This window comes from Equus caballus, chromosome 11 (assembly GCF_041296265.1).
Source record: "Equus caballus isolate H_3958 breed thoroughbred chromosome 11, TB-T2T, whole genome shotgun sequence".
Taxonomy (NCBI): Eukaryota; Metazoa; Chordata; class Mammalia; order Perissodactyla; family Equidae; genus Equus; species Equus caballus.
This window is the reverse complement of record NC_091694.1, coordinates 19596705-19711067: the sequence shown is the minus strand read 5'-3', so window position 1 is coordinate 19711067 and position 114363 is coordinate 19596705. Positions and strand designations below refer to the sequence as shown.

Here is a 114363-nt window from a genome sequence, read left to right as displayed (position 1 = left end):
GCAAATTCGGGTGCTGGGGAGTGGATACTGGGCACGATTATTACTATCCCCATTTTCTAGACCAGGAAACCAATGGTCAGAGCCATTCACTCACTTACCTAAGTTCACCCAACTAGTGAGTAGCAGACTTGGGACTTGAATCCACACCTCTCCTAAGAAATAGCTTCCTTTCTTCAGCCCCCTATCTGGACTTTTCCAGGGCAGGACAAGACATTGGCATTCAGGGCTGTGCTGTGGGCTCTCATGCCAATGTCTGGTGGTGGGGGGAACAAGGGGGTGGGAAAACCTCAGAATGGAGGGAAAGCCACCCTTGCCCAACTCACAGGACCAGCGGACCAGTGTGGGGATCTTCTTTCTGATCCTTCTGTGTGGGAAACAGACGGCTGTCAGGATGCGCCGGGAGGGAGGGCTTGTAGTCACAACATTGAAGAGTTTGAGAGGTTGTCAGATGTCCAGAGGTTGTTCTGATGTGTGAAACAGCTCCCCCACTCTTACCTCCATACTTTGGCTTCTGCTTTTTCTTCCACCTGGAATGATGTCTCTCCATCAAGCTTTTACAATCCTACACATTCTCGAAAGCTGGACCAAATTCCACATTATCAAAGAATAACGTGGATTCCTCAACCAGGGCAGACCTCTCCTTCCTCTGGTCCTTACAAGCTTTGCTCTCATGGCTCTGGCCATGCTCTGTGTGGCCAGGAGCTTGTTGTCCCACCTGCCACCCTGGCTGCAACTCTGAGAGGTCTCACCTACCCCAGCCTACAGCACAGTGTGGGATCCAGGGGACAATCACAGGGTGTGTGTTAAATGGAACAAAACTGCTTTTTTCCCCTATCAAATTGCATTTTTTTTTTTAGTACTCACTACATGCTGGATACTTTTATAAACCATCTTCTCCAATCCTCCCAACCCCTATGAGGGGTTATTCTCTGTTTTACAAATGAGGAAACTGGGCACAGAGAGGTTCAATAACTTGCCCACGGTCACATGACCATTAAATGGGGTGGCTGGGGTTCAAACCCAACAACCTAGCACCAGAGCTGGAGCGTGAAACCACCACAACAGATGCCCTCGCACCCGTCCCTCTGTCTGAACGTGCCTTGAAAGGATCCAGCCAAAGTGGGAGGCTGTATTTTCTCCTTTCAAGAATTCCCCCTACCCACGAAGAGTCTGTGGGCAGTTCCTTTCCCCTGAATGCAGAACCGAGACATAGGAAGAGGAAACTAGATTTTTAATACGCAGGTGCAAAGGAGCTGGTTCTGCTGTGGGCTCCCTGAAGCAACCTGCTAGAGCAAGGCTAAGACGAGCCACACCCCACGAACAATGGAGGTTACCATCCATGGCTGGGAGAGGGAGGTGATAGGGAATCCTGCAAAAAGGTACAGTCTTGGGGGAGATCAGGATCCGGCAGGGCATGGAGTGCTCCTCTTCCTTCTGGCGCCATCAGTGATTGACTCATGGGCTTTGGTTCAAGTCCGGGGTCTACCAATTTCCTAGCTGTGTGATCTTGAGCAAGTCACTAAACTTCTCTGATCCTCAGTTTCTTCCTCCTCAAAATAAAAACAGTGCTTGCCTTATACAGCTATTGTGAAGAATCAAGGAGATAATGAATGTAATGGGCCTCGTATAAAGCTTGGCATTTACTATGTTTTAGACATATTAGCTGTTTTCACTGTGTTATTCAAGGCCTCCTCATCTCTGCTGTGGACCACTGCAATAGCCGTCTTTGTTCCCTACATTCCAGTCACCCCAAGAAGCCTTGATGGCCTGAGCACCTCTGCCTTTCTCATGTCTCCATGCCTTTATACACGCTGTCCCTTCTGCCTGGAGCACCTTGCTCTTTTTTCTACCCCCTTGAGTCAGTCCATCTACTCAGCTCTCACACCCAGCTAGATGGCAGCTTCTCTGTGATACAGGCAGGCCTGCCTCTCCCTGGCCCTTAGCCCCTTAGTTTAGCCCCGCCCCCTGGTGAGGATTAGATGGGATGATGTCTGAGAAAGCCCTGGACAGTGCTTGACAGAGTGAGTGTGCCACAAATGACAAATGGAGCTGGGATTGCTTTCCCACCAGCTTCTCTGCCTGGCTGGGGCCTTGCTTCCTCATCTGCACATTCCAGCCCCAGGGGAGCCCCTGGCACACACTCAGTAACTGTTAGACGTTTGTCATTTGAGGGGCTGCTCAGCATCCACATTGGGGTGTGGAATCTCCCATGGAGTAGGCCTGATGGGGGAAGTCAGGGATCCCACCCCAGAAGTTGGGGGTGCCACATCCTCCCACCTCTGTCAGAGTTGGACACGTGACCCAGGCTTGGCCCATCAGATAGTCCCCCATCTGGCCCCCAGAATTCACGTGTGGCAATCATCTCTATGGTGGTGGCAGTGGTGGCCAGCAGGGGTGGTGCCTGGGCAGCCTCCTCACCCAGTTCCTGAGATGTGCTGCCGGCTGGTTACTGGTCCCCTGGCCTCCCTTGCCCATTGCATCCTGGTGCCAGCCTTCCTGTGGACTCCTTGTGCTCACTAACATCCTTCCAATCAACTTCTTTGCCGCTTCTTAGCCAGTGACAGTTTCTGTCACTTGCAACCAGGAGCCTGGTCAGGTGCAGAAGGAGTTGGATAAGCAACTGAAATTGATTGACATGCATTTCTGAGCATGCTCTGAGAGGCAGATCCTGGACTCGGCACCACGGTGTCCAAATGATGTGTAAGACATGGGCAGTCCCCCTGGGGTCCTGCTGTACTGCGGAGACAGACTATACATGAGACCACGAGCAGGACAATGAAGTGAAACCAGGCTTAATTCGGTCTTGCAGACACTTGGAGAAGATGACGTTGAGTGCTCACTGGGTGGTGCCATCACCAAGTACAAAATGAATTAGAATGTGAGAACTGGAGGCACTCGGACAATTAGGGACTTGAGCTGAAGGAGCTGAAAATGGCTGAGTGGGGCAGAGGGGGAGGAATGGCTGCCAGGTAGTGCTTGTGCGAAACCATGGCCCAAGGCAGGAGAGGATCAGTCAGCTCCCCCAGGTTATACCATTTTCACCCCGTGGGGACCTAAGGGTGTACCATTAGCAGTCTAGGCAGCTCCCTGTAGGTGGGCTTCTGTTTGCACATGGGGCTGAGGAGCCTCCGAGAAGGAGCCTTGGTTGGAGCTCATGAGGCACCAGGCACCCCCTCCCCCCCCCACCGCCCATCTCCAGGCTGCTGGAGCAATAATGGCTTCCATCTGTCCTCTCAGGCAGAGTAGCCAATGGGCACGAAATTTACCCAAGGGGAGGGAGAGTCAGAGGCACAAGCTGGAGCTTGGGACTGCAGCTGGGGGTTTGGGCAGAGAGGTGATTCTAAGTGTGAAAGCCTCCAGTGACAGCTTGATGGTTTCCCAGCAGCCCCTTGGGAAGCAGACTCTGGAGACGGAGCTGTGGATGTGAGGGTCAGAAGAAAGCACTGTGACCTCTGTTCGGGCTCCTTGGCAGGTAACAGTTCACCCCAGGAGGATTCAGACTCCCCGTCCTGCCCTCTCCTTCCCCTGTCAGAGGTTCAGACCTGTCCCTCCCAAGCCCCCGCCTCACTGTCCATGCCCTGGGTCCCTCCTGCCAGGACCACCTTCTGTCCACTTCTCCATGGTGCGGCCAAGGGAGGAAGACCTGGGAGCGTAAATAAGACTCTGTCCTGGGCTTTCGGGTCCTAGGGACAGCACTGATGTGGCAGATCCATCCAGAACTTCATCTTATCAGCAAAGTTGGGACCCACGTTCCCTGAGTAGTTTGTCTCCATAACACATGGTTACTGCAGAGGAGGAGAAGTCAAGTCTGTTATCCCTTTGCCCAAGTGTCTCTACAAGGGCTTTCTTCCTACAGTGTCACCTGGAAAGTAACAAAACTGTCCATGATGTCGGCTGGGGTGATACCAAACCAATTGTGGGAGAAATGACATCAGCGAATCAGATAGTTGGGGTGTGGACAGCAGAGTTTCGTTGTCAGTTTCATCTCCCAGTCTTGGTCTTTGCAAATATAGAAGATTCCACCATACCCCATCCTGGCAAGGACTGGATGACATGGTCCACCCCAGCTGGTGAGATGGATGGCTGCTCCCAGAGCAAACCCCGATGCCCCTCCTTAGCCTGTCATTGAGGGGTTAGTTCTGCATCAGAAAAACCAAAGATGACAAGAAGCCAAAGGTGCGAATAGCTCCCGCGGGTTTCATGATAAGCTGGCTCAGCAAATCATGCTATTTCGGGGTCCAGGCCAGGCCAGTTTCCAGGCATCCCTGGAAGGAGGAACTCTGAGGAGAGGACAATGAGATGGGGGCTTGGGAGCGACAGATCTGAACATCTGACAGAGGGGACAGAGAGGGCAGGAGAGGGAGCTCAAAACTCAGGAAGCCTGCCCTTCCAGAAGGTACTGACACTAGGGTGAGGGCTCTCCCAGCACCCACCCTTCCCAGTCTCTTCACTTGTACCTCTGCCCCACCCCCAACTGAAGCTGCCCCCAGGGACCTGCTCTTCTGATCCCCAAAGTCACGCCCTTGGTGTGCAGATAGGGAAGTGGAGTGTACACATTTGGTTAGCTCCTCTGTTAAAACTGTAAATTATCAGACACCATCCTTTTGGAAAGCAATTTGGCAATAATACCAAGCGACATAAAAATGTTCATAGACTTTGGCCCAATAATCTTCCTCCTGGGAATTAATCCTAAGGAAATAATTCATCAGGAAGAGAGAACAATTCTGTATCTACGAAGACATTGACTGCAATGTTATTTATAATAGGCTTCAACTGGAGGCACCTCTCCAGCCAACAGAGAGGGATGGTCCTATACACGCGGGCACATGCAGCCAATGAAATACTAGCCGCTGGTAAAAAGGGTAAATTGGGCAGCCGGCCAGTGGCATAGTGGTTAAGTTCGTGCTATGAGTTGGCAGCCCAGGATTTGCGGGTTTGGATCCCAGGTGCAGACTTGGACACCACTCATCAAGCCATGCTGTGGCAGCATCCCACATACAAAACAGAGGAAGATTGGTGCAGATGTTAGCTCAGGGCCAATCTTCCTCACCAATAAATAAATAAATAAATAAATAAAATGGTAAATTGGAAACTTACGTAACAAGAAGAAACAGTATTTAGAAATTAAAAGCATGTGAAAAAAGGAGCACAGCATTGTGTATATACCATGCTAATTAAAATGCTGACAAGTCTGCCTATGCGTCAGGGGTGAAGATGGGTGAGAAGCTAGAGAAATTAAAATAGCTGTTGTGTTGCGTGTAGGGGATGGGAAGTGGGTGTAACCGTGCTCACATGTCCTCTTCCATGGCTGTAGAGTCCTATTGAGAAATCATTTGTGTAAAATTGTAATTTGTCACCGCAGGTTTGGGCTGGCTTTATTGCCTCGTGGGAGGTGGCCGAAGTAGCCCACGTCAGCCCAGCCTCGGTCCACCTCCCCGCACAGGAAGATGCTGCAGCCTCCCAAACCCCCATTGCAGCGTCTCCCGCTTTACTCTGAGCTTTCCGTGGCAGACAGAGCCTTGGGCACTTTTTCGTGATCATAATTCAAATTACCTGTTTAAGTCGGTCAAATGAAAAAATAGCAGCTCCGCCCGCGCGCGGGCGCTCAGAGCGTCGGGGCGGCTGCAGCGCGCTCTCGGCGGCCGCCGGGCGTGAGCTCATTTCCTGGGGCGCGCGCGCCGGGCTATTTCAGCCTGGCGCTGTGCAAACAGGACAATTTACTGCGGCCAAAAGGGGCCCAAATTACAATCGTATCACACACAAATATCCGCCACGCCAGGCCTCCGGAGGCCGGGGAGGGGCCTCTCTCCCGGCGCTGGGGGCAGCGCGGGGTCGGGGCTGGGAGGAGGGGGCGAGCGCGGGGCCAGGACTGCGGTCCCTGCTGTACCCGCTCCCTGAGGCAGGAAGGGGACCCCCGGGAGGTCATTCTGATCTGGGTTCTGGTGCAGAAAACGCTGCTTCTCCCCAGGTTTCTCCCTGACTTAGGGCCCCCTTTTATTCGGCTGCTTCTCTGCCCTAATGATGAAAACATCTCTCCATCCAGCGACCCCCAGAGTTCAAAATCCTATCTCCTTGCTCAAAACACTCAGTGCCTCTCCATCATTCTTAGAGAAAAGTCCTGAATCCCTACCCTGATGGTCAAAACACCCGTGTCCCAGCCCAGTCCACTTGCCCAGAGTCAGCCCCCCAAACCCCACCCCCCCGCCCCACCTTCCTCGAGCCACTAGGAGCACACTAGACTTTTTCACAGTTTCATGCCTTTCTATTTGCCTTTTTACTCCACCTAAATGTTTCCTGTTGTCTCTGCCTGGTGAACTCATACATGTTCTTGAAGACCCAACTCATAGGTCACCTCCTCCGTGAAGCTTTCCCTGCCCTCCAGGCAGAGTCAGCTCTTTCCCCGCCTAGCACTGTGCAGAAGCATATGGTGCTTCTCCCAACCTGTCATTATTTGCTTGCATGCCTGAGGTACGCTGTCCCGTTGTTCACAGTATTCCCTCCTCCTCTCTGGAGAAGGATACCACTGCCCTGACCCATTGGCCTCGCTCAGGCTTGGCCACGTGACTTGCGCTGGCCAGTGATGTGGGACATATGAGTCAGTGGGGAGCAGAAGCTCACAAAGCCAAGTATGTTTCCCCACGCTCTCTTTTCCCTCCGCTGCAAGGATGGCAGTGTCCCAGCCAGACACCACACTGCCAGCCAGGCACTGGAGTGAAGCAAGTGTGGAGTGGGGCAGGAGCCGACTCACGACACACAGGAGGTGTGAGAGAGAAAGGAGCTTGACCTGGGTGCTTGAGGCCTCCGAGACCCTGGGATCATTTGTTACTGTGGCACAAACCAGCCAATCTTGACTTCTGCAACCTCTGCCTCTTCCCGGGCTTTACTGTCACAACAGCAATCTCATCTGACCCACGTTTCAGGGCGGGCCTCCAGCCCACGTGCTCTGAGTGGCTGAGAATGTTAAAGCTTCGGTTTGTTGAGCACCAGTGTGCACTCGGCACCGTGCTCCGCCCTTGCCAGGCGTTACCCCATTTTACCCTTTCAGCAGCACCGGCCGACGCATACTGCCCTTATGGAGAACTTGCCAAAGAGAAAACGGGCTCAGAAGAGTTTAGGGGTTTGCCTGAGATCTTAAAGTTGAGAGAGGTGGGGCTGGTTCTTGAGTTCAAATCCGTCTTACACCAGAGACCTGGAACTTTCTGCCATTCAGCGGTATGTGTTGTCACTCCACCTACACTTCCTGCGGAGGACCTGTGGAGGCTGGAGGACGATGCGCGCTTGTACCCAACGTTCACACCTGTCTCTTCCGGGCTATGAGCTGCTTGACAAGAGGGGAGATGGCCACGATCCCCGATGTCCCGTTCATTCAGTTGGTCAATAGGGATTTATGAAGTGCTTATTGAGGGTCAGGCGCCATCTTATGTGCTGGGGACACAGAAATAAACAAAACAGATAAAATCTCTGCTATTAAACTAACCTGTAGTGATAAAAGGCAGATGATCAGAGTTTGTCTGGGGTGGGAGTGGGGATGACTGCAACTTTTGGGGGTGATGGAAAATGCTCGGTACCTTAGTCGTGGTGGTGGTTTCTCGGGTGATTCTCTAGTCGTCCAACAAGACTCAGGATGGTACACTTGAAACGGATGCAGTTTATTATATATGTAATGAGACCTCAATTAAGGTGATTTTTAAAAATCCTTACTCTTAGGGAGAAACACTCTACTGGAGGAAATAGGCAATAAGCACACAGATAAATAAAACATCTGTCAGAAGGAGGTAAGCAGTGCTGAGAAAAATAAGGCAGGGCAGGCGTCAGGAGTGCTGGGGTGCACTTTCAAGTATAGGGGCCCAGGGGAGGCCACGTTGAGACGGGCAGGTGGCGCTCCACCCAGCACACGGTATTCTCCCTCACCCAGGGGACTGTCCCCCCAGCCTGCAAGCCTTTTTGAGGCCACCTTTAGGGAAAAGGCAGGGAGAGATTGATTCCTAGATCCTGGAAATCTCTAGGAAAAGATAGTGTCCTTTAATTACCCCACAGCAAGCAGCTCTGAGTCCAAGATTCTGCGTGTGAAATGGCGTTGACAGACTTCTGGAGCTCTGGCCCTCCCATGGGGCTCTGATGAAGCTCTGTCACAAGTCTCCGTGCTGGGCCTCAGCGCAGCCCCCTGCACAGAGCGAGTCCACAGCACATGCGTGTGGGATGAACACACTCCTCTTCATCCGCCCTCTTTCTCACCCAGTCCACACGCCCTGTATCTACACACCCAATTTGGCTGCTTCTGATGCCACTAGTCGGTGTCGCCTGCTCCTCCTACTTGAAAGTGCACCTCAGAGGTCTCATTGTCAGCTCCAGGCGGATGGGGTCTGATGCTTCTTTATCTCCATACAACCCACCCATTCCCACCTCCAGGTGAAACCCTGAGCTAATTTTGGTCTTTCCTAAACTCCAGACTTTCCTTTCTGTGCCTCTTCCTTCCTTGTAAGACCCCCTTCCAGCATTTGGTTCTCTCTTTTTAGCTCTTTTTATCCTCTTACCAAGCCGGAGTTTAGGAAAGAATCCTTTATCAGTCATTTACACCCTAGTGGGAAATAATTTAGCCCAATGTGTCTCCTCTTCCAGGCAGTTACCTGTTCGGCCCTCTCTCTGATTATCAGAAGGAATGTTCACCTTTTGTTCTTAAAGAAATTTCAGGCGCAGCTTGGCTGGGGAGGGACGTATTTCAGTGACAGGACCCTGAAATTGCTCTGCAGAAACAGGCACTCTCCCTCTCCCCTGCAGGCTCTGATGGCCACACCCTCTCTGCTGCTCCTTGAGACCTGGGCTCAGCAGAGCAGGCTGGGCTCTTACCAGCTCCTTCCTACAGAACATGCAAAATGTGGAAAATCCCCAACACTCAGCTTTCTGGTCAGAGAAAACCCAAACATCGGCATGGCTCAAAATTCAAAGTGCTCTTTGAAAAGACAAGAGATAATAAGTGCTGGTGAACATGTGGAGAAAAGAGTAGCCTTGAGCGCTGTGGATGGGAGTGGCAGTGTATATTGGCGCAGCCACTGTGGGAAACAGTAGGGAGGTTCCTCAAAAAATTAAAAATAGAGCTTCCATATACTCCAGCAATCTCACTTCTGGGTATATACACAAAGGAAATGAAATCACTATCTCGAAGAGATATCTGCACCTGAATGTTCATTGCAGGATTATTCACAACAGCCAAGACATGGAAACAACCTAAGTGTCCGTCACTGAAAATGAAGAAAATGTGGTATATAGTCCACATACAATGGAATATTATTCTGTAATAAAAAAGAAATCCTGCCATTTGCAACCATATGGATGGAACTTGAGAGTGTTATGCTAAGTGAAATAAGTCAGACAAGAACAAATACCATATGATCTCTTATATGTGGAATCTAAAAAAGCCGAATTCATAGAAACAGAGGGTAGGATGGCGGTTGCTAGGGCCTGGGGTGGGGGAAACAGGAGATGTTGGCCAAAGGGTACAAACTCCCAATTATAAGATGAATAAGTCTTTGGGGTCTAACGTGCAGCATGGTGACTATAGTTAACAATACTGTGTTACATACTTGAAAGTTGCTAAGAGAGCAATTGTAAGTGTTCTTACCACAAAAAGGAAAAGGTAATTGTGTGAGGTGACACAGGTGTTAACTAACCTTATTGTGGGAATCATTTCACAATATATCCGGGTATCAAATCATCACATTGTACACCTTAAACTTACACAGTTATATGTCAATTATATCTCAATAATCCGGGGGGGAAAGAAGATTGGATATATATTTTTGAAAAAAAAGATTTTTAAAAAATGCCCTATAAAGCATCCAAGAGAGAGAAGTAGGAGTCTGAGGTCATTTCAAAACTCCAAAGCTAAAATCTGTTACCTCTTCCAGACCTTCACGATTTGGGAATTTTGGCAGGTTCGTGGGCCCCCCTTGCCTGATGTAAACGACGGCGAAGTCATCCGTTCAGCCGTTGCTGATTAAGTGCTATGTGCCAGGCAGAGGGAAAGCAGCAATGAGCAGGGTCTCTCTTCAAGGGGCTCAGAGTCTCTGGGGAACAAGGACCTGTTGGCAAATTAGAGCACAGTGGTGTGCTGACTGCGTTAATAGCCACATGCAGGGGCTGTTGAGAAACTGCAGAGGAGGGAGCCACCAGCTCTTACGGGAAGCCCAGGAGGTTGCTGGGAGGAAGTCCGAGTTGAGCTGAGTCTTAAGGGATGAGGAGGAGTTCCTCACGTAGAGAGGATGGAACGGTGTCCTGAACATGCTAGGAGTCAAAACATTGAGTGCTTCCCAAACTCAGGTAGGTTGTATAAATGAACGGGGCAGGAGGGAGTGAGGCAGCAGGGATCGCTGGAGGTGGTAAACTGGAAGGCCCACATTCTGCCTACAGGGCCTCTGCTGGACAGACAGACTGGTCTGGATTCAGCTTCCATTAGCCCTATCTGCCAGGTGCCTTCATGCAGTGCACAACCCTCGCAACCTCACATGCGTGCCTACACTGGCCATCAGCTGCATATTGCCCTGATGAAAAAGAGGGCTTGGTTTTGCCACATTTTGCTTTTCCAAGAAAAGCCAGAAACTCAGGTTTTTATGTAAAGTTTTCTAATTTGTCAAACACTGTTGAGGCCAAACAGTATCCAGCCTCAGACTGGATCTGCCCTAGAGTTCTAGTTTGCAGCCCCAATGGGAACCAAGCCCCAGGATCCATCCCACTCTCTCTCTTTCCCGCTTATACCGCACAACACAGTCCTTCACTGACACTTGACAGGGAAAGACAGAATTGTTGCTGAATTGCCCACAAGCTGCTGCTAAGCCCTGGCGGAAAGACGGCATTGGCCTCTGAACAAGAGGAAAACAACGGGGCGCTTCCCGACAGCGGCCACCCCATAAGATCGGTGGGTAAAACTTTAATTTATCTGTGCACCTTGTTTGGAGAAAGCCTCCCCTGCCCTCTTGGCTGCCCCCACCCCCAACCCCTCCTGCTTTGCTAATGATAAATGACAAGCAGTGGACGTTATTAATTAAACTGGCCCCAGCAGCCAGTGTTAGAATCCAAGGCCACATGCGGAGGAGGCATTCGAAGCATTCCTGCCGCCCAGCCCAGGCCAGGCCCCAGGCTCGCTCCGCCCCTGGCTTGAGCAGGCCCCAGCGGCCACGGCCTCGAGCAATGGGCCTGCCTAGGAACTGTCGGGGCTCTGCTCTGTCAAATGGAAATCACCAACACGGGCCACACAGTAATTAAACTCTAGCATTCTTTTGACAAAAAATCTTCCTCTTAGGACATTCCCACAGGCCACTGAAGGACTGTCTGGGGCCTGCAAGCTCCCAGCTGATTACCAAGGGATTTTTGAAGTTGGCCTTGACTGAGGATCAAAAGGGGGTGAGCGTCCAGGGGATGGGAAGTGCCTTATAATTAAATTTATCATTTGGTCATTCAGCTTGAAGCGCCAACATCTGCTTCCCCAGGACCAAGATGGGCAGAGAGATAAAAACATATCTTCAAGGCCCATTTACTTATATTTATATTGCTTTTCACGGACGCATCCAAAGCACCTGAACAGAGCTGACATATGGTGGGTGCTCAGTAGATATTTCTTGGCTGATTGGCAGGAGATGGATGTGCTGATGCCAATTCTTAACAGAAGCGGCTATCAGGAGCAATTCCTAATTAAGGTCCTAGAACCAGTGGCTTCTAATTGTTTGTTGCCACAAGATTGTAAACACGTTGAGGACGAGGCCAGTGTCTTGGTCAACTGGCTGTCCCCAGCACCAGGCACAAGTCCAGAGCCTCACATAGTGGTTTCTTAACAGTGTCTGCTGACTGAAGGGCTCAGGGGCAAACCACATTCCAGGGCTGGGCCAGGCAGAGCCCCACTGGGACACGACCTGTGTATACTTAGCCAGGCCCTTGGGCTACAGCAGCAGCGGAGGCAGCGACTGGGTCACAAAGCCCAGGGATCAGACGCACAGTGGATGTCACAGCTAGCAAGGCCTGAGATCTCAGCCAGCCCTTGAGTGGACAGAAAGAAGAAATAACTACAATTTAGGGGTTTCTAAAAAATGCAAGTTAATTTCCATATATCTCTCTTTGAGACCTCCCATTGTGCCCAATAGCGGCAAACTTAATTTAATCAGTTTCAGCCGAACTCAAAAATTTCAGATTTAAATTCAGTTTATTCAGGATTTTCTCATCTCTCTCCCCAGGGCAGCTCCTTAGTTCCAGGGGCTTCTGTGGCACAGGAGGGGGAGCTGGAGGACGAGGGGCACTGAGCCATGGTCATTGGTATCTGTCCTCACCAGCCTCTGGAGCATGGTCATCTCACCTCATTGGTGTCTGCTAAATCCATGTCCTTTATTTAGTGACCATCAGTCCACACACTCTGCATCCTCCTCACCCTCCAGGGCCACCTGCCCTTACCCAGCACCTTCCATGGCCTCCTGGGGAGCATGGGAAATCCAGCCGACCCCTCATCACCCCAGGGCTCAGGGAGGCCCTCACTGCCCCTGGACGCCACAGTAGAGCAGGGTTACCAGCCACTCAGGGTCCCCGATGGACAGTGGGGACATAGTCCCCTCTGCTCTGATGTTTCCCAAGCTGGTTGGGAGGGTTCTGTTGGTGCCCCGCCCCATTTTGACCATTGTCTCTGTTGTGAACTGTGGAGGCGCAGGTAGGGGAGGGTCACCAGCAACAAGGAAATGCAGGGAGGGACTGCGGGGGGTCTTGCAGCGTTGTACCCCCTGAATGTCACATGGGGAAATGGAGGTCAGGCAAGCGGAGAGGACCCACCCAATTCCATACAGCACGATGAGCGTCAGTGTCCGGCCAAGAGCCCGGGACCTCGTGAACCGGCCCTGCGCCCCCTTGCTGAACCAGGCCCTGCCCCAGGTTCTAGCACATGCAGTTGCAGCCAGCAGGGCTTGTGGGACAGTTTTAAAACACGGTCATAAGTTCTCTGACTCCTTCTCTTGAGATGTGGGATCTATGCCTCCTTTCTTTGAATATCAGCAGGCCCATGACTGTTTCAGTCAACAGAGTATAGAGAAGGGATGCCACGTGACTTCCAAGTCTAGGCCATCACAGGCCATCAGCCCCTGCCTTGTTAGCTGGCACACTTGTCTTTGGAGCCCTGAGCCTTTGCATAAGGAGTCCAATTATCCTGAGGCCGCCACACTGTGAGGAAGCCCAAACCCCAGAGAGGCCGTGTGTAGGCACTCAGGTTGACGTCCCTGCGGAGCCATCCCAGCCCGGGCACAGGACATGTGAGACAAGAAGCTTCCACTTGATTTCAGCCCTCAGCCTTTAGAGGCACCTCCAGCCATTCAAGTCTTCCCAACTAAGGCCATAGACGTTGTAGAGCCAGGACAGTCACCCCTTTTGGCCCCTGTCGAGTTCCTCACACTCTGAATCTGTAAGCCTAATAAATGGCTGTTTTGGGTGGTGGTTTTTACACAGCCGCAGATGACTAGGGCAGGGTGCCATCTCGGCCTGCTAGGATCCTCCAGTCTCGGATATCTATGCTTCTGCCGCAAATTAACCCGTATCTGCTCCCACCAGAAGGCCACCAAGAAGGCCAGGGAATGTGTGGTGGTGGCCCTTGTTTCAGGGAACTTGGGTGGATGCGGTTGTTGCTGTGCATGGCTGCGAACAAAAGATTCCGTATTCCATATACGCGGCCCTGTCTTGGGGAAGTAGAGGGAGAGAATGTACTTCACAACCAACCCCATTCCCAGCCCTGCCCATCCTCATCCCATTTACTCCACAAGGGGTCTTGGAGCTTCTCCTAAGTGCCAGGCCCTGTTAGGCTCTGGGACGTGGACACAGGCCTGGAGCCTTGTGGTTCTCCTAGTCCAGCCAGAGACAAACGTTAAACAGTTATTTAATGCACAGCTTTGAACAAAAAGCACAGGGTGTCCTGAGAGCGGGTGGGGACTTATTTCATCCTCATAACATCTTTCTGAGGTGGGTGTTATCAATCCTATTTTGCAAGGGGATGCTGAGCTCAGAGACATTAAGTGACCTTCCCAGGGTCACCCAGCAGAGGACACATCAGACTGAAGAGAAGCCTGAGCAGGGCCCTCAAGTACAATGAGAAAAGCACAGGCACAAATGGCTGACTCAGCTGGCTAAGTGGGACACAGCCGGGCCAGTGCCCTTGGCCGGGCGACTCTCAACAAGAGCTGGAACACAGCTTGGAAGCCAGGGCCACGCCCATCTTCCCAAGAGGAGATGGCCCTCTACAGGGAAGGGCTGAGGGGGCTCCTAAGTCACCTACAAATCCCTGGGCAGCTCTCATCACCTGTTAATGAAGGCAGGGACAGCTGGCTGAGGTATAACCGCCCCGAGGCTACAGCTGGGACCCCTAACCCATGTCTTGATTCTGAGTCCCAAGAGCTGGGGGAGGGACATCAGGAGGTGAGATGGGAGGCCCAGACTCCCCCGAGATACCATGGAGGAGTGGGTTCCAGACCTTGGGAGGTGCAAAAACCTCCCCGAGAACAGGTCAAAATGCTTGGCTTCCACCCGGTGGAGCTGGATTCAGTCAGTCCAGAGTGAAGGCCGGTGTCTGTATTTAAGTTCTTCCTCGTAGTCTGATGCCCAGCGCCCATGCCCCAGCATTTGGGGACCACTGCCTTAGAGCGTCCTCTCTGGTGCCCTTGGCAGACAGAAAACTGAAGGTAGAGAAGGGATGTGAGCAACATCCTCACCTCCATCAGCACAGGCACGGGGCTTCCCTCCCCTTGAAAGGGCAGACGGGAGGGACCAGTGTGGACATTCAGCCTCTGCCTCTGACCTCTAACTCCAGCCTTTTCCGATTCCAGGAGAAAGCCTCTCTTTTTTCATCTCACTGAAGGGAGGAGCTCAAAGTCATGGGCAGGGGAATCAGATCGGCTGGGTGTGAACCCTAGCTCTCTGCTCACTAGTAGCAGGATCCAGCAGCTTTGAGAAACAATCAGCAGGCCATTTAAAAGATATATCCTCAGATGAACTTTCTATAAAGTCCTCAGAATACTCAAAAGAAGAGGGAAAACAAGGATGCTGAATGATGCAAGCAGGTGATTAGGCAAATCAATCATTAGATAAATTGGCTTCAGGCTAATGGTTCCCCTCCATCCATGGTGCTGGGGAAGTTACTTATCCAATCCAAACCTTGGTTTCCCCACCTGTAAAATGAAGCTAATTAAACCTTTTTCATGGTGCTGTTGTATGGACAGTGTAAGATGGCATGAGCTATGTGCCAGGTAGATGGTAAACGTTCAATGAATTCGACTTCCCTCCCTTCCCAAGCGTTTGGACCACACAGAGGCCTCCCCTGCTCTTGGCTTTGGCTTTAAGGCTCTTGTGGTCACTGAGAGGATTTCGCGCTGGAAGTACATGCGTTCCAGATGGATACCTAACTGTATATTTTCCGGTGTAAACTATACGTCGACTCTAACTTTAGCCTGGGGGAGCGTTATTATTTGTTTCTCTTTCACGAAAGCTATAATAGAGGAAGAGAAAACCCTGCCTCCTACATTCCAATTCCTAAATACACAATTTACAATTTTCTGGGATATTATTTAAGTTTATTTTAGTTCTGGAGGCTCACCGTCCCTGTGGGGTGCTTATTTAAGTCCTGGGTGGGCTCTGGAAAGGCCTGGAATGTCTCAAAGGCAGGGAAGCAGAGCCTTCCCATGCATTAAATATCAGGGCCTGGGGTCTTTGCAGGCTCTGGGGCCTTTGCAGGCTCTGGGGCCTGGAAGCTTCCCTGATGCCAGCGGCGGGATCCCAGCTGGGGGCCGAGCTCAGGGCCTGGAGCTTTGACAGCTGGGCTTCTTTCTGGCTTTTCCATCCTCTGCTCATAGTGAGGCCAATGAGAGGGACATGCCGGACTGTGATCGGGCCAGTGGCTCCAGCTTCCTCCTTTCTTTCCGGAATGGTCATAGGGCCTAGCTGCCCGACCTGTGCCCCTACTTGTGAGAAAAGACTGCGGCTCTCATCATGTTCTCAGAGGGGCCAGGGGCCTCCAGAAGCATAAACGCCATCAGCCAAATGGTCAATGTCTACCTCTCTCCCGCCTGTTTCCTGCACTCAAGTCCCGTTCTTGGGTCAAGGCCTTCCTGGCACTCAACGGCAGGTCCCTGAGGATGCCCCGGCCTTGCTGAGCCTTGCCCCAGGAGGACTTTCACTCCTGGCCCCACAGCGAGTGCGTCCACAGCGGCGGAGGGTGGAGTGGGGCAGCACACTAGGCTTCTCCCGCCTTGTTCTTGTTGCAAATTATAAGCTCCTATTCTGGAATTCCCCACTAGGGCTCCCAAACCCCAGTGTGCAGAAGACTCAAGTGTGCTTTCAAAAGCACCCCAGGGTGTTCTGGTGCGGTGGACACTTGGAGAAACACCAGTTGATAAAGTTGCTGGAAAGCTGTTCTGAGTTGCTTGGTGTCTTTGAACTGTTCAAAGTCAAAAAAGAGTAGGTGTCCTTTAAGATGGCTGATCATGAGGTAGAAGACCCATTCTCAAAGAGGGCAGAGGGCAAGCCTCTGAGCACGTCAGCAGCAGTAGCAGCTGACGCTGATGTGGCACCACCACGTGCTGGGCGCTGTTCTGAGCACTTATGAACCGCAGCCCCAGGAGAGAGATGCTTTTCACGTGCTCATTTTACAGAAGAGGAAACAGGCACAGAGAGGTTGAGTGGTATATACAAGGACCCACAGCTGCCCTGGGGGCTGGATCCCAGTAGTCTAGCCCCAGAATCCCTGCTCTTCCCCACACTCCTGATGGGCTCAGGAGTCAGGGCCTCTATTTCAGGAAAGGCCACTTGGACCCTGCAGGAGAATGAGAGGACCAGGGCCAACAGAGCCTGGGTAGGTGAAGAGGAGCACCGTGAGGCTGAGAGAAGTCAGGAGCATTGAGCATTTAGAGAGCACGAGACGTGGTGACAGAATAACGTCCCCCTCCCCCAAAGCTCCATGTCCTAATCTCTGGAACCAATGAATGTGTTCCCTTACGTGGCAAAAGGGACTTTGCAGATTGATAAAGGATCTTGAGATGTGGAGATTATCCTGGATTATCTGGATGGGTCCTTAAGTGTGGAAGAGGGACGCTGAGGGGTAAGATGTGAGATGCCATGTGAGAAAGACTCGGCTGGCCATTGCTGGCTTTGAAGATGGAAGGAATCACGAGCCAAGGAATGCAGGCCACCTCTAGAAGCTGGAAGAGGCAAGAAAATATATTCCCCTCTAGATAGGAACACAGCCCTGCTGGCACCTTGATTTTAGCCCAGGGGATCCAGTTTGGATTTCTGGCCTCCAGAACTACAAGGTAACAGATTTGTTTTGTTTTAACCCACTAAGTTTGTGATAACTTGTTACAGCAGCCACAGCAAACTAATAACAGGAAGAAAAGGAGCTGTTAAGAGAGATTTTGCACATTGCTTCAGTGACTGGAAATAGATGAGAAAACAGGGAGAAGGTGGCCCAGAGCGGAAAGAGGGAGAAACAGTCTCCCTCCAGGACTGAAAAGCAGTGGGGCTTCCAAACAGCTCTCAGGAGTTCGTGTCATGATGCTTTTCAAGACAGAGTGGAAATAAATCCATCTCTGGGCTGCATCTTCATACAGAATATTTATTCGGGAAGAATTATGGTGAGTCATTTGTATTTTTTTAATACTTCTCCTAGCCTGCCAAAAATCTGATGAGAGCCTGGGGTTCAAATCTCATTAAGAAGCTGACATCATTCACCTGGTACATTCTCTAAACTGTACACAAAACATCTGGGGAGAGTTTATCATAACACTTAATAGCAATCAATTGCTAACACGCATCCAGTGCTTGCCCTTTGCCAGGGACATTACACGCAATGACCCTTGAAGCAGGTCCTACCTTGATTTCCGTTTTGTAAATGAAAGGCATCGCGTCGAGATGCAGCCAACAGCGTTGTTGCCCATCAGCCTTCACTCTTCACTGTACTTGCTGAGACACCATTTGACGGTGGTCAAGAATTGGCCTTCACGTGCAGTGAAGTTTGACTAGTCTAAGTTAGTGCCTCTTATGCCCAACTAGGAGTGGTTAAAAAAAATCCCAATGCCAAGGGCCCACCTCAGAGCCATCAAGCAGAGATCTCTGGAGTGGGCTCAGGAAGTTGTTAAAAGCTTCCAGGTCATTCTAATGTGCAGCCAGGATTGAGACCCACTTATCTAAGGCAATGAGGGTAATACCTTTCCCCTCGGGCAGGGGTTGGCGCATGCACTATTCTGGCCATGGAAGCATGAAGTTTGTCTCTGAATGTTGTCTTCTGCAAATGACACGTAGTGTGGTGGCTATCTTGGCACCACGAACAGGAAGGAACCTGGGATCTGAAGGTCCTGCTGAGCAGCCATATTGGCCTTCCTGGAACCACACTATTTCCAGACTCATTGTTCTGCGAGGAATGAGTGTCGTCCTGGTTTAGGACAGGAGTTGGCAAATCTCAGCCCAGGGACAAAATCTGGCCTACTGCTTGATTTTGTAAATAAAGTTTTATTGGCCTATAGCCATGCCCATTCATTCACATACTGTCTACATACTGCTTAGCACTACCACAGCAGGGACGAATTGTGACAGAGACCTCGTGGCCTGCAAAGCCTAAAGTGCTTATTGTCTGAGCCTTAATAGAAAAAGTCTGCCTACTCCTGGTTTAAGGGTCCTTTGGTGGGTTTTTCTAGACCTGCAGCTGAGGGTATCTGTCAGTTTGGGGGTTTGAGAGTTTAGCTTCCCCAAGATGGCATTGTTAGTGACAGCAACCTTTGACCTCTTTAAGCCATTTTTCATGAGGGTTATCACAGAATGACCTTTCAGGGATTTCAATAATAGCATCCAATCCAACTCCCCATGGGGACACCGGGTGGCAGAATGGAGTCGCTGCCTGGACTGCAGACACACCTGGATTTATGGCCTGGTTCTACCATATAGAGCCAGTTGCCTTTGAAAAGTTCCTTAATCCTCTGATCTTCAACTTTTTTATCTAAAACGAGGACAACTATACTTATGTGAAGCTGGGTAGATGGAGGAGGAAATTCCAGACAAAAGAATCAGTGCTAGGAGGAAGCGTCCAAACCCTTGAAATTTCCCCCATGACGGGAGTGTCATTGTTATTCATGGTGGTCCCTTGGGTCGCCCTGTTTGTATGCTGACAAGGTGACACCAGGTGGGCCCTGGATAGTTTCAGGTTAGGGGCTGGGCATCAGAAGGCCCATGTGATTAGAGGGTTGGGACTTTGAGCCATGTGATATCAGCCTCTGGGGACAGAAAGGGACTAGTGACTGAGTTCAGTCATGTGGCCAATGATTCAAACACTAATGCAATGTAATGAAACCCCAATAAAACTCTGGGGCTTAAAAACAGCTCGGTTGAGCTTCTTAGGCGGTGAACACATCGATTTGCAGGGCGAGTCACACATCCTGATTCCACAGGGAGAGGACGTGGAAGCTCTGCGTTTGGGACCCTCCCAGACCTCACCCTATGGGTCTCTTCCCTTGTCTTGTCTTGATTTGTGTTCTTGGTAATATAACTGTAATTGTAAGAATAGCGCTTTCCTGAGTTCTGTGAGTCATTCTAGCAAATCATCAAACCTGAGGGGGTCGTGGGAAGCTGCACATTAATGGCCAGTTGGTCGGAAGTTTGGGTGGACTCTCAAACTTGTGGTTGGTGTCTGAAGTGAGGGCAGTCTTGTTGGGGACAGTGCCCTTAACCTGTAGAGTCGCACTAACTCCAGTGGTGTCATTGTGTAGTAATATTGTAGCCTTAGATGCGTGAATGCCTGATTCAAGAGATGGACTTCATTTGGTGGGTGGCTGGGAGTCACAGAAGGTTTATGAGAAGATGAGTGACAGAATTAGTAACTGGGATCCTGGACAAACGATCCAGCAGAGACTGAGGCTGGCCAGAGTTCTCCCTGAGTCCCAGACCCCCTTGGTCGTGCAGTCTCAACGTGGACGTTTAATGTTGGTCACCAAAGATGCTTCCTTTCAAAGAATAAAGAGCAGCTACAAAGCAACCCACACATGTTGGTAGGGTTGGTGCCATCCCAACGTAGCCAGCCAAGGAGCAGCAGAAAATGCTCACTCCCAGGGTGGGAGTTCTTCCCGGTTTACCCTCTGCAGACACTGAAGCTCACGTAAGAGGCCGGGATGCACACCCAGCCCGAGCCTTCTTTGTAAAGCGTAAGGGGTGTGCAGCAGAATTGGGGTACAGCTTCCCCTTGGGTGTTTGGGGAACCTGGAGCTCCTTTTCTTAAACTTGCTGTGCTCTCCAGCCTGCTTCTCTCCAGCAACAGCTAAATACTGGGAAATTATATTTCAACATTTCTTGAACACGCCCTGCAAGCTAGGCCCTGAGCTGCGTGCTCCCTCTCACGCGATCTGATTTTGCCTTCACTGAAACCCTGCCTGGGGTGATGACTTAATCTTTGGGCCGAGTGAGTGGAGCCACGAAGTTCAGATGGGTTTTGCAAGACAAAAACCTAAATCCATTTTGTGGCCGCCGCTACACATTCTGACTTCACCACATCCGTGGTCATTTTAACCGCAAACACAGAAGGCGCTATAAATGCTTTTCCATGCGGTATTTGATTGTGTCTGGCGTCATTCATTTCTTGATAAGGCGGCCAGTCAAAATAGCCAGACCAGGCCCGTTGATCCCGAGAGCACCATCCCCATCGTAGTATCCTTGATTTACTGACAGTGTTAGGTCTCAATTGTTTGCAGCTGTTTCTTTTCACAAACTCTATTTTCTCATTGACTTTGATGAGAAAAAAGTTTGAGAGAGTTACTAGTGACAAAGTTTGTGCTCACAGAAGCAGCAGTCTTTTTTAAAAAGTATTTTTATTAAATAATGGTCATCAGAGAAAACTTGAAAAATATGGAAGTATCAAGAAGAAAACAAAGTACCCATAATTTCATGACCTAGAGATAACCAGTGTTAGCTAGTTAATATCCTGGCGTGTTTTCTCTGTCTTCTTTCTAGGCACACACACACAGGCTTGAATGTAACTGGGAGTATCTATATATGGTTTCACCCTTGGTCCCAGCAAGCAGCTGAAGCATCACCTGGGAGCCTGTTAGAAATGCAGAATCTCAGGCCCCACCCCAAACCTACTGAATCAAAACCTGCATTTTAACAAAGTCCAGGGAATTCGTATGTGTATAAAGGTTGATGAGCACTGGTTTACCCCATACTGCTTGCACTCTGTATTATATTGCAAGTATTTCCACATGTCATTAAAAATTCCCCTAAAATGTGATTTCTAATTGCATAATATTCTGTCATGTCTATGAACTGCAACTTACTTATCTATTCCCCTCTTGTTTTCCATATTGTAAGTAACACTTCAGTGAACATCCTTGAATCCACTTTGCTCCCTGATTATTTCACTGGAGCAATTCCTAGAAGTGAAATTATAAGAGTAAAGGCTATGATGTTGTAGAGAGTGTCTCTCATGCTTTTGGACTGCTCAGCACCCTTAAATACCTTTCCCATATTTCATAAATTTCCCACCACGTGAGTGCCATCTCCCCCTGGTAAAGACCCAAACTCACTTTCTTGCGTTACTAGAAACTAAGGGTCAAGCCGGCCATCTGAGCTCCACTGGTGAGATGCACCGGGCAAGAGCCACTCAAAGGAGAGCAACGAGAAGAGGGAGGCACCCAGCGAAGTCCATTCTCAGGAGAGCATGATGGAGCCTTGCCAATGACTTTTTTGCAGAAATAGAAAAATCCATCCTAAAATTCATATGAAATCACAGTGGACCCTGAAGAGCCAAAACAATTTTGAAAAAGAACAACGTCAGAGGTCTCACACTTCCTGATTTCAAAACTTACTGCAAAGCTACAGTAATCAGTGTGGTGCTGGCCTAAAGACAGATATTTAGAACAATGGAATAGAATAGAGAGCTCAGAAATAAACTCTCATATATATGATCAAGTGATTTTTGACAAGGGAGTCAAGACTATTCAATGGGGAAAGGATAGTCTTTTGCGCAAATGTTGTCAGGAAAATTGGATACCCACAAGCAAAAGAATGAAGTTGGACCCTTATATTACACCATATACAAAATTAACTCAAAATGGATCAAAGACCTAAATATAAGAACCATAACTCTTAGAAGAAAATATAGGTGCTAAGGGTTCCTGGACCCAGTTCCAACGTGTGTGTGTAGGCTTCCCCACACCAACAAGCAGTTCTTGGAGGCCAGCAGAGTGTCTAAGAATTCAGCTCAATTCTGACGCTGTCTACCCGGAGATAGCGTCAGATTCCACAGGGAAAGGCCTCAGTCCCACAGGACGACCCTCCGCTTCAGAGGCAAGCCCAGGTTGTTACCTGTGCTTCAGACTGACTGACTACAAATGGGAGGTTCTAACAAGCCCCTCCAATCAGGATGCCAATCCCCAGCCCAAATTGTTACCTGACTCTGATCAACTGACTATAAATCAGGTTCCCACGACCCCTTCCTCTGGCTCAATTAATTTGCTAGAATGGGTCACTGAACTCAAGAAAACCTGTTTACTTGCTAGATTACTGATTTGTTACAAAGGGTATTAAAGGGCATGAGTCAACGGCCAGATGAAGAGATACATAGCATGAGGTCCTGAACAGCGGATATTCTGTCCTCATGGAGCTTGGGGCCTGGCATGGTGGCACACGGTAGCATTGTGATTCCCTAACATGGAAGCTCTCCCAAAAAGGCCCGACATGCTGTCCTTTGGGGTTTTTATGGAGGCTTCATTAGGTAGCCGTGATTGACTAAGTCATTGGCCACTGGCAATTGTTTCCACCTCAAGCCCCCATCCCTCCCTGGAAACCAGGGGGTGGGACTGAAGCTGGTTCTCCTGACAATCAGCCCCGACCCCTGACTGCAGTCCAAAAATCACCTTCATAAACAAGACGCCCGTTTCACCTTCAAGACCCTGGAGAGTTTTCAAGAACTGAAAACAAGAGACCAAACGTTATAACAAAAGATGCTCCATCGCTCTTACTGCCTAGGCAATTCCAAGGGTTTGGGGAGCTGTGAGGCAGGAACTGTGGCTGAAGACCAAATACGTCTGAGAAATATATACATCTGACTAACCAAATATATACGGTTCCTATAAATCACAATGTCGCAATAGGGGAATCATTCGGCAATGATTTTTTTGGATACGACACCAGGAGCACAGGCAACAAAAAATAAATAAATATATCGGACTACACCAAAATTAAAAACTTACGTGCATCAAAGGACAAAATCCACAGAGTGAAAGACAGCCCACAGAATGGGTGGACAAAAGTGAATGCATAAACAAAATGAACAACGAATGAATGGCGTACAGTGGAATATTATTCATATTATTCAGACTTAAAAAGGAAGGAAATTCTGACACATGCTACAACATGAATGAACCTTGAGGACACTGTGGTAAGTGAGATAAGCAAGTCATGAAAGGACAAATACTGTATGATTCCACTCATATGAGGTACCTAGAGTAGTCAAATTCATAGAGACGGAAAGTAGAAGGATGGTTGCCAGGGGCTGGGGGAGGGAGAAATGGGGAGTTGCTGTTTAATGGTATAGAGTTTCAAGATGAAAAGAGTTCTGGAGAAGGATGGTGGTGATGGTTGCACAAGAATGTGAACGTGCTTAACGCCATTAAACTGCACATTTAAAGATGATTAAGATGGTAAATTTTCTATGTATTTTACTACAATTTAAAAAATCAATTAGGCATACAGGTATAGGTTTGTAGAAGCTTTTAAAAAATAATTTTAAGTACATCTTTCAAATACAGAAAGAATACGCTATCTTTGGTTCAAAGTAAGTCACAAGAACACGTCTGAAAGTGAAGTTCCAGAACTACGGTGGTATTTTCTAGAACTTCCCTTTCAGGATTGCATTCTTGTCTGCTTCCCAAGGTGTATCTGCTAGAGCCTTATTGCTTAAAGTGTGGTTTCCGGACCAGCAGCATTAGCCTCACCTGGGACCTTGTTAGAAACTCTTTACCCCACCTCTGACCAGGGAATCAGAATCTGAGTCTGGGGTCCAGGAATCTGTTTCAACAACCCTCCGGGTGATTCTGTGATCACGAAGATCTGAGAAGCGCCGCCCTGGAGCAGGGGGCGGCAAACGTTTCCTGCACAGACTCCGATGGACAATTGATTGAGTCAGATAGTACGGAGTGTGGGCTTTGTGGACAGAGGCAAAATCAAGAATGTTACATAGATACCTTTTTTAGCAAGAGAGTAAACAAATTTCCACAAGTTTTTTATTGACACAATTTTAAATGTAATCAATAATAATCGGGAAAAATTTTTTGTAATGCAGGTTTACTAATGAGAAGAATGGAATTTTTTAAATAACTTTTCATTAATTGGGACTCATCAAATTGCAAACGTTCCTCTGAGGAACCATCCTTCGCTCAGAGGCAGGGGGTGGATTTGGCTCGTGCCTGTTCTTCAGTCGTAGTGCATGGCAACTGCCAACGTCTTAGCAGCTTGGCTGGTGGCGAGCTGATGCTTTTGCCTGCATCCTAGTTTTTCTTTGAGCAGTTACCTCTCTCCTGTTCCTTGCAGTCCCAATGTGACTGTCAGCTGTGGGGGGCTGGCATCTCCCGCCCCTGCCATCAGTGGGGGAGAGCAGTGGCTGCAGAAGCCTTCTGTGGTGGGCCCTGAGTTAATTCCTGCTGTGAGCATCACACTGCGAAGTCTAGGCCTTGTGGGATTTCTGAGAATCTCAACACGTCTGCCCCCGCTCTAAGATCTGCAGACAGCTTCGCCATATCCATTTATCGATTCCGTTTGGCGACATCTAGTATTGACCCTTAAATCCTGTGCAAAGGTATCTGAAGTGGCCCCCAGGGGCTAACAATCTGAATGTTCTCTCTCCAGCAACAGCACCGCTGCCCCACAGCCTGGGAGATTTTCTGTTCTGCTTGCTATTAAACCTTTATTTGTTGCATGTTAATATGTGCCAGAAATGGGATCCTCTCTTGGCCTGTTGGGTCATGAGATTGTAAAGTGATACTTATTTTCTAGAAAGTCATCAGGCAATATATGTCAGGAGCCACAGAAATGTCCCCCTTCTTGGAAAATAAGTAATCCTAAATACAGAAAATCTATCTGGGCAAAGATGTTCGATGCCCAAAAGTGGGTACAGGCTCAGCCCACCACCAGCAAGTACCCGACTGCACTCACTCAGGATGCAGAAGATTCCCGCCCTTTCCACTCGGTTGCCTTCCAGAGAGCAGTTCCGTGATACCCAGCGGTCTCCATGTGCCTTGGTCTCCTTCTCCTCCTCCTTCCTTTTCTAACCTTCTTCTTAGGAAACCAGCCTCATCCCCTTCGGTCAGGAGCCAGTAAATCTGGATTGTTCCTTGTGACCCTTGTGCCCAAGATGGGCACAACCACCTGCCCTGCACGCCCCATCCTCCAAGTAGAGGACTCTTGACATAACCAGGCTCTCTGGTTGGGGTGGAATCTCAGTGTGCCCCTCTATTAACGTATGGTGTTCCGAGAGTCCCTCCCCAGGAGGGATGAGGTTGGAGAGGGGAAAGGAGCTGACAGGGCCAGAGAGCCCCATCCACCATATTTATGACAGTGAAAATATTAGAGACCATCGGATTCCCACATGCCTGCTTGCACAGCCGAGGAGGTGACCCCGGGCAGGATCCCAGGGGCTGGGGCTGGGAGAGGGAGGTACTCCAAGCAACAAGGCACACATGCCCTCTTCCCCGGCTAACCGGGTCCGAGATGCCGTGGGGACAACGTCTTCCTCCCTGATGTGTTGGAGAAAGAATCTGCTTCCTGTTCCAGCTCCCTGGGAGACCTGCATGGGCGGCCCCGCGAGCACAGGCTGCTGCGGCACATGCGCTGAGCCCCCCACCCCCCGATAGGCCTGAGCCCACCCATCACCCACTCAGCTCTTCCCAGCCAGTGCCTCCTCAGGGCATCTTGGAATTCCCAGGAAGGCAAGGAGACCTTCTTGGGGCTGAGGTATTCTTGGGCCACTGTGTCCAGGTCAGGCCCCTGGCAGGGCTCCACACCTAAACTCTACACTTGTCCCCACTGGCTTCTCCTGGCATCCCCCCTTTAATGCATCAGGAAATGTGGAAATTCTTACATCCCATGGTCTGGGCTTCAGGGATTTCAGTGAAAGCAGAATGTGACCTATAGGGACTTATAAACATTTTGACAGTAAGTGCTGTTAATAAACTTTGTAAAAGTCATTTATTTTGTTGTTAGAAAAGGCAGAACTTTCTCTGATGAAAGAATCAGACTTAAACTGTAAAAAGAAAAGATTCAGGCCGGTCAGAGTCAACCTGGTGTGATGAAGAATCATTTGTGACATTTGCTTTAAAATGCAGATTCCTGGGCCCAGCTCCAGAGACACTGAATCAGAATCTTAGGGAGGGGAGGACTGGGAGCCTGAATTTTTAGCAAGCTCCCCAGGGCATTCTGAAGCACAGCACACCAGTGATTAAGTGGCTTCCATGCCAGGGGAGCCTGGCTCCCTCCCAGGGAACCCCACACCCCCAGCACTAGCTCCTTGGGCGCCGGCACGCTGCTTGTTCCTAAGATACTCCATGACCCGGGGGACCAGGAAGACACAGCAGGCCACTGGAGGTACATTATGAGTTTGTACCAAGTTCTCGGGGAGCACATGGGAGAGCGGGTGTCTCAGAGAGGAAAGACTTCCCAGGGAATGGGTCTCTGGGGCCAGATCCTGAGGTTGAAGTAGCGTTGATCAGCTAAAGCAGGGAGGCAGGGTGTCCAAATCGAAGGCACAGCATAGCGGGGGCACGAATAGTCTGGGACCAGGGCATGGGTTTGGGGTGGAGGAGAGCAGGCTGCAGGGATGCGTGGGGCAGGAGCTCACCTGATTTGTGTCACAGCAGTTTGGTTAATCTGGGAGTTACATATCTCAGAATCCCCTTCTTTGTATGGGGTCTGGGAGTTGGTTGAAAGAGGAACTTGCCTAAGATTTGGAAAATCAAAGTGAAGCAGCACCGTGACTCTCAGAGAGCTGCCATTGTCAGATACTGTACAGACAGAGGTAGCGGTGCCTGGCCTGTCCCAGCTCGTCCTCTCCTCCTCTGCTCCCTGTCCTGCCTGCTGGCCTTGCTGAGCAACGGCTCCCCACACATTTCTCCACGAGCTCCCTTCACTGCCCCTCTTGGGCAGCTGGATATGCTTGGCTTCTCTGATTTCTCTGATTGGTGACACTTTCTCTGATCATCCGAATCCTCTTTCAGAACATCACTGCCCCAGCTCCTCCCACATTTGGGTGACGTCTAATGCCTACAGTAAATCCCTTATTCCCACATATGCTCCTTCCCTGGCTGGACCCTGATCAATACAGACCTTCTCATGAGTTTCTTTTCAAGAGCAGGAAAAATCCTCCTCATCAGCATCTCTCCCAATACACACAGACACACACACACACACACAGACACACATGGCTCACCTGGGGTAGACCTCTTCACACCCAGGGCTGGAGAAGGAGAGGTCCTTTGCACACTCATATGTTAGAGAGCTGTGCCCTCTTTCAGGCCGTCTGCCAGGAGGAGGAAGAAGTGGGTTGAGCCCTTCAGTGGAGGGCTTTCCTCAGCTTCAGGTCCTCTCTAGAAGTCTTGGAGGGCTGTCCTATGGCGTGTACTTCTGGAACCCGGTCATGCCTGCTTGAAGACAAGAAGATCAGACAACAGGATGCTTGGGGCTCCTCCTGCACATCCAAGTCACAGGATTTTCCTATCAGGGTCTTCTCTACAGCCCTGAGCACGACAGCCAGTCTCTGTCCTCACGAAACTCCCAGTCTAAGAGAGGAAATAGACAGCAAGTTGGCAATTAAAGGGTACTGTGCCCAGGGCAACATGAGGGACACTACAGTCTGCCGTGAGAACACAGGGGAGGTTCTTAGCCTAGGCTGGAGGCTCAGAGGGGGCTTCAAGGAGGAAGTGATGTTAGCCGAGGCAAGAGGAGCAGGATTGCAGGTGAGAGACCAGCTGCACAGGGGCCAAGGTGTGAAATGGTGTAGGACTTAGGGGAACCGAGAGGTGTCCAGACGTGAGGCACCTGGGAGGTTGCTGGGCAGGAAGAGAAGGAGCTGGAGAGCTGGGAGGTCTGATCAGGTCTGACCCGGAGTCTGGCTGAGGTGAGGGCTCACCAGCTGAGGCCACGGGATGCAGAGGAGGGGCAGGATCCTGCAGGAAGACTGGCGTGGAGGAGGTGCGTCCAGAGGCCAGAAGAACATGGGAGGCCGGGACAGGGGAGAGGGCAGCTGGACCAGGGGCTAGTATTGGAGAGAACGAACGGACTCAAGAGACATCAAGCAGATGGAAGAAGTAGAAACCATACTGGTGGTGGTTGGATGCAGAGGATGAGGGGGCAGGAGAAGTCATGGGGGGGTCCCCGGTGTCCAGCTGCAGCCCCTAAGGGGTTGGAGGCCCCCAGATGGTCAGCCGAGGAGAAGCTGCAGTGTGTATGAGCCCCACACCGACCTCAAAGCGTGCGCCAGCATCTCCCTGGACAGCACGAAAGGACCAGGAAATCATGAAATGGATTCTATGAGCAGTATTGTTAGTGAAATGAAGTCTGTAATGAAGGTGTGACAACTGGAAGAAAAGGAAATAAAGTGACTGAGGGGAAGGAAAGCTGCTTGTCCACAAAGAAACAAAGAAGGACAAATAGAAAAGCTCCAAACATTTTTCCTGGTCTGGGGTCTCTTACCCGCTCTCCAGGAGGAGGGCTGACCGAAGCTCGTAAGTGTTGAGGTCTGGTATTTAAATGACCCCTACAATGGTTGTGTTCTAGAGGGAGTGTGCTGGTGGCCCACTTGCCCCTTGCTGGGCCACATTCAGCAAACAGTCACTGAGCATCTGCTGTGTGCCTGGCTCCGTGGTCTCGGCACACAGCACGTGGCAGGGAGTAAGCCTGCTCAGTCCCTGCCTAATAGGGCTTACCAGCGGAAGCAGACATGACCTGCCACTTACATAATGACAAATCGTGACAAAGTTTGGGGAAGAGAATAGCAGGGTCCTGTTTCAGAGGGGTAGTCAGGGAAGGCCTTAGAGGAGGTGGCATTTGAGCTGAGATCGGAAGGCAGAGAACTCAGGAGGAGCGTCCCAGGAGGAGGGAACAGCATCGCCATCAGCGATGAGCCCGGTGCTTTCGAGGAACTGAAAGCGCGGCAGCGTGGGTGGAGAGGGGAGCCAGGGCCGGGACGGGGGTGGGGGACACGACAGGAGACCAGGCTGGACCGAGGTGGAGGCTGACTGTGCAGGAATTGGAATATTTCGGTGAAGTCCAGACCAAATAATTCCTCAGGGCCCTTGTTACTCCAGGTTTCCACGACATTTTAAAGAGCCATAGTGACTCGATCCGTCATCAAAGGCTCGGGAGTCTGTTTCCAGCTCCAGCTTTTCTTTAAGAAGAAGGGGCACCCAGGCTCTCATGCAACAGGTGACCCAGAAGATGCCCCTTAGTGCCCTGAAAACTGTCCGGCGACATTTTTAGAAACCGTTCCCTTTTAGATTCAACTTCTCTTAGCCAAATTGACCAGGGAAAAATAAGTCCCTACAAATAGCGATCACCGGAGAATGAGGGGAGTCATTATCTTAAATTAAGGCTGGTTTCTAAGAAAAAGGAAAAGGAAAAAAAAAAAGCCAAATGTCACTGGGCCAAAACCTCACCCCCACCACCCCCAGCGCATACGTGAGGACCGCGGCTCACCACCCTCCTTGCAAGTATGGGGCTCAACACCGGCCTCTGAGCGAAGAAAAGGAAACAGGCAGAGGAAGGCAGGCCAGAGATTAGAGAAGCTGACAGATGTAAATAGCCTCAGAGGAGCCACGCTGTCCCGGCCGTCCTCCCCAGGGAGCCCTTTGTACCAAGGAATCTGGTTGCCTGAATGAAAAATGATATCATTTATTTCTTTAGTCAGAGAGTAGCTGTTTTCTTCAGACGTGGAAATAACCTAACACCACAACACCAAATTGTTGGCCAAGTGATAGAGACGTCTGTAATTTGGCTGCTTGATAATGTCCTGGGTAAATAACCATGGACTTGGTTTCTTGGGAGGGGCCCTTCTCCCCTACACAATATTGCAAAGCTACAGAGGAACTTGAATGAAAGAAATGCTTTTGAAAAGCTTGTCCCAGAGCTCTGGCCTGCTGCTGAGCTGGAAAGAAGCTGGACTTTTCATTCCTACTGCTCAAATCACGCCCCACTAGCCAAACATCCATTAATTCAACAAATATTTATTGAGCACTGATTCTGGCTGAGCCTGTGCAAAGGCACTGGGGCTACAAATGTGCAAAGGCTGGGGCCCTGCCCTCAATAGGCTCACAGTCTGGAGGGGAGGAAGTTAAGTTCAGCCCATGTGGCTGTCCCTGTAATGCAGTATGTGTGTGGCACTATAGTTCACCCCCATGGAAGAGGCAGTGTTGGAGGTGAGACTTGAAGATGAAGAGGACTTTCCAGACCAGAGAAGTGGGAGGACGGTGTCCTGGACAGACTGGACAGCATGTGCAAGAGCACAGAGGTTTGAAATGACCTGGAGTTTTGGGAACTTAAAAGAAATGCAATATTGCAGAGAATAGATTGCTAAGGAGGCCACTGGTTGAATGTATGGCTGGACAGGTAGGCAGAAACCAGATCATATCCTTGTAAGCTAAGGAATTTAGAATTTATCCTTTAGGTAATAGGGAGCCATGGAGGAATTTTGAGCAAGGCAGTGACATGATCAGATTTTCATCTTAGACTACTCATTCCTTTCTGTCTTGAAGAAATTCTATCACATGTCATATCATGAGACCAGTGCAGGCAGCTTCCTTATAGCATTGCTTGTGATGTGAAAACATTGGAAATAACTTAATGTCCACCAGTAGAAAAACAGATAAACAGATAAGGTATAGCCATAAAATGTAATAGGCTTCAATAGCTAAAAATGATCCAACATGACTAGATCTTAAAAGCATAATTTTGAGTAAAAAAAGGTGAGTTTCAGGATAAGTATAGTATGATAAAATGCATGTAAGATTTAAAGTCACACGTTTTATATTGGTTATAAATAATATATATGTAGAAAAGCATAGAAACATAGAATCTTGCTTCTGGAGAGGGAGGGAAAGCATGAGGAAGGGGAGAAATACAAAGAGGATTTTACCTATAATGTTCTATTTTATATAGAAAAGAAATCATTGTGCAAAAACTCAAAAACATTGTTTCCTGCATTTAAAAAAAATTTGAACTTTGTTTTTAAAAAATAAAGGCCCACCTGGTAGTGGTATAGAGGATGGAAGGGAGGACACTGGGAGAAGGGACCCCGAGCCGGCCTCTGCCTCCACACAGCTCCTCCTGGACGGAGCAGAGCTGGAGGCGGGTCTTGGGGGCCCCCGAGGGCAATGTGTACAGAAAACACCCCACCTTCTTGGTTTGCTTTTGGCTTCTGGACAAAGGCACAGTCTTGGCCTCTTGTCTGGTGTCCCTGGAAGACAGGGGGCTCTATCTTGTCCAAAACTGGCCACCGTTCCCATCTGACGTGACTTCTGGATCACAGCATCGTTCTCAGTTCCCGGATGCCAGTGCTGTTCTGGGACACCTGCTAACCGAGGGGCAGAAACAGAGGGCTTTTAGAATACCTGGGAGTGTCTGGCATCATGCACTCAGAGCAAAGATGGCATGTGTGGGCACAAGCAGGCGTGCACACAGCTGTGACCACATGTGCAAAACCAGAGAGCAGAGTGAAAGCGAGCCTTTCAGAAAGAGGTTTGCAGTGGACGCTGCGACTGGAGCGTGCGCACTGATGGCGACGTTCTCACACAGTTCAGAGAGTAAGAATGAGCCTTTCCAGAAGGAGTTCATTTCTAGGCTCCTTCTCACCCTTCAGATCTCAATCCCCCGAACTAGTCTCAGCTGAATCGAATAAACATGTCTACACCGACATACACTTATGTGTCTGGGCTTTGAGCCACGGTAGGAAGAACAGCTAACACACTCATGTTCGCACTTTCCCAAGCCAAGCTAATCCTTGCTTTTATCCCAGCTTGGATTTTGTGGGCATCCAGCAAAGGAAAACTGCAAACTTTTCTGCAATTGTATATGAATTTCATAACTTATATGTGTCCTAGACAGAATGTATTGGCCTGATGCCCACAGCCTCCCTTCAGGAAACCAATCATGCACTTTAAGAATAAAGGCATGCAAAACTACATAATTAATAACATGCAATTTATTCTCTTCTGGGGGCCTCTTGGTCTTTAACATACAGGGCCAGGAAGACGTACAAAAAGACTCTCTCTCTCTTTTACACACACACACAAACACACACACATCTCTCCCCTATAATTATAATGACCACGCTGGCTTCCAGATCAGGGGTTAGCAGCCCTGGCATGGAGACGCCTGAAAGGCACCCAAAGCAATTAGTGGTGTCCCTTCACCACCCCCTACATACCTTCAAGGTCTCCGCACTTGCTGTTCCCCCTCCTGGCACATGCAGCCCCAGGTCCTTGTGTGGCTCACTCCTTCACTGCATTTAGGCCTCAGTTTAAATTCCACCTCCTCGGAGAGGGCTGACCTGGCCACCTCCGTCTCTCTATCTGCTCTATCTGGCTCTCTATCTGCTCACCAGCTTTATTTTTCTCTACAGAACTTTTCATTCCTGGGCATTGTGCTGTGCACTTCTTTGTCATCTGTCTAACATTCATCTCCCTGCCAGCACTAGAGCGTGAGCTCCATGAGGTGCCATGATCACAGCCACATGCCCAGAGCCTAGGGCAGAGCCTGGCACACGGCTGGCACACAGTCACTGTTAGTGGAAGGAATGAAGATGACCCCTCTTTTCCTCTCCATGTCTACCTTCTCCTTTCTCCTACTTCCTCTCCTACCCCCATCTCTCCTGCCTCCACCTTAAACCTGTTGGCAGGATCCGCCCTCAGGAAATTGTCAGGCAGGTGAGGTTCGTGGTCTGGGCACCTCTCCTTCCCTCTCCCTTTCCTGCCCTCCCCCACGGGTACCTATCTCCCACCTGCAGCTGTCCATGGCCGGCTCTGGCCTTCTCAGCGGGAGGACCCTAGCTCAGGCACCCCAGATGACGGTAGAGAAATTGGGAAACGGGGATGGAGGGAGATGGGAAGAAAGGCAGCCAAAGCAGCCTGCCGGGCTCACGGAGAACAGACTGCCATTCAGGGCCCCTCAGCATCCGCAACCCAGCTTCTTGCCTTTCCCATGGGAGTCGACGCCACCATGGTGGGGCTCAGCCCCGGCCTTTCCACTCTGTGCCTTCTCTCTCCTGGCATGATTGACAGTATCCGACTCTGCCCCCACCCCATGTGCTCTCTTTCCTGGCTTCTGCTGCTTCCTCGTGTAATAAACTTCGATAGAGAGAGCCCACTGTGTGCCAGGACACACGCCGCCACCCCCTCACTCCATTCAGTGTTGCCCCTCTTTCTCCCTTTCCTTCCACTGCCTCTCCTCTCTGTCCCTCTGAGTCCAGGCAGCCTTCGACGTCAGCTGGACCCCATCCCTGCTTCGCTCCCCTGAAGCCCCCACCCCCTCAGGTCTCTACCACTCAGGCGGCAGATGATCACCTACCCACAGCAGGGCCTCGTGCCCTCATTTGCCACTCAACTCCCCAGCAAGACGGTGAACTGCTTGAGGGTAGGAGCTGTGTCTTATCCTCGGAGACCTAATATAAAATGATCCAAGCAAACAGCCTCTTTGCACAGATGTCAGATAGTCCGCTCCCTCCTCCCACCATCATCCACGCATCCCACTCCATTCCATCCACTTAATCTCACAAGAGAAGAAATCCTAAACAAACTGAACAGCCACCACGCAACCACAATGCATATGAGGCGCCTCCTGTGTGCTGGGTACTGGGGTGCAGCGACAGTTAGGCGTCACTGTTTCCTGGGTCTTACAGTCTGGGCGAGGAGAGATTAATCAAATACATGAATAAATCCATAATTACATAACGACAGTCATGCGTCGCTTAACGACAGGGATACGTCCTGAGAAATGTGTCATTAGGTCATTTCATCATTGAGCAAACATCACAGAGTGCACTTACACAAACCTAGATGGTGGAGCCTACTCCACACCTAGGCTACTTGGTACTGATCTTCTGGGAGCCCCATCGTATATGCGGTCTGTCGTTGACCGAGACGTCGTTACGCAGCACATGACTGTGCTGAGATAAGCTTTCTGAACGAAGGGAGCCTTGCTTAAGAAGGACAAAGCAAAGGGGTTTGGACTGGTCTGGTTGTCATGGGGAGTGACACTTGTGTGAGACCTGAAGGGTGAACAGGCCTTGAGTGGGCACACAGAGAGCACCCCAGACAGAGGGAGCAGCATTTGGAAGTGAGCAACTGGGCCCAGCTATTCCATGGAAAGTTGAATCTGTTAATAGCAGGGGAAACATATAGTTTATTGCGCAAACTGGGACATTTCTGAGAATAAAAGAGGGAGATGTTACTAATTACGCTGAGCCAATAGGTGTCAATGCCTGGGCAAACCAGGTACACGGTCACATCAATTAAGAGCAACAGATCCCTTGCCTCCTGCCCCTGTAGCCACGAAAGGAACTTCAAGCTGCCAGAGACCTGAGCCCTTGGACAAGGGAGAGGACAGAGGGTGTACTCCAGGAAGTTGAGGAGGGGGACAGGAAGGACTACGCCGTTCCCAGAGCTAGAATCAGTGATCAGGACGTAGGAGCCAGGGCAGGCCTGTGGTGGGGAACAGGTGGGAGGCGGACGGGCATGGGACACGGCATCAGCTTTCAGCTGCTATGTCTCTGAGCTTAGCTGACACAGGTAGCTTTTGCAGGTTCTCCACCCTCCCTGGCTGCCCAAGTCCTGTCTGCTTCAAGGACAGCGGGGAAGGGTGGATTCCTGTGCCTTGAGTTTCTTTTGCTCTACCCCCTTGTGCCAAAGTGGCCTGATGTGTACTTGCAGTGTAAGGAGAGCCCCCATGGAGTGTGTGTGCGTGTGCGTGTGTGTGTGAGAGAGAGAGAGATCTATTTCCCTCTGTCCCTCTGTCTGTCTGACTCTCAGACTATTAATACAAGCCCCGCGTCTGGCTGCACCCCCAGAAGGTGTGCTCCCCGCAGCCGAACGCTGCCCCTCCCAGCCGAGCCTCTCGTCTGGTCTGTTTCTGATCGGCGCCAGACTCATAGACCCCATGTAGGTAGAATATAACTTTCCATAAATAACCCTTAGCCTGACCTACAATTTAGCCTTTGGGTTTTTTTTCCCCCTGGTGGTAATGGGATTGTAGCCTGGGCTGAGCCCTCCTGGATCTCTGGGTCCCAGAGAGCATAGCCTAGGCGTATCTGGGGTTGGGGCATTGCTTGGAACTCCTGGTTCCCCCACGCTGCCTGGCAAGGTGAGGACTCAGTACGTGTTGAGAAATGGTGCTGGACCGAGTCTCATCCTCCTGCAACAGCCGTGCCCCTTCAGCCTCAGTGCCTTTGCTAGAATGCCTGTGCCCTCTTCTCCACCTGGACAACCTCTAAGCAGCACCCGCCTCTGTGAAACCTTCCCTAAACTTTATCCCTCACCCCTGCCACAGAGTGAATTGGTCCCAGAACACTTCGTACAGAATGATGCGACCTGACTATCTGTCCACGTGCCCACCAGGTTCTAAGCAGCTTGAGTGAGTGTCAGGATGGGGAACTGAGCCCACATCTGGCTGTGGACAAAACATTTCACCCCTTGGTGCCTCAGTGGCCTCAGATTCAAACACAAACCTGGCTCCAGAGCCTGTGTCCCAGGCACTGTAGCACACTGCCTCTGGGGGCTGGACAACGTATCCCTTTCCTACCTGCTCTCCTGTTCCAGGCTCTGGGACACTCTGCACGAGACACGGATTCCCTGCAGGGTCTCACTGAGGCCTCCTTGGGGCTGGAGGCAGCAACACCCACTGACACCTCTCAAAGACTTGATGATGATAATGAATTTATAGGGGTTCCTTGGGAATTACAGTGAAAAGTCATCTGGGGGGACTTTAGCTTACTTTAGGGGGTGGGGAGGGCTCTTGGGGTGGGGTTACCCCAGGATGGGCTGGACTTGATTTAAAGCTTTGCAATTGATCATCCCTCCTTATGGCTACAGAAGAGTATTTCTTGAGTCTCTGCCAGCGTCCGGGACTATGTGGCACCTTGTGAGGCAAGACTTTGAGAAAAGTGCAAGACATTGTCCCTGTGTGACAAGCTTACATCTTCACAGGGAGGCATTCCTGGATCACTTCACGTTGGGAAAAAACGTTGAGTGAGCTGCTCGTGAGCTGGTCCTGAACTGTACTTGGCTTTGCATCTATCCCAGGACTGAGCAGGGCTTCGCCAGGCAAGACGGAGAGATCCAGGAGTGAATGTTGAATGGAAGACGTAGAATCAGGGACCAAAGCAGTGGCATGGACAAGAGGGGCTGGACATCTGAGGAGAGAGGGAGCAGCGGGATTGGAACATTTCTAGAAGGTTCAGGGAGAAGGAGACAAGGAACATGAACCCCCAAAAAAGAGCAGGAGTTGTTGGAGGTGGTCAGTGGGGGCCGCAAACCACGGAGGCATGGATCAGGATAGCGTTTGGCCGCTTGGAGTCAGCAAGGAACTTGGTGGGGTGGGGGATGGGCGTCAAGCAGGGGAAGGTCTTACATGTTTGACTGAGAAGCCCGAACTTGACCCTGGACAAGAAGGAGCTATTGAAGGATCTTGAGCAGAGGTGTGACACAATGAGAACAGTGATTTTGGGAGACAGTGTGAAGGGAGGCTGCTTAAGAGAGACCAGACTGAGGCGATTACAATGGCCCGGGAATGAGGAAGGAGGTCTCGGTTTGGAAAGGAAGGGATGAGTGTGACTTTTCAAAGGAAGGAGTGCCACAAGGGCCACCATAGGGCAAAGTGCATCCGAGGGTGAAGCCCTAGTGACCAAGAGAAGGATGTTAACTTTGACAGAAATCACTGTGTGCGGTTGACAAAACCAGACCACATCCTCTCCATGACGATCCATTGTCTTTATTAACAATGCCTCAGGATTCTGAAGGAACAGACTGGTATTTCATAAAGCAACATTAACATTGTCGTTCTCTACAAGAAAAACTTTTGCATAAATAACTTAAGTGAGAAAATAAATATGTAACTTAACTCTTTTTAAAAACCACTACTTTCATTCTCGTGGACAAATCCCACATGAAAGGACCGCAAAAAACCACCAGCCCAGCAGGCTTTCACACGGCAGGTGCTGCTGTTTAGAAAAAGAATTTTGTAACAATTAAAAACTACATAGAAAGTACGAGGTACCTGGAAATGGTTTTCAAAAAGATGTTTAGATGAGCTGTCAGGCTTTGTGGTTTCTCAGCATATGTACAGCATTTGTCTTTTTTCCCCAGTAATATTATTTTAATGTAAGATATGCCATCACGCGTAACAGCAGTTAGAAGCTATTTTCTAGACCGAAGTGTGTCTGGAGCCGTGGGCAGGAGGAGGTGCCTCCGGAGGGATCTGCTGGCTGCTCCCTTGGGCTGCAAGCCCAGTGTCCTGGGACCCTGAGCTTCTCTGCAGAAGGTCACTTTAAAATATGGGCATGGCCGGGGGAGGGGCTGGTGCGACTTGGGAATAGAGGAATGATTTCTGTCCCTCCTGCCACCCTTGGGACCTTCTCCTTCTCTACCCCAATTGATGGTGTTGTTTCTGCATCCTTTGAGAGGGAGGAATGGAGGTACCCAAACATCTGGGAGGCCAAGCTGAGAAACAACATGGGCATCCTTCAGGAGTTTGTCATCTAGAAATAGATTCGTTTCTTTTTTCCTGCTTGTTTTCATCTCTGTCTGTCAGATCAGAGGATTACAACTCGGAATTCTGGAAATGACCATGGCAAGGATTCAATCCAACATCTCTCACCCTGCCCATTTAAAGGGCACCTGAGTCCTTGCAATCAGATGCTAGTAGCTTCCTCGAGATCCTAATCCCGTTCCCCTACCTCCATTTTACAGAAGAAATCATCCAGGAAGAGAATGGCATAGTCACCCAGCAAGCTAGGGGCAGAGGCAGGACTAGAAACTCTATTCGGATCTCAGTCCTGTGTTCTTGGCACAACGTGGCACTGAAGGCTTTGTAACGGGCAAAGAAGTGGAGGGGGAATCTCCTGGAACTTTCTTAACCAGTCCTCGGCCTTTCCTGACTCCCCACCGCTCCCTTAAACCGCGGGGGTGGGGGGGGGGGGGCAGTGAAATGTTTCCCTTTCAGCCTCCTGGGAAGTGGGACCAGCCAAGGTAGGCGGCCCGGTGGGCGGGGCTCGTGGCTCAGTGTCTGTGACTCTCAGCTCCCTCCCCTGCCCTGCAGGGACCCCTTCGGCGGGCGGGCGGGGAGAGGGGGGCTTTGCGGGCACCCAGGATCCGCAGGGCCTGGCTACCTCCTGAGGAAGCCAGGAAGGTCTCGGCCCCCTGCCCTGGCTTGCAGGCATTTAAAATGAAATACAAACAATCGGACCGCGCGCGGAGGGCAGAAACCTGGGGCGCCTGGGTCGGGGGCGCCGGCTGGGGAGGCGCGGCGGGCTCTAATAGGCGTTCTCCAGCTCCGCGTGGTTGGCTTTGGCGCCCCGGGCGCTCGGCCGCGGCTTCCGGGCCTTCTGCGGCCGCGCGGCCTCGGGCCCGAAGTCCTTGAGCTCGGACTGGTTGTGGAAGCGGGTGAGGCGCTTGCACTTGCACGAGGCCACCAGGCGCACCTTGCGCGCGCGCGGCGCCGCGCCGCCAGGGCACTGCAGCTGCACCCGCTGCGCGCGGTAGCGGTCGGGGATGCAGCGGAAGTCGGGCCCGCTCGGGCGCCACCACTTGCCGCGGCCGATGGCGTTGGGCAGCAGGCGCGCCGGGCCGCACTGGCCCGAGCACACCAGCTCGGTGACCGGCTTGGCGCTGCGGCACGGCCCGTCGGTCACGTAGCGGGTGAAGTGCAGCTCGCGGCAGCTGTACTCGGACGCATCTGCGGAGAGAGGCGCGCGTGAGGGCGGCGGCCCGCCCGGCCCCCCATCCCCGCCCCGCCCCGCCCCGCCAGCCTCCCTCCAGCTGCCCGCGCCCTCTCCAAACCCGCCTCGCTGCAGACGCTTTCGCCCCTGGGCGTCTGTTATGCAAAGGTCCCGGGGCCTCTGGGGCTGGTGGAAAGATCCCTGACCCACCCTCTCACCCTGATTCTTTGGAGCCAAGTGACTGCTCCGGTTCAAACACCGGCTCCATCACTGTGTGGTCTTGGGCAAGTTACTTAACCTCTCTGTACTTCCCATCTGTACAATGGGTTGTCCTGAGTATTCAGTGAATTAATCCACAGATAATCAGGGGACACCACCCGGCACACAGGAAGAAATGCAGGGGTTGGCTGTTGTTACGTGTTTTTATTATTCCTAGGGGTGTCCTCTTCACCAGACTTAAGTCACACCTGTGCCACGGGGTCCCTGGCCATGGAGCTTAGGTACTAGCCACACCCTCTGTATGGCTCTGGCTTCTCCCAAATTTCTCTTCCAGCCGCTTGGGAGGAGTGGGGAAGGGACGGAGAAAGGAGTGGGGGTTAACAGGAGGTAACAAGCCAGGGCAGCTGCTGTGAGGAGAGGGCTGGAAGCGGAGGGGGAGAGAAGTCATTAGACTTAAAAGGAACCAAAGGCAGCCTGTCCAACCCCCGCATTATCACCGAGGACTCTGAGGCCCAGAGAGGGAAAAGGGCTGGCCCAAAAGGCAGAGCTGGGTCTCCTGACTCCACTTCCCTGGGGCCCCAGCACCTCTCGGCTGCCACAAGGGTGGAAGCTGTAAGTCCGAGCACCCATGGGACGCTGGGCTGAGGGGAGGGGGAACAGGGCTGCTTCTTACTACAGTTACTTCCCTGTCAGAAGGGGACTGAGCTTGGACTGAAAGCCTACAGATTTGGCTCTCACAAAGATTAAGCACCTGCTGTGTACCAGGCGCTCTGCTGGGCCATTTGATGGACACCTGATGGTGGCACAGCCTTGCTCCCTGGGTCGGGGGAGATTGGGCTTTGAAGCCTGGCTTGGTCACCTGAAGACATCTTGATCATGTCTCCTACTGTGGGCTTAGACGACTGAGAGCCTTTTAAACAGCTGGTCCTCATGTGAGCATCTGTCTTCCCCTAAGCATCTCAAGGGGACAGTTCCCATGTGACACGAAGAAATGAAAAATAGTCGTAAGACCAAAACCAGAGAGGGGTCAGAGAAGGCCAGGCCCCCACCCCCAGGCCCTGGAGACCAAGTCCAGCAGGGCAGTTGTGGGGTTTGCCTTCCTCCCGTGGCTGGCGTTCTGGTTTCGGGGCTGGTGTGGCCTCCTCACCCCGCTCCCAGGCTGCAGGTGTGGTGTCTCGGGGCGGCCTGTTTGCCCAGGGAAGGAGGCGTTTGGGCTTTCCAAGAACAGTGACCCTAGGTCAGGCGGCACTTCCTCTGGCAGAGGGTGACTTTGTTTTGAGCATGTGGCTTCCTCGGGGCTTGTGCCTCTCAGGGGAGCTGAGGGAGGTGGATGTCTTGTACTTGGGTCCCCTACAGCCATTGCTTGAGCTTGGTTGAACTTGCCTGGGGGAGCGCGGGGGAGGGGTTTCGAAGACCCGAGGTCCCTCTGGCCTCCTCTAGGGTTGCCCTTTGCAGAGCCCCCCATTCCCAAGGGGTCGTGAGGCAGGGAGGGATGCGATGCAGGAACCTGGGCTGCAGACTCCTCTCCCGCCAGGACAGTGGCCAAAGGGCAGTGAGGCCCTCACTCTGAAGTGTCATTCCAGCCCCTGCTTCCAACCATTCCTGCCAGCTGCAGAGCCAGCTGTGCACAATGCCCCCCGGGCTCCTGTGTGCAGACCTGGGCAGGAACCCCGGTGTGCCCTCCACTGGGGCCATTGCCTTTTCACTAGGGCCGGGCTCCCTCCCCAGGGATGAGGCAAGGCTGAGTCTGGGGTGGGGACTCAGGATACAGTGCCACCTATTTCCACTCCCTGCACAGAGGATGCTGCCTCCCTTTCAGGGCTTGGACCCAGCTGCCACCCAGGTCGGAGGCTAAAACTGTGCCTAGGACTCCCATTCTTTCAAGTGCCAGCTCAGTGGGCAGACCGTGGGCAGGGGGAGGTGAAGGGGAGCCTTTCTGGCATCCCTTTCCCACTGCTCTGTGAGGACTTGCTCCAGCTCTTGGTCCCTGACACCCCCTACACAATCCCCCACCAGAGTGGTCTTGGAATTGGCTCAAACTGGATTCAAATCTCAGCTCTTCTACTCACTACCAAGGTACTTAGTCTCTGGAGCCTCAGTTTCCGGGTCACCTTCTGGGGCTCCCACGCCATGGGTGCCTGGGCACAGGACAGGCCCAGTGGCGGAGTGTCTGGCTTCTAGCAGGCGCTCAGCTGGAGGCTCCCTTGCCTTGTCCCCTCCCCAGTGCTGCCTGCAGCTGGACTTGCGCTCCTCTGTTCTCAGGAGGGGATTCTGTGAAACCTCCTTTCAGAGCCCTGAGCCTGCCCCGGGCTCTCACTGCCAGCCCCCACCAGCGCGCGCCCCTGGGCTCCAGGTCCAAGGCCGCACTGGCATGCCATCCTTCCCCTGCCTCTAGGCAAGACTGTCCCTCCACCAGCGCTGGCAACGGCTGACAGTCTACCCCAGTCTTCACAGCCTCCCAAAGAGAACCCGTCCAGGAGCCTGTGCTAAGAAGGCTCGCCTCGGCCCCATACCTTTAGTCTCAAAGGGGTGGTGGGGAGGCCTCCCTCCGTTCTCCGCCCGGTTCATGGTCTTGTTGCTCTCCGGCTCTTGTGGGGGCTCAGGGTACTCGCCCAGCTCGGGGATGATTTCTGTGGCATCGTTCTTGAAGGCCTGCCACCCCTGGCCCTCCACCACACGGAAGGCTGCGTGGACCAGCAGGGAGACAAGACACAGGGCAAGAGAGAGCTGCATGGTGCCAGCCGCAGGAGGACACCCGGCCTTCCAGTAGCACAGGCTCTGGTCCCCAGCCCGGACACGGTTCCTTTTTAAAGCCCCCTCTGCCTCATGCCAGCCAATGAGGACAGGCTGGGGCAGGGCTGGTCCCATGCTTCCCTCAGCCCAGGGGGAGGGAACGGGCTGTGCTCCGAGCAAGCCCTCTCCAAAGACTTCTCCTCAAGCCCTGCAAACTCCCAAATTGCTGCTGGTGCTCCCAGGTGACCCCAGGAGAGGGGGGCGTGTGGGCAAGGCTGCTCTCCACCACCTCCCACGTGCAGGCGGCTGTGGTTTTCAGATATCAAATGAGTTCCGGCTCTTCATCTCTACCTCCCTGGATCCCTTGGGCTTTCTCAAAACAAACTGTGGACCAGCTTAACAAAGAAGACTGCAGCTCTGAGTCCTCCACAGGGCTCAGCCCAACGATCCATTTCTCAGGCCAAATTCATTTGTCATCTCACCAACAAATGGCCCTAGGGTGTATAGTTGGCCCCCACAGACTCAGGCAGAGGCAGAAGGATGCTTTTTAAGAAATCTCATCGGTCCCAACTCCATGAGGCTCAGCATTGATTATCCTGGCCAAGAAAGTGCCTCTTGACATTCTCTGAAAGGCAAGAGAGAGGACTAGGGGTTATACTGAGAGTGCCCACTTGGGCAAGGGACAGGGATTCTGGTGACAAGGTCAGGATGAGGAAGTCAACAGGCACTGGTGATGGAGCTCGAGGAAACCTCAGCTCATGCTCCTCGGGGATCCTGCACAAGGTGACAGGCAGTTCTTGGCCAGGACGCTCAGTCTGGCTTGCAGGCTGATGTGCCAAAGGCAGTTATTTCCCTGGCCAGGCTGTGGGTAGGAGCGGAGAGCACAAAATCCCTTTTCTTAGCAAAAGCCGGGGCCAACATTTTTAGTGCCGACATTTTTTTTCTTGTCTCCCAGCCCATTACAGTTTTCAAAAACTGCTTTGAGTCCTATGTGGAAAACCTTATTGGTGTGCATGTCATGGGCTGCATTCCATGAAGCCATCGCAGGTCCAGCCAGCCACAAAGAAACCAAAAGGAATTGCTACCCACAGCCCTGGAGCAGAATGAGGGGCCTGGGAGGGGTAGAGGCGTGGGGAGGAAGGTTCACACCTGAGGTGCAGGAAAAGAAAGGAGGGCCAGCGGAAGCTTTCATTGCAGATGGACTGTTTGAGGAGGCGCAGCCGCTCCTGGCCCTGAAGGGAGGCTGGGAAGAGGGCCGTGGCCCAGGTCCCCTTGGTATTTCCACTAGGCAATGAATCAGCACGCCCCACCTGCAGAGCTGTCGCAAGGCTTTTGCCACCTGCCTCGACTTGTAAGTCACTGTGTCCATCTGCGGCCGTCTGTCCCTCCTTTCCATCATCCATCACTCGACACATGAATGCAGCTGCTCTGACAGTTTTACAAGCCAGACAGAAGCCCCTGCAGGAAGGGCCCTCTCTGATACCTGCTTCCTATGTCAGTTTCCTTCGGGGCAGACGAAAACAGCTGTGGCCATTGTTGGGGGTGATCTATCTCTCCCAACAGAGCTGGCGGTATTGTGAGAAGCTGGCCCTCTGCACCCCTCCCCTTGTCTGTGACCTTCCAGCCTCCTTTCTCCTTGCTCTGGAATGTGGACCGTTAACCCTACCGTGGCTGGACGACTGCCTTCTTGGCCTGGACTTCAGAGAGGGCAGTTCTGCTGCCTGGATTCCTTGAGCTGGAACAACTGATCCTGGAGCCCCACCTGCTGCTGGGAGCTGCCGGCCGGTCCACATGAACCCAAGCCTGTGAGGGCCATCTTTGGAACACTTCTGCCACCTGCTGGAGATGGAAGGAGGAGCCAGCAACCGAAGGACGGCGAGGCTCAGGATTTTATTTATTTCATTATTTTATTTGAAACTGAAGTAATGTTAAGAGAAAAAAGAGAAGAATCCAGTGGACTTGAACCTCTAAATTATCTCCATCCTTTTGAATGATTCTCTGCCAGTGTGTAGCCACGCATTTTACAGAATGGCTCAGAGAGAACCTGCTATGATACCATCTGCTTTTTCACTTAACGCTAACTCAGCTTTACATTTACTCAGTCCACAAGCTTATCGTTGTTCAGAACTAAACACTATTCCCCAAGGTTAAACCCCCAGGGTTTTAGCTGACTTCTGTTGTGGGTAGTTTAGCTTATTTCCAATGCTCCCCTATCCTCAGTAGGGATGCTATGAACATCATTGTACAAAGTAATTTTTTTTAGAGGATTTTACTTTTTTCCTTTTTCTCCCAAAGCCCCCCGGTACATAGTTGTATATTCTTCATTGTAGGTCCTTCTAGTTGTGGCATGTGGGACGCTGCCTCAGCGTGGTCTGATGAGCAGTGCCATGTCCGCGCCCAGGATTCGAACCAACGAAACACTGGGCCGCCTGCAGCGGAGCGCGCGAACTTAACCACTCGGCCACAGGGGCAGCCCCCTTGTACAAAGTAATTTTTGAATTAAAAAATTTTATTTTAAGATCTTTGTAAATTCACATGCATTTGTAAGAAATAATACAGAGAAAATTCCATGTACCCTTTACCCAGTTTGTCTTAATGGTAACATCTCGCAAAACTATAGGACACTATCACAGCCAGGATATTGACATGGATACAATCTCCTAATCAAATTCAGATGTCCCCAGTTTTACCTGTACTTGCGTGTGTGTGTGTGTTTAGTTCTATGCAACTTTATCACATGTGTAGGGTCAAGTGTCCACCATCACGGCCAAGATGAAGAGCAACTTGTGACCACAAAGATCCCTCTCATGGCCCTTTTATACCCACACCCACCCTCCCCCCAAGCCCTCCTTCTCCACCCCTAACCCACAGTACCACTAATCTGTTTGCCATTTCTATAATTTTGTCACTTTGGAAATGTTATATAAACGGAATCAACCCGTATGTAAGCTTTTAGGATTGGCTTTCCTCACTCATAATTTTCTGGAGATTCATCCAAGTTTTGCATGTATCGACAATCTGTTGCTTTTCATTGCTGAGTAGTATTTCACAAAGGAATTTTTTTTTTTTTTTTTTAACTTTAGGGTTATCTCCAGAAGTGAATGCTGGGCCTGAGAGGGTCAACAATTTTGTGACGTATTGCAGGGTTGTTCTTCAGAAAACCCAGCCAGGTCCCCAGTCCCACCAGCAACGTACAAGTGGGCATGTGCATTAGCTTGCGAGGGCTGCTAGAAGAGAGCAGTACCACAAACAGGGTGTCAACAACAGAAATGTATTGGCTCACAGTTCTGGAAGCTGGAATTCTGAGCTCAGAGTGTCGGCAGGGTTGGTTCATGCTGAGGGCTGCGCTGAAGTCTGTTCTGTGCCTCTCCCTGGGCCTCTGGTGGCTTGCTGGCATCTCCGGTGCTCCTTAGCTTGTGGAAGCTTCACCCCAATCTCTGCCTTCATATTCACCTTGTGCGCTCCCTGCGTGTGTGTCTGTGTCCTGATTCCCCCTTTCTATAAGGACATCAGTCATACTGGATTAGGGCCCACTCTAATGACTTCATCTTAACTAATTACATCTACAATGACCCCACTTCCAAATAAGGTCACTATTGGAGGTGCTAGGGGTTAGGAATCAACATATGCACTGTGGAAGGACACAACTCCATCCACAACAGCGTGTTTCTCCACAAGGCTGCCAACACACTGGCTTTGAGCTGTTAACATTTCTTAAACAGAATTTAATAATTTAATAGTTGTGCCTTAACTCCTAGCAAAGCTGTTTTCCTATGTGATGATTTACTGGTTTTCGTTTCTACCAAGCTGCCTGTTCGTATGTCCACTTGCCAAACACTGAATGAAGCAAGGCCTTCGCCAGGCCCTCCAGGAGCTCCTATTGCAGGGAAGAAGTAAATTCTCCATCCAAATAACTCCAGTACCAGGTAGTAAGGGATTGGTGCCACTAAGAAATGGTTTAGATGCATTTTTTTAAAAGGACAAAGTGTTCGGGGCCTTCGGAGGAAAGAGCTATTTCTTCCCCGCTGCGGTGGACCTTGGATCATCACGGAAGACGTGGCATTTGGCCCAGACTTTGAAGGACAGGCCAAATATGGAAAGTAAGCTATGCTCCTTGGACCCCTTGAGATCATTAAATCTTTGATCCAAAAGGAACCTCAGATGTCACCGAGTTTCACTCTCTCCTTGGTTCTCAAGCCCTTCTACTCATGGAAACTGAGGATTCTCCTCACTGGCTCCATTTTAAACAGATTTTGCTCCCACAGGTCAGGGGTAACAGTGGAGTCTCTGGACTTGGGGAGCAGGCTCTGTAGGTTGTTGCCTGCGTTGAGGGAGGTCCAGATCACCCTGCCTTTAATCGCCACTGAGAACTTGTTCTCTGAGGAGCTCAGGGTCTCAGCACTGGTGGAAATCCCCTCCTTGTTCATTCAGCAGCTTCTGAGGGACTCACCCTCCTGCTTAGAACAGGCAAATGGCTCCCAGCACTAACGGGATAAAACTTCCACTCCCTTCTGCCCGGCAGACCAGGCCCTTCAAGGTGGGGCCCCAACTCATCACCCGCACCTCCCCAACCGCCATCCAAACTACCACCCTCTGCCTGCAGGGCGCCTGTCTGCAAACCTTTGTTAAAGAAAAATTAGGGGCTGGCCGTGGACGAGTGGTTAAGTTCACACGCTCCGCTTCAGCAGCCCAGGCTTTCGCTGGTTCGGATCCTGGGCGTGGACATGGCATGGCTCGTCAGGCCGTGCTGAGGTGGCGTCCCACATAGCACATCCAGAGGCACTCACAACAAGAATATAAAACTACGTACTGGAGGGGCTTTGGGGAGAAGAAAAAGAAGGAAAAAAAAAGAAGATTGGCAACAGATGTTAGCTCAGGTGCCAATCTTTAAAAAAAAAAAAGAAATTATTTATGACACTTGTTAAAAATGTAAAGAAGACTTTATTCAAGGGAGTACTGTGGTGGTAGGTGTAGGACCATTGCAATGGGGTCTTGCAGAGGGGGAGAGATTGGGCTCCACTCCGAATACCAAGTGAAGTAGGGGTCTATAGCCAAGGAGCAGGGTGGGGGTCAGTGAATGAAAACTTACTAAGAGAAAGCATTAGGGGTAAAGGGCATTCTGGCTACACCAACCTAATAGGATTCTTGGTGAAGGCAGGCCAGGGTGATCAGACTTCACTGGGGGATGGTGGGGGATGAGGAGCCCGATTAGACATTGAGGGTGATCAGATATGGAGGACAGGGGATTCTTGCTAAAACTGAGCAATATGGAGACAAACATGAAAACCTAAAAGTCAAGGCCTAGCCGAAAAAAGCTCAGAGGAGCCTGACAAAGGTTTGGCCAAAGAGAGACTCTGTCACCCTGTATCTTTGGAGACTGTCTTCCCCTTCAGAGCCTGGCTGCACCTGCCCTCCACTCTTCCTTCTCCTTTCAACACCTCCCCCCACTCTCCTTTCTGCCCTCCTTCCCCTCAGGGTGGCCGCACAAGTGCTCCATACTCTCGGGATGTTAAAGCGGAAGGTTGTCTAGTTCACGGGCTTTCAAACTAGGTTCTTCCAAACCCCAGGTTTCCACAGAGGTGGCTCACGGTTTTAAAAATACATACACATTAATCAAATGTGTTATGCATTCACTTTCAGTGAACTGGAGACCATCCACTCATTCAGTGTTGCCTCCAGGTTAGTTCATGTTAATGTAGACTTCAGAAGTTGAATGTCTGTGCATTTGAACTTCTTAAAATGGGTCATCAATTCAGAAGGCCATAGCTTGGAGACTGTCTTTTTAAAAAATTGGGCTTGAGCATGTCCACTCCCAGAAAATTACACAAGCGAGCACAGGACACGCCTCCTTCGCTCTCAGTATCGGGACAGGATTGACACTGTGCCACCACAACAGACAGAAGGTGACAGGATTCAAGGCAGATAAAAAACTGCAGTTGTCATCCGTAAGTCGCATTTCAACATTCTGTGCTCATTAAGGCAGCCTGGGCCTTTAAAATAAGAGTACACAGAAATCACAGCCCATCCACACACAATGGAATGCTACGTAGCTGTTCAAATCAATGGGGGAGAACTGTAAGAAATGGCAGGTGAAAGATACTGTCAAGCAAAAAAAGCAAAGTGCAGAACATTTTCCACTTAGGGAGAAAAGGATCTCTCTCTATACACACACATATACATATGTGTGTGCTTACATTTGAGATTTTTCTAGAATGATAGACTTTATAGTGGCTTCTGGGGAGAGGGATTAAAGGTTTAGGGTAGAAGATTCACTCTCTAAGTCTTTTGTTTTGTTTTGAGGAAGATTAGCCCTGAGCTAACATCTGTTGCCAATCCTCCTCTTTTTGCTGAGGAAGACTGGCCCTGAGCTAACATCTGTGCCCATCTTCCTCTACTTTATATGTGGGACGCCTGCCACAGCATGGCTTGCCAAGCAGTGTCATGTCCACACCCAGGATCAAACCCTGGGCCTCCGAAGCAGAACGTGTGCACTTAACCGCTGCACCACCAGGCCGGCCCCACTCTCTAAGTCTTTGGTATTGTTTGAATTCATTACTATGTATATACAGTATTACCTTTTTAGTTAAAATGTTTTCAAAATTATACTTAAAAAACATCTTTACCAGTTTTATATATCAGTGCTCTGCCTTAAAATTTTGCGTAAAAACATACAGATTATACTGTCAAAGAGGTTTGACAAATAGTGAGCTAGTCTAACCACCTCATGTTACACATGGGGAACTGGAGATGAGAGATGCTATTTTTCTGCCCAGGTTTTTCCTATCTGGGAGAAAAGGCACCCAACTTTCTCTGCGTTTTTTTATTCATAGGAAAAAAGCACTGCTTAGCCTAAGGGAGATAGTGCTAGCCCTGGAATTTAAGGTATCTGGGGGCAGGGGTATGACCTGGAACTGCCTGTTTGCAGAACGACTCAAATCCTAATGCCACCCAATCATCTTCATGTGAGGGCACCTTGAGACCGTCGGCCCAATCCCCTGCTTTCTTAGGAACTTAAATCTTACCTCCTTTATTTGGAGTGGGCCACTATCCTCAAGAATATTCTAGTCAATTATACCTCCATAAAGCTGAAATTCATATAAATAAAAATAAAAGAATAGAATAGGATATTCCTAACATATAAATTTCTGGCCCTGGAAAGAAGTGCAACAAACACCCAATGCATAAATATAATCATCGTGGAACCTATAACTAGCTCACGACGGGTAATTTTTAAATGATGATTATCTTGCAAAAGTTAGACAATGCCGACATAAAAGCTAAGCATAAAAGAGTAAAAGAAAATCAACTGTGATAAGAATAAAAGAAGACCACTGCTTTGTAATGTAAGACATTTATTTTGGTTACAGTTTTAGTGTTTTAACACTGACTTGTGATACAGCAGACGTCAAACTTACAATTTTTTAAACCAGTTTGATATCTTCCCTTTTTCTGTCCAGAAAATTCACACTTTCAAATTACCCTAAAGCTGACAGGAGGTAAGTTAAGCTTCCCAGCAATCTGTTTTCCCACCCAGAGATGGCCTCTATTTTCAATCAGGATAAAGTCTTGACTTGGAAGGACCAGTGATTCATAACACTGGTTTTGTGACAAAGAAAATTTCCTGTGAGGAAAGCTCATATCTTCCTTATAAGATCAGTGCTTACTTTGATTAAGACATTAGCATTAACTTGTGACACAGAAGGCACAAACCGTCCATCACCACGGGTGGAACACAACGCCACCTGCTGGTCACCATGCTTTTACATCCCCTATAATTTCCAGGTGGTGTTAAATTCCAGGGAGGGATTCTTAGAAAACCCTACACTGTCAGAGCCAAAAAAGGACTTTAGAAGTCTCCTGGATGAGTCCCCTCCTTCGCTAGATGATTTCTGCTCTCAAGATAACTCAGAGCGGCAGGGAAACAGACCAGCCTGTGGAAGGTGTGCTGCTTTAGAACTGAGAAGAAAACCATTTGGTGCTTTAATTTTGCCCAGATGGGGGTCTGCTAGTCACAGAAAGGGATCAGGTCAGGGGAGGGGGCAAGGGGCACCCTGAGTTCCTAACCCATCACTTCCCAGGGGGTGGAAAGCTGTGCAGAAACAGCTTCCAGTCCCAGCTGGGCATGTGTTGGCTCTTACACAATAGAATTTGATTTTATTTTACATAAAGAACTAGGAGCTAAAACTTGTGAAGTAAATATGGGGTTTCTGGGACTAAAGACGATGAAGAAATTTCAAGTTATCAGCATAAAAGTAGCCCCAAAGTAAAGGCAGTAATTGTCCCAATGGCCTTTTCTCCTCACGTCCTCACAGAGAGGCCCTCGAGAGGTCCTGGGTAACTAGCCACATCACTCTGCTGGGTTTGCCTAAGTGGCTGTGGCTGCCGTGGGGTGACCACTGCCTGGGCGTGGGAGGGGAGCCCCAGCTCCAGCTCATGAGCCCCTTCCAGAAGCAGGGCAGAAAGCTCCGACCCAGGCATGCCACACGTTCCTGGAAGGAGAGCCACATACTCTAATCAAATCAGGAACCCACGCTCTCTACTTCCTTTTCCAGGAGCAGGGACAGGTGTGTGCCAACTCCGTCCCACCCTCGTCCAGGCCCTCTTGGCACCACAGCTTGAATCTTTGTACTCTGTCCAAAGCTGACTGGCCTTTGTGTGCACGGGCTGGTCAAAGACACGTGCAGCGGACCTGGATGCTCCCGGGGGCTCATTTCTTGAGGAGTATAAGAGAAAGAATTCAGCTTCTGGGAGCCGCAAACCTGAAATCTTGCCTCAGCTCTGCCTTCGAGCCAGGCAACAACCCTGAGGGTCACACCCTTAATGATTCTGAAGCCCAGTTCCTTTTTTGTAAATCCATGAATAAGCTCTACCAACTTGACAGGGTTATTGTGAGTATCAAGTTAGATTGAGGGGCAAAGTTATCTGAAAACTGTGAAGTGAGGTACACAGTTTAGAGGGCGGCCATTTCATTTCGGTGGGTCTATCTGGGCAAGAAGGCAGATGCTGTGGTCACAGAGAAAAGGGGACGTCCAGGCTGCGCAGCGCTGCCCCCGCTGTGACGAAGACCATTAACACCTGTGAGGGAGGCCCTGGGACACGCCTGCTTCTCCTTGTCCTGGCTGGAAGCTCCCGGTCCACACTGAAAAAGGCACATTCCCCACCCCAATGAATTATAAATATTCAACAAAAGTCCCTGAGAGTTCACTCAGGTAAGACTTCTTCACAAATCCTTGATCTTACCATGAATTCAGGCTTCTGGGAGTTTGAAACACCCACCAGAACAACACCCCACATATATTTGGTGCTCAAAAAAAAAAAAAAGTTTTAATTCCACAAACTTTTACCAGACACCTATGTGCTAGGCACAGGGGGCACGGCTGAGGACCACCTCTCTGCCTTAGTGCACCTGAAGACGACAGCACTGTCACTTCCCAGGATGACAATCATGCAACGTCCTAACAAGGTTCAAAGGGTTCAAAACAAAACTCCCATATTCTGACAAACATGCGTACACAAACGTGAGTGTGAGTGCTCGTGCATTCTGACAACATCCTAAAAAAAGTCCTAGAAAAGGTGGTTTCTTTTTGTTTGTTTGCTCTACCACCAATAAAGGCTCCATTTGGATGCTCCGCCATGTTTCATTTCTGCCTGGCTGAGTCATTTTTGCTCCCAAGCCTCCAGGATCTTCTCTGGCACCAGAGAGCCATCAGAACAACCTGTGAGTGGGCAGGCTATGAGCCTGGGGCCGTTCATCTCCCTGCTCGGCTGTCCTCTGGCTGTGTTTCTGAGAGACACACACCCCACACACACCCACACACACGCGCTGTAATTGGCCAACTTCCTCCTTCTGTTCTTGGAATAGCAACCGAGACAAAAAGCAGTTAGCACGAGTGGCTCGGGCTCGCCAACACTATAATTCAGGACAAAACCCTTGTAATTCTCCAAATGGTGGGGTTTTTAAATAGGCTGGACTTCAACACCCTGTTTTCTAAAAAAGAAAAATAAAACCATGCCCAAGGCATCGCTCTTCGAACAAACCAAGTGACTGAGGGCAGTCCAAGGGAAACAGTCTAAAGTAGTGGATTCTGAACTCAAGCCCTCCAAGACTCGCATTTTAAAAACTATTGATTTAGGAGTCCTCCAGGGGAATCTGTTTGCCCACCTGAGGGCCTCTTTCTTTAGATATCTTTAATCCTAAAGAAATAGTTAAAATGCTGGCTCTTTGTGGGAATTTCCATCCACTAACAACTGATGGCTACCCCCAGCTTCAGACCTCCTGACGTGACTCTGCCTGTGAGCAGAGTGTGGACGGCTGTGAGGAGACGGGGGGACAGACGTGGTGGGGAGAGAGGGGCCTGTGTTTGCATAGTTCCTTTGCATGGCTCGAGGCGCTGTGGTCCCCACTCAGGAGAGGACCCAGGGGTGGAAGGTGGGAGGCGGGGGAGGTCAGGAGGGGCCCCTGTGGGCGTCTCGAGCCTTACACTTCCACAGACCTCCTGCCCTGGGTCCTCCAGGAGAAGCATGCATGTCACAGGCCTTCCCCCTCTGCACCCCCACCTCAGGGAGAGGACATCATACATTACAGGCACAGGACACACCAGAAAGCAAGAATGCTCTCCTTAGTAAGCTCCTTTATGTGGCCCCTCCGAGGGGAAAGTGGCCCAGGGCTGTGTTGGGACAGACTTGTGGGCAAGTGCCTGGTGATGCTGGGAGCAGGGTACACTGTGTTTCCTAAACATGGCGGCTTGGGACACCTCAACCAAGGCCTCCCCCATTCGACCTCTAGAGAGGCAGTGTGGGTGCCCTAGAGTTTCAATTTCCCCTCCTTGACTAGTCTGTCATTGAGCTGGCAGAGCTGGGCCAGGAAACCATCGTTGGGGCCAATCTCACGGTTCTGCCTCACGATGCTCAGGGCAGACTTGACATCCATCTTCTGACGCAGCATGAGGTACGCGATAACTAGAGTTGGGGAGCGGCTGTAACCTTCACGGCAGTGGACAAGCACTCGGCCTGTGAGAAACAGGGGGACACGGTGAGCTGGGGCCATCCAATCACATCACAACTCTAGTCAACGCTCTTTCAGGAAATGCAAATGAAGACTACAAGGCAAGGCCATCGCGAACCCATCAGAATGGCTAAAATGAAAAAGATGGAAAACACGAGGCATCCGTGAGAAGGAGCAGCGAGGACTTTCACATGGAGGTGGGGAGGGTGTGGAAACTGGCACACCACTTTGGAAAACCGTGCAGCAGTATCTACTCAAGCTGAACACACGCAGCCCTACGGTCCCGCAGGAATGCGTGCACATTCGCCAAAGACACATTATTCATAACAGCCTCAAGCTGGAAGCTCTCAAAGGCCCGTCAATGGCAGAATGGATAAATAATAAGAATGAACAATCTACAACTTACCAGGAACAACACAGGTGAAACACACAAATAGGATATATTATGATTCCACGGAGTAGGAGAGCAGGCGAAACTGCTCCCGAAGTCTGGACAGGGGTCAAGGTGGGCGGGGGAGATTTGCGACTGGGAGGGAACACGCGGTGGGCTTTCTGGGGTGCTGGTGGTGTTTTGTTTCGTGATCTGGGGGCTGATACATGGGTGTGTGCAGTGCACTGATCCACACACTTGGTGATACGGGTACTTCTCTAAGAATTTTATATTTCAATCCAAAGCAAAACAATGAAAACAACCCAAATGTCCATCAACATGTGATGGATAAACCATCTGTGGTACAGCCATCCGATGGAATACAATGCAGCATTAAAAAGGAGTGAATTATTGATAAACAACACGGATGAAATCAAAATAATTATGCTGAGAGAAAGAGGCCAGACCAAAGAAGCGCACATTCTGTCATTCCGTTTATGGAAAATTCTACAAAATATACACTGATGTCTAATGATAGGAAGCAGACCAGGGGCCGCTTAGGAATGGAAGGCAGAGAGGGGTGGACAGAAGCGGTCCCAAAGGGACATGAGGAAAATGTGGGGGCTGATGGATATGCTCATTGTGTTGGTTGTGGTGATGGTTTCACAAGTGTATACATATGTCAAAACTTATCAAACCGTGTGCCTTAAATATGTGTAGTTTACTGAAGGCCAACTATAGCTCAACCAAGCAGTTTAAAAAGGAATAGGCATGTCAAATACAGACACAAACAATCAAAACAAACAAACACACACAAACACCCTCTCAGGGCTCCCCAAATGGCCACGAGGCCCTGCAGAATGTGGTCCCCACCTCCGACGGCACCTCCTCCTCAGCCTTCTCCCTGGATCCCAGGGCCCCGCTGCCTGCAACACCTCTTTTCCCAGGTGTTGGCTCAGATGTCACCTGCCCACCCTCCATAAAGCCACAAGCACCCCCCCATCACTTCTGCTCCGTAATCCCCTTCTCCCTCTTTATCGCTCCCACCCCCTGACAGGCCATATCTCTTTTTCACTTGTTTACTGTCATCTTTCCCTGAAATGTGAACTCCACAAGGCAAGGATGTCCATCCGTCTTGCCTCCTGCTGCATCCCCAGCATTCGGTGAAGGAAGGAAGCCATAGTGAGGAGATGCCGGAAGACATGATCAACAAAGTCCTGCGTGTTGCGGACTTTGCTGTGAGCCACAAGCCACAAGCCTTGGCTTCTCTCTATCACCTCCTCCTCCCCTTAGTTCTGGTCTCCATCACCTCTCACCTCTAGCCCCTCCACACTTCCAAACTGAGCTCTCGCTCCACCCTCACCACCTCCAATCCACTCTCCACCCAGCAGCTGGAAGGAGCTTTCTAAAACACAAGTATGACCTGTCACCATTTGCAGAGTAGGCTAGTCTCCAAGGTGTGGCTCACAAGGCCAAGTGCCTACAGCCTCAACACCTTTCCAGGGTTTTTCTCACCTCTGAGCCTTTGCACACATTGTTCCCTCTACCTGGAGCCTCCTTTCTCTCTTGGCTCCCTGGCAAACTCCTACTCATCCCTTAAGACCCCAATTCAAGTATTTCCTTTGTCAGCATAGGGATGTAGAACTCAAATTTTTGAAGTCATATGAATCTGGGTTTAAATTTTAACTTGCTTGTTGTGATGATTCAATGTGTCAACTTGGCTAGTCCATGATACCCAGTTGCTTGGTCCCACAGTAGAAGGTATTTTGTAGATGTAATTAACACCTATCATCAGTTGACTTTAAGTAAAGGAGATGACCCTTGATAATGTGCGTGGGCCTCGTCCAATCAGTAAAAGACCTTAAGAGCAAACACTGAGGCTCCCTGGAGAAGAAGGGTTCTGCCTCCTGACTAATACAGAAGTCCTGCCTGAGTTTCCGGCCTGTGGGTCTGCCCTCTAGATTGCAGATTTGGCAGCCCTACAATTGCGTGAGCCAATTCCTTAAAATAAATCATATACATTGCATTGGTTTTGTTTTTCTGGAGAACCCTGGCCAATACACTGGTTATTAACTCTATGACCCATCTAACCTCACAGTGCCTCAGTTTCCTCATCTGTGTTAAGAGGACCCACTGCACAGGTGTTGGGAGTTAATGGATGACATATAAAACCCTTAGGCCATGCCTGGCATACGTGAGCACTCAATAAATAAATACAGCCAACCCTAGGAGTCCTCTGGTGGCACCGAGTACCTCCTCGACCACAGCAGCCTGGCCCTGTGTTACGGTTGCCCACGCGCAGGTCTGCCCTCCTCTGCCACAGTCTGAGTTCCTCAAGGGCAAGGACGGTGGGGCATTGATTTTCGGATGCCCTTTGATCTCTAGCATACACAAGGGGCTCAACAAATATATGCTGACTAGCTGAGTGAATGATTTCCCACCAACATCTCTATGTAGGCATTCTTTAAAGGAAATCTGCCAGCCCAGAGTCAAACAGAGTCTCTTCTGTTCCCATCACGCTAGCCCCAAAACAGGACTCTCTTTTCCCAATGCCTTCCAAAGCAGGAAAGGGGAGTCCTCCACTTTCCTACCCATTCACTCTCGGGCCAGTGTACCCAAAGGATGCAGAGTGGGGCTTTTCCTGCCTCCGCCCTGGCAACCAGACCCTCTGCAGAGCAGCTGCCTCACCACCTGGAACATACTCAGCATGCCCGGCACTCACAGAGCCAAAGGGGAAGGAGAGGGTGTGACTGCCATCCTTCCAGGCTCCGCCCAGACGCCACCTCCTGCATGAGAGACAGGCTAGAATCTGGGGACAGGGCTGATCACGCTTCAGTAGGGGTCACTTCCCCTGGGACTGTTTGGGCTAGGGAGAAAGGAAGAGGCTGGAGGAAGCAGCACGAAGATAAAGGGAGTTGCTGAGAGACACAAGCTAAAAGCAGAAAGGGCAAGAGGCCCAGCCTGCTCAGCTGATGTCTGCCCTCTGGCCTTCTAGGATTTCTCTCCAGAACACCTTGCCCGATTGCCAGCAGCTCAGCAGTTCTGCTTCAGTCTTAGCTTACGTTTGGGACCTACCGTAAACATTTAAAAACTGGGCTGAAGTTTGCTGACCCCCAAGCTAAGCCAATCATGGCGGCCCCTTTGGCCTTGCCAGGTATTTATGTGACCCAACTCTAGCCCGTGAGATGTGAGGGGAATGCCATGGGGGCATTCCTGGGGAATGTTTTACCTGCTCTTAAAAAGAGAGAGAAATATGAGGGAAAAGAGGGCTGCCTCATCTTTTGTTATACTTTGTCCTTTTGGGAGGTAGTGACTGGATCTGCCATCTTGGGACCACTGGGGGAGTGCCATCACTGAGGGTGGCAGGAGAGAGAGAGGGAAAAGCACCTAGTCCTGATGCCACCATTGAGCTCCTGAAGCAACTAGCCCTGAAGCTCCCTCGCCTCAGGACTTCTTACGGTGGAAACAATAATTCTTCATTATTGAAGGTATTTGCATGGGGAAATTGACCCTTAGCCAAAGTCAAACCAAACACAAGGACCCCAAGGCTGCCACTGCGTGAAAGGTTTGTATGTCTTGTGTAACATGGGGCCACTCGACAGGCAGACAGGTGAGTGGAGAGAAACCTAAAGCTCCCAGCCATTCACCCCAGGAGAAAGCAAACAACAGGCTTTCCAAAGGAGGCTTGCTGTGGGCTTGTTTTCTAGAAAAAGTCCAGCCCAAGCCGCCTCCCAATGCTTCCTGGGCGACACGTCCCTTACCGTTCTTTTGAGCCAGGGCCTGGTCAATGAAGTCTGCAGCCCTTTCAAAGTAGGCGCTGAGGTTGAACTCCTGCGTGTCGTTGGCCTTGATGCCCAGGTAGGTGATGCCGGAGTCCTTGTAGAAGTTGGCGTTGGTGTTGACGTGCATGAAGGACCTGCCCTCGGCAGCGTTCAGGACATGGGTGATGCCCAGTTTCTGCAGCTTGGGGATATCCTGAGCCACAGACCTGACAGGAAACAGCAGCAGCGGATGATTAACTGACCCACTGGCAGCTCCAGGGGGAGGAAGATGGAGAAGATTCTAAGCCTCTTGGCAAAGCAAGGAACCCTCCATGCTCTGGCCCTGCCGGCTTGTCCCCGTCTTATGAGCCTCCTCCCTACCCCAGTCATATCTAATTACCAGCAGCCGCCCCAAATAGACTGAGCGGTTTCAGGCCCATGCTGTCCCTCTGCCTGGAACGCCCTTCTCCACCTTCTCCGTGGACATGCTCCCTCTCATTTTTCACCACCTTCTGCAGTATTTCCTGATCTCCCCTCCATTCCATTTGGCATCATGCTCTCCCCTATGGTGATAGGATCGCCAAGTGGCTAAAAGTGGGCTCTGGAGCCAGACTGCCTGGGTCTAAATCCAGCCCTGCGGCTTACCAGCCAGGCCACCTTGACAAGTCACTCAACCTTTCTGTGACTCAGTTTCCCTGTCTATAAAATGAGGATGACCACAGCATCTATCCCCTGGGGTTGTTCTGAGCATTAAATGAACCAATCTATAGACGGAGCCTGACCCCAGAGTCAGTGCTACTCCTCTGATGCTTGACTGTGCTTATTCACTTAGATGTCCAGGCTGTGAGCTCCTGAGGGAGGAACCCTGTCTGCTTCAGGTCTGTACGCTGGCACCTACCATGGCACCTGGCGCAGTAGATGCTGAGTGAAAACACAGTGAATCAGTGAAGAAGAATGCAAGCAGCACATCCCAGGCAGCCTCCTTCCTTGGATTATCAAATGCAGTAGCCCCTCTTGTGCCCCAGAGGGATCTCCCCTGCCCCAGTCCACTAGCCACGTTTCTGAAGCTCTCTAGGGTGAGTAAGCACTTGGGGAGCAAGTGGCCCCAACAGAACTACGGGGTTTACAAAACATTCGATCTGAATAGTCAAAGGGCTCCTTTATTTCATCCCACAACAACATCCCGATTCAAACAGCAGTTTACACTTTACAGAACGCCTTCTCCTACATGATCTAGTGCGCCTGTCACAGTGGCCCTGCGAGGAAGGAAGCAGAGAGCTTCAGCTCCGGCCCGGCAGGACAGCGGAAGGATGTGCACGCGCTCACACGGGCCGCTGGGCGGCAAAGCTGGACGGAGACCGCCTTTCTCCTGACACCAGCCCTGCTCGGCCATCCCTCACTCTGCCTCATGCCCCATCAACTGCAAGTCCTGAGACCTAGAAAACATGGCTCATCCAGCTCCTCGCTGCCCTGGGAGCCTGATCAGGAGCCCTGATTTTGTTAAGGGGCTCCCGATGCTGGAGGAGAACTGGGTGCTCAGTGGATCATCCGTGCTGAGCGCCCCACCCCAACCCCTGGCTAAGTCAAGGTCAGATTTGCTTAGAGGGCAAGGGGCGTGTTTTCTGCAGGGGCCATCAGCACTTGCCACTCTGGCTGCCACCACGCGTTCACAACCTTGACTTCCACTTGGGAAGTGGCAACAGCTGAATGTGCCAAACTGCCCAAGAGAGCAGGCTTTCCAAGGCTGCCAAGGCCACTTGCTGCTTGGGTGCCTGGAAAAGTGGTTATCCTCAGAATTTTGCAGTTACTGAGGCCTTTGGCTGAGACTCTGGGACTGTTTTAGCCGTCTCTGCTCACAACACTGCACATGACTGTGAAGCAGTGGCTGATTAAAAAACAAACAACTAACTTTGAAGAGTCACCCCCATTCGTCTCCCTTCTCTAATACTACTTTGACATGCAACAAATTCACTATTATCATTACTATGAACGAACGCTGTAGAGTGCCTGACCCATAGTAGGTCTTCAATATGGTGAACAAATGTTGGAAGGGATGAGACCGTCCCCCATGAGGCTGGGACCTGCTTTATGGACTTCCCCTAGCTCTGTAGTGACCCCCATTTTTGTGACAGCCTTTAGCAGGGTAAGCAGAAGGTCCTGTCCATGATGGGGACACAGACATGAACAAGACATTGACCCTGTCCTCACAATCCCTCAGCCTCCACAAGGTTGGGCCTCCATGTCCTCCTGCGGAAAACGAGAGAAGGGTTAGTTCTCCGTTTCCAACACGCAGCCCCTGGGCCCAGGGAACTCTGGGCTCTGGTACCAGGGCCCTCAGGGTCTCATGAAAATCCATCCTGCGCCCTCCCGAGGCTGCACAGGCATTTCAACTGGTGTTTCAGCACCTCTCAGAATGGTTAACAACTGGTTCTCTCCCGCTGCTGAGAAATTCTTACTAGCAGTTTGGCTAATGGAAAATAGGAAAATCAATTTGGAGAGAAGAACTCTAAGTGATAAATAATAAATGCATTTCCTGGTGGTGAGAAGGCTGAGAGCCTTTTGTAAGTGATGGCTCAGTTCCTTACAGGATTTATCATTGGGCATCTTAGAGTCCCATGCATATCAAATCCTATCTGGAAAGCGGGAGAAGTAGCGCGGAAACCCCAACCCAGCTCTCTGGACCCCTCATTTGGAATATTTCGATTCCATGATCTGGCCTGCCCAGCCGGGGAAAAGCTCCACGCCCGGACTGTGACGTCAGCTCGTTGCCATGGCAGCGAAGGCAGACATTCCGCGGTGACCTCACTGCAGAACCAGGCAGCTGTCACATGACGCGCGGGGTCGGAGACCGGCCGGGCGACAGAGGGCCACCTGTTAAGTGAACCTGGTAGCCCCGACCCCGCCCAAGGCCGAGCCCTAGCGGGTGGCGGCTCTGGGCCGGACGCTGAGCAGGCCGAGCGGCCCCGGGGCTCCGCGCACCCCGCGAAAGGAACGACCGCGCTGGGCCGGAGCGGGGTCCACCCTTCCGCCCCACGCGCAGGGGTGGGCGGCGACTCCAGCCCCCGCCCAGCCCCCGCTCGTGCTCCGGGGGGAGCGACCACGCCCCGGCTGCCCCCGCTCGCGCCTGCCGACGCCCCCACCCCAGCTCTCGGGTGGGCGGGGCGCCCAGTGAGGGGCCGGCGGGGTCAGGGCTCGGGAGCAGGGACTCACGCGTTGCCCACGTAGATCCGCGGGGTGACCTCGTTGCAGGGCTGGCTCGGGAGGCTGTAGCAGCCACTGCCGTCCGAGAGCAGATCGTTGAGGTCCTGCACCGAGAGCTCGAACGGGCCCGACATGGCGGCGGCCGGGCCCTGCACGCCGGGGCAGCAGCCAGCGAGGGGAGAGCGGCCGGGTCAGCTGGGCGGGGGCTCCTGAGCCGGGACCCGCCCCGTCCCGCCCCGGAGGCGGGCCGCCGGGCGCGGGAAGCGGCGGAGCGCGGGCGGCCACGCGCGCTCCACTCCCGGACGGACACGCGCCGCCGGGCGCCGAGCAGACGCTCCCGAGACCCCCTGGGCATGTCTCCGGGGACGGAAGTGCCACCACTCTTGAGTTTCGGGGTCCTCTCCCACCCCTAGCTGAGGCATTTTCTCTGTTATTATAAACTGCGGAGTGCAGTCACTTCATTGGACCAACTGCAGGGCGCAGTAAATGTTCCTTTGATCAAGATACAGCCAAGTGTCGCTTATTTTTTTCAGGAACTGGGTTCCGCTTGTGAGCTCTAGCTCTGCCTGCTGCGGACCAGCGGCGTTGGCATCACCCAGGAGCTTGTCAGAAATGCAGAATCTCCGCCCTAGCTCAGAACCAAATGAAAACGTGCATTTTACAGGACTCCCTGGGGATCCCCGGGAGGGTTAAAGTTGGAGAAGGCCAACTCCGAGACATGTTTCTTTCAATATTCATTGAGAGTCAGCGTCGTGCTTAGACGCTTGGGCTCTGTGCAACTGGCCTTGGAATTCTGACCCTGGGAAATTACTTAACCTCGCTGAGCTTGTTTGCTGAAAACAATAAGGGTAATAATAATAGTGGCTAATTCCTAGGGTCGTTTGGAAGATTAAATATGACATTCAGGAAAAGCGCCCAACACTACATACTGAGCACTTAGCAGGTGTGTACTCTCTCTCTCTACATCAGCAAACGTGTGGAGCACCCACGAGGTGCTGTCTGTACCCTGGGCTAGTGTGGGGATGAATCAAGCCCCTCTGCAGCCCTTCCTGGAGCAGCTGCCAGCCCACTATGAGCCACACAGTGTCAACAACTCATCTTTTACTGGGGTCGTACTAGGAGCAAGAGACAGTCTCTGTCCTCCCCCACTGCCATGAAAATGGCACATTCTCCTTCCTCCAAAAGGCAAATATGGTCCCCAGAATTCAGGAAACCCACATCCTGAGCCCTGCTCTGCCACTAACTTGGTTCGTGAACAGCTTGGCTGCTGCTCTGGACTTCAGTTTCCTCATCTGCAAAATGAAGAAATTGGATCAGATTATCCTTAAGGTCATCTTTCACCTCCCCAAAAAGCTTGTGGTTGCACACCTTCAGGGAAATCATTGCAGTGGAGACTAGAAGACTACTTAGCTTATAGGCCAGGGTGTGTACAAGGCTGGATTTCTCTCCCCCCGACCCCAACCCAGCGCCTTCCCACCAGGCCCAGAACACCACGCTTTTTCCCCTTGGTGTTGGTGGCATCTGCATTCCAGGCAGGTGGGAAAGCTTCTGAGTCTCACCCTTCGTCTTGACTTGGACCCAGGTTGGCTTTCAAAGAGAAGCCCAGGGGTAGCTGGACATGCTCTGCTGCTCCTCCTCCTTCCCCAAGAGCTGTCCCTGATGTCATAACTGGGTAACTATGACAACCCATCAGAGGGACAGTGGAGTACCTCACAGAGGAGCCTGGGGGCCTCATTCCTGAAGTGAGACTAGGAAGGGAAGATGAACAGTTCCCTGGATTATCTAGCCTACCCTGTAATCGTCTCGAATCATAGGCAGAGCACAACCTTCAGGAAGAAACTGGACTTTGGCCACTACATATTTCACAAGAATCGAATACAAATAGGTATGTGGGCTGTTTGGGCTGGACACTGCCATTAGAGGTTCTGGAAGTGTCCACCTTAGAGATATTGACGGGAAATCAAACCAGTGCACAGCTTTGCAATGATGCGGTCTTCTCTGCTGACTTGGGTCAAGAGGACATTAGCGTCAGTGACAAAATTGATCTTCTGCCAGGGAGTTCATTTGATGAAAATGCTCATTTAAACTCTTGAAAGCTAAAGGGAGCTAGAAAGAGGGTAGGACTTCAGCACTCAGTACCCAGGCTAGTCATCCTGGGAAGGGCGGGGGCGGGGGGGTGGGGCGGGGAGGCTCTTTCACTGGATTCAAAGGACATCTATTTCTGTAAATTTTACTTTTTCTAGCCCTCACCATCCTTTCATTTCTGCTCAAAAGTCTTCAAAGATGTCAGTTTGGGAAATTAAGCTAAACTAAAATTCCTGAACTGGACTAAGGTCAGAATTTAAAATCGGAATGCTGACTAATCGGGGCTGTTGTCTAGAATGTTAGTAGGTTTTCTGAGGCTGCTCAGACTCCCGTGACTCAACCGTGCTCTCTCTCATCCTTCTCCAGTGAAGCCTACTGTCGATACCAAACCTCCAGTGGCACACACACATCACATCTTAAAACTGAGCAAACTACAGGTATTCTTGCCATCCGCAGATGTTCTTTATTTTTATCTATGTCCTAAAGAGGTCCAGTTTCCCAGAGCCTTCTAAATACTCACCTAACCCAAAGATTCGTCCATTCTCCTCCTCTCCATAAACACTACCCCATTTCCCAGTCTCTACTGAGGCCCTCCATTTTCCCCTTTCCCACAATCCCAGAGGAGAAGGATGCTCAGCCACTGTGTTGGAGCAGCGTAGCAATGACGTCACTGGTGGGGTGGGTTTTCTTTCCAGAGCGAACAAAAGAGAATCGACAAAATCGAATATGAAAACAAGCAACTGTGTCAGAAAATCGCGAATGCTCATCGCGGCCCTGCCAAGGTGGATTGCTGGAATGAATATTTTTCCAAGAGGTAACGTTCTTTCTCTTTATTTCATTAGTGGAAAGTCAAAGTTGACCTTCCCCTTGTTGGGTTGTAGTGGAGGTTCTCCTGAGCGGGAGGAATACAGAAATTATCTTGAGGGATAACCAAAGAGACCATGTTAAGGAGAATGAAAGATACCAAAAAATGGGGACCTTTCTCTAGCCTTGAGCTAACTTTCATTTCATCTAAGAGACTTTTTGGGGTCCTATTCAGAGTTTGTCAAAAGAAAGCACTATATACTTTTGTAAAATGATGAATATAGCTGGGACTACGACGCAGCCTTCTTGAAATAGTATCTACAGATATTTCCTGAGCAACCACTATGTGCTGAGCAACAGGAAGACAGAGATGACATGAGCTGTCTATCTCCCAAACTCAAAGAACTTGAGGTTTGGCAGGGAGACACTTGTATAAATAATAAGGCGTGTGGTCAGGGCGACAAAAGAAGTGTACGCAAGGGAAAGAATTTGGCGGGTGTGTGTGTGTGTGTGTGTGGCAGGCAGTGCCAAGATGCCTTTGTTGTATCCTTGCGCATCTGAAACAGAGTTGAAAGCTGAGGGGAGTGAGGTAAACCAAAACTTGTCATCCGCCATTTGTGATTTATCCACAGGCAAGACCTTCCCCCAGCTTGTAAACCAGACGTTCTCAATCGTGGTTTCACATAATTCCTGGGGAGCGTTTACAAAATGCCGATGCCTAAACTCCACCCTAGATCAATAAAGTAGAATCTTCTAGTGAACAGCAGGGTTGAGAACCACTGACGGAAACCTGTAAATGCTTTGCATGTTTCCCAGAGTGCAGTCTGGCTCAACATGGGGGCAGGGTGTCAAGGCTCAGCAGGAGAGTTTGTTTCCTGCTCTCAGGCAGCCTAGGTTTATGACATCACAACTTCATCTCCCCCACTCCCATCCAAGAGAATTTTATTCTTCATGCGTCTTGGGGTTTTGTGTTTTTCAGCTTAAACAGAGAAACAAGGAACCGGGAGCTAGTGAGAATCACGGTGGAAAACCAGGGCATTCTGAAGAGGCTTGGTGATCGCAAACCCCACTATGACCGCAAGTCATCCGAGATAGACTGGCAGGCACGTGGGCACTCTGTGATATTCTCGGGTGTGCACAGAGTTGGTCTGTGTTCAGAGTAGAGTTAGTCTCAGGAGGACCCCTAAGGAGCTGAGGGCGAGATCATGAGAAATGCAACAGTCAGTAAAGGAAAAACCACCCAGAGCAAACAAGGCTGACGACGGGAGCAAACCGTCCCCAAGCTAAGAAGATCTCCTTGGTAGCAAAGCCAGTATGCGTCAGTTTCAGAAAATACCTGGTAGCATCTTCCCTCATCCCTTAATTCATTAAGAAAGGCTGAAGAGGGGCTGGCCCCGTGGCGGAGTGGTTAAGTTCGCGCGCTCCGCTGCAGGCGGTCCAGTGTTTCGTTGGTTCGAATCCTGGGCGCGGACATGGCATTGCTCATCAGACCACGCTGAGGCAGCGTCTCACATGCCACAACTAGAAGGACCCACAACGAAGAATATACAACTATGTACCGGGGGGCTTTGGGGAGAAAAAGGAAAAAATAAAATCTTTATAAAAAAAAAAAAAAGGCTGAAGATACAAGCTAAGAGGATGAAGGGTATGGGATTCAGATGTGGTTGATTTGCTTCCACAAATGATCCTTCAAGCCTTCTACAGTGTTTTTAGGAAGCTTCACTCCCTGGCTTTCGTCTGTAAGCCTTTTCTAAGCCATCTTTAGGATTTAAAACTTTAACTTTCACACCAGTATCCTGGCATTGACATACATCTTTCTGATTTTTTTTCCCTTCAAGAATTCAAGGCGCTATATCAGAAATACAACAAGATATCTTCTCTCCCAAGAGGAATAGGTATGTCTTAACACAGCTGCTCTTTATTACAGAACACGGCGATCACAGCTGGGTCCAGAGAAGGAGGGGCCCAGTGAAGGGGTGCGTTTTGCCCTTCTGTACTATCGACTGGTCATACATTCAGGGAACCGATAGCCCTGCCTTTGTTTCCTCTCTCTGTACAAATAGGAAATGACTGTCTTTTGTCACCAGCTTTGAGGCTTTACATGAGTCTAAGGGGAAGTGATTTGTTCCAATAAGACTTAAACAGGAGGTCTCATGGCTTTAATGTTGTGCCAAAGTTACATGACAGGTCTCTGCACTATTCAGAACTACTGTTGTGTTGGCATTCTATAATATTTAACATTATTAGTAATGACTATATTTTTCCCCCCGGGGAGAAGGATAAATGGACATTCAGACTTTCCAAAGAATAGTTCTGTATAATTGATGGTTCTCCATTTCTCTCCCTCTCCTCTCTCTCAATACAAGGTTACTCACCGTGGAAAAGATACAAGAGGAGGCCCTAGGATTCCTTAGCCGCTTAGAATCCCAAGACACTTCTAAGTGGCTGAATGTTCCATCTTAGGATGCTACAATAAAACTTGGAACATAAAATGAGTAAGTTACATTTAAGGTGCCCAAAGGTTTTAAGTCTCACCCCAAAATGGAGACAGAATGGGGCAGACAGAAGGAAAGATGCAACAAGCATTTTTACTTAGGGCTATGAAAAGAAGTGTTAATGAGAGAGAGACAACTTTTTAAAACATACACCATCACCACTACCATCCTGGGGGGAAGAAAAGATGGGGTGATGATCCAGCCACAAGTTCAGCTCTGTCAAAATGGAAAACAAAAGCACACGGCAAAGTTAAGGTTCAGACAACACAGAGAACAAATGCCATTAGTTCCTCTGAATACACAGAAGTGGAAAAGAATGCTTCATTGAAGTTTCCATGTATCTTGTTCATTTATAGGGAGCAGCAACGATGAAAATGTCAAAAAAATCTCAAAACATATAGCAAGGCAATGTTGCATGGCTTCTATGACTGGTCATGCTGGTTTTGAGCCGGACTTTTTAAACCTTTTATTTTGAAAGGGAGTAGATCTTAAGTCTTAAATGTTAAATCTTAAAATAAACTTTTTTATTTTAAAATAATTAGATTCACAGGAAGTTGCAAATAAACGTACAGAGGGGCCACCTGCACCCTTCCCCCAGCCTCCCCCCCACAATGTTAACATCTTGCATAACTATAGTACACAATATCAGACCAGGAGGTTGACATTGGTACAATCCATAGAGCATATACAAATTTCACCAGTTATCCATGCACTCATTTGTATGTGTGTGTACAGCTCTATGCAATTGTATCACATTTGTAGCTTTGCGTAACTACAACCACATTCAAGGTGGTTAACTGTACCATTATCAAAAGACTCCATTGTACCACCCCTTTTAACCACAGTCACCTTCTTCCTCCCATCCCTAACTCCTGGCAATCACTAATCTGTTTTCCATCTCTATAATTACGTTATTTCATGAGCGTTACATAAATGGGATCATGCAGAATGTATCCATTCTTTTGAGACTGGCTTTTTTCATTCTGTATAATTTCCTTGAGGTTCATCCAAGCTGTGTGTACCAATAGCTCATTCCTTTTTATTGCTGAGTAATATTCCACGGTATGGATGTACTACAGTTTATTTAACCACTCACCCATGAAAAGACATTTGGGTAGTTTCCTGTTTTTTGACCATTATGAATAAAACTGCTATGAACATTTGTGCACAAGTTTCTACATGAAAATAAGTTTGATTTCTCTGAGATAAAGGCCCAAGAATGCAATTGCTGGGTTGTATGGTAAGTCCATTTTGAAGGGAACTACAAAACTATTTTCCAGAGTGGCTGTACCATTTTACATTCCCACCAGCAATGAATGAGTGATTCAGTTTTTCCACATCCCCATCAGTATTTGATGTTATTGCTATTGTTTATTTTAGTCATTCTAATACGTGTGTAGTGACATCTCATGTAGTTTTAACTTGCATTTCTCTAATGATTAATGAACTTGAACATCTTTCATATGCTTATTTGCCATCTGTACATCCTCTTTGGTGAAATGTCTGTGTATATCTTTTCCTATTTTCTAATCAAATTATTCTTTTTTTTAATATTGAATTTTGGGAGTTCTTTATATATTACAGATACAAGTCCTTTGTTGGATATGTGATTTGCAAAATATTTTCTCCCAGTCTGTAACTTCTCTTTTTGTGTTCTTAATGGCGTCTTTCATAGAGCAAAATATTTTAATTTTAATGACATCCAATTTATCAATGATGAAACCATTCGTATCTTGAGTGTATCAGTGTCAGTATCCTGGTTGTGATTTTGTGCTATAGTTTTGCACTGTGCTACCCACTGGGGGAAACTAGGGAAGGGGTACACAGGATCTCTCTGTCTTGTTTCTTACGCACACGTAAATCTGCAATTATCTCAAAGTAAAAAGTTGAAAGAAAAAAATCAGTAAGTCCAAATATAAATTCATCATTAATGAATTTCTAGTTTCTATTCTAGTATTTAATGAATTCTACTAATTAATGAGATGAACTAGTTCCAGTTAATCTCAGTTTGAGGAACCATCATTCTTCTAGACATCCAGCTTAGAAACCTGGCCGTCATCCTTGACTTCACTCCCTCCCTCCCTTTTATCCCTTCCCCTCCTTGTATGTTTTAAATCTACCAGGCCTACTTCTCAGTCTCTGTATGTGTTACTGCTCAGATTTCAGCCACTTGTGATTTACGACCAGTATGAGTAACACAAAAATATGCCCAAATCACTTTCTAGCGTAACACCTTCAGTGACTTGCCATTCTTTCCAGAATGAGCCATACTTTTAAATGTGGCATACAAAATATGTACATATGACCCCACCATGATCCTGTTGCTCCTGTCTTTGCAGACTCTATCAATATGAATTCTTAGTTTCAAGCAACGGAAATTGACTTTGTCTGATTTAAGTAGTGGAATAATTTATTAAAGAATATGAATCAGTTAACAGTATTTGCTAGAAAACCACAGAACCGAGCTTCAAGTTGCCCATCGAGGAACAGCATCCACCATCTTGCTGTGGAGCTGGTCTGCGGGTGTGGTGGCTCGCCCTGCTGCCCCCGCTTCACCTAGATCTTGCTGACCTGCTACAGCTGCCTTTGACAACCACTGTCCCTGCCATTTTGTGTCACTAGTTCCCAATTCCACATCAGTAAAGGTGTACTGATTGGTGTAATTCCTCAGCTGCAAGGGAGGCTAGGGGAATGAGCGTCTGGCTTTTCCCACTCCTGGGCATGGCATCTGCTTCTCACCAGAATTCACAAGATAGGAAATTTCCCCCAAATTAGAATAAGGCTCAGACACTAGAATTCCACAAAAATGACAAACGTCTGTAAGCTTGTGTCTCATCACTCCTTGCCTTTTTCAACTAACAGAAGACACAGCTTCTTCTCATCCCATTTATTTTCCTGTTGTCTCCTCTCACTGGAAAACCCATACTTCTGCCTCTTTTCCTGGACAACCCCTATCCATTATATATCCAGGAGAGGCCATTCTCCAGGAAGTCACCTTGAACTGCTCAGGTTATATTAGGTATCTTTCAAATATTTGGACATTTTCCTGTTGTCTTTCTGTGATTTCTAGTTTGATTCCATTATGGTCAGAGAACACAGTCTAATTTCCAACCATTTGTTAATATAGTCTATAGATGAATATTTCATGGGCATTTGAAAAGAACGTGTCCGTACTGTGCTGCTGTTGGCGGGATTCTGTAAATGTCAGTTCAACCCCGTTGGCTGATGGTCTTCAGTTCTTCCCTATCCTGGATGACGTTCTGTTCTGGTTCTATCAATTGCTGAGACTAGGGTGTGAGATCCCCAATTATAACCGTGGATTTGTCTCGTTCTCCTTTCAGCTCTATCAGTTTTTGCTTCATGTATTTTAAAACTCTGGTGTTGAGCGCCTACACATTTAGGATTGCTATATCTTCTTGGTGGAGTGCCCCTTTCACCATTATATGTGTCCCTCTTTGTCCTAGCAATTCTCTTTCTCTGAAATCCACTTTATGTGATAATACAGCCACTACTGCTTTTTAAAAACTGTTTGCATAATACACCAGTTTCTATCCTTACTTTCGACCTACCTATGTACGCTTGTAGACAGTATATAGTTGTCGTGTTTTTTTTATCGACTCTGCCAATTTCTGTCTTTTAAGTGGTCACTTTATCCTCCTCACTTTTAAACTATAATTACCATATGTATTTCCTCTACATGCATCGCATACCACATCAGATGGTGTTATAAATTTTTCTTCAACCAGAAAATATCCATAAAGAAAATCAAGAGGTGAAGAATAATCCATTATGTTTACTTCTATTTTCACCTATTCTGTTGTTTTTTTTCCTTTCTAAAGGTCCCGGCCTTTTGCTATTTTCTTTCTGTTTGGAGAACTTCCTTGAGCAATTCTTTAAGGGTAGGTCTCAATAAATTCTGTCAGCTTCATCTGAGAATGTCTTCCTTTCCCCTTCATTCCTGGAGGATAGTTTCATCACATAGGATTCAAAGTTGACAGTTCTCAGCACTTGACACACGTGTCACTTTTTCTAGCCTCCATAGTTGGCTTTATGGGCAATACTAAAATGGAACCTGAATTGGTGTTGCTTCCGGGGTGTTCCTCCCTGTTTTTAAGATTTTTTTCTTAGTCTTTAGTTTTCAGAAGATTAATTAATGATGTGTCTCGGTATGCATTTCTTTGGGCTTATCCAATTTGGAGTTTATCAGCTTCTTGAATCTGTAGGTTTATATCTTTCACCAAATTTGGGGAGTTCTCACCCATGATTTCTTTGAATACTCTTCAGTCCCACACTTTCTCCTCTCTTTCTGGGACTCAGTTGATACAAGTGTTAGCTCTTTTGTTAATTGTCCCACGGGTCCCTGAGGCTCTTTTTTCTTTTTCAGTCTGTCACTCAGATTGAGTAAATTTTATTGATCTGTCCTCAAGTATCCCGATTTCACCTTCAGTCATTTCCACTCTCCTATCAAGTTCATCTGCGATTTTTATTTTACAATAATTTTTCATTTCTATAATTTCCATTTGGTTATTTTTCATAACTTCTATTTCTTTGCTAAGATTTTCTATTTTTTAATTTTTTTTCAAGATAATTTCTAATTGTTGAAGCATTTTTATTACAACTGCTTTAAAATACTTGTCAGATAAATTCCAGCATCTGAATCATACAAATATTGGTATCAGTTAATTGTCTTTTCTTAGTTAGCCTGGAGTTTTCCTGGTTTGGGAGATGATGAGCGATTTGCTATTGTATCCTGGACATTTGGGTTATTCTGTTAGGAACGTCTTCATCCTATTTACATCTTTTTTAGCACCCGTTTAGGTGTAGTGTATAGGTTCTTACTTCTTTTATGGTTTTTATTTCCAATGACAATTCAGTTTTCTGAGCCTTTGCGATACAATTCTGGTTTGCTTTGTTCTTTGGGTGCTGCTGGGTCCCACTCAGTCCCTGCCAGTGTCTTCTGTGGTGGGAGAAGGTGCTTCCCTGGGCGGCACGGTGTGGCTGGGCCGCCTTCTGCAGAGGGGCAGGCACACAGTGCTGGGCCTGCGTCTCCTTGTGCCACAGTGTGGAGGGCAGGGAGACACAGGGCTTCACTGCTGCTGTGAACGAACTGGGCCATGTGCTGATGCCCCGGTGTGGAGCTGGGAGTGAGGCTCCCCATAGGTCCCTACTGGACTTCCCCATCCTTTGGCACAGAAAGCACGCTTTTCTTTCCTTTTTTTTTTTTGTCCTTCCCATCTATGCCTGTTGGTGGTTCTGGGTTGCAGGCCTCTCCAGAGCCCAATCTGGGGTATATGGAAGATGAAAAGAAAACCCAGGAAACTCACCACATTGCTGTTCCTCAAGTCCTGACGTCCCTGGTCAGCCCAGCATCTTCTTTCCAGCTTTCAGAGTCCTTTTATCTTTTTAATAATTTCCAAGGTATTTAGTTGCATTTAGATGAGAGGAAGAGAGAAAAGTGATTCTAAATCATCTTGTTCTGAAACCACAGGCCCAACTTTTAAAGGAAGCAAGGGTTTGAGACTGTATTCAGAGAGTAGGAAAAGAATGGAGTAACAAATTGATTCACATTAACTCCACCAGATAGAGAAATGCTGCTTATTGGTTCTGAACAGTAGGATTCAAGAATGGGCTTTGTGCATATGCTGGTCTGTAACTGTTAAACAAATGGCCAAGTGCTATCATTTTTTGGATGCATGATTCTGTGATCGGTGGCATAAATGATGCGACACTGGATAAACGGATGCAAAATTTTGATGGGCCACGTGTCTTAAAGCATGTGTGTATTCGAGCATACAACAGTCAAAGCACAACGGATCATGTTTAACATAGCTGAGCACTGCTTGTGGAGGAGTGATGGTTGTGACCTTCTTAACCCATCTCTTGCAGGGGGTGGCAGAGGTTATAAACTGCTGGAGCAGGGATGGCAAATAGGAGTAACTCACTTGCTAATTCTGCTCAATTGATACTGGATACTGTGTCCAGACAGGTCCAAAAGCAGAGCCTGGATTCAGGAGGACAGTGCCATGGTGAATTAGTACTGTCCACCACGGGTGTAAGAATGGGCCGAGGCAGCAAATAGGCCCCACCCGTTTAACATCCCTGACCTAGGAAAGTCCTCTAGAGCCCAAATTCTCTCTGGTTGTAGACACAGGCAGACAGCTTACCTGAGTTTGAAGGCCTGAGAAAACAAACCAAAAAAGGACATCTTGAGGGTATGGAATGTGGAGATTTCTTGGTGTAGGGGCCCAGAGTGATCAACTTTGTAAAAATTTTGCCCAGGGGCTCAGAATGTACAATGCTAGCTGGAAGGGGACTTGGGATTCCATTTATACACATTCCACCAATATGTATTTGTAAACAGGTACTTTTTTTTTTTTTAACAAGGCTTTTCTGCTTTTTACCAACAGCAAAAACATTTTACACATGACCTCTGTCTCTGTGGCCTTATCCACTCTACTCTCACAGACTTAAGAGCAGACAAATGGCTGTAGACACAGCCCGTCTTAGGGGTGAGGAGGCTACTGGGACAGGAGGTACAGCAGCCATCACATTTTAATGCCTTGCTTCATAATATACATGAAGAGAATTATTACCATTTCATCTGAAAATTGCGTAAAAATATTAAGAAGCAGAAAATGTCTTTTGAGAGGTATGAAATGCAAAAAAAGTCATCTGGTGCTCACCACTGTGTTCCTCCACTGCAGGCAAACCACCCAGATGGGACTTGCTAAGAGCTGGTTAGGCTCTCCACCAAGGGGATTTTTCAAGAGTAATTTTGACTCACGTGTTTTTTGCCTGACAGCTGACTTTAGCTTCTGGCCCTCCTGTATCATACACACAACTCTGCCTGTGCCATTCACACTTGAAGGGGCAGCTGCTGTTCCTGCCCTGGGTCCATGTGGAACAGCTCAAGACTAGTATCACTTGATAAGAATCCAGTACTCTGGAAGTACCGAGAAGTCCTCATCCTTTTGCTAGAAAGGTCTGAAGAAGGTGATCCTGTTAGGTGGACCTGCCAGGTTAGTGAGCTGGAAAATTGCAAAGGTGTCCTTGTATCAGAAGCCTAAATGGAAATTTCTAGACGGGCAGCAAATCTCCCTGCTGTTTCTCCCTTAACTTGGCTTCCTTTTCTTCTCGTGAGGAAAAGAGCTTGAAAATGTACATGAGTAAGCAGCCTCTTTCCAGTCTTAGAAGTCACAGCCACACTGCACAGTACTGTAGATTCTACCTAGGAACACATCCCCCACTTAAAGGTCAATTATTTAACAGGTACCCTCAGTTACGGAGCCACAGAAGGAGGCAGCACAGTTCAGTGACTAACGACCATCTCTGGTATTCGGGAGACCAGGGCTCAAAGTCTATAGCTCTGCCATTTTTTTTTAAGCTGTGTGAGCTTGGACACGTTATCTAAGCTTTCTAAGCTTTATTCTTCTCATTCATATAATGGGGGTTAAGAATCCTACCTTATAGGCTTAGTGTATTTGTCAAAGTAATGTATATAAAGGCCTTAGCATAGCCCCTGGCACAGAATAAAGACTTACCTACATTGCCTATTAATAAGAAATAAAATTCTCTGAGCAGCAAAGATATGTCACAAATCCTGTGCGACCCTAAACACTTTTGCTCAGAGACAACCAGTCAGGCCCACACTCAGAGTCTATGTACCTTGACTTTGATGGTCAGGACTGAGTTCTCACGGCTTAGACAGAGTGTTGGTGGGGGAATCAGCTAGTTTGATCCGGCACAACAGGAGATTAGGGCCCAGATGATCTGAAGATGGGGACAGGCGAGAACCAGGCAACTGTCAGTAACAAGAGGGACAAGTGATGGAATAGAATAATCGAACAAAGCCAAGGGCTCCATTTTAGGCTGAGGATATTAGAAAGGGGACCGGCAGCCTCACATTCCTCGAGAGTCCCTGAAAACAGCATTGTATCATAGAATAGTACAGTAATTCACAGTGAGGGTGAAGTGCGCCTCAGTCTTCCAAAAAAGCTCATGTATGCTCACTATTTAAAAAGGCAGAGAACCAATTTTTCCATTGCCAGGCAAGCATTCACCATCAATAAGGTTAAAATCAACATTTTAGGGCTTGAAGACAAGGGAACTTCAGTTGCCTGGAAAATCCCCTTGGGCAAAACAACTCCTTTCCAGCAAAGCTGGGCGAATAAAGTGTCACTGTTTATAAAGCTCAACCATCTCTGCAAATCAGTAGTGTATAAATTCACCACCGCCACCCCCAAAAGACAGTGGCTACTTGACTTTGGTACAAAGAATCAGGGTCAACTTGCCTGTGATAATTTAATGAAGTGTGTTTCTTTGTGACACGCCCCTTTCAACTCATGTTTTCTGCTCCAAAAGGGTGCAGTGAAAATCAACAGACAAAAACCAACAACATGACTTCCCACATAGACTCTCCTCGATGACGGAGTTTACGGAAAATGCTGCCCCTCTCCGTGCTTGAGATACCTTCGTGGTAACATGGGGGAGGCTGGACGAGGTGGTCTTTTAGGTCCCCTCCAACCTGGATGTTCTAGGATGCAGTTACCTGACCCAACTAATAGGTACCCAGTGAGAGTCCTGGCTCAGCTTCTCCAAGAGCACTCGGAGCTGGCTGTGTGCACTCTGGAGATCCTCCTTCACCAGCACAGCGTCCACCAGGTGCCCGTAATGCTGCTCTATGAAGGCGGCGGAGGCGACCATCTCTTGCTGCTCCTCATCCTGCAAGAAAAGAGGCAGTTATGGGGCAACTGGGTTGTTCTCCCCCCAAATAACAGTCCTACAGCTTTTGTCTTGGGCAATGTTCCAATCTCTAATTTTTAAGTGATGAGTGGATGACAATGGCCCATTAAATCCAACTGTGTACACAAGAACAGAGTGTAGTGACAATATCAAACTTCCAAGAAAGTTAATGGGCAGTAACATAATCAGCGTTCAGTCATTCACTCACAGAACATCTGCTAAGGACCTGTTAACTGCCAGCCACGATACACAGCACTCTGGGGGATGCTGATTCTAGATCCGCGTGTGCCTATGTGAGTATCACACTTCTATCCGAGGGTATTTCCAGAGAAGCAGTACTATTGTGTTGCATGACAGTTTGGCTAAATAATTACAGGAAAGAATTATAAATAATATTAACTATGTAAAAGCAAAGCAAGCATTTCTGGAATCAATTAGGGGAAAAAGACAGTAAGTAACTCTAATGCCCTCTGAAGACTCCTAAATTCATAATGTAGAACTCAATTCTTCTTTTAATTTCCTCATACCAGGGCCAAACACTAGCGCGGCAAAGGAGTTACTGAAGAAAGTGCCCAGACAGCCATGATCAAATTCCCCATTTCCTTAGGGTACCTGATTTCTTTAATCAGATTGCTTTCCTGACACCTAACACTAAGGTATAGGCGGGCAATGACCCTCCTTCACCCAACCTGCACAGTGTTTCCTCGCTCATTCAAAAGAACCTCTAATAAGTAGAATTTCAAGTGAGTAGGTGACCGACAATTAGCTTCATTTTTGGAAGAAAGGAAAGTGGCAGATCCACTCTAAGTAAAATTGAAAAACAAAATTTGTCCCTGGCGTTCATCCACCTCCCTGTCTCTTTCCAGTCCTCTGTTCCCTTCTCTCCTCTGCTGCTGGGGGCTCAGTGTGTTTAGGCTGCCATGGAGGGGGGTGAGGTCTGTCCTCCCTCAAGGAGACCCACACCCCAAAATATTCCCTCCCCCTCTTCTCTACATCACGGATCAAAACCAGATTCCCACTGTAGTGAGAGCGCTGCAGTTTCAGAAGGGAAGTTCTAAAGGTCTAGGAAACAGTTTTTAAGCTACTACAAGGACAGGAGAGACCTAAGAGAAGGCTGAGATAATTTCTTCTCCTTAAAAACTAGATTAAATTGAGAGAGGCTTCCCAATTCTGTATTGTGTCTTCCAGGGCTCCTCTCACACCCAAAAGCACTCTGCAGTGTCCCAGTCTGTCCACCCACCTCCCCCACCCACTTACACACACACACACCCCCCCTGTAGCCCTGTCTGCTGCTTCTGGAGGTTCCCCCTCCTCCAGGCACCCACATTGTTCATCCTGGAAGCATTTAGCTATTCGAGAAATTATAGAGGGAACATTTTTGCCGCTAAGAACCTCCATCTTTCTAATAAATACTTGCATTTTGAAAGAACTCAAGCAAATCTCTAATGGAGTAAAGTGTGTGACATTTGCTTTGCAGCCATAAATCCCCTGAATCCTTTTCCTGGCCTGTAAAGGTGGAACTTAGCACCCACGGCTTCTGCAAGGGAGGCACAGTCCTGCACAGCACATAGGTAGACTCCCTCCGTACTGCCCCTCACCCCCATGTTGGATTAGCTTGCCGGATCCCAGGGCAGAATGCCCGTTCACTGTGGGCAGCAAATAAATGTGCAGAGGATGTGCCAGAAAGGTGTTTTATCCAGTAGGTTCCCTGACTTGGAACTCTGGTGCCAGACAGTGGACAAATATTTAATGTTACGCAAAACTCAGGCCTTTATGAGGAATTTCTCCAAATGTAGTCTGAGTTCTGCCTACCTCCATCAAAATCATGTGAAAGGGTGTGTGTGAAAAATGCAGACGCCTGAGGCCCACTCTAAACCTCCTCGGTCAAAATCTCTGGGAGTAGAGCCGAGGACTCTGTATTTTAATAGCCTCCCTGTGACCTTGATGCCCCCTTGTGGTGAGAAGGACACAGGCTTCAGGACAGGAGAACACGTCTGGAGACGCTAGAGGAGCAAGGTGAGATGTCACCATTGGTGGGCGAGCTGACCCGCAGACAACGAATATTATCAGCCCGGTGTGTTCAGTCATCAGCCTGCCTGCTTGGAATGCAGCATTTCGGTGGGTAATAAGAGAGACGGATACATGATGAAACTGGTCAGGCTGAAAGGCCACCGGTAAGAGACTGCACTTCTGCTTCTTTTGAAATGACAGCCATGGACGGGGCGGGGGCGGGGGGGGGGAGCGGGGGGCGCACGTGGTTCTGACTCCCAGAAAACTGACATCTCCTGGGGCCCTTACAACTCGGCTGAACTTTCTTTGTGCCCTAGGAAACTGCCTCGTATTCTACCTTATGTCTTCTTGACTCTTTTTAGATAAGTCTTTTCCCCCTGGTTATTCTTTTAATCCTAAAATGCTTGTTAAAAAAAAAAAAACATAGTAAAACAAATTGACAAGCTGATCCTAAAATTCATATGGAAATGCCAAGGGCCAAGAATAGTCAAAACCATCTTGAAAAAGAATAACGTTGGAGGACTCACATTTCCTGATTTTAAAACTTACTACAAAACTACAGTAATCAAGACACTGTTGTACTGGCATAAAGACAGACGGGCATATAGATCAAAGGAATAGAATTGAGAGTCCAGAAATAAACACATTTATGGTCAATTGATTTTTGACAAGGGTGCCAAGATAATTAAATGGGAAAAGAACAGTCTTCAATAAACGGTGCCGGGACAACTAGGTCTCCACATGCGAAGAATGAAGCTGGACCCCTGCCTCACACCACAGACAGAAATTCACTCTAAGTGGATGAAAGACCTAAATGTAACTGCTAAAATGATAAATATCTTAGAAGAAAACAAAGGAGTAAATCTTTATGACCTTGGATTAGACAATGATTCCTTAAATATGATACGGAAAACATAAGTGATAAAAGAAAAAATAGATAAATTGGACTTCATTAAAATTTTAAAATTTTGTGCTTAAAAGACCATATCAAAAAAGTGAAAGACCAACTTACAGAATGGGAGAAAATATCTGTAAGTCATACATCTGATAAGGGATTTGTATCCAGAATATATAAAGGATTCTTACAACTCAAAAAGATAAATAATCCAACTGAAAAATGGACAAAGTATTTAACAGACGTTTCTCCAAAGAAGATAGACACTTTGCCAATAAACACATGAAAAGATGCTCAACGTCATTAGTCATTAGGGAAATGCAAATGAAAACCACAATGAGATACCACTTCACACCCACTGGGATGGCTGTAATCAAAAAGACAGTAACAAGTGCCGGTAAAGATGTGGAGAAATTGGAACCCTTGAACACTGCCGATGGGAATGTGAAATGGTGCAGCTGCTGTGGAAAAGAGTCTGGCAGTTCCTCAAAATGTTAAACAAACAGAGTTACCATGTGACCCAGCAATTTCACTCCTAGGTAGAGAACCAAGAGAAATGAAAACACAGCCACACAAAAACTTGTACAAGAATGTTCATAGTGGCATTATAATAGCTAAAAAAGTAGAAATAACCCAAATGTCCATTAATTGATGAATGGATAAACAAAATGTGGTATTCTATACAATGGGATATTATTCAGCCAAAAAAATAATGAAATACTGGGGCCAGCCTGGTGGCATAGTGGTCAAGTTCACATGCTCTCTTTGGCAGTCCAGGGTTCAGAGGTTCGGATCCTGGGCATGGACCTATGCACTGCTTATCAAGCCATGCTGCGGCAGACATACCACATATAAAATAGAGGAAGATGGGCACAGATGATGGGCTAATCTTCCTCAGCAAAAAAAGAAAAAAAAAGAAGTACTGATACATGAATGAACCTTAAAAACATCATACTAAGTCAAAGATGCCAGATACAAAGGGTCCTATATTGTATGATTCCATTTATGTGAAATGTTTACAATAGGCAAATCTATAGAGACAAAGCAGATTAGCAGTTGCCTGAGGCCAGGAAGGGGTTGGGGGGTAATGGAGAATGGGAAATGCTAATGGGCTCAGGGTTTCTCTTGGGGATGATGAAAATGTTCTAAAATTGATTGTGGGGATGGCTGCATAGATCTGTGAGTATATACTATTGAATTATATACTTTAAATGGGTGAATTGTATGGTATGTGAATTTTATCTCAATAAAGCTGTTAAACCTCCCTCCTAGAAAAAAAAATATACAGTAAAAAATAGAAAACAAAAATTAGTCATGAGCCCAATATTCAGAGAAAAACACATTTAGCATTTTAGTGTATCTCCTTTGTGCATGACACAAAATTAGAATCACACCTTTTAATTTTCTGATTTATTTCCATTTAACATTTTATTGCATTTGGCTATATTATCAAATATTCCTCAAACATGGGACTTTTACTTGGCCATATAATATTCCACTCCACCCTGTGAACGTCACGTTAATGTGGTGATGTATTGAGTTGATCCCCACTATGGGATATTTAGGTTGTTTCTGATTTTGTTGTTATTAGCACCACCATGAGGAACATACTGTGTATTTCTAAGTGGTTCTAGACTCAAGCTGATGTTCTCTTTAGAGTTTCTAAAGGGGAAACTTCTAATGTTCCTTCTAGCCATTACTTAGTCATTCTAATTCTAATTTATCTAAGCCATTCTAATTTATCGGTATGGACAATTATAACACAGAGTTAGTATGAACTAGGACTGCGGCAAATCTTTACTGGGAGGGAGCTTCTTGACCAAGGAGGAGGATCCAAGAGGGCCTCTGTCAGACAGAACCAGTCATATAGATTAGACAGCAAGCCAAGTCTATACTGGAACTGGATTGCTTCTGACCCCCTCCCAGTAACAACTGCCAGCGGATTCCTCTGACTCTGTTGAGAACCAGAAAAGAAGAGTCACCAAGCCCACGTCTCCTGAGAGAACTGTGCCAAATATTTAGGTTTCAAGTGGCGGTCCTGACACAGACTGGGCTGAGCAAGGAATCCATGACAGGCAAAGAGAAGTTCACTGAGACATACAGTGGAGTATCTCATCCACTAGCTTTACAAATAGATTAATTCGCTGATGGTTCAAAGTGGTTTGAAAGCAATGATAATGACCATGTTAGGTGGTGTTTCAATGAAAAACTGCTCAGGGGGCCAGCCCTGTGGCAAGTGGTTAAGTTGGTGTGCCCAAGTTCGTGGGTTCAGATGCCAGGTGCGGACCTACACCACTGTCAGCCATGCTGTGGGATGACCCACACAGAAAGTGGAGGAAGACTGGCACAGATGTTAGCTCTGGGCTGATCATCCTCCGGCAAAAAAAGAGGAGGATTGGCAACGGATGTTAGCTCAGGGCTAATCTTCCTCAGGAAAAAAAAAAAAAAAAAAGCTTGGGTTTGGTTTAGGCGTTCAACAGATTAGTATGGCTTGTCACATTCAGATTAGGTCCCAGAGAGATGTCAGGCCCTTATTTTCCGGGACGGTGCTTATGTGAGGGACTGGAAAGTAGTGAGCAGAGGCAAAGCCACCTCATCTGAATTGGGAGGCACTCCTGGCTGCCCCACTTGGAGCCTTTTGGTCACATGACCATCTAAGACTGGCCAATTGGCAAAGTGGAAAGACGGTCTTGTGCAGAAGGCACGAGCACCCTTATGCAGCTAGGAGGCCTGTAACAGGCCCCTTAAGGACTTCAGAAAAGAAATGATCAATAAACTTACAAGTGGGGAGGCTGTATCCTCACAACCTGGGGACATGGGTGGTGTCTTCCTTTTTTCCTGAATTGCAGGCTTTACAAATACAACATAGGGCTTGAACTCTGAGGTCCTCAATTGTTGCAGTGCCTGAGAAAGAAAGTTCAGGAATATTATATACTTTGGAAATCTTCTGTTGTGAAACATCCTTTGCAATTGCTTGATAATGGTGTGCTTCATCACATGACCTCGATAGCAAAGGTCGCGATTACAGTGGTCACGTGACCTCACCTGGGCAGACAAACTGCTCATTTTCCTGCCCTCCACTTTGACGATGGACTGAGCTGGGCCCTGAAGGCCCACTCGCCGAGGACCGAGGGTGCCTGAGCCTCGGCTCTGAGAGTTGCCATCTCTCTTTGCTCTGACCCCAAAAGTTATAATTAACCTTCTGACGCCCTTCTCCACCTGCCCACTCCTGACAGAGGAGCCAGCAGGATTCCACGTTTATCTGTTTAGTCAAACGTCATCGATGTGACCTACACGGATGCAAAATGTGGGCTATCGCACAGGCCTCTGGATGATATTCAAAAAAAGAGAAGGTTTGAGAAGCAAATGAAGAGATTAAGAGACCACTTGAAACAAACTGTAAAGATTTTAGAAGGTTTTCAATACGCAAATCGTCCTGTTGATTTGTGCATTTTATCTATAAGGTCAGGCCTCTATTCGGAGACACTGGTAGGAAACTGCTGTATACACAATGTACACCCCCCAAAGATCAATAAAGTCACTTTTCAAATAAAATTTTGACATTTAGACTTCTAATTTCGACTACCAACTCCCTGTAAGTCCAAACTAGTGAGGCTTTTCCTTTACAGACATAATGCACTTTTCAGACTCTCCTTCAAGCAAACTTCTGTAAGATAGAGCCTACGGTTTCTATCATAAAACCAGAGCTCTGTTTCTATAGAGGAAAGAAAACCCCCAGACTGACTTGAAAGCTTCGAAGTTCTTCTCAAAGGCAAGGTTAAAAAGACGGTGAAGCCCCGTCCAGCACACAGCGTGCAGGTGTGCAGAATGCAAACGTTCCTGAAGCACTGCCCAGGGCCACGTCTCCTTGCCTTTCTCCCTTTCAAACTGCCCTCTGACCGCCCCACTCAGCGGTTCTTGAAACCACTGATCCCACTTGTCGTTGTCAGGAAGGGGGTGGCCTGATGCTCAGAGCCGAGCAGCTGCTTCCCCCTGGGCATTTACACGTAATTCCCTGACTGTCACATCACTACTGGCCAGTCAGCCCACCGTCTACTGCAGGACTCACTCCATACAGAGGCTGCTGCGAGGGTCCAGGAGCTCCCACAACGGAGGCAGTCTTTGTGTACTGAGGTATACGTTTTGGGGTACAAAGCTTTCATTAGATTCTCAAAGGGAGATCCAAGAAAATCTTAACACCTGGACTAAAAATTCCTTAGACGGAGGCCAAATGTTCTATAAAAGGTACAATCCCCTAGTTTACAAGTTCTGTTAACAGGAAACACCCAACTGGCCCAGGAACTCACGTCTGGCTCCACATCCACCAAGCAAACTTTGTTTTTGGCCATCACAGCCTGAATGGCGTCCAGGCTGGTTCCATAGAGATTTTCCTTATATTCACCATGTTCCAGGAACCTAAAACACCACCAAAGGGGGAAAGGCCTTTAGTGCCTGAGCTTGCCTAAATTAGCACGGAAAGGCGAAGGGACTTCCCACCATGACATCTCTCCCGCTTCCCTCCTCTTTTCCGGAAGCCCCCCCAGGAGGTCCAGTGGGACAGGGGACAGAGGTGGACCACAGCTGCACGGAGGGCAAACATACCTGTTGTGATGTAAGTCGGCCTCAAATGCTTGCTTCGAGACGAAGTGATATTCCACCCCCTCCTTCTCATGGCTCTTTCGAGGCCTGGTGGTATCTTTTAAAGAAAGAAGAGGAGAGCTGGGCAAAGAGACGTCACCTCGCAGTGAGCGAGCACAGCAGTGAGCCGGTGTCTCAGTCCTTTCAGGAGGTCATCACTGATGTGTGTGCAAACCACTCCCATTCAGCCAGTGTCCCCGGGTGTCAGGCACGGGGCCCTTTCCAGGCACATCACTGATAGGCATGACTCTGCGATGTAGGCAAGAGGAGGCCTCCCACTTGGAGGTGAGGAATCTGAGAGGCGCGGAGAGGTTAAGCGCCAGGCCAGTGTCCACAGCCAGCAGGAGCAGAGCCAGGCTCTGATGGCTCTCTGTCTCATGCCAAGTGTAGGCCCTTGACCACTCTGCCAAACTGCCTCATTAGCGCCGTGGCGTTTAGAGAATCGCCAAAGGGATCCCCAGTCCTAAGCTTTTATTTCCTAATCGTTTGGTTTTTTGAAAGCCAGTGGGGCACAAACACGGATGACCCTGCAGTATGCTTTTAACTCTTTATCCAATTATTTCTCATTTGGAGAGAAAAGGAGACATGCAGACAGACAGTCCGTTTATGGACTAGACGTGTTTCAGCAAAGCTGGCTCTCACACAAATGACTTTAAAACACATAACGTGTTTCCACTGATTTCCGTAACACAATTGAGACCCACACTTCTGGGGAAAATCAGCGCCTCCACGGAAAAAGAGTGCATACAAAGCAACACACAGCTTCTTCCAGAACATTCCAAAAGAAAAGACGGTGTCTTGGGGGACTGTTTTCTGGCCCCCCAGGGGGATGCGCTGTGCTCTCTCTACAGGCAGCATCTGCTAGGGTCACTTTTCTGACTTTTCATTCCCTTGCTTTAAAATTTTTATTCACCCACTGATTACTTAGATGAGTATATGAAACCCAGCCTCCCGTCAGCTTCATCTCCCCCCACATCATCCATACTAACTCTCTCAGTCCCTAACAGTCCTATGCTGGGTCACACCTTTGTCCCTTTGCATATGTTCTTCCCTCTGTATAAAAAACTCTTCCTTTCTTCTCTGCCTGGAAAACTCCTACTTACTCCTCAAAACCCAGCATAAAAGTCACTGCCTCTGGGAAGCCTTCCCTGACACCCTCAGTTCCTAAAAGCAAGGAGGAAAGTCAGTGAGGTGCCTGGAAGCAGGTAGGCCTGACCATCCAGGTACCCCTCTCCCCCCCGGAGATGGATCTGAGGCTTTCTGAAGGATCCATCTGTGAGCAACTTCTGTATGTCCTGTTTCAGTCCATTCTATCAGCCTAGAAGGCTGTGGTCCCCTGAAGCCTACCAGGTCCATCACAGGTGTGCTGCCGGAGTGGCCTCCCTAACCACCCCTGACCCCTGCCACTTCAAGGGCTCTGGAAGACAATTCTCACGACCCCTACACTGAGCTATGGGCCCCGAGGCCCAGGGGACCGGTATGGAAAAAGAAAGGCTTTGTAGTTACTCTTCCTCAGAACACTCTGGAAAGCTGTGTTACTGCCACCACAGCATCTCCTCTCAGTGGCCACCAGGTGCCACACTGCATCCCTCTGAGGCCAGAGGGCCTGAGAGAAAGTCCCAGAGAGGAAAGGGAGAGCCAAGGACAGGAAGTGGCGGGCAGCAGGTGAGAGGCTGTTGTGCAGCCTCGTTAAGAATGTGACTGGGGCAGGCTGCCTGGGTTTGAATCTTGGCTCCACCACTTACCAACTGTGTGACACTGGGCAAGTTACTTAACCTCTCTGAGCCTCAGTGTCTTCCTCCACAGCATGGGATGATGATGGTTCCTCTTCTCAGGGGTACTGGGAAGGCTGAAGGAGTGACCACGCATAAAATCTTTTCGTACTGTTCCTAGCAATCTTTCTCATCTCATTCCCTTCTTCCTCATCACATTCCGAACCAGGACCTCCCGCCTTCTGGATATCAGCCTCCCCAGCTGCCTCTAGACTCAGGAGTGTACCTGGCTGCCCTGATGGGCCAGACTCAGCTACAAGGGAGTGCCCAAGCAACTCTGCTCACCAGGCTCTCTGGCTTCTCCGACCTGCTCTCTTACCCAAGCAGAGAGCAGGGGCCTCAGGAGTCAGTCACTGGGCAGAGGAGTCTAGAATGCCCCACTGCTGGGGGCACTTGGCTTTGGGTCGAGGTTGCCACTTTGCCTGCAATGCACTCTAGACTCATCTCCCATCCCAGGCAGGAACTGGGCAAGTAGTCCTCCAGCTTCTGCCTCAGAGGGTCCTAGTGGACCACTGAGAGTGGGTCTCTTCCTATCATGCCTGGGTCCCACAACCTGCCCATAGGAGGTAGTGCCTGGCAGTCCCTCAGACCCAAAGGAAGGATTAGGATGAATATGAGGAGTCGAGTCCCCATGAAATGTTCATGTGTGTGCCCGCGTGTGGGCCCTCTTACGTGGAACGGCAACACCAAAGTGCTGTGGGTTCTCTGCCACCACCTTCTGCTTCAGCTCGTGCAGTCGGGCTCCCAGAGACCCTGGGAAACAGAGGGAAGGCTGACTGGGGTCCCTGCTGAGCTCCCTTCCCACACATCTAGGGAGGAAACCTGCCCACTTCCCGGAGACGCAGGACGTCACCTACCGATCAGAACCACCAGGCGGGGCCGCTCGCCGGGCTGGTGCTGGTACCTGGTCACCTCCTCGTAGGTCAGCAGCTCTGGAGACTCAGCTACCGAGGCCGTCTTTCCTTCCTGCGGGCTTCCCAGCCTCTCCCTGCGGCCCAGCCGGAAGCTCCTCCGAAGACCAGCTTTGGGGGCAGGGCAGAGGGAAGCGTGACCTTTGTCCCAGGATCTCCTGGTAACGACTTTCCCCACCCAGCCAGACCTGGAGGTGGGGTGGAGTCCCACTGGCCTCTCCCGACCACCTCCTGCTACAGGAAGGGGTTGATGGGGATGCACCGTAATACGATGAAAGGGTGACCTCTGACATCCAAAATTAAGGTTGAAGGTCACAGTTTTACTTGGCGTGTCACTGACTGACCTTGGGCAAGTCATCACCTCTCTGAGCCTCAGTTCCCTTATCTGTGAAATGGGAACACAAATCTACAAACGCAATGTGTGGTCCTGGATTGGATCCTGGGTCAGGGGAAACGCTCTAAAGGACATTATTGGGACAACTGGTAAAATTTAATATGAACAGTAAGTTAGACAGTAGAATTGTATGCATGCTAAATTCCCAGAGTTTGCTAATTGCCCTGGGTTATATAAGAGAATGTCCTTGTCCTTAGGAAATACACGCTGAGGTATTTAGGGGAGAAGGGACATGATGTCCACAACTAACTCATGTGACTCAGGGGAAAAATGTGTATCTGTAGAAAAAGGGACGGATACGAAAATACGGCAAAGTGTTGACAGCCGGTGAGCCCGGGTGTAGAGGACGTGGGAGTTCTTTGTACAATTCTTACACTTTTCAGTAAGTTTGAATTACTTCAAAATGAGAAGTTAAAAAACTCTGCCCATCTCTAAGGCCTCTGAAAAGATCAACCAAAATAAAAGTGAAGGTACTTTGGAGGCTGGTGAAAGGCTCCCTCACTGTGTGGGGTGGCGTAAACTTTGAACGGAATACAGTCGAGACCACGATAATAATAAAATTGGTATTAATGTAGCGGTCCATGCCCCCTTCCTGCCAGGGCTCTGCTCCCGGTGGCTGGGCGAAAGTTGGGGGGGCCCCAAGGTCTGGGCAGGTTCGCCCGTCCTCTGGCTGAGAGACCGCAGGGAAATGCGGGGCCCACAGGCCCAGCTGCTCTTGAAGGGTTCCTGGGGCTCCGATCACTCTGCCTTTCTCTTCCTCACGCAGAGCCCACGGCGGGCTGTGCGTGGGATGGGGGTCTGTCTACTCACCCACGTAGTGCCCCCTGAGGTACCCCTCACAGTCGCAGGTCTCTGGGAACCAAACAGAGAGAGGGAGGCCAGTGAGCCAGGCTGGACACACACCCTGGCCCAGAGGTACCCGGCCGGGGATGGCCCAGCAGAGCCCTCTGGGATGGTGTCTCAGGGGAGCTTGGGAGAAATGCCATGTCCTGGCCACCCCAGGAAAACAAGTTCTTCTGTTTCGCTCAGTGCTCTGTGCTTAGGGCCCAAACAGCCCTTCCAGGCCCAGGCCAGCCCCTGTGAATGGGATCAGTGCGACTAAGGGGGGGACTTTTGCCCCCCGCCCCACCCCCTCGTCTCTTGCCTTCTATTGGGCCGTCACATGGTCAGCCCGGCCAGAGTCCGGGGAAGGCTGGGCCCCGCGGGCCGGTCAGCAGGCAGGAGCTCTGTCCCCACTGGCTCCGCGTGCCGCAAGGACACAGGCTGGTCCGGCTGGCAGCGCAGGGAGAGGCATGGAAAGAGCCAGAAGGGCACAGCCACCCCAGAGCAGGGGAGGAAACAAGCCCCCTCCAGCCCCAGACATTCCACAGAAAAGGGACCTTGTCTGTGCGCGTAGGGGACAAATACCAGCCTACCTTTGTCACAAGGCTGATCATCTGTGGTTTGCACAAAAGACAGATGGAACAGTGTTAGTGGAGGGGAACCCGGAGGCCCTGCGGCTGAGAGGCAGCCACAGCCTCGTGTGCCTGAGGAGCCCCCATCTGTCCCCTTTCTTTCCTCCAACAAGCCTGTGATCTGAGCTGCAGTACATTATTAAACCAAGACTTTCTCTAATTAGTGTTCCTGTGTGTGTCTCATTAGCAGCCCAAAGAAAGCCAGCTCATCACTGGCGTGGGCAGCCTCAAGGCCAAGTTACTCAGCAGCGCTTCCGACTTGGGAGCAGGTCGGGGAAAGTGGCCGTGGGCAGCGGCCTCCGAGCCAGGGGAGCAGCCCACTCCAGGATGCCTGCAGTGCGACCAGGACCTGCTCTCTCTTTTCTGGGATTTCAGACTTGCCTGGGCAAATGCAGATGCCAGAGGATGGAGCAGCGCAGAGCCGAGCTGTGGGCCAGCTGCACCCTGGTCACCTGGCGCCCATTCCGGCCCCTCACTCGGCTCAGAGGCTCCCGGGCCAGAGAGGCTGCACCCTGGGAAGCTTCCTCTCCCCACTGGGCTGTAACCTGGAGGCTCTAGCCAGACCCTTGAACAGGCGACCCCAGCCCCACTCCCTTGACCTCATGAGCCTCCGTTTTCCCATCTTGGAAAAGGGGATGCCCCGACTCCACCACTTCACAGGGCTGTTGTGACGATTAAAAGGCAAGAAGGTAGGTAGATGTGTTTTCTAGAAGGTAAAATGCTACACAGAGTAGAGTTGCCAGATAAAATACAGGACACTCAGTTAAATTTGAATTTCAGATAAACAACAAAGAATTTCTTAGATAAGCATGTCCCAAATATTGCAAGGGATATACTAAAAACCACTTTGCTGTTTATCTGAAATTCAAATTTAACTGGGCATCCTTTATTTGCGGCCGCTGACACACAGGCATGAGATCACTCATAGCCATCTCCGTCCCCTTCCAACAGTGGTGGCTCTTAGATCAGAGGGTCAGAGAGCTCCTCAGGAATCTAATGAAAGCTATGGGCCCTCTCTCTCTCTCTCTCACACACACACACACACACACACACACACACATAGAGGTTTGCACACAATTTTGGGAGAGGTGTTAACATGCCCCCCCAGTATCATCTATGGACCCCAAAGGGAGAAGCTCCCCTCCGGGGAATAGCTCTCCCCAGCTGCCCCCCATTTCCCCTCCTCAGGCCTCTCCCAACCTCCTCCTCCCGCTGGAGGCCTAGAAGCTCAGACAAGACCCTTGGTGCCCCCTCCAGCCAAGTGCCTGCTTCTTCCCCACACAAAGTCCCTGAGTCCTAACCCCAGCCCCTCCCTGAAGTGCCATCCCTGCCAGTCTACTTACAGGTGGGCTTCTTGAGGCTCTGGGGGCTCGGCAGGGTGCCTGTGGCTCTCCGGTAGCTTAGTCGCCTGCAAGGACACAAGGGGATGGGCAGGCCCATGAGCTGGGCCAGAGAACCAGTCAGAGGGAGCCTTCTGGAAAACTTGAGGAAACCGAGGCCCGGATCCCACAGGTGGCACAGCCTGGCACGCCAAGGGTCTCCTGCTTTGCACCGAGTTCCATTGAAGAGGGAAACTTTCACAAACACGGGTTCGAGTCTCTCGTTCTGGGAGAAGCTCACACAGTCCAAGATGGTCACACCCAGGGATCCAGCCCAGTGCCCACGGTCAGTGATTGGTCATTACTTTCCCGTGACTGATTCTCAAGGAAGGGAGGCCCCTTCTCCACTCTCACTCGGCCTTCCCATCTCTGAGGAAGCTGGAAAATGGCAGAACGATGCCCAGGAGAAGCAGAGGGCAAAAGGGACCCTAAGTCGACACTCTTCTCCCCTCAGCCTGGCACATTATCCAACATGGCCGCCAGCACAGAGGCAGCCGCCAAAGCCTCGTCTCTGAGCTGAGAAAACGCCCTGGGCTCTTGGAGGAGTCTAGATTTCTACACTTAAATGCAGCTAACGAGCTTTCCCTCAAGACCTGTGAAGCCAAAGGAGCAGATGGGGCTGGGGCTCCTCTGAGAAAATAGAGCAGGAGTTCTCAAACTTCAGCACCTCAGCATCACCTGGCACGTCTGCCAGAACACAGACCTGAGAGTCTGCTCACGGCGTCTCTCACTCAGCGGGTCTGGGGCAGGGCTCAGGGACCTGCATTTCTACCAAGTTCCCAGGGGATGCTGATGCGCCCAACCTGGGGACCACACCATGAGGGGCACTGAAATGGCTGAACCCTGAGGTCTCTCGTTACCACATTCCAGACCCAAAAAGATGGAAGAGGGCTACAAACCTCAGGGGAGGCAAGGCAGCCATAACTGCCACCCCCTCCGACCCAGGATTTACGCTTGGGAAATCTCTCCTGAGGAAATCATTTGAAATATGAGGAACAGCCTATGTGAAGATCATTATCGTAGCCTTGTAGCAGTGAAGCACCAGGGACAACTGGAGGTGTTCAGCCACAGAGAAGGAGTGAAGCCACTTAGGTACGACCCTTCCTGGAGAAGGCTTCCCCGAATGCCTGGACCAGGGCCAATCCTCCTACCATGGCCTGGCAGAGCCCTGCGTCCTCCTCCCGCACACCCATCACACCTACAGCAAGTGTCCATCTGAACCAGGTGTGACTTTCCCGCTAAACTGATGCCTGGCACAGGCCAGCTCAGCTCCTGATAAATACTGGCTGCCCAGGAATGAATGGTGTATCCCCCGATTAAATATTTAGCCACTAACATCACACAATAAAGAATAGGCAATAATGTGGGAAATACTAATGTCAAAATGTTGTTAAAAAAAAAAAAAAAGGAAGACATCGGGGCCGGCCCCCGTGGCCAAGTAGTTACGTTCACACACTCCGCTGTGGCAGCCCAGTGTTTCATCAGTTCAAATCCTGGGTGCGGACATGGCACCACTCATCAGGCCATGCTGAAGCAGCATCCCACATGCCACAACTAGAAGGGCCCACAAATAAGAATATACAACTATGTACCCAGGGGCTTTGGGGAGAAAAAGGAAAAAATTAAAAAATCTTTAAAAAAAAAGCAAGACCTCAAATTCCATATGTAACACACATAAAAGGTACAAGAAGGAAATAAATCGTGCTGTTTAGATAGTGGCAAGACTGGGTCATTTTCTTTTCCTCCTCTTCCTCCTCTGTATTTTTATATTTCATTTCTCAATTTTCTCTAAGTATATATCATAAAATATACACTAATTTAATAACAGATTTCTATATATTTATTTAAATCTCAAAGAGTCATCACCTCTGGTTATGGGTCAAGAAGGAAAAACACAAGCGTAATTGGTACTCACCTCAGGGAACAACACACAGTGGGCCCCTCTGGCTGTGCTGGCAGAGATCGGGGGCTTCGTCATGTACCTATGCCTCTGGCCACTCCAGAACCACCCCCTTACAACACACCCCAGACCCACCTTTCCTGGAACTGCTTGGAGGGAATAAGGCCAGCTCGAAGGTTGGTGTCGCCGACTCGCTTGGCCTGCCACCACGTGGGGTCGTCCTGACTCACCACCTCCAGGACCTGCCTGCGCTGGAAGGGCAGGCCTGCCTCCTGGCAGGGAATGGCCCTGTCCTCGCGAGGGTTGTAGTGGAAGAGGGCCCGCATGAACACCTGCAGAGGAGGGGCTGGTGAGGCGGCCCTTCAAGCTGGAAGCAAAGATGCGTGACGCCACATCGAAGGCCAAAAGACAACCACCGTTCACAGTTACAAAGAACAAGTAGCCTTGAGAATAGAAAGCCAGTCAGAAACACACTGCACCTGTTTCTTCTTCTTCTTCCACCATTTTAAATATTACAGTCAGAAAATCCATCAAGAATCAGACAATGAATAGATGGGCCCCATGTCTGAATTTCTCTTTCCAACCTAAATATTTCCTTATTTACCAGATCTGCTGTCCCCAGAAAGGCCTCTTAGCACGCACAAGGCAACAATTAGTCCTGGGAACAAAAAGTAAAGGCAAGCACAATTTGTAACTCCAGCATTACCTCTGAGATGCTCACTGCCCCCGAGGAAGTCAGCAGCCATCTGGCAAGTAAGTAATCTGGATGCTTCCGTAAGAACATGAACATCAACAAAACTAGTTACTGACTCCTCTTCGTTACTCTTCAGTGGGTAATTGACATCGACGGGTGTTACAACTCACTCCTGCCTCATCTGTCACATACTCGGCCAAACCCCAAGACTCCCCTTTACCCTGAAGTCACCCCCTCTATCATTCAGCGGCATAAATTTATTTTATTTATTTTTATTAACAGTAAATAGAAAAAAAAAGGCTAGAGGGCTTCCTTACATCCAAATCATATTCCTAGATTCAGCTGGACGACTATAAGAACTTTCTGGCCAGACACTGTGAGGATAGATACCCTCATCCAGCCATAGATGTTACCAGGGTCCCAGGCACTCAGAGGACAGTATAATCTTAAATGGCCGGCCCAGATCAAGATCCTGGGCAAGAAGAAATGTTTAGGAAGGATGGGCTAGGGGACAGGATACCCATTTTGTCCTCCAGGAAAACCAAGTTCTCTCCCTGTATCAAGTTAGAACCTGCGAAAGCTGCCGATGAGGACCGCATCAGCTGGTCCCAGGAAGAACCACCCTCCCTCAGGTAAGAGTCCGTATCATGTACACCCTCGGAGTCAACAGAAGAGCGCAAAAAAGAAACGAGCCATGTAAAGATTATGTCTTCATTTGCTGCAAAAACTGACATCAAAGACATTGTCCGTTATCAACCCCCATTCATCAAAATATTTATTGACATGAACTCTGTGCCAGGTGCCGTAATGTCCCTTTTCTCATACTGGGAGGCCGGGGCTGGGAATCAGCTTTCTTGAAAAACTGGCACGCTTCCTTCCATCCACTGATGAAGAGTCTGTAATTCATTACGGTCTCCTTTCTGCCTCGGCTGCCAGGAAGTTCAGATCCAAATTTACTTGAAATCAAAGTAATGCCTCTGCTATCCTCTCTGCCAGCCCCTCAGCTCAGATCTTAATCCCTCACCTGGGCTTTCACGCCAGTCTCCTGCCAGGTCTCCCGCCTCCAGGCTCTACCCACTCCCTGCTTCTCCAGGTGGCTATCCCGGGGGCTTTCCACAACACAAATATGGTTGCATCACTCCCCTCTTTAAAAAACAAACAAACAACAACAAAAAACACATCTTTAAGCGCTTCTTACCGCCTACTGGGTTGTACTTGGGTTGTGGGGTGCCTTCCCATATCCCGCAGGGCCTCACCATTTCAGTGCACCCCAGGCTGACTTCCAGCTGCCAGCACCGGCATCTCTGCCCAAAGGCTTCCTCTGGCCCCTGGGATTTGCTCTATCCTAATCCAGCAGGCAGGAGCTGCTGGCGATCAAGCCCCTCATGCAGCCTGCTGGGAGGTGGTGCACAGATGCCCCCAGCGACTCGGACTCTGGGGTGGGATGATGGAGGCACGTGTCTACAGGGGAGCCCGAGCTCTCCAGCAGCATGAAGCCCACAGTGGTAATGTGCTTGACGACACACCCTTTGCTGCACTGGCCGCCTTCCCTTCCCCGCTCCTGTACCGGCTTTTCCTGGGGTCACCTCCAAATAAACCATGTGCACTGGAATCTTGGTCTCAGGCTTGGCTTCTGAACCCCAAACTATGTAGGGATTGTACCAAAACCCTTAAAACATCTGAGGCCATTCAGAGGGTAGCCTTGACCCATGTCCCCAGCACGCCCCCCTCCCTGCAGCCCCCTCACAGTTCTCACCAACCCCAAACCACACTGCTCTCCATTCCTCTGAGCCTCTGCATGCGCAGCTCCCCCTAAGCATCCCTCCACCTCTTCCTCACCAGGGAGGTCCTACTCATCTTCACCTGGCTCAAGCCTCGTTCCAACACCCCTACGACGCAACACCTTCCCAGGCGCCCGCAACTCCACACGGACTCCTTCCGAAGCACTCAGCACACAGCGAGGAAAGTCCTGCTCCTAGCACTCCTCTTCTGGACCAGGACCCTCAAAGCTGCTAACCGTCCCTGTCCCCAGCACCTGGCAGAGCGTCCGGCACAGAAGAGGCGCCCAAGACGGTAGGCTCAACGGAAAATTGAACAAATGGCAGCTACTGAATTGGTCCCAAAGCCAGCACGTTTGGTACCTTCTCCTCCGCACGGCCCTGACTTTCTACTTCACTTAAAAGAAGCTTGTCTTTTATTAGTGAGCTACGTCAAACCCTGGTTGGAAAGAGGCAGGGTACAAACAAATGAGTCACACTGTGACTGATTCACAGTTCTCTCCCGAGCACACGTTCCGGGGACCAGACGCGAGATCCCTTCCCGAATGACCGTCTCAGAGGCTGGGCGGGAGCCCTCCCCGCTCCCACCCGCCATACCTTGCTCTCCTTTAAGCGGTCCTCCTCCTGGGTGGCTGGGATGATTTTCAGGGTGATGGATCCCTGCGAGTGGGCCTGAAGGGAGAGAGGGCACAGGTTTACCACCTTCCAGGCCTAACCTTCCATGAGCTCACGTCTCACTTCCCAGCTCTGAAAACTCACGTTCAGAAGGACAGTCAGACGCACTGCCTCCCCTGTGGCCCACCCTTCTACCGTGGCGCTGGCTTGACTTAACTAAAGCAAAACTCAGAAACCAAGTATTTGCATTTTCATGGGACAAAGAGACAGAAGATTTTAAATGAGAACCTGAGGACAATGCAGGCACTGAATTCCAATGTGCCAGCCCTCCTGACGAGGGGTGCCCCGACGGCTGCCCTTCTCCCTTTTCTCTAGGGTTATTTTATTTGTTTTTATTTATTTTTACTATTTTTTTTTTGAGGAAGATTAGCCCTGAGCTAACCAGTGCCAATCCTCCTCTTTTTGCTGAGGAAGCCCGGCCCCAAGCCAACATCATGCCCATCTTCCTCCACCCTACATGTGGGACGCCTACCACAGCATGGCGTGCCAAGCAGTGCCATGTCCGCACCCGGGATACGAACCAGCAAACCCCGGGCCGCCGAGAAGCAGAACGTGAGAACCTAACCACTGCACCACGGGGCTGGCCCCTCTAGGGTTATTTTAATAACGTAGCTCCGCTTCCTTTCCCTCCTTCCTGCCTGATTTGGGGCTGGTGCCCAATCAGAACTTCCCTCTTTGCTTCCATCTTCCCCAGCCGGCTATGCGATCTCAGGCTGCTTCTACCTTGCCAGGGGTTCCCCTTGCCTCTCCTGGATAGAGGCTCTGCACCCCCATGTGGGGGGCCCACGAGGAAGGATGCTGTCAGTCCATGAAATCATCTCACCCCATGGTCTCCCCGGCCCTGCATCGCTCTGCAACACAAGGCACTCAGTGCCCAGAACCAGGGAAAGGGCCGTGGGGGCAGGGAGACCGGAGGGCCTGCCTGCCACCAGCGCCCCCTACAGTGGGGGCCTTAAAGAGAGGGCCTCCTCTCTTCAGATCATCCTAGTCCTGCTCCCCAAACCATGAGAAGTTAGCAAAGAATGTCACACTGCGGGAGGATGCCCGAGGATAAAGAGGACAAAGCTGTGATCGGGGCTTTTCACAATTTTGGTTTCGACTTGAACCCCCAGAATGGACTCAGGTCGCTCTCATCCCAGCATTTAATACTCTAAAATCCCCTTACAGTTGTGAAGTGCTGCGTCCTTTCCCAGATGTTTTCATCCTAAGGATAAGCACACATTGGTTGAGAAACCATCTGTATGCCAACTTCACAGGAAAGGAAACTGCAACTCAGAAGGACGTGATGACTCGTCCAAGGCTGCACACTAGAAAGTGATTCAAACCCAGGACCAGCTGACCCCAGAGCCCTTGCTCTCGGTCCTCCCTGTGCTCAGCTTTGTACTCCACATTCCTCAGTCCTTTGGAAGAGGGGACTCTTTTGGGGGGCCCTCCCAGTAGGGTCATTGGGCAAGGGGGCTGGGGGAGGGGGTGGCTGTGCTGCAGAGAAGGTTGGAGAGAGGCTGGTGGTCTGCATGCTCCACTCCTCCTGGCCCTCACCCCGCAGCCCAGGCACACTGTAAGGCTGCTTTGCCTGAGGCCTCCCCATGAAAACAAGAAGACTGAGCCAGATCTGTCCTGGCTCCAGGAAGCACCCTGCTTTGTGTCTCCAAAAAACACTCCCAGCACACGTGCAGCACGGACCAGAATCTGGCTGATCTCGTCGGGCCGCTTGTGCAGGACGGCAATCCCGTTCACTTCTCGGAGCTCGTCTCCAACATGGACCAGGCCTAGGAGACAGAGGGGCTGACCGTCAGCACAAGAAGGGGGCCTCAGCCCCCAGAACTTGAGCTCTGGGCACTGCGGGGCCCGCCTGAGGAACCTGCTGCAGGGCAGACTCAAGGTTTAAAAACGGTGAGTGGGACTGTGATGAAGTGAGGCCCTACTGCACGCTGGGTGCCTCCCTCAGCATCACAGCCTCACAACCACCCGGTGAAACCCCCAATTTACAACTTGGCAGCTGAGATCCAGAAAAATTATGCAGCTTGCCCACGGCCACACTGCTAAGGAATAATGGAACCAGTGTTCAAACAGTTCTTTTGACATAGAAAGCTGGTGCTCTTTCTGCTATGACCTATGCATGGTAAAAATATCATTAACTCCTCACTTTCGTGGGTTTACAGACATACTCCAAGAACATCTTTCTCAAATCTTAACAAGGAAATGAACGGCATCAGGGAGGATGTCGTCAAAAGTGTTACACCCATCTGTCCGCTGGCTTTAACGACAAGTGTCTCCGTATACTAGCCCCTATTTGTTACTCAAAGTGGACACTGGCCCAGCAGCATCAACGCCACCGAAGAGGTGGTTAGGAGTACAGAATCTTGGGCACACCCAAGACCTGCTGACTCAGAATCTGCATTTTAACAAGATGCCCGGGGTGTTCATGTGCTTGTTAATGTTTGAGAGGCACTGGTCTAGGATGGTCACAACGAGAATTCCCCAGACTTTTGGGGCAACACTCCCCGACCTCAGGAGGTTTGTCTCCCAACTTAGTAGCTCTTCCACACACTAATGATTCTCAATCCATTTTCCACCCAAACAAATCTGGGACAGAAACATCCACCTCGGTAACAGCAGCAACGGGCTGTTGGGCAAGGGTGTCCCTGCCCCAGTTAGGGATTACCCGCCAAGCCCATGCTGCATGCTTCGCTACCTCAGTCCTCGGGCTTAGCCAACACATGAGCCCTTCTGATCACCCCCAAAGTACTCCACACCTGAGATATTTTCAAACAATTAAAATTTCTGCTGTGCTTGGGAAGAAGAGAATTCCAGCTCCACTCTCAGAAAGCAAAGCATATCCTAAACAGAAGACCAGACAGGAAGAGGAAAGGAGTCCTGCGGCCAAAGGGAAAGGCTGGGGAATGATGGCCACCATCTCGGCCAGGCCGGCATTGATGCCACTCACCACTCCGGTCTGCTGCGCCTCCTCGCATGATCCTGGCCACCACAACAGCCCCTGAGTGCTCATCCCGCCGGATGGTGGCCCCCTGCATGGGAGACAGAGCGCGTAGCCTCCTAAGAAGCAGCCCCAAACCTCAGCCTCCGACTCTCTGGACCCAAAAGAGCTTCCTCCGTCCCTCCCTCCGCCACCCTAGAGGACACATCAGAGGGGACCTTTCCAATGCTGAGAATGAAATAAAACTGACACCTTGCATTAGTACAGTACAGCACTCTACAGTTTACACAAAGCACAACAGCTCTGTGAGAATCTCATTAGGGGTGAGGGACCGGGGCCCAGAGAAGACAAGCATCGAGGTCACCCCACTGGTGAGGAATAAAGCTTTTTGTGATGCCCAAGCCAGTGCTTTCTCTGTCTGATCACTGTCCTTGCTACTTGCAAAGACATTTAATAAAGAGGAGAATATGTGCCAGCACATTTTCAACCCGCCTCCAACCGATCACAGGTTTCTGGGCCTCCTGCTGTTGCCGAGTGGAACCAATTACGCCCCAGCCAGAGCTTCAGGACCAGCACTTGGCCCATGAAGCTCAGCAGAGATGATGTCTAGGATGAGAAAGGCACTAATGAGCCCTCGATTGTGTGCACCGCGTTGCTGGACTGCGGCGAGGCAGGGCAGCGGGCAGGTGGAGAGCTAAACTCTGGAGGCAGATGGCCCTGGGTTTGAATCCACCCTGCCATTTACTAAAAGCATGTGGCCTTAGCAAGGACGCCCCTTATCTTCTCGGAGTCTGTTTCCTCTGCGGGGTGGGACAGCATTTAACTCACGGGGTTGTTGCAAGGATTACATGAGGTAATGCATGCAAGGTACTTAGCACACAGTAAGCGCTCAACAAATGCCAACCATTTTATTATTCGCTGTAACTGCAAACACATTGGCACACTTATAATTCACTTCATTCATGTCACCTATTTGAAGTCCAGTCATGCGTCGCTTAATGATGGGGATGCAGTCTGAGAAATGCACCGTCAGGTCATTTCGTCGTTGTGTGAATATCATAGAGTGCACTTACACAAACCTAGATGGTAGAGCCTACTGCACAACTAGGCTACGGGTACCAATCGTATGGGAGTGTTGTCATTGACCAAAACATTGTTATGCAGTGCATGACTGTACATAAGATAAGTATTGCTGGAAAGAGAGGCCTTCAGCTAAGAACCCCGTGGCTTCTTGCCTGCTAGACCTTCGAACTTTCTAGCATCCCTGTCCATCCTTTGCTCCTTTCCTCCATCTCGGCAGATGGGTTCCTCCCATCTAGGCTGGTCCCTCTAACCCCGCCCTCCCTCTCCCACAATCTCAATGGCCCCTCTCTACTGGCTCCTTCTCCTGGTCCTAAAAATATTATCAAGTCTTTCCCATCAGTAAAAAGCCTGCAGGCCCCACCCACCAGCAGCCAGTCTTGGCTCCCTTGGAGCAAACTTCTCAGAAGAAGAAGTGTGTGTCTGGTCTCTCTGCTCCCTGTCCTCTGAGTCACTCACCTCCCACAACCTCAAACACACCAGCAAAAGCACTGCCGACCCGCCAGCTGCCAGCTCCATCGCCACCCTCAGCCTTCTCTCCTCTGATCTCCCTCCTGTCTGATTCTGGGGCTCGCCCTCCCTCTGGAATTCTCCCTTAGCCTGGGCCCTGGTGACACCTCTCCCAGTTCTCAATGACAATTCATCTCCTTTGCTGAGTCCTTCTCTATCTGCCTTTTAAATGTTGATGAAAGGGCCAGAGTCTCACCCCTGCCCTCTTCTTGTCTCATGCTGTATACTCCTTCCCCAGGTGGCCTCAACCTCTCAGGCGTGCTTTGAACCCCTCCTGGATGCTGGCGGCTGCCACGTCTCTATCTCTGGACACATAAGCCTTCCACCCCCTGTGCATCTCCACCTGGCCGTCACACAGGTCCCTTGAATTCCATAGGCCCTAAGCTCCTCCTTATTCTCCCTCTTGAATGATGGCCCCAGCGTCGACCAGTCATCCCAGCTGGACACCTGGGCATTATCCTAGGTGCCCCTCGAGACTGCTGCCCAAACTGGGGCAGTCATAAAGTGACATTAATTTTACTTCTGAAATACTTCTTGGATTTCTCTTCCCTGTTCCACAGGCCTGGGTCAAGCCCTGTTTCTGAGCCTCAGGATCTGGCCCCCACCTTCCAATCAGTCCTCTGCTCTGGCCTCATCCTCCAGGCCACTTTCTACTCGGTAGCCAGGGTGATCTTTCTAAGCTGCAAGTCTAGTCACGTTATTTCTTACTTAAAACCTTCCCATGGCTCCCCACTGCCTTTGGGATCAAGCTCAGCAACTGTGTATGGACAATCAGGTTCTTTATCACCTCCTCTGGTCTGGCCTCCCCTCCTTCCCTCAGCCTTGCACCATGTGCACCCCAGGCTGCTCAGAGCTCCTGGAAACACCATGCCGGTTACCTTCCCATGGCTCTGCCCATGCAGTCCTACCATGTGGGAGGCCCTTCCTCTCCCTTTTCCTCCTGGAAAACTCCTGTTCCATTGTTGGAATTCAGCGTGGGCATCATCCCTTCTAGGAAACCCCTGGCCACTCCCTCCTGTAAACTCCCAGAGGGCAAGGACTAAGTCTGAACCATCTCTGAACTGCCGGCATCCAACACCGTGCCTGGCACACAGCAGGGCTCATGTTTGCTGAGCCGATGGGCGACGGCCCCATTTTGAAGGTAGAGAAATAGAGGCAGAGGAAGGATCCCGTCTGTCTGCAGACACGGTTCATCAGAGGCCATCTGGTGAAAGGGGAAGTGAAGAGAGCCAGCTGTGGCACTATCTAGGGCAAGCACTCGATTCTCTGGCTTCCACTGCTTCCCTCTATCTCATAAACAACTCTGTCCCTTCGCTCCGTAAATCAATGCTGAACCAGGACCAAAATGATAGCAATCTGTCATCTGGGGAGAAGAATGGCTGCTGCCCTGTGCTTCCTCAGTATTCAGGGCAGAGACTGGCAAGCTTTTTCTATCAACAGCCAAATGTAAATATTTTAGGCTTTGTGAGCCACACGGTCTCCATCACAACTACTTAACTCTGTCGTTGCGATGTAAAGGCAGCCACAGACGATACGTAAATGAACGGAATGGCCAGGCGCCAATAAAACTTTATTTACAACAACTGGCAGTGGGCCGGGTTAGCCCTTGGACTGTAGTTTGCCAACCTCTGGTTCAGAGCATGATGATCAAGCTGCCATATACAGCTGTGCAGGTTGTCTACTGCACAAAGGAGCTTGGCCACGGTTGAGGCCACTAGTGGCAGCCCTGACAAAGCTGCCACCACTCACTCCAAAGTCTTCAGGAGGGTCCCTTCCCACTTTTCTAGGTGGGTGGGGGTGGGATACAGGAAGAGGGTGGAGAGGGTGGGGAAGAGAGGTGGATGCCACATACCAGGGGTTCCTTGTTCTTCACCAAACGAACAATCTTCACTGATTCTTCCTCAAAATCCTCTTCAATATTATCAGGCAGAGGGGGGAGAACAGGGTCGAAATTCTTCTGGGCCACCGTGTCGTGTACCATGAGCATGGCCTGTCAGGAAAGCAAGAGAAAAGCAGGGCTGACCCCAGAGCTCACACGGGTCAGGGGTCCGGGCTGCACAGTGGTTGGGGGGTCTCGGATCTCATGCCGGAGAGACAACCAGCCAGACGCTGGCGCCGAGGTCGCCTCCCTCAGGAGTCTCCTCTCCTCAGCCTCCCGACCGAGGGCTCTCTCCTGCCCCCATGCCAGGAGGCACGAGATGCGTGGGTGGGCAGGGACTCGGCGTGACTACCCTGAGGTGGGGGGTAGACAGCAGCTGGAGCAGCTCCCTCTCATCGCTGTGCGCGGAGGCGGCCTGCAACTCCTCCATCACCTGTGGGGAAGGAGACACAAGGTCGCAGACGGCTGCTGCGAGCCTGCACCCCGGGCCTCAGACCCAAGGGCCCTCCCAGCAACCGCCACAGCACCCGGGGCGCCTCGGACCCTCAGCCTCCCCAGGACCGACACCCCCAGGGAAATCCTGCCAGGGGTCAGAAGAGCATGCAGCTCTGCGGGGTAATCCTAACGCGGGCTGACCTAGTTAGCCATGACTGGGCCCTATTCGCCCATGTGGACCTTCTCACGGAACTCTCACGATGAACTCAGTGTAGCTCATACTCGTTATTTTGCCACTTCACAGGTGAGAATTAAATGAGAGAGATTAAATATCGTGTCCAAGGTCGAAAAGCTTGTAAGTGGCACAGCCAGGATTTGAACCTGGGCTTATCTGGCTCTACTGTCTGTGCCCTCACCACTACCCTATTTTATAGATGAGGAAAGTCGGCCTCAGAGAGGTTGAGTGATCTGTTTAAGGTCACAGAGCTAGTAGTAGAGGTGGTGCTGAGCCTGGGAGCCCGGCAACCCACTGTGCCCCTAATACATTCCATACTGGAGAAAGGCACGGAGACCTGCCCCCACAGGCTGCCCCATCCTCGCCAGGCCATCTCCTGCGTCAGGTGAGTTTATTCAGGAGCTGGCTTTAGTAGCCAATCAGGACAGCTTTTCCCAAACCAGGCAACACAAAGGACAGGTCCACAAGACACCAAGAAGCATTCTTTTAAAAAACGAGAAGCCAGGGGCCGGCCCCGTGGCCAAGTGATTAAGTTCACGCACTCCGCTTTGGCAGCCCAGGGTTTCGCTGGTTCGGATCCTGGGCGCGGACCTAGCACCACTCATCAAGCCATGCTGAGGTGGCGTCCCACATGCCACAACCAGAAGGACCTACAACTAGAATATACAACCATGTACTGGGGGGCTTTGGGGAAAAGAAGAAAACAAAAACAAGAAGCCTGCACCAGTAAGTGGGGACGCACTGCCAAGTCCCTTGACCCCAGGACTTCACATTGGGCCTCCCCAAAGCACAGATGCAAGGTGCTCATCTGACCTATTCACGTCACCAGTCCTCGACAGTTTGGGAACTGCTGATCTGACCAAAACGCTCTCACTTCACAGCTGGGAAACAGAATCTCTCGGGAACACAGAGTAAGTGGGCGTCATCATGTCACCATGGCCTCCGGCCCAGCCCTGGGCTCTCGAGTTCCTCCCTGCCTGTTAGCAGGCCCAGGGAGGAGGAGAAGGGAAGGAAACGCCTCTTCATCTTTGGGCTCTCAAGTCCTGATGTCCCCTAGGCTAAGAAACGGTGACAAGTCAAGACGAAGGAGCTCTACGGGGGGGGCTGACACGGTAAGGAAAACCCTGGGGCTTACATCCTCCGCGAGGGCCACAGCGCTGTGCAGAACGGGGGTTGGACTTTGCGTCTCGTAATAGCGAAGCTTCTCGTGAATCTGCAAAGACAGCGGATTTCAGGCTGGGGCCTCCCAGGCCAGCTGCCCAGATTTACCCTGGACACCACACAACCCACCCACGGCTGTGAGGATGCCTAAGGCTGCAGCCTGGGGCCCTAACGGGTCAGCATCAGAGAGAGCCCTGCATAGCGGGCTAGTGAAACCTTGCTGGGGCAGCCGGATGGCCAGGATGACCCCAAGTCAGCTAGGAAGCCCTCTGGACACCCTCACCAGGTGGGATGAACCAGAGTTGTTACCTTCATTAGGTAACTGAGACTTTTTTCACTGAAAACATCCCTCAGGAAGCCCATCTCTTCCTTGTGGTTAGAGTCAGGTCTGAGCTGAGAGGTCAGCAGCGCCAGGGTCTCATGCAAACCTGAGGACAGTGTGACAACAACAAAGTACAGCAAATGCAATGGGGGACCCCGAGTGGACCCCCAAACAACGCTTCAGCCCTGCCATGTGGACATTCTCTGCCTAGGCTCTCATTCCCAGGGCCTGGAGGCAGGGCAGCTCCTGTGAGCCAAGGCTGGCAGCAGCCTGCTTTCCTTCCAGTCCCGGCCTGCTGGCAGGCTGTCTTCAGGGCTATGGCGGGCCCAGCCAGGGGAGGCGCTCACCGGAGTCCTCGGACAGCACCGGCATGTCTGTGCTGGTCAGATCCCAAGTCTGCCTGTGGATTCTGGGAGAAAGGGGGTGGGAGAATGAAGCTCCATCAAGCATATTCATTTAACAAACAGTGATTACACACGTACTGTGTCTGTCCGTGACCACTCTGGGGACAGAGGCAACGGAAACAATTAATTCTCTGCTCACTTTTTTCACAGAGGAAGGAAAGAAAACTAAGATTTTCGGAGTGCTCCAAAGGTGCCAAGCATTGTGCTGGGTGATTTCATACGACATTCTTCTTAGTCTGCCCAAAGCTCTGAGGAATGGGTACTAATATTCCCATTTTACTGATGAAGAAACAGAGGCCTGGAGGAGTTCAGTAACTTTGGGGTCAGCATCCATACTCGGTGGCTCTTCCAGGCTGGTCTCAGAGGTGGGAAGTGGCCCCTGCCTGACAGTGGGTGCTGTCCCCCACAGCATCGCCCCTCCCCTGTTACCTTCTAAGAGGCCTCTCTGAAGTCCCTTGCCTGTGACACTTTCAACAAGTACCTGGCTGGGCCTCAAGCTCCCTCCTTCCCCACCAGCCCCAAGCCCCAACCTGAAGGGAGCGAGCATAGGGAGAGAGGAGGAGGAGAAACGAGAGTCTCCGATGCGGGAGGAGGGAGCCCTGTCTCAGCAGGCCCCTCAACGTGCTCTGCAGCACGTGGACCTCAAAAAGTCCTCCTCCAGAGGGGACAAGGAGAGTAATGATTCATTCATTCCGCAAACAAGGAGCCAGCCCCACTGCGCCCGAGCACCGGTGCCACCAAGATGCATAAATAAGAATCGTACCGGCTCTCCAGCCACCGCCCCCCCTCTACGCCGGACTCACCCTCTGGCTTCTTCTAGCTGTGCCCACCGCTCCCCCCCACCCTCGAGCGGCCAGGCACAGACTCCAGCTCGCCTTCGGAAGGAAGGAACCTGTGGGACGAACAAGGAGCGCGGATGGGAAAAGGACAGACGAAACCGGGGGGGACGCACGGGGCTGCCTCGGAGGATGCCGAGCGGCGGGAAAGGAGCTGGGCGCTCCCGGGGGAGGCGGGTGCGCGGAGGAAGGCTGGGGGCCGAGGGGCGGGGACTGATCCCCCTCCCCCGGGGGGCTCAGTGGGCCGCGAGGCTGCGGTGTGCACGAGGGGCGGTCTCGGCCCATCCTCCCCGCCCCGCCGGGCCCCACCCGCCGCGGCCCCCGTCCCTTGTCTGTTCCCCGCGCGGGCTCCTACCTGGGCGCGCCGGGATCGCGGCTCTCCGACCCGGAGCCGCGCGGGTGCCCGGGGCCTCGGCCGCCGCTGGCTCCGCCCTCCCGGCCCCTCCCTGCCGCGGCCGCGCCGGGCGGGGGTGGCTGAGCCCGAGGAGGCGAGGCGCGGGGAGGGGTAGGGGGAGGGAGAGGAGGAGGGGAAGGGGAGGGGGAGGGGAGGGGGAAGGGGAGGGGGCGAGGGACGGGGCGCGGGAAGGGGAGGAGGAGGAGCTGAGGGAGCCCGCGGCGTCTGGCACCGCCAGTCCTCTGCTGGCCCGGGCTCCGCTCTCCTGCGTGGTACCCGCTCCTCAGTGTCCTCCCACCCGAGCCCTGAGCAGCCCCCTGCTTGTGTCCCGTCACCCGGACTCAACCAGTCTTCTCTTCTGTCCCCACCGCCCCCGCATAAGCTTCCCCCCCCCACCAGCGTGCTGCGAAGTGAACACTTGCTTAACATATAATTCGATTTTGCAAACGTTTATTGAGCGCCCTCCAAGTCCCAGCCACTGTGCCAGGGGGTGGGGGTTCAAAGACGACCAAGACAGAGCTGCTGGATTTGAGGGCCTCGCAGGCCGGGGCGGAGGATCGGCCGGACGCGAGGGCCACTCGCCGTAACAATGCAACGTGCTGGGAAAGATTTATCGGTGCGCGGTGCCGGGGCCGCGGAGAGGGAGGGGAAGTCGAGCTGGGGAGACTGCGAGGCTCGAGTCGGCCCCTGTGCAGGGGGTGGGGCTGCGGGGGGAAAGCGGCTCGTGTGCAGGGCTTCACCCGGGGGACCAGCTCTGAAATGGCCGTGACGATCACTGACTTTTATTGTGCTTTCTCAGATAACTCCTCAGATCACTTCCCATCACATTAGCTCCTGAGAGAGAGACCATTACGATCCGTGCTCTGTAACTGCCGTGCTCTGTAACTGAGGAAATTGAGGCTCAGGAGTGGAAGGACGGATGTGGAGGAGAGGGCAGGAGCTGCCGGGTGAGTGAGCAGGTGGTTGTGGGTATTAGAGGCTGAGGAGTGGGCGAGTGAGTCCCCTCCCCTCTCCTCCAGCAGCAAAGAACATGAAGCACACGTCGGGAGCAGGGGACCCCGAGATTAAGTCTGGGAGCAAGTCTTGCATGTCGAGGAGAGATTTTGGTCAACAGACCCGTAGCCTGCAATGCTGGGGAGGCTGTCAGGAGCAGAGGATCATGATGACACTTCCCTCCTTTCTCAATGTTATCTCCACCAGTGCTTCTAAAATGTAAGGTGCCTATGCAGCCCCTGGGGCTGTGTAGGGCTGGAGTGGCTCCAGACTCCCATTTCTGACAAGCTCCCAGGTGATGCGAGGCCCCTTATCTTGGGACCTCACTTTGAATAGAGAGAGACTACATGAGACACATTCTTACCTGGGGTGCTCAGTGTTAGAGAGCTATCAAGAGCGTCTGAAACAGGGTCAAATGGTTTTTGACAAGGACACCAACAAATGGTACAGAAACAACCAGACGTGTGTATGTGTGTGGTGGGGAGGGACTCACTCCCTCCCTCACGCCACATACAAAGTTCAATTTAAGAGGGACCAGGGCCTAAACATAAACTAAATTGATAGAGCTTCTAGAAGAAAACATAGGAGAATATCTTCTCAATCTTTTGGTTTGCAAAGTTCCCTTAGAAAAGACAAACAGTATAGACCCTAAAAAATGTCGATAAATGGACTTCATCAAAATTTAAAACTTCTGGGGCTGGCCCCATGGCACAGTGTTTAAGTTCACACACTCCACTTTAGCAGCACAGAGTTCTCAGGTTTGAACCCCAGGGGCAGTCCTGGGCATGGACCTGCACAGCACTCGACAAGCCATGCTGTGGCAGTGTCCCACATATAAATCAGAGGAAGACTGGTACAGATGTTGGCTCAACAACAATCTTCCTCAAGCAAAAAGAGGAAGATTGGCAAGAAATGTTAGCTCAGGGCCAATCTTCCTCACCAAAAAAAAAAAAAAAGTTTTCAGTAATAAATGTGATTTTAAAAAAAATTTTTTTAACTTCTGTTCACCAGAATACACTATCAAGAAAATGAATACAGAGGCTGGTCCAGTGGCACAGCGGTTAAGTTTGCACGTTCTGCTTCAGCAGCCCAGGGTTCACTGGTTCGGATCCCAGGTGCAGACCTATGCACCACTTGTCAAGCCATGCTGTGGCAGGTGTCCCACATATAAAGTAGAAGAACATGGACATGGATGTTAGCTCAGGGCCAGTCTTCCTCAGCAAAAAGAGGAGGATTGGCAGCAGATGTTAGCTCAGGGCTAATCTTCCTCAAAAAAAAAAAAGAAAAGAAAGAAAAAGAAATAGGCAAGCCACAGACTGAGAGGAAATATTCATAACAGATATATCTGACAAAAAAATTTACATCTGGAATAAAGAACTCCTGCAACTCAATAATAAAAAGACAAACAACCCAGCCAAAAAACAGGCAAAAGACGTGAACACACACTTCACAAGAGAAGATACATAAAATAAGCATATGAGAAAGTGCTCATCCAATATCATTTTTCATCAGGGAAATGGAAATTAAAGCCACAAGCAGGTATCCGTATGCCTGCACAGAGGGTTAGAGCAAAGAGGACTGAGGACACCAGGCTGGGTGAGGATGCGGAGCAGCTGGAGCTCTCAGACCGCGCTGTGAGGATAACAGGGTACAACCACTGTAGAAAACTGTTTGGTGGCTTCTTTAAAATGTCAAACATAGGGGCTGGCCCCGTGGCCGAGTGGTTAAGTTCTCGCGCTCCGCTGCAGGCGGCCCAGTGTTTCGTCGGTTCGAATCCTGGGCGCGGACATGGCACTGCTCGTCAGACCACGCTGAGGCAGCGTCCCACATGCCACAACTAGAGGAACCCACAACGGAGAATACACAACTATGTACCGGGGGGCTTTGGGGAGAAAAAGGAAAAAATAAAATCTTTAAAAAAAAAAAGTCAAACATACATCTACCCTGTGATCCAGCAACTCTGCTCCTAGGTATTTATCTGGGAGAAATAAAATCATCTGCCCATAACACAGGTACGACAATATTCAATGCATCTTTAATTCATAATAGCCAAAACCAGAAAACAATCCAGATGTCCATCAACAAGTGAATGGATAAATAAATTGTGGTATAGCCGTACAGTGGGATATTTACTAATCAGCAGAAAGAAACAAACTACTATTCAAAGATTATCCCCATCAGGCAACAACATGGGTAATGTCGGAATATAGCATACCGAGTGAAAGAAGGCAGACACGAAAAGCACATACTGTATGATTCCAGGGGTGTTGTGATCTTGATGCTGTCACTGTACTCAGAGGCCTTGACTTGGCTGGTCCAGAAATCCAGTTTATTATTATTATACAAATTACCTAAATGACTACAGAAGATAGAGAAATATTAATGGATCAATTTCAATAGAGTTGTCAAAGACTTGCTCCTTTCAAAACCCCAGATAGTTCCACAGAATTCTACCAGACACTCAAGGAACAGATCGCTTTAACTCTTCTAGAATATAGAAATAGAAGGAAAGCTTCAAGATTCTTTTATGTAGCAAACATAGCATTGATACTAAAACCTGTCAAAGAGAGCCAAAACTAAAAACAAACCCTACAAATGTCACACTTATGAAAAAATCCTAAAAACTCTATTAGCTGACAATTTCACCAGAACACCAAAAGAATAATCCACTATGATAAAGTAGAGTATATTCTTAAAATGGTTTAATATTTGGAAATCGATTACTCTAAAAAATCTATTACTATAAAAAGTGGAAAATTCATATGACTATCTCCATAGATGCTGAAAAGGCATCCATACATGATTTTTTTAAATATCTTTCAAAAATGAAGGTGAATAAAAGGTTAAACATAAAGTTACCACGTGATCCAGCAACTCCACTCCTAGATACACACCCGAGAGAAATGAAAATGAAAGTGCGAGAACTTGCACAAGAATGTGCAAGCAGTATTACTCAGAATAGCCAAAAAGTGGGAAAAATCCAAATGCCCATCAATTGATAAGTGGATAAGTCGATTGGGATATAACCACACAGCGGAATATTGTTTAGCAATTGAAAGGGAGAAGTACTGACGCATGTGTCAACGCGGAAGACCCTCGCAACATCCTGTCCACTGAGAGAAGTCAGTCGCAAAAGACCACGTACCACGTAGTGTATGATTCCATTGTTATGAAAAACCCAGAACAGGCAAATCTACAGAGACAGAAAGATTACTGGTTGCCTAGGCTCGGGGCATGGACGTGGGGGGTCACTGATGATGGGTACCTTTCTTTTTAAGGTGATGAAAATGTTCTAAAATTAGATTATGGCAGTGGTCTTACAACTCCGTGTGTATACTAGAAACCACTGAAGTGCACACTTTTAATGGATGAATTTTATGGTATGGAAATTATATCTCAATAAAGCTGCTTTTGTAAAAGGTAAACGGTCTAAATCCTCCAATTAAAAGACGGAAATTGTCAGACGGGGTTAAAAAAGCAAGACTGAACTATGTGCTAGCTAGAAGAAACTCACTTTAAACATAAAGACACAGATATGTTAAAGGAAAAGGAACGAAGAAATATTTCCCATGGAAATACTGATTAAGAAAGCTGAAGTGACTAATATTAGGCAAAGTAGACCTCGAAATAAGAAATATTACCAGGGATAAGGGGAGATATTCATAATGGTAAGGGATCAATTGATCAAGAAGACATATCAACTGTAAATGAGCTTGAATGTAATTATCCAACCTCAGGGGCCTCCCGTCACCAGAGTCATTTAACGTCCCTCTGGGCCTGTTGGTCAATGTGAGTAGAGGAGAAAAAGAAATGACAGGCGTAGACACTAGAAAGAAGGAGGCAGCCCAGGTGATACACGGTGTACCTAGAAACGCCAAAGAATTGGCTAAAAATAGCAATGATGAGAAAATTAAATAAGATGGCAAAGTACACAATTGATATTAAAAAGTCAATGACTTTCCTATGAATCAAAATAAATAATTATAAGGAAAGAAAAAATGCCAACCAAAGCATTAAATACCAAGTTATAAACTTAAGAGGAAAAGAGAAGGATCTTTCGATATGTGGGGAAAAAAACCTTTAAAAGTCTAGTAAAGGACATGTACAACAAGCTATAACTCAAATAGGTAAGGACAAAGATAGTTCAATGCTGTAAATATGTCAATTCACTTTAAAATAATCTCCAAACCCAATGTAATGCCAATTAAAATATAAAAAGGATTTTCAGAGGGAACTTATTAATGCTACTAAAATTTATCAGGAAAAATGAGCATTGGTGAATATCAGAAAAATTCTGAACAGGAAGAGCTATGGGACCAGGTGGGGTGGGTGGCGGGCAGCGCTAGCCCTATCAGATCCGAAACACTTCTGATGTGAAAACAATTTTTTAAAGTTTAGCACTGAAGAAACCATCAACAGCTAGACAAATAGAACAGAAGAGAAAGTACAGAAATAGTCCTCATGTATATGGTAATTTAACTTTTTAGAAAGATGACATTATAAATAAGTGGGTGAGAGGAATTACTAAAAAAAAATAGTGTGGGGACAACTAGCTACTCTTTATGCAAAAGGACAAAAAGGAACCTGGATCCCTACCTCACTCCTCATACCAAAATACTTTGCCAGTGGATTTATTTTTATAATCTTGGAGTGAGGGAAGGCCTTTCTAAGCGAAATCCAAACCCAGTTTATAAAGAAAAAGATAGAAGGGCTGGCCTGAGGCATGGTGGTTAAGTTCAGTGCGCTCTGCTTCGGCAGCCCAAGGTTGCGGGTTCAGATCCCGGGTGTGGACCTACGCCACTTATCACCCATGCTGTGGAGGCGTCCCACATACAAAATAGAGGAAGATTGGCACAAATGTTAGCTCAGGGCTAATCTTCCTCAGGAAAAAAAAAAAGACAGATATGTCACTAAAATGTAAACATTTTTATAGACAAAAATATTGTAACATGATATATCATATGCAAGATATGCAATCAACAGTTAAATCCCTTAATTTAAAAAAGTAAACACAAATCAATAAGATTTAAAAAAAAGAAAAATGGTCAAAGAAAATAGCTGCTACAAAAGAAATACATACAGCCAATAAACACACAAAAAGATGCACAACCTCATTCGTAATCAAAGAATTCTAAACCAAAATAAAAAGTGACGTCTCTTTTCACCTATTAAGACAAAAATGTTCAAGTGTGTTGACATCTAGTACTGTCAAGGATGTAGGGAAATAAACATGTTTACACAGTTGGAAGGAGTGTTATCTGGTGCAAACTTTCTGGAAGACGATTTAGCATTATTTACTAAAATGTTGATATGGACATGTCCTTCAGCCCAGAGGATACGTGGGCAAGCAGGCTGGAAGGAAAAGCAAGCAGGGAGAAATATTTGGATGAGCGAGAGTTTAGAGCTGGAGTGCGAGGGAGGGCTGGCCCCAGGACAGAGGAGGTGACTCAGAGCAGAGTTGACCAAGACAGCTGGAAGCTCAGGAAGGGGCCGCCTCACCCAGCCAGGACCCAGTCAGAATGTACCGGCCGGGGCAGCCGAGGATGAAACAGGAAGATGACTTCAATGTCAGAGGATTGAATGATCTGGGGGTCCATCTTCACCGGGACAGGAGACTATAGGAAGCACAGTCTGGAAAAGAGAGTGTCAATGATCCTCCTCGAAGAGGTGACAGAGAGAATCTGCTTCAGCCTAGAGGTCTGCACCATTTGGTTTGGCATTCAGCCCAGGCACAAACGGAGAGGGAACGGGGAATGATTCCAAGAGGAGAAATGGGCTCCCTCCCCGATGGGCTTCAAGGTGAGTCAGGAGGATCTGAGAACAGGTGGCCTCAGCCCATTTACATCTCAGTGAGAACAAGGAAAGCATTGTGACTACCTTTTTTGGAGATTTTTGATAGCTTTTCCTATTGTTCATTGTTTTTGTTACCCCATCTCAAAAAAAAAATGTGTGTGTGTGTGAAATAGAATGCGCACACGGGCAAGTGCATAAACAAGACAACTTCACAAATTGATGAAAAGTGAACGCCTGTGTAGCCACCACCAGATGAAGAAACAAACTCTGCCACCCTCAGAAGCCCGGTGTGCCCCTCGCAGATCACAGCATCTTCCCACAAAGATAACCACTGCCCTGACTTTTTCAGTGATTGCTTCTGCTTTCTGGTTTTACCATCTAAGTATGTATATTACAACAGCGTACCCTCCCGTATGGTCGGTTTCAAAACTGCCTCTAAATGGAATCACACAATATGTCTTTCCAATGTCTGGATTCTTTCACTCGACATTATCTTTTTTTTTTCCTACAATTTATGCCTGTCATCTGTAATGTGTGTTGTTGATATTCTCTCCCACCCTGTGAGTGTGTCTTTTGGCTCTTCATGGTGTCTTTTGAGGAAGTTCTTAATTTTAACGCAGCCTAATTTGTCAGTCTTTTCCTCTGTGGTCTGTACTTTTTGGGTCTTGTTTAAGAACTCTTTTCCTACCCTCGGGCCGTGAAGATATGCTATATTATCTTCGAAAAGCTTTATCATTTTGCCTTTCACATTTAGTTCTATAATCCACCTAGAACTGACTTGTGTGTGTTATGGGGACAGGGATCAAGTGTCATAGTTTTTCGTTGTGGGTACCTGCGTTTCCCAACGCTACTTACTGAAAAGACACCTTCCCCCACTCCTCTAGGGAGCCAACCTCATCATCGATCGTGTCCCATGGGGCTGTACGTCCCATGCCCCAGGCCAGAGGCTTCAGCACCCTGAATATTATAAACACACATGCACACACACAAATGTATTAAAGAACACACGGTGTTTCTTCACATTCGGAACATTCTCAGCAATTATTTATTTCGTTGCTGCTTGTATCACAGCCTCTGTCTGCTCTCACTGTGGGTCTCCAGTAAAATGCATGTTCCACATTCTCACTGTTTTAACCCCCATTTCTCTCACCCTCTCTTCCCCGTTTTCCGTCCTTCGGTGTCTCTGTGTTTCCTTCTGGACAGCTTCTCCTGATACATCTTCTAGTTCACTGTTATCATTTCAGCTGTGTCTAAACTGAAACTCATCCACCAGATTCTTAATTTTAATTATCGTATTTTTTCAATTATAGAATTTTATGTTGTTCTTTTTAAAATCTGCTTTGTCATTTTTTCCTTTTTTCTTAAAGATTGGCACCTGAGCTAACAACTGTTGCCAATCTTTTTTTTTTTTTCTGCTTTTTCTTCCCCAAAGCCCCCCAGTACATAGTTGCATGTTTTTAGTTTTGGGTCCTATAGTCATGGCATGTGGGACGCTGCCTCAGCGTGGCCTGATGAGCGAGCGGGGCCACGTCCATGCCCAGGATCCGAACCAACAAAACCCTTGGCCCCTGCTTTGTCATTTTTTATAATTTCCAGTTCTCTGCCAAAAATTTCAAGCTTGCCTTTTACCTCCTTGAACATAGTCAGGACAGTTGTGCGAAGGCTGTTCCCGCTCTTTGCAGTACCTGGGGTCTCCACGGCTCCGTCGGTTGTGGCTGTCTGCTCGTTCTCCTCTATGGAGTCTCGTCTCCCCACACATCTGGTTATCTTTGATTGTATCTTGAGTTGGATGTGAAAAAACAATTTTTAAAATAATTCAAGACTTAGGGTTACACTATTTTCCTCCAGAAGGAATTTTCCATTGGTATCTTTAAGGTACCTGGGGGCTAGGTGTAGGGAGGGTGCTACCAGACTAGTACCATTTTTAATTCAAGTTCAAAGCTTGACGTTTCCTGGGACACCTAAGTGACAGGAAGTTGAGTGAAAGTCCACGGTGGCCCTTCTCTCAAAGTGCAGCCCTTTGGGGTCCTAAAGGGATTAAGAAACACATACCAGGTGCCAACCCGTGGCTGAGTGGTTAAGATCCCGCGCTCCGCTTCCGCGGCCCAGGGTTTCACCGGTTCAGATCCTGGGTGCGGACATGGCACCGCTCATCAGGCCATGCTGAGGCGGTGTCCCACATGCCACAACTAAAATATACAACTATGTACCGGGGAGATTTGGGGAGAAAAAGCAGGAAAAAAAAAAAAAGGAAGATTGGCAACAGTTGTTAGCTCAGGTGCCAATCTTTAAAAAAAGGAAAAGGAAACGTACATATACCAGATCCCGCCTTGGAGGGCCCCAGACTACAGGCTCGCGGCTGAACTGCTGCTTCTGAATGAGTAAGAGCTTCCCCAGGGCGAACGCACCGCGCATGCTCGGCCCACCTTTTTGGGCTTCTGCCTGCAGACCGCGGCCTGCTAATCCTTCACGCTCTTGTTAGCTCTTCACCGCTTGTTTTTTTCTTTTAAATAAACTTTATATTGTGGAATAATTTTAGATTTACAGAAAAGTTACACAAGTAGTACAGAAAGTCCCTGAATAGCCTCCCCTCTGTCTGCTTCCCCTCGCATTCACATCTTACACAACTGTGGTACATCGGTCACGACTAAGGAATTAATGTCGGTGCAGTACTGCTAACTGAACTCCAGATTTTATTAGTATTTCACTGGTTTTTCCGCTAATATCCTTTCTCTGCTCTGGGATCCGACCCAAGTTACCACACTGCATTTAGCTTTCAACGTTTTTGAGAGGATTTTAAAGTGTGTGTATTTCGTCGAGCTTCTGAGGGAGGATGGTCCTAATTACGTTGTTTTCCATGGCTGCCCTCCCTCATCATTTCGCTGTCATTCCTAGAAGTAAAAAAATCCTTAAAACAGTCAACATAAAAATCTTGAGGGGCTGGCCTTGTGGTGTAGCGATTGGGTTCGAATGCTATGCTTTGGCAGCCTGGGATTTGTGGGTTCAGATCCTGGACACAGGCCCACACACCGCTCATCCAGCCATGCTGTGGTGGCATCCTACATACAAAATAGAGGAAGATTGGCACAGATGTTAGCTCCAGGCCAATCTTCCTCACCAAAAAAAAAAAAAAAAAAAAAAAATCTTGAAAGGAGTTTTCAGATTTGCTTCAGCGGAGGAATTTCAAAAATTGAGTTTGTAACTTGCTAGGGATGGAGGAGCTGCTGGTGGAATAGAGGATGAAATGTGTGTGAAGAAACTAAAAACTTTGCGGTGGGTTAGCTATGCCGCAGCAACAAGCCAACGATAAAGTCTCAGTGGTAAAACATCAAAGTCGGCTTGCTCCCCCCAAAGCTGCAGCAGGCTTGGTAGCTGTGGGGGCAGCTTTCTTCCAAGTGGTGATGCGGGGGCCCAGGCTCTTCCCAGCTTGTGGCTCACCCATCTTTGTTGGGGACACATCTTCCCCACTCCTGACGCTTCCTTCCGGGAGGAGGGAGCCCTCCTGGGGTACCACCCCGGTCTCTCTCCACGCCTTCATGTATTTGATGAATGGGAAGGAGAAACCAGGCGTGTGCCATCCAGCCTTCCATCCAGGCGGGTGCCTCTTCATCGCTTTCTGCTGGGAGCCGGCTCGCCTGCAGTGGGGGTGTGATCTGCACTGCCGCTCCACAGCTGGAGGGTGACAGGGACGGCCCCAGCCACACTCGGGGGAGAGGGCTGCCGTTTTCTAGCACTGCCTGTGACGACATAATCCTATAATGCACAGGATACCTGCCCCCCAACAAAGAATTATCTGGCCCCAAGTGTCACTAGTGCTGATGCTGAGAAACCCTGATCTAAGGGGAACAAAGAACCATCTTAGGTCTGTGGAAGTGACTTAGTTCAAGCAAGTCCAAACCAGAGAGAAATTGGACTGGGGTGACTAAGCGGCACCTGTCCAGCTGGCCCTTTTTTGGCCAGATTTTGTCTGTCCTGTTAACAGACCTTTCTAAACCCTACCCTGCAGCTGGGACTTAAGTTTCAACCCGTGTTTTCTTAGATGAGTGGAGTAAACAGTCTCTTTAGAGTTCTGCCCGACCCTCCCTTCTCCCTAAGGGGGTTCTCAGTCCTGGAGGTCTTTAGTAAGCATTGGAGCCTAGAGCAGCAGGGGCAGCCTTCGTCACTGCCTGCCGTGCTAGCATCTGCTGGGTTCTCTGGCTTCCTCTGGGCTCCGGTGTGGCTGTTTCTTCCTTCCCATGTCCGCTGTCCAGCCCCTCATCCCAGCCGTGGGCCTCCAGGCACAGCCAAGCCTCTCCTGGGCACACGCATGTCAGGCAGATGTGATGAGGCTGCCACAAGCCCACTGGGCCAGGAGCCTTTTGCCCCCATCCTATGTGCTCTCTCGTCCTGTGATGGCAGGGCACCTCCCACTATCCTGGACAGGAAGCGGGACACAAGTGTCCTCTCCGCGCAGATCCCCAAACCCACGGCGGCGGGGAGCTATCCATTGCCCCCACACACCCCTTGCAGTAGGAC

At 49.7% G+C, this 114363-nt stretch overlaps 4 protein-coding genes and 1 long non-coding RNA gene across 7 annotated transcripts; 2 read left to right on the top strand and 3 right to left on the bottom strand.

Moving 5' to 3' along the window:
* Positions 1 to 36988: 36988 nt before the first annotated feature.
* On the bottom strand, positions 36989 to 42530 carry SOST (sclerostin). The gene is made up of 2 exons (XM_001917501.6): positions 41686 to 42530; positions 36989 to 38970 (listed from the first exon to the last, which is right to left on the bottom strand). Exons 1-2 carry the CDS (start codon positions 42038 to 42040, stop codon positions 38549 to 38551), a joined length of 777 nt encoding a protein of 258 aa, XP_001917536.3. The 5' UTR covers positions 42041 to 42530; the 3' UTR covers positions 36989 to 38548.
* Positions 42531 to 49240: 6710 nt separating this feature from the next.
* Positions 49241 to 61925, bottom strand: DUSP3 (dual specificity phosphatase 3). Of its 2 annotated transcripts, XM_023652459.2 has the most exons (5): positions 61802 to 61925; positions 61487 to 61534; positions 60252 to 60391; positions 57042 to 57268; positions 49241 to 52915 (listed from the first exon to the last, which is right to left on the bottom strand). In XM_023652459.2, exons 2-5 carry the CDS (start codon positions 61532 to 61534, stop codon positions 52710 to 52712), a joined length of 621 nt encoding a protein of 206 aa, XP_023508227.1. In that variant the 5' UTR covers positions 61802 to 61925; the 3' UTR covers positions 49241 to 52709. The 2 variants fall into 2 exon arrangements, with proteins under 2 accessions (XP_023508227.1, XP_070083278.1); XM_070227177.1 differs by lacking the exon at positions 61487 to 61534 and having other exon boundaries at positions 61802 to 61900.
* CFAP97D1 (CFAP97 domain containing 1) lies at positions 61812 to 67526 on the top strand. The gene is made up of 6 exons (XM_003362473.5): positions 61812 to 62127; positions 62694 to 62764; positions 63023 to 63141; positions 64111 to 64234; positions 64970 to 65026; positions 65498 to 67526. The coding sequence occupies exons 1-5, from the start codon at positions 62004 to 62006 to the stop codon at positions 65024 to 65026; spliced, it is 495 nt and encodes a 164-aa protein (XP_003362521.1). The 5' UTR covers positions 61812 to 62003; the 3' UTR covers positions 65498 to 67526.
* A 2657-nt stretch (positions 67527 to 70183) lies between these two features.
* On the bottom strand, positions 70184 to 103167 carry MPP3 (MAGUK p55 scaffold protein 3). Of its 2 annotated transcripts, none has more exons than XM_023652457.2 (20): positions 103024 to 103167; positions 102636 to 102724; positions 101776 to 101837; positions 101416 to 101534; positions 101081 to 101158; positions 99628 to 99708; positions 99249 to 99386; positions 95816 to 95897; positions 94552 to 94637; positions 92791 to 92865; positions 89857 to 90053; positions 87786 to 87850; positions 86404 to 86424; positions 85799 to 85840; positions 84541 to 84705; positions 84356 to 84436; positions 81876 to 81969; positions 81581 to 81689; positions 80055 to 80177; positions 70184 to 74347 (listed from the first exon to the last, which is right to left on the bottom strand). In XM_023652457.2, the coding sequence occupies exons 3-20, from the start codon at positions 101798 to 101800 to the stop codon at positions 74171 to 74173; spliced, it is 1758 nt and encodes a 585-aa protein (XP_023508225.1). In that variant the 5' UTR covers positions 101801 to 101837; positions 102636 to 102724; positions 103024 to 103167; the 3' UTR covers positions 70184 to 74170. The 2 variants fall into 2 exon arrangements, with proteins under 2 accessions (XP_023508225.1, XP_023508226.1); XM_023652458.2 differs by having other exon boundaries at positions 101776 to 101828; positions 103024 to 103150.
* Positions 103168 to 103546: 379 nt separating this feature from the next.
* On the top strand, positions 103547 to 107933 carry LOC138916133 (uncharacterized). The gene is made up of 3 exons (XR_011422893.1): positions 103547 to 103678; positions 103862 to 104009; positions 105067 to 107933. It is a non-coding gene; the product is annotated as an uncharacterized lncRNA (long non-coding RNA).
* Positions 107934 to 114363: the final 6430 nt, after the last annotated feature.

Bases quoted from the DNA above. Each gene is read 5' to 3' on its own strand.
- SOST (XM_001917501.6), bottom strand. From the start codon at position 42,040: ATGGGACCAGCCCTGCCCCAGCCTGTCCTCATTGGCTGGCATGAGGCA. The intron at 38,971-41,685 runs GTATGGGGCCGA...CTCTCTCCGCAG, and splicing joins CCACCCCTTTGAGACTAAAG to ATGCGTCCGAGTACAGCTGC.
- MPP3 (XM_023652457.2), bottom strand. From the start codon at position 101,800: ATGCCGGTGCTGTCCGAGGACTCCG. The intron at 99,387-99,627 runs GTAGTCACGCCG...CTTTCCTGACAG, and splicing joins TGTCTACCCCCCACCTCAGG to GCCATGCTCATGGTACACGA. The intron at 95,898-99,248 runs GTATGTGGCATC...TCTCCCATGCAG, and splicing joins TGAAGAACAAGGAACCCCTG to GGGGCCACCATCCGGCGGGA.
- CFAP97D1 (XM_003362473.5), top strand. From the start codon at position 62,004: ATGAACAGTTCCCTGGATTATCTAGCCTACCCTGTAATCGTCTCGAAT. The intron at 62,765-63,022 runs GTATTCTTGCCA...TTTTCTTTCCAG, and splicing joins TAAAACTGAGCAAACTACAG to AGCGAACAAAAGAGAATCGA. The intron at 63,142-64,110 runs GTAACGTTCTTT...TGTGTTTTTCAG, and splicing joins AATGAATATTTTTCCAAGAG to CTTAAACAGAGAAACAAGGA.
- DUSP3 (XM_023652459.2), bottom strand. From the start codon at position 61,534: ATGAGGAAACTGAAGTCCAGAGCAGCAGCCAAGCTGTTCACGAACCAA. The intron at 57,269-60,251 runs GTGAGTCCCTGC...GTTTCCTGTCAG, and splicing joins CGGATCTACGTGGGCAACGC to GTCTGTGGCTCAGGATATCC. The intron at 52,916-57,041 runs GTAAGGGACGTG...TGTTTCTCACAG, and splicing joins GGCCCTGGCTCAAAAGAACG to GCCGAGTGCTTGTCCACTGC.